General features: G+C 47.9%; 3 protein-coding genes across 12 annotated transcripts; 1 reads left to right on the forward strand and 2 right to left on the reverse strand.

Annotated features, from left to right (window-relative positions):
* Positions 1-965: 965 nt before the first annotated feature.
* SPEN (spen family transcriptional repressor) lies at positions 966-79,871 on the forward strand. Of its 5 annotated transcripts, none has more exons than XM_090024828.1 (15): positions 966-1,233; positions 24,587-24,907; positions 28,223-28,699; positions 52,761-52,921; positions 55,004-55,204; positions 56,136-56,287; positions 58,708-58,833; positions 59,490-59,603; positions 60,792-60,905; positions 62,206-62,306; positions 66,028-73,966; positions 75,097-75,282; positions 76,671-76,865; positions 77,382-77,540; positions 78,708-79,871. In XM_090024828.1, exons 1-15 carry the CDS (start codon positions 1,151-1,153, stop codon positions 78,837-78,839), a joined length of 10,461 nt encoding a protein of 3,486 aa, XP_089880954.1. In that variant the 5' UTR covers positions 966-1,150; the 3' UTR covers positions 78,840-79,871. The 5 variants fall into 5 exon arrangements, with proteins under 5 accessions (XP_089880954.1, XP_089880952.1, XP_089880953.1 ...); XM_090024826.1 differs by having other exon boundaries at positions 967-1,233; positions 74,869-75,282; XM_090024827.1 differs by lacking the exon at positions 60,792-60,905 and having other exon boundaries at positions 967-1,233; positions 74,869-75,282.
* A 13,300-nt stretch (positions 79,872-93,171) lies between these two features.
* ZBTB17 (zinc finger and BTB domain containing 17) lies at positions 93,172-117,505 on the reverse strand. 6 transcript variants are annotated; one of them, XM_090023870.1, is made up of 17 exons: positions 117,397-117,505; positions 112,028-112,236; positions 108,796-109,006; positions 105,118-105,324; positions 103,487-103,663; positions 102,580-102,750; positions 102,284-102,397; positions 100,432-100,676; positions 100,199-100,341; positions 98,698-98,998; positions 97,651-97,738; positions 96,460-96,576; positions 95,807-95,927; positions 94,936-95,066; positions 94,601-94,816; positions 94,324-94,413; positions 93,172-93,604 (listed from the first exon to the last, which is right to left on the reverse strand). In XM_090023870.1, exons 4-17 carry the CDS (start codon positions 105,320-105,322, stop codon positions 93,321-93,323), a joined length of 2,403 nt encoding a protein of 800 aa, XP_089879996.1. In that variant the 5' UTR covers positions 105,323-105,324; positions 108,796-109,006; positions 112,028-112,236; positions 117,397-117,505; the 3' UTR covers positions 93,172-93,320. The 6 variants fall into 6 exon arrangements, with proteins under 6 accessions (XP_089879996.1, XP_089879997.1, XP_089879993.1 ...); XM_090023871.1 differs by lacking the exon at positions 108,796-109,006 and having other exon boundaries at positions 112,091-112,236; XM_090023867.1 differs by lacking the exon at positions 108,796-109,006.
* A 12,645-nt stretch (positions 117,506-130,150) lies between these two features.
* On the reverse strand, positions 130,151-136,426 carry HSPB7 (heat shock protein family B (small) member 7). The gene is made up of 3 exons (XM_090024462.1): positions 136,049-136,426; positions 133,519-133,652; positions 130,151-132,065 (listed from the first exon to the last, which is right to left on the reverse strand). The coding sequence occupies exons 1-3, from the start codon at positions 136,218-136,220 to the stop codon at positions 131,880-131,882; spliced, it is 492 nt and encodes a 163-aa protein (XP_089880588.1). The 5' UTR covers positions 136,221-136,426; the 3' UTR covers positions 130,151-131,879.
* Positions 136,427-138,935: the final 2,509 nt, after the last annotated feature.

Below are 138,935 nucleotides of genomic sequence, written 5' to 3' on the forward strand. Positions count from 1 at the left end.
AAAAACCATCCTGCATTTGGCCTCCGCAGATGGCGTGCCATGGTGACGTTTCTTCAGCCTGGCAAACGGTTTTTAAACCCGAAAGCTTGCTAAGGAGAATTTTTCCAACTGTTTGAGTTGGTCTAATGAATAGATATCCCATTTATCCAAAGCACCATGTCTGCTTACGTCTGTGACCTAATAATTTGAGCTGGTCTAATCAAAGAGATCCCATTTATCCAAAGCACCTTGTCTGCCTATGTCTAAGGTAGAGCGGGCGTCATAGAGGACAGTCTAGTTGGCCTCTATTGACACGAAAGCGGGTGCCTTTTATGTCCTCTCTTTTTCTCTCAAAGAGAAAAACGTGCTCTTTCTTCAAGAGAAAACCAGAAGACACAAAGGTGCTGGGGTTCGTACAGACAGAGGACAATGGGAAGACCCTCTATGATGGCCGCCCTATCTTAGACGTAGGCAGACAAGGTGCTTTGGATAAATGGGATCTTTGATTAGATCTGCTCAGATTATTAGCTGTAGACATGGGCACGTATTTGTTTTCCTTTTATTTAAAGGCGTCTGGCCTCGTATGGACAGAGGACAACGACGAGCCCTCCACGGCAGGCACCCCAGGTGTGCCAGGGGCTCTCTCCCCTGCACCCCCAACGTGCTCCCCAATGGCAGAAAGCAACATGGGAGGGGGCGGGGGAGACGGATGGGCGTGCGCATGCGCAGCGGCCGGAGGAAGCGAGCCGTGTGGAAAAACAAGCCGCGCTCGCCGCACGCATGTAGTCCCCTCTGCCCCCGTGTGCGCATGTGCGGGGAGCCCAGGCAGCGTTGGGAGAGGGCCTCGTTCCCCCCGTGTGCGCATGAGCCGGGAGCAGGCCTCGCTCTCGTCTCCTCCCCCGGGTGTGCGTGTGCGCGTGCGCATGCGCGGGCCGGTCCGCGAGCGCGGCGAGGGCAGCAGCAGCCTCAGAGCGGGCGGGCGGGCGAAGGAGGCGGACGAGGGGCGCCGCGTTGCCGCTGCCGGGGAGCCGCCGGCCGGAGCAGAGCAGAGGAGAGGCGAGGGGGGAGGGGAGGGGAGCCGCAGCCCGGAGCAGGGCCCAAGGCATGGTGCCCGTCGCCACCGCGGGGGGAGGCAGCTCCTGGCGCTAGGGCACTGTCCGGGGCACGCAGCATGGTCCGGGAAACCAGGCACCTCTGGGTGGGCAACTTACCGGAGAATGTGCGCGAGGAGAAGATCATCGAGCACTTCAAGCGGTGAGTGAGGGCGGGGGGGCCCCGTCGCCGTCCCGCAGACCGGAGCGCACCTCTGCCCGCGGGCCCGGCCGTCCTCGCTGCGGATCATCCCGTCTCTCTCTCGTGTCTCTCGTCCTTGTGCCGAGCTATGTGTTTATCTCGGCGCGTCTCGCAAGGAAGGAGGTTGTGGTGGGGCTGGCTGTGGAGCAGAGAGAGGGGCAGAAAAAACCAGGCTGGAAGGAAACCGCTTGGTTTGGCATCCCCCGCCTTAAGAAACGCGCCATTTGGGACCTATCCTGCTGGACTCCGCGCTGGGGGAGAGAGATCCTTGTTTTTTTAATTTTTTGTCTGTAAAAAAAAAAACAAAACAAAACACCTGCCCTCCTCCGCACCTGTCTTCTGCATGGTTTTAGTTCCCCTGCTGTCTTCCTGATTTTTTAAAAAAAAAATTTTTTTTCCTTTTTAAATTATCTGAGGAGATGAAACTGGGTGAGAAATTCAATGCTGCTCTTTTTTTTTTTTTTTTTTTGAACATTTTTTTATTTTTTGGGAACTGAGACTGACAAACATTGGGAACGTGTCAGGAAGCACGAAATAAAAGTTTGAAGGGAGCATTTTTAAACTGCCGGGATTGCCTCTTGTGCTCGGCTTCCTTTTGAATCTTTCTGCCGTGCACGAAAATGACGGAGCGTCCTTAATAATGAGTCATTATGGGAAAAAAAAATTAGACTCAGTTACTAAGACATGAGGACCTTGGACTAGGAAATGGAAGAAGGAGCAGTAGAGCTGCCTTGTGGCTTTATAAATGGAGGATCATTGATTATTTTGGTGGTTGCTTGCTCTAAAGAGATTCAATCTTCATCTTGGAAAAGAGCCTGCCTGCTTATGATCAGGGGGTTGCGCATAGGAAGCTCATTTGCACCCGTTTAAGCTAGGCAGAGTGGGGTGAAGCCCCACTGTAAAGGGCCTCATTATTTCGCATCAGTCGTGAGTAAGGCAAGGGAATCAGGAGAAGCTAGGTGGAGTGAGGTGAAGCCCCGCTGGTAAAGGGCCTCTCGTTATTTCACATCCGTGGTGGGTAAGGCAAGGGTACGTGACTTGAACCCAGGCTCACACATGGGGTTGTTGAGGTTGAGCCGGGGGGACTAAAGAAACGGTCTGGTCCTACCCTTTGCTCATTTGCAAGAGAAGGAGTACATTTGAATGCCTTCGCCTGGAGTAGATGCAGGCAAAATGCAAAAGTGCAGGCAAGCATAGCGTCCTCAGTCGCCTACTGGGTGTCTGCGCCTTGTCATTGCAATGGGCTTCAGGGGCTGGGAAATTCACATGCACAAATGTGCAGACGCGTGCATTGCAGCATATGCGGGTGGGTGACATGCAGCCAGGCTTGTCCCTGGGCAGCTCTGGATCCAAGAGACATTTGCCTGCTTTTTTGTGGGGCCCTCTTATACTCCCGAGGCTGGGGGAGGGAAGGAGGAGGAAGCATTCAAGGAGAGATTTCTGTTTCAAGTGGTGGATGGGTGCAGCGGTCTGGCTTGTGTGAATGACTTTCTAAAATGGCGGCTAGGACCCAGTTTGTGGGAAAGCAGAGCAGATCTGCCTGCACAGAGGGAGGTGGGGAAAGGAGAAGGCTTGGCAAAGGCAGGCAGCAGCAGCAGGAGCTGCGTAGCAAGAGTTCTCCAGGCTCCCAAATCCCAACTATGGGGAGTTAAAGGCGTGCTCCGAAATGTGGAAAGAAAGCACGTCAAGAAACCGGGAGTAGTGAGCGTACGCAGAAAGGCACAGCCACTTTAGATCCAATTTTTTTTTTTTTTTTCCCGAAACCCATTGGTCGAGACATATCTGGGAATTGTGGACTTGCAGTCAAATTCAAATTGTCTGTGTTATGTAAATGCATCTTAAAAAGGTTAAACTAGTTACAAGCAGGGTAATTACTCAGAGTAGCAGTGAAATTTAGCCATGCAGGTCTGTTACCATTATGTAAACTAGGGGAATACATCCTTCTGGCTGAGAGAACTTGATCGTTAATTACATAGATTAATATTAATCACACGTTTATTTTATTTTATTTATTTATTTATTTTTGGAGCGAACTGTAGATACAGAAGGTTACTCTTCCTCAAAGTAACAAGGTTCTGTGTGAACTGTAATCTTAGATATGCGATCAAAGATTATTATAAAAGACACATGCACACACCTTTCTTTTTTGAATGTATGCCCTAGAGTAACCTGTTAGTTTGAAACATGATTGAACTTAACTAGGAAGTATGAAATGAAAGTGAATTTATTTATTTATTTACTTACCTACCTATTTATTTATTTATTTTAATGGCCACCCGTTTTTCCCCCAAGACATTTTTAAAGCAGGAAAAAAGTTGCCATGGTAGTGTTGCTTAGAGATGATGTAGGAAAATGGTAGAATCTGAACAGTTCATTGCCTTTTTTTGTTTTGTTTTACCACTCTGGATCTTGATTGCTGGCTTTGAGGGGAATGTGAAAGGGGTTGCATCACTTGCTGCTTAAAAAATGTCAGGTTTTTTCTTTTGCTGGTTCCTTAAAAAAAAAAAAGCTTTTTTTTTTCCCCCCCCCCCTAAATGTACATATGCAAGAAACTAGTAGTAGTGATCAGGGGTATAGAAATCTGAATGTTTGGCTGTGACTCCAGGTACTAATACATTGCACACAAAGGTAAAAACAGCATTTTTCCTGCTTTTCCAGCTGTCTAAATTGCTAGATATTTGTTGTTTAAAATGGCTAAGTAAGTATCTGTTGAATCAAGTTTCACTTAGGGAAGGATCATTGCAGGTACTGTATGTGGACAATAGAGCAAAGCTTTCTTTGTATGTTGGGTAGTTGAGTGGGGGAAGGGACAAGTTACACAATAATTGTATTGCAGTCCTGTTTGATTGTGGCAGGAGCTTAGCTGTGTTGGGCATATACATATGAAAGGCAACTGCCTGAGCTTGGATATGTAATGTATAAGGTTGGTTTCTTGGAAAGAACAATTCTTTAGTTTGGAGCAAAACTCTTTTCAGATTTAGCTGATCTTGGCTACATCAAGTTCCCACCCATCCCCCAATCTGAGAATTGGGTAAAGGATATGCAAAGAGGGTGACCCAGCAGCATTATACAAGTAGAAAAGCAGATTTTTCAAAATCTAGCATTAAAGCATGAATGCCTGCTACCTTTTGGTTGTATCAGTTGGTAACCTGAATCTACATGGTATTTTTTTGGTTGAGACCTGAAATATATTGCAGCTTCCATGTTAGTGTACGTGCAGTTAAAATCTTTGCTATGATGCCATCTCATGTGCTAAATTAAAACTTTAAACTTTGAGTTGTGGGGAAAAAAGGCAATCTGTTAGGCCTTAAAGGCGCAATAAGTGTACTCCGAGTGGGAGATGTTTTCATTTTTATTAACTTGTTACTGTGGGAAATTTCTCACTTTGGTGCAGTCTCTTCCTTCACGTTGTAGGAAGGGATGTTTACCCAGATGAAAGACAAAAGTGCTTTGTAGTAATTGTTTCTTATGGCATGTCTGTGTGACTCAATTAAGATGCAGTTTTGTTTTCTGTAAATTGAAGTGAGATTACTTGGTAAAAATACTGTTGGCTTTTTTTTTTTTAATTGGAGGAGAATATCGGAGTTGGTATCAAGTGTGCCTGACTTGCGTGTGCAGGATGTATTGTGTCCGCAGACTTCCCAGGTTTGAAAGCCTTTTTTTCTGTACATGTTTTTGTGCCTCTCTCAAGAGGTGGGTGAATGATTAATTGCACCCAGATTTAAAAGTGGGTGTCCTTGTGTGTGTTGAGACGGTATAGTATCTGCTTGTCATGTAGATTAAGGATTTAAAAACATACAAACTATTGATGTAAAAAACTTTTTTTGTTTAAAAAAAAAAAAAAAAAGGCTTTCTGTTGCATCTCAGACTTATTTTAAAAACTGCATTAGATCCTGAAACATTTTAATCCGACTAGGACAATGAATTGGAAACTCATTCTTAAAATAGTATTACTTCATCTATCATGTTACGATCTTTGATGTTAGAACTTAATGTTCATTAAAACAGTATTTAGTTGCAATTGAAGGTGTTTCCTGATTGCAATAATTTGGGTTCATTTTAATTATTGTAATCTTCAATGATTGGGGGGGAACATTCACCATTATTGAAACAGACGCTCAGCAGCTTGGAGAAAGAACAAGGAGACTAAATATAGCAACATTTATCCCAAGAACAAGTGCTAGCTTTCCATCCCTTCCCAACCCCCATTCATTTATCCAGATCCTCCTTGGGCTTTTAACAATTGTCACTTTAGATTTAAAAAAAAAAAAAAAATCCAGACTTTTTTTTGTTTATAAGAAATCATGTGATTTCTTATGAAGAAAAAAAAGGCTGGATTTATCTTCTTATGGTATCTTTGGGGGGAAGGGGTATTACTCTTCTGTAGTGGTAAGAGGTTCTTACAGAAAAGACTGAGTTTTAAGAATAAAGATGGTCTAATTTTAAAAAATTAAAATTGAAAATGCCAAACAAGATAACTCCTCTACATGTTTGGCTTTGTGTTCCTCCAATTTATTTTTAGAACAAAGCACAGTAGAAGCCATTATGGTAACATCTCATACCTTTTAAAATATGGCTGCCTTCTTAGGCGTCAGCTTGTAAAAGTGGCACTGTGGAGGTGCCATACTTTTTTCAGTTACTTCCACATTGTGTTTGCTCATTTTACAACAGAATGTTTTGTCTGATGGCCAGCAGTGGAAATTCACTCTGGGAGCCTAAAATTAAGCTGTGTGCTTTCTGGTTCCTGCACTGTAGCCAATAACAAAGCTGGTTATGCAGTCAGAGGCTGGTGGGTATTTGAGTGGATGGTGCGTGGGGCAGAGGAGAATCCAGCTCTCCAGTCACAGTATGGGGTCTAGTCTGCTAGGAGAAGTGTGAATTTTGCTTTGGTAGAAAGCAAGCAGATCTGGTCCCCATGCACACTGGCTCAGAGTGGTTAAATAAGAAAATAACATTTTCTGCAGTTGCATTTAGAGAGCCCTTAATGATACTTTGATTTAATACATTTTTCTAGTAGAAGTCTTGGGAAAAGCATGTTCCCAGGTCTGCAAAAGTAACTTTGTTGCTTATAATTAGGAGTCGTTTGGGGTTTATAAATTCGAATGCAACTTGGGAATCCTCCCACTGAATGAACTCTGCATTCAGAATAAAATGAAACATTTTTATCCAGAATTAATACCCAAGGAGTGCACAAAAATGAGGCTATATAGTGAATTCTAATGATGTTCATATTTGGATAATATATTTTTTAAACTGATGAAGCATGGTCATACATTTGTTTATACTTTCTAAGCAGGGACTTTCTTGGTATGGAGGGAATAAGACCAAGGGTGCAACAACCATGCCTCACTTCATTAATGCCTGAAATCCTGGGGCAATATCAAGGCATAGTTATGATGAGCCCTGTATGTTTACGTAGCAAGACAATCTTGGCTCCAGAGAACCCACATTGTGAATATAGAAAACAGGCCCAGATTGGAGAAAGGAAGCATGATCCCTATTTTTCAGGTGGTGAGCTGGTGCAGCCAGATGATGACATGAATATCCTAGTGAGTCACAGGAGTCTGGTAGGCAGGAGCTGAATCCAACTTTTTCCCGGAGTTTCAGTCCAGGGCCTTAAGAAGTAGTAGCCCTTGTGTGAGTAGGTGTCTCATTCCCCCTCCCTCATCAACAGGAACTTCGTATGAATGTAATACTGTGAAACATACTGGCTCCAGTGCCGTTTCACACATGACCTTTCACTTTCTAAACTGTTCTTCATTGTGCATCTATTCACAGATTTCTAAACTTCTCTTCCGACTGTTGCGAATGCTATAGAGCAGTTTTGTCTGGAACCACCCGCTTCTTCCCCAAGACGGGCTCATTTTGAGGAATGCTTCCCAACTACTTGGGGTCCGTGAATCCTCAGGCTGCTCTAGAGCTTAGTATCCAGTTGAGGTTTCAACATGTGGACTCCAAACTCTTTGGCCACAGAAGTGTCTATGAATTATTATTTCAAAGTAATGAAAAGCTGCAAAGAACACCAAATCTGGACTAAACTCCCATAAAGCATTTTTATATCCTTGGCTGTTGTAAGAGAATTTTTGTAGAGCAACCACGGTTACTATTATAATCCAGTGAGCTGCCTAAGTCATGCTTTTCACAGGCCCTCTTTACACACATTTATGACTTCATGATTTGTTATCACTTCAATGATGGTTTCTAACTCTCATTTTAGTATTTTTGCTGTGCTTTAAGTTTCTTGGAAACAGGGTTACAAGACACTTTGTGTTATTACTGATGTGTGTTTCTTGGTCATTTAAAAAGAAAGGCGCATGTTTTAGTGATATGTTTTTGACAAAACAGGACAAAACTCCTAAATGCTGATATACTTGGTTGGGTTGTAGGAATCTTACAGCGTTTGGGTTCTTTTGTGGTTTTTGTCATGACTTGTTTATGGAGATGCTTTAACGCAAGTTAAAATTTCTTGGGCAATGTATAGATATTAAGACAATTTTTCAAGTTAAGATGGTGAAATATTGTTGTGTTTTTCCCACTGGGTGTAAATTGGTGTAAAGTTATTTCGCATATAGCCTTGCTGTCTGAAGATGTGGCCAGGCTAGGCTCTTAGGTTTTTTGTTTTTGTTTTTTTTTAAGAAAAATGTAGGTTCTTGTGTTAGTTCACACAAGGTAAACCGCTGGTTAGGACAAGGCAATTTGCATTAAAATTGCAAGTTTGCAGGTCAAGGTAAATCGTAGGCTCCCCCTAGTGTTTAGTTCTGCCTGATTTTCATGTGTGGAAACCATGAACCGCATAGTCTTCACTAGGATTTGATGTTGCGTTAGCTAGATTTGTGGTAATAAATAGGAAGGAACACGTGTTGAAACAATGCAGTTTGACATGAGCACCTAGGGGGAGCAGTAACATTCACATGGACTTAAAAACTGAAGGCAAGGGTTGTGGTGGGGAGGGGAGGTAGATCAGACTAGTTAAAATAATTATGTGCAAGTAAAAGACACTTATTTCTCTCGGTGATAAAAGGTGGAGTAATCTCTAGTTATACATACATTGGGAGAGTTGGTATGTGTTCAGTGGCTTTCTGCAGTACTGGAAATCGTAACAGCAAAAGCAGAAACATAACCCCAAGAAATATTGAATTATTAGCACTACATTACAAGTAATCCTTCTGGTTAAGCTGTATCAGCATAACAGGGGGAAAAGGCCAGATATGTAATCACGCACCTGTACGCTTTTTAATTTGAAATTCCAGCTTGTAACGTTGTGTTGTGATGCGTGTAACTTTGTGCTCGAGGACCAGAGCATGTAGCAGTTACTCTAGTGACTTTGGGCTGTATGAGAGCGTTTTTCATCCACTTTGAAGAGGGCTATCTGTATCTGAGTCATCTCAAGTGTTGCAGTACGCTCCCAAAGACTGATGTGTCAGAGAAGCTGCATCCATCAGGGACTTGGATAATTATGCAACCACGTAACTCTTGGCACCATCACTTTTTCCAAAACAATTTAGGACTCATTTTTAATTAATCCACTTCTAAAGTCAAAATAATCCATTTTTTTCCAAACAGTCTGGTGAATCCTCAGTGTGCTCATTACTGGGGAGAGATTACTTGTGAGATTTTTTTTTTCAGTGTTCTCAGACCAGAACTGAAGAAACAGTATAGGAAAATATTTTTTTAAATGAAAAAGAGTAAACTAGAAAATGGGATTAATCGCTGTAATATGATTTGAGTTTAGCTGCCTTTTCAGAAGGCCAATAAATAATTCTAGGGAAACGTGCCATCTTGAAGATGGGAAAGCAGACATTGTGCAACCACTCGGTGGCTTACTTGCACAGAATAGTTATAGATTGTGGGTTCTTGGGATTTAGGCAAAAGTTCTTGTTTGTAAACTGGGTTAACAAAAAGCTTGCTAACTTTTACTGTTAACACCGCTGCGGTTTTACATCATGCTACAAAATGGCGGAGCTGTATACATTCCACCTTCCTGTTCTCTTGAAACGTTCTCAGTCTTCTCTCTGTGGATGATCCTCGTTAATGTTGATTTTGGTGAGCCTCAGTCAAACTTCACTGATGCAGCTTTGCACTGATATTTTAAGGTGTAATTACTACTTTTTATATAAACAGTGTAATAATCGTTTTGAAACTTGTGACACTTATTGTGCAACTGCAACCTGTGGTATGGAAAATCTTGTCACATGGAATTCTCATCTCAATAAAGGAATAAAGTATTAAAGAGACATTCATGGGACTAAGCAAGACCTAGTGGCGGTTCAAAACGGATGGCACAACATTAAAGAATAAACTTACAGCATACCCAAAGTGCAAGACAAGTGAAAATTAATCTGTTAACAGAATGAAATTACAAGGATGAAAGCAGTATCTGAAATGAAGTGAAGTATACATTCCCAAAACTCCTGGGACTATGCCTTTCTACTTGGTTATAGGCACCCAATTTTTTCCTTTCTCATACTCCTGCACTGTCTTGGGGCTAGGTTTTCCAGATTGGTGCAGAACTGGGGGAATCCTGCAACCTACAGTCCATTTGAATTGGATTTTTTTTTTTTTGCATTTGCAAAGAGTTGCATGTACCTCGCTCTTCCATAAACTAGGAGAAAGCCACCTATTTTAGTAGCTTCTGTGGAAAGATCTAGACTTCTTTCAAGAGCAGAAGAGACATGTTTTCATTCACTTGATTTGCCTTCATTTTGCCACTGCTTAAAATAATTATATTTTTGTACACGTTATAACCTACGTTTTTTCCTTTCTTTTTTGTGAGATGGGCTAAATATATCTTACTCAAAAACACCAGTCTGATCAAAGAGTTGGAACTGCCCAACCCATTTCAAAACAGGTTGATTAATTGCTTATGGAGCTATTTGGCAGTAATAATAGTTGATCCCCAGTATCATCCTATAAAATCATCCATAAAACCATCCCCATGAACTTGTCCCTGTAGACTGAGACTACTAAACTCTGTTTTAGAGGCTTCTTTACCTCAATTTTGCAGAGGATGGTGGTATGCCACACGATTAAGAACCTGACTTGGATTCCTACCAGGTTTTCATTACTTGGATGATAGATGTCAAATCAGATGCACTTTCAAAAGTGGAATCTCTTTCAACTACTTTAAACTGTATCAATGATTTTAAAATTAGTGTTCTGTATATCAGATATTGGCTCTGGAGAAGTCCTTTTCATCAGATAGTTTCTTATCGCACGCAAGCTGATGGTAATAATGTCTTAGTTAAATCAGATTTTAATTCAGTTTTTTATTTATCTGTTCTTTTGCAAATGTAAATATCTGCTGTACACAGTTTCTAATAATGTTGGCAGAAAATTGTGTGTGTAATAAAGCCTGGAATTGCACTAAATTTTAGATGCTCGCACTGCACTGAGCAGGGGGATGGACTGGATACCATTTTGATCTTTCAGCCCCATTTTTTTCCCCAAATCAGTCTGTCTGAAAAGATGACTCTATGCCCACGTGAACATTTTTTTAATGAGAAGAATACAGACAAACACATTTTCATAAGAACCTAGTTTTTATTTAAGTGACTTTCCACAACTCGCTAAAGCTGCAGTGTTGATCAGACTGTATTGCCCCAGCAATGTGCATGGCTGTAAATCACTGGAACTTGCCCACCAAAGGGCTTTTAAAAATCCTATCTGAATAGACATAGAAGGAGCTTAATTGGTCCTTTGGAGTGACAGATGGGTTATTTTCAATAATATCCTGCTAGTTGGTTAGCTGCAGCTCAACATCCTCTGCTGGGCCTGTCTGTATTTGGATGACGGGCTGGTAGGAGCAGCATCAGAGCTGGCTAGCGACCCTAGCTTGGAAGTAGTACTTTGAAGGAGTACATGTTGGTTATGAACTGTTCCTGAGGACTGGGGAAACGGTCTGAGTTCAGATTAGTGAAATGTCCGCAGATGAACTTTCAGAACCGGTGACTGGAATAAGTCTGCAAATCCTGGTGTTCATGGCTGCTAGTACCACTGAAAATGCTCTGAAATGGTACAGGACATACTGCCACACTGTCCTGGTGCCCGTGCAGTCGTTGACAGCCATTCCTATACTGACCTGTTCAAAGAAGCTGCTAATTTCAGCAAGGAAACAGTCATATAGGGCAGTGAATAAAACTCGATTTGTCACATAAAGGTACTTCCCCTACTGTTATGAATGATGGAAAGTAGCCTTTAATTAAAAAACAAAAAACAAAAAAAACCCTCATACAAAGAAAAAATAAAAACAATTCTACCTAGCTTCTTTCATTTAGATGGTTTTTCATGTACTAAATCAATTTATGCTTCCCCAAACTAATATGGCTCCATTTGAAAAACTGCAATGAAGCCACTGCACAGCACTGTGGTGACTCTTTCGAGTCACCATGGCAATGAAATGAGCTACACAAATGTTTAGGCTAGAAAGTAAAGAATAGCTATTTAATTAAAATTTCAGGCTAATTCAGGTTGATGCAGTGTAATTGTGATGGTTACAGCAGAGCCAGCATACCTAATCATTTAAAAAAAAATGGAGAGAAATCTACAGCTTTATGTTTATTGTGCTTTATCCATCTGTGCTTGTCTGTACAATGCAGTCAAAACTTTTGCAGTGCAGTTTGACTTTTGTGGAATCACAGTGTTTTGTTACAAATGTGAATTATTCTGAAAAGACTGAAACAGTGAAATTGTAGTTATATACTTAATGACCCAAAACACTCTGAAATTAGATATTTTTGTGAAGTGTTGAGGGCAAGTGAAAATCTGCCAAGACTCCTATTTGTTCAGATAAAATCTTTTAAAATGCATGCATTAATCAACTTGCTTCAAGGCACCTTCACAGACTTCCATATTGCAGTGTTTTCAAGTATGTTTTGTGTTAACACTTTATGAACCTTGTCCTGCATGTGAAGTCCTGCTGTCATGGAGATTTGTATACACACAAAGATGGGCACGCTATTTTCTGTGTGTGCAGAAAATGATGTGTTGGGGCATTTATCATTTGCTGAGCTCCTGTGATGTTACAGGTAGCGATGATGTGTACCTGTGTATTCTATGCAGTCAAAACTTTACTGCATAAGTTTACAGTACATAACACATGGATTCTTATGAGAAGTTATTACTGTACATCTGCACTAGCATCTCCACTTAAATTCATTGCATCAGAATTCATCTTCTGTTTCCTGTTTTGATGTAGTCCCAGCATGTGAACTAACTTATAATCTTTATGTAATTAAAAAAGGTTAGTGCATCTAATTGCAAAACACTGACCAGAAAGACCAAACCAGCTTTTCAGGGTAGCACTCCTTCCATTCAGGGAATTGGAGATGCTTATCTTGCCATTCAGTTTTAGCCTTTCTTGACCTGGGTGTTTTGATCCTAGAGGTCATGTGGGTTGTCACAAGACAGTCCCTATGGCTGAGACTGTGTGTGTGTGTGTGGGGGGGGGGGAAAGCTGTTGATATAGGAAAAGCATATTTATAAAACAGTAAAATAAATTTTAATACTCAAACTGTGTGCGCACAGGTTTCTTTTTGTGGGTAAGGGACTTGGGTTCATGAACTGCAGCTGTTGCATTTGCCCAAAAGGCTACTCTTTTAATGCCTTTTAACTGAAAACCTGAGCATATTACAAAACTACAGAAGCAGCATTATTCCCTTTACAGCATGGAGACCTTAAGTGACTTAAATGGAGGGTTGGCTTATGCTGCTGTAGCAGCATGTCGTGGTACCGGTGGACCCAAGCATTCCATCAGGGCTGCAGACGTTCTGGAAACCTGGAGGTTGAACAGCGTCTGCTCTTGGTTTATGCCCAGCAGTTGCTTTCAGGACTGCCAGAGAACAAGGGCTAGAGTAGTACAGAGGGGTGAGCCCTCGGGCAGCCTCCTTCATGTGTTTCTGGTTTGGAGCATGCCTGGGGACTCCCATCCCAGTCCCTTGACTAAGTGCTAGGATCTGCTGCTGCAGTAATATAGACAAGCCCATAATGGAGTAGAGCTGAGAGTTGGTTGCTTTGCTCTGATAACTTATTTACAGTGCCTCCTCTGAAAAGAAACTGCAGATTTCTTAATGCAGGCATTCAACATAGTCTTTGTTTGAGAAGAGGAATCCAAAAATTAAATACCTGAAACCTACTCCTAGATGCCTGTTAACTTTTCTCATTGTCTTGCTTCACATGAGGTTTATTTTAGTGCAGTTAGCAGAGAGGCATGACAGAGTTTAGTGTGTCCTCCACACCTTCTGTTGTCCACCAAAGCAAGTTTTTTTTTTGTGACGCAAAGCAGCATTTCTTGGCTTGGAAAAAAAATCTTTTGGCACCCTCCCCACCCTGTTATGATCAAACAGCATCAAAGCTTTTACTATTCTAACCATGGATGTAATCAGTTGTCTCCTTTTATGTATAATCACATCTCTAAAAGCTTTCCATTCCACCAAGAAGGTGACTTTGCAACACAAGTACAACCAAAACCCATCAAATGCCGACTTAGCACTACTCCTAGTACAAGTCCTGGATTGATGCCTTAAAAGTGATTTGAAAAGCTAAAAGTGAAAACAGAGTTCAGCACAGATGTTCTAACTGCCAAAAAGGTATTTAGCACGTCCCACGTGGATGCCGAGGATATCAATGACTTTATCTATGCTGGCTCTTTTTAAATGCTCCGCTAACACACCTCTGATGGGACATGTTATGGTGTAGGCAGGACACCGCTGTTTACAGTGATGTGATAAAAATGGGTGTCCTCTGTCACTAGCACAGTTTCTTTTAGTTGGGCTATTGCCTGCAAGAGGCTAGCATAGGGAAATGGCCAGGTAAAGGGCTGGAAGGTGGATTACCAGAATGACACGTTCCATAGTAGTGTAAACTGAGAAACTGCCCAAGACACTTCTATTATGCCCACCTGAAGTGACTTCTACTAAATCCTTCCTCTGGGTCTGCTCAACCATTTGCACCCATGCTGCACTTTGGGAAGTGTGCAAAGGCTACTTACGGAAGTTGAAAGAAGTGGGAAAGCTGCATGAAGGATTCAGCTTGTCCCACAAATCATCTTAATTTATTTTCATAATAATAATTGTTGCTGAAGTTTGAAGACTCCCTGAAGCATCATTGTTGCTGGGAGGAAAACAGAGGAAAAACTTGTTTTTGCTAGAGGTTGAGGAGTCAATAAAGATCACTTCAAGAACATTTTGGAGTAGGGGTTGGAAGAAGATTGCTAGGTGGGAGTCTTGATAGTTGGAAACTAATAGGAACATGGCAATGAAGGCCCTTTTCAGAATCATTGCCGTCATGCAGTCTGATCACACACCGTAACCTGACCAATAAAGTTCTCATAATATGAGTAACTTTACTTCTTGTGTGGTGTGCTGACAAAATGAGAGCAGGGTTTTATCAAAGCCTTACATTGCATGAGCCAAAGTGAGAGGGACCTTTCCTTTGGTGACCATGTAGTTCCTCACCACTCCCACATGTGGTTACTTTGGTTACCTACTGTTGCTGTGGCAGCAAGGATTGCTCACAGGGATGGATAATATTAGAAAAGAATTGAGTGTATTTTTAGCTGTCTTCAGTGTATTTTGTAGCCGCGGGAAATGAGGCAAGCCAACACAATGAATCAAGTGGGGTTTCCCCAGGGGTCTCCTGGGTCCAGTATTAGGACTGAGTGCACACTTAGCATATTTATACATGACACAGAGTTGAGGGGAGGTGCAGATGCGCTGGAGGGCAGGACTAGGTTCTAGCATGACCTGGATAGACTGGAACAGTGGTCCACAATCAACCAGATCAAACCTGGGAAGGTCAAGTGCAGTGTGACACTTGGGATGGAATATATGAAGGCTGGGGAATAACTGGCTAGGCCACAGTAGGGAAGGCACCAGGGGTTGCTGTGGACCATAAGCTAAATGAGCCAATGATGTGCTCTTGTTGCAGGAAAAAACCCAACAGCATCCTGGGTCGTATTAACAGAAGCATCACTTGCAAATTAAAGGAAGTTTATTCTTCCACTCAGTTCAGCAGTGGTGAGGCCTTACCTGGAGTTACTGTGTCCAGTTTTGAGCCCCATACTTCGATTAAAAAGAGTCCATCGGAGGGTGACAGACATTAATTAGAGGCCTGGGAAGATGTCTTTTGACAACAGTGACAGAACTAGGGTTATTCAGTCTGGAGAAGAGAAGACCCGGGGGAGGGGTTTGATAACAGTCTTCAAATACCTGCAGGATGATTATGGAGAGGATGGAGATTCACTTTTGTCTGTGGCCATAGGGGATGGGACTAGGAGCAATGGCCTCTATCTGCAGCAGAGGAAATCTGGGTTGGAGATTAGGAGGAACTCTTTGAGAGTGGTCAAGCATCAGAAAAAGCTAGCTAGAGATGTTATCAGTCTCCATCTCTAGAAATTTTCAAGAGCAGGTTGAACAAATGCTTGCTTTCATCAGGGATGATCCTGCCTTGAACAGGGGCTAGACTAGATGGCCTCATGAGGTCCCTTCCAGCCCAACTTTCCTATGACTATACAGTGGTGCTGTCTGCATCTGTACCCACAAACTAGTTTTACATGTTCAAGTTTTCCTTGACAAGATGCGTCAGAAATTTGCTTCAGATTGCATTTGCTTTTGGCAAACGTCCAGTGTTTAGAACAGAAGGATAAATTCGCCTTGCTTGTTGCTGGCTCTTTAACATCACTGCTTATTTTACAGCACTGTCTTAAGCTGATCAGTTCAGTTCTGCATAGTTATTTGAAACACATTTTCAAGTTTACATTTAATTTTACATTTTATATTGTAAATTTTAATTTAACAAATTATAACCCACTCCAAAATTAGTCTGAGAAGCAGTGTTATATAGCTTAGCCATGGGATTCAGAAGATGACATTTACTTGAATATTTATTTGACATTTGTATGAAATATACTTTTCCAAAGATGCAGGGAATTCAGATTTGGGTCTCTGATGATAAAGGCAGTGTTGAAACGCTAACATTTCTTTTTGTACGTATTTGGAAATATAGTTTTATAATTAACTTGTTGGGATTTTTCCTTGTAGAAATTCCATGGAAATGTTTTTGGCTGAAGAGTTTAATATGAGGGGGGGAAAAATCAGGCTTTGTTTTGAGGGTCTCTGAAAATAGTGGGGCAGCATGTGTGTGGTACAAAGACATTTTTAAAACATCCTGTTTTGCTAATAAAAGTGCCAACTAAAGTTTTATGCAGGCATTAACTGTAAAAATTACTCCACACTCTTTGTATTTCATATCCTGCATTTTTGTTTTTATAACATCTGACAGTGCTCAGATTGCTCATGGTAAGAATAGCAATTTAGAGATTAATTTAGAAATTGAAGAAAAGCTGAGTCTTGCAGCAGTAAAAGAAACCATAACCTTTTCCTTCTCCTTCATGAAATACCAGAGGTCTCAGTACAAAAACGCAGAGGTTTCTGTTGGAATATATTTTCCAGGCCAGTAGGAACTGCATAATAGTACTTAAACATTGTTACACAGAGGCTTGAAAAATAACTGTGCAATACTTTGTATAGAAAAACTCATAATATGGAAAGAATTTTCTGCAATGTTAAAGGGACGTTCAGCTCATTTTTAACTAGAGAAGAATCAGCGAGTGAGACCCATGGGCCTGAAGTAAACTTCATTGGTCCAAAAAGTTAGAAAAGATAATGGGAATGGCTTCTTCTGCTTGACACCTGTCCTGTATTTGTTTCACCATTTGCAATTCAGGCAACTTAAAGGGAAACCTTTTAGTTCAGCCAAGGGTAACAGTATATTAATGGACAACTGAATTTGTGTTTTTTCATGCCATTTTTTATCTCAAAGTCCCTTGGTGCTTTATAGCTTATCTATTTTTTATTATTACTGTTGCAGTTGCTTCCATAGCACTGAATGTAGCCACCTCTGGGATGGAAAAGACTGCTTGGTTGTTGTTAACATATTACCTTGCTGCTCCTTTCTCTGAAAGCCATTTATAGCCATTGTTTTTTTAAATCTTTTTAGTCTGCTGTTTTTTTCTTTCACATTTCCAGTCTTTTTATAATTTACTCCTTATCCTCGATTTACTTTATAGATAGCCATATTTGTTAGAATTTCTACCTTCGAGACTCACACGTGTTTGTTTTAGATTTTCTTTCCCTTCTTTTTATGAATCTGTGAGCAAGTAGCTTTTTTTTTTCTGGATCGTCAGGACTACAGTAACAAATAGCTCTTCATAAGTGCCCATGTCCTTTCCTACTTGTTGCAAAATTTTGTGTCTCACCGAACATTTTGTTGGGTTTTTGAACTGTGATCCCATTGGGAGTGTTTGTCTGAGGAAGCTGTAATGCACAACACAGTGCATTTTGTGCCACTCTGGACTCAAGGTGACAATGAAAGTATAAAAACCCTTTTATGTTTTGTGGGTTGTTGGTTGTAGCCGTGTTGATCTAAGGACATAGGCAGGGAAGGTTCTTTGGGTAGATGATTGATCCCTTTTATTAGACCAGCTTTAGTCTAATAAAATCTAATAAACTAAAGTTGGTCAAATAAAAGAGATCACATCTACCCTAAGCACTGTGTCTGCCTTTTGTGTTTTGTTCCACTTTTGGTGTAGTAATCCCTTTTTAAACTTCAGATGCAGAAAATGAAATCAGGTAAAATGACATGGTTTGAAATATATAGGGCAAGTACATGTGCAGCTTTTGAAATATTTAATATGGCGTATTTTGTATTTATTATTGGATAGTTGTGCTCATAATCAAGAGGAGTGTAGTGTGCTAGGTGCTGTGCAACACAGAGGAAGATGCAGTCCCTCCAGGTTTTGTGAGGCTCAAGCAGTGGGTGATGGAAGCTATTTAGAGGTGTATGAGGATAAAACTTTTGTGTGCTTCAGACGGTGGGAATGTCCTACCTACATTGCTAGTTAAAAATTTTTAAGCGCTACTTTGGTTGCTAACATGTTGTCAGCAGCGATCCTGTTTTTAGCTGTAGTTGAGGTTATGAGGCAGTGCTTCTATTTGAGGTTTGGTTATTCTCCTGGTATGTGATTAAGAACTTTATATTGATCAACAATAGTTACATGTTTTGCTGGTCAAAATATGAGCATACTTTAGTTTATAGCACTAATGCATGCTGAACAAAGCACCCCCCAGAACTCAAATGAATAGAAACTGTAGCTTAAAGGAGCTGTACTAAAAAACCCCATTGGAGTAGTTTTATATAAGCTTGTTTTATAGTCTAGTGTGTCTTACATTACTCTGACTGTAACTGTTAACTTTTTGGTTAATATGAAAGAGAACACAGGATCTAACATAAAATATTTGGACTACTTTAAAGTTATAAATTATGTAAGGCAGACCTAGCCATCTGGGCATAGGCAGTTATTTCAGGTCCCATTATTTTGTTGCTTAAAGATAAACATAAAAAAAAAAAATTGTAATTCAGACTCCTGAACAAAACTTCCAATTCTCTGGGTGCTTTATTGCACGGCACAGGTCCTGGCTTGTTAGTTATATAATAAATTTAAAAGGCCAATCAGCCCAGGCATTGCGCAGGCTGCATTTCTTAGGTTGCCAAAGGTATCGGCTTTTGGCTTTGGGCCTCGCAAAGACATCTCAGGTGTTGAAGTGTCCTGCTGTAATTGTATCTCTTGTCAAGTTAACACCGTTGATACCCAGTGCTGCAGCAACAAAAGAAGAAAAAATTGTCAGCTCTAAATGGGATTTTAGCATTACGAAAAACGGCAAGAGGTGTTAGTCCTAACAGCCTGAAGTTAGGAAGAAGCCAGGGCGGTGTGGCATCAATATATAGATCTGACTCATTCAGAGACCTATGAGCTGTCCTAGTAAAAAGTAGGCTGTAGCTTAGGAAAGCGCATCTCTCTCTGAACGAGTTGGTCTGTAGGGTGTCACGATGCCCTAATGGCATTAAAGGGAACGAGTAAAGAGGGTTTGAGGCATCGGGGTGGAATTGCAGCCCACGATTTTGCAGTTACATAGTCACGGCCTTAAGAGGCGCAGTGCTTTCCTCAGAGTTGTTGGGAGCTCTCACGGAGCACGAGGGCAGATAATTTAAGAAGTATATGGAAATGAGGGACATGTCACTGCCCGGTAAAAGCTGATGGTCCCTTTCCGCTTCTGAAAAAGAGCAGATGAGAAAAAGGTCTTTAGAGAGCTACCGATTTATAAAACAATAAGACCTAATTTAAATATTTGTCTAGGGGTCTCTTACCACTCAGCCCCTTCAAAGGCTGCCCTTTGTTTAAAGATTATTTACTGGGGAATAGCTGAAGCGGTGTGAAAGAGCCAACGGTTGCGTGAAAGGTCTAATTTGCGGGGAAAGCAAATGGCCAATTGCAATGCAAAACGCCGGTGTGGCAGGGTCCCCCTGTAACCGAACCGGGGCTGCAGCCTGTGGCTGTCTTGCATTTCCCTGTTCCTGGGCTGTCGAAAGGAAGTTGTTTAGGGAGGGATGACTTCAGCAGACTGCTGCCTCCGCGCTTCTCCGCCACCTCCGTCCCTAGTCAGCAGGGCTTTGTCTCCGTGACACGCTGCCCCGAGGGAAGAGCGGAGAAGCCGCTCTGGATTGGCGGAGGGCAGCGTTTCCCAACCTGTGTTCATTGTTCGCCGCCACGGGAGGAAGAGTCGAGCGGGGAGAGAAAGGCGCGCACGCGGCAGCCATGCCAAGAGCCCAGAGACATTTCAGCTGCTTGATTATAGGGCTGTGTGATCTGCAGTGTACAAACCGATAATGTTCAAATGAGGATTTGCTCTTCCTCGTCTGAACAGCAGGATTAGCATAGCTTTGTCCGCCTGAATCTCGTGGATCTAGCCGCTTAAAAAAAGAGGCTGAGATTTCTGTTTCCAGCTCTCAGTTGCAGCCCTGCGCTGGCAGAGAGACGGACTGGGTGCCCTATGGCGTCTTCCCCTGTCTTCGTGCAGCGATACTTGTGGAGTTGTGCTCTCCAAAGAAAAATGGCCTCGGCATTCTCCGTGACGGCACTGCCGAGTCTCGGGAAGCGAGCAATCCCGGTGCCTAGAGCTGCAGCTTCCTGCACCTATCCCGAGACTGCCACCACCCTGTCTGTGCATTGCGAGTTCCCGATTAAGCGGCGGGCGTCAGACCTGGGTAAAGGCTGTTCAAAAATAATAAAAAAAAGCCTTGTTTTCCTGTGGGTACGTGGAGCTCGAGCTCAGCTAACGCTCCTCTTTGTTGTCTCGTCTGCCTGCCAGCGGTTGTGAAATGCAGCCTTCTTGGAAAGGGCTGACGCATCGCTATAAAGATATGAGATGAAGGTTTCAGAGGAGCCGCTCTCTCCACGCTCGTGAAGGTCTCGCCGTCCTTTTGTCCCCTCTTCCCACCCCTGGGGATTGCGGACAAAGGTGACACCGCACGAAGCGCCTGTTTGTTCTGCTCTTGCTCCGTTTCGCTGGCACTTGCGATCCCCATAGTGCAACACTGCGTTGGTGCTGCTCCTCCTCTGCCCAGCCCTCGAGAAAGTATCCGTGTCTTGTAATGTATTATTCTGCTGCAGTAACCTGTCTTGTGATGCAGCACTGCAGATCTCCCCTTAGGATCAGATAGCATGGAGCAATGCAGTTCCCCTCCCAGCAGCAACTGCCAAGACGGGAGCAACTCCGAGAGCAGCCAACGGGTGGGGCTGGGTCGGATCAGTAGACAGATTAATCTTCACGGTGGGGGACTAAAGGATGTGTGTAATCAAAGGACAGAGACCATGTTGGGGCAAGGAAAATGCAAATCTTCCTGTTAAAGCAGCTGTCTTCGCAGAGATTTTCCTTTCTCCCCCCTACCCCCGCTTTCCCTCTCCATTCCAGTAAAGTCGATTGTCACACATGGTCCTCACCGTTTGTCAAGGATACAGGGCAGCAAACCAAAGCAGAGTCTAGATTTCAATATCTAAATAGTAGATAGATTAAAACGAGCCCTCTCCAAGCTGAATGATTTAGGACCATGGCTGCAGTAGAAGCAGGACACGGAAATAATTTAGATGTTCGTCCATTTGCACGCCTCAAACAGCCTGCAGAGGGAAAAAACACAGTTCAGTTGTTTGTTTGTTTTTTGGTAGGATGAGGATATGTGGTCCCCTGCCCATTAAGGAAAATATTTCTGGCATTCAGCGGAGAATGGCTGTATATCAGACCATTTTGAAGCGCTGCGCTAAACCCCTTGAAGATCTGTAGTCAGAGATACAGAGGGGTATTCTCCGCTTGAAATTAATACAAATGAAATTATTCTGCATCCAACAGCATCCCACTGAGTTCTTTTTTAAACAAGAATGGAAACCATTTATTAAGCAGAGGAAATGTGTGAGCACACCATTTTTAATACAGGATGGTTGAAGTTGTGCTTTTGACAGTTACCTTCATGTATGAATATCAACTTCTGTTGATCTTCTGCATTTCCTCTTCTCCCATATAGAGGCATAGGTGAAACAATTTACTGGATTCTTGGATCTCAATTTCAGCAATAATGATAAGAAAGATAAAAATCGGGGAGCCACTTTTATTCATTTGTTGAAGACCTGCAGGTGCTATAGCTAGTGAAAATAGGAAAAGAAAAGACGATGTGGATAAAAAAAGTGGAAGCAGCATTTTGGGGGGGGGGCTGTGTCACATGGAACTGGCAGATGGCACTGCTTCATTGTTAACTTGGCTGTATATTATTGCAGACATAAAGGTCACTAGGATTATATTTTTCCTGAGGAGTGCATGACATTTAGACTAATTTCTTGCTGAAGACTTCAGATAAAGCATGGAAAAATACAGTCAAACTGGGTTTGCAAACAATGAGGAAGTAAAAACAAGTTGATAAGCTAAGCACAACACTTACTGCACTGATAAAGACAAAATCAAAGGAAAACAAAACTGTAACATTCATTACCATCTCATCTTTCTCCTTTTTTTTGTGTCTCCTAGGCATGAGTCTTTAAAATATGTAAGAGGTTGGGAGGAATTGGACCTTACTGCCTTGTCCCCCCCCCCCCGTCCCCCCCCCCATATGTTTGCTTAAAACAGTCTCATTTTTACCCAAATAAAAAAATAAAAAGCCTTTGGTCACTTTTTTTCTTTCATCCTCCTCCCTCCTTTTCTTCTTCTGACCTACACATCATGCATTTGTATCTTTGTTCTGTATCCTGCACTATTCCTCTATCATGTCCTTTTCTCTTTCTTTTTCTCCATTTTCTTTAAATTGCAAGGCTTGATATACTGCTGTCCCCCCGTGTACCTCCTCCTCTGAGCTGACAGGACATTTTGGGGAGTATCCCCTTCTAAAAGGAGGAGGTTCCAGAAGTACAGCCGTAGCTCTGCTAAGCACAGTCATCTGAATAATCTGCAAATGAAGGACAGTATGTAGCAGAGTGGAAAATGTGGAAATGGAGAATTTCTTTTGTAACGTCTTTTTAGTGATTTTGATGTTGCTTCACAAGAGGTTCAATAATGCGCTGTACAGTTGTCACATTGATTTTAAGAACACTGAGGGAACTTTTAAGGCAAGTGGTGGTATCTCTGTTTCAAAGTGTCAGCTAATATCGCACTCATTATTTTCATCCTCTTGCTTTTTCCTCCATGCTGCTCTGCATCATCATCAGCAATAACAATTATTAATACATTGTTTTAATTTAGTGTTGAATGTTAGGAAACCAAGGAGAATCAGTTTTTTTGTTGTGCTTTGTATGCATTGTACAGATAAGTAACATAGGATCTATCTATCTAGTTTTATATATATGTGTATACACCCCCACACCTCCCCACACACACACACGCATGCATGCGAGCGCACACACACACACACAACAATATATATGGATGAGAATCTCATATATGTCCTAGCCCTTTTCATCTATTTTAAATATGCTTTCTATCTTCGTGTATTATTTAGTGAATAGCGTGTTTTCCGTATGAAGCCCAGGAAGACATAATTTAAATCAAGAAGGACTTCTGTGTATATAATACACTAGGTAGCTTGGGAATGGAAAGTCGGCTGTTAGTTGGGCAACTTTTGCAATTTTTATTTAAAATATCTTTATTGGCACAACTAATTTTTAATTTATTGAAAGTTTTGTATAGAATGCAGTCAGACATCGGTACTGAAATAATTTTACCCTCTGCAGTACAATTAATTTCATGTGACCCTTTTTTCTGTGCCATCGCTGGGAGCAATTTTGAGGCATTGCAGTGAGGAATTTGCCTGATTTTTACCTTGTTCTTGCCTTTAGATGCCATTTTTTTCTAGCCTCATGAATCAACGAACTACATTTTTCTCCTCCTCACAGACATTTATAACCAGGTCTTGCACTTTCTATTGTATATTTGTATTCTGTCTGAAATCTGCTTGTTTACATTTTGCTTTTTAGAAATAACTGAGTGAACTGGCAGTTCACAGTTTGAATACAGAGCTTGGCATATGTAGTCCCCTAAACTGTTTAGAAAAAATCTGTTTAACTCCATATAATTTAGACCTTCCTTTTCTGTATCGGGTTATGAAAGTTGTCTACAGAACGTGCTCATACAGGTCTTTTCTTACACGAGCATATGTGTTGTATTTTTTGCAAGGACTTTTACTGATTTATAATTGCATCCATGCTTAGTTTATGCCATTGCAGTTACTTAACTTCAGAGCATATATTGAACAGGGAGGTGTCACCTTCCTTGAAGCTTTCATGAATGTGACCAGTGTATTCCTGTTCCATAATGGGGAGTGAACCGTTGAACTCCAGAACATAGTCCAAAGGTGCATTTGTAGGTCGCACTTCAAAAGTGTACCGAGAGACTATTGTAAATAAATAAGATTGAGATTCGAAATCAGAATGAACACCGTTGTTGTAACACTGAATGAATTAAATTTAGATCATAGCGATGAAAAAGCTGTCTCAATGTCGTGGTGTCTTTTCTTAAGCAAAGTGTCAACATTTTTATTTTTACTTGTTTTGACACAGCTCTATTAATTTAATTAGGCCTAACTTGTCAAAAGTCTTTTTTTAAAAAGAAGCAATTCCATTGTAACTAAAGACACCCTTTTATTTCTTAAGATGCAGTTGTTGGGGAGTATGTTCTGTTGTTACAAAAGATGGGTTTCATAGTCGCTTAACCAGGAATGCTTCTCTGACGAAAGAAAAGAAACACAAAAATATGGCTTGAAAGTCCAAATGGCATTTTTTTGATTCAGGGTAGAAGGTTAAAAACAGCTGTCCCCAGGGTCCTGCAATAAATTTGCTCACTGTTCAGATGTCTACAGTATTTGAGACTGTCATTGTGTTTTTCACATCTTTTAAATACGTTTGTGTTAGCATTAATATATCTGCTTTGCTTTGTTTTTTTTCCAGATATGGACGTGTTGAAAGTGTCAAAATACTCCCTAAAAGGGGGTCAGAAGGTGGAGTGGCAGCGTTTGTGGATTTTGTGGACATCAAAAGTGCGCAGAAGGCACACAACTCCGTCAACAAAATGGGAGATAGAGACCTACGGACGGATTATAATGAACCAGGAACCATTCCGAGTGCAGCTCGGGGATTGGATGATACAGTTTCCATAGCATCTCGTAGTAGAGAGGTTTCTGGGTTCAGAGGAGGTGGTGGGGGACCGACTTATGGCCCCCCACCATCACTTCATGCACGGGAAGGACGTTATGAGCGGAGACTTGATGGGTAAGTTCCAAGGTTTCTCTAGGCAGGTATTTTGTATTTGATATGGTGAGAAACACAAACTCAAATATAGGGCCCCCAGATGGATTTAAAATTTTGGGAATTATCTATGTTTCCTATTTTGGGTTGGAAACGGAAGTGATTTCTATCCCAATGGCTGGTATCTTGTGGATCCGTAGAGGATGTTTTCTGCAGCTGGTTGGATATCTACACTTGAAATAAGATGGTCGTAAGATGGAAGATTTCCTGTGGCCAGCTTCGATATTGGAGTTATTCTTTTAGAAGTAATGATTCCATTTCTTGGATAATACTAAGGCCTTATTTGGATGTATCCATACTACCAGATGGAGCTATATTGCCGCAGCATGTTTGAAGTTTGGTATGGAGTACCTCGGAATACTAGAACCTAGGATTCTTTGAAAGCTTGATGCCTAGTTCTCAGTTTTCACTATATACGGTTTATGTATATTAATTGGATTGTCACCAAAAATTGTCTAGTAGACTGTAGTGATGCACTGTCTTGGATTCTACAAACAACAGTTAGCCATGGAAATAAGCACTGGATGGAGAAGAGAGAAGGCAGCTTTTGATGTTTCCATTTTGGATCTACATCATTTCCAAGTGATTTGGATTATTCTTCCTGATGGTATTGGCAAAAAAGAGATGGTGGACTTTACTAAATTTTGGAAATTATAGTAATTTTAAATGTGCTGGAATAAGAACTACTGCTTTGAATTTATTGGATGGTATACAGTCAAGACATCAATAGCCAAAGGGAGTGGATTACTATCTAGCTTTTTAAAAGCCCTTTGCTACTCCAGAGTTAAAGGTACTTTAGTTTTAAGGACATGGCACCAATTACCAGTTTGTGGATACGTCAATCAAAATTGACTGGGCTGGATGGTTACAAAAGTGGATAGAGGATGCCGGCTGTCCAGCAGCGATGCATTCCGTCATGCATCGGGGTTTACTTCTACCAGCTGCTTGATTCAGACATAGGGCTGGAAATTAAAATAATGGATGTATTTAAGTGCCTACTCACTCAAGAACGAAGTCTGGGGGTTTCAGAGTTATGGTTTCAGTCTGGGACTACTTCCTTCCAGTGGAATTTTTTTTTTATCTTGTCACTAAGATTTTTTTCTTGTGGTTCATCTAAAATATCATTTGACACCCTTGCCCATTAAGAAGGTGGATTACCCCTATAAGAGGGGCCAAAATTGGGGAAGTTATGTTCACAATTCTCTCCCTAGATTTAATTGGGAATATAGGTCGTGTTTCCACACTTGGAAAAGGTTGGTATGTCCTGCCCTGTGTATATTAGACCCTCTCCTAACCCAAGTCAAACCCTCTCTTTCCACTAACTCCAGTAGTACTTAGTACTAATAGATAAATCAAAAAAGCACTGTAGCCATTAGATTTTCAGCTCTGCTAGCTCCTGTGTCTGTCTTCTGTGTCCTTTTCATGGATAAGGACTTTTGTTCTTTTATGTCAGCTATAGCAGTAACCTTCTAGAAATAATGCTTCTTCTGTTACTTCATTAAATCAGCTTTCACTGATTAACATTTGATAGGGTGCTAAATGCAATCATTTATAAAATTGTTGATCTTGTTCCTTCAAAAGGGGGGAAAAAAGAAACACTCTTATTTGCTAGACCTTGAAATATCTTTCTAAATGCCATTGTTACAAATAACAGATAACAGAGTAGACGGCTATGCAGTGAATTTTAAGTAGGAAAGAAGTTATTGGAATTTTATTTTACATTTTGCTACACTGGCTGGCTTCCTTAAAGAGAATTGAGAGGAAAAATACAGACTAGGCAGATTACTGGTATGAAACCTTAAATTGAGCCACAGTGTAAAAGTTAGAGGGTGGATATCGCTGAGGATTAGGGGCCCAGGATGTCTCTGGGCTCATTTGTAGTTACTGAGGCAGTTTTTTGGGGTATTCATCAAAGATGATTCCAGTCCAATCCTCTTCAATTTGGAAAAAAAACATTTAAAATATTTCCACCACTTTTAATAGAATAAAACAGCAGATGGGGAAGAACTGTGGAGTGAATTGAGTTATTAGGGGCTAGGGAAGTGAAGTGGTTGATAATTAATTGGCTCTCCAGGAAAAACAAAATCTGTAAGAATGCAGAGGTACATGTTAAAACATTCTTCAGAAAATCAATAATTAAAATTTGAAATGAACATGTTATCGACACTGGCATTTTTCTAATTATGCAAGTATTTTTTTCAAACACTCAACATTTTTTTTCTTGATCTTTCATTTTTTAGACGTATCTTCAAGAGATGCCATCCTGGTATCTGTCTAAATTAGAATACTAAACTATTTACAGCGTTCTCTTGACTTCATCTTTCAATTTTGCTATACCCTTATTTGAAAGAGCACACTAACATTCTTAAAACACCAAACTTTTCTTTAGTTACATGCAAACGTTTTTCAATATTGAGAAACAGAATAAGCCTTAGCTGCTCTAAATCAGCATGTTTCAGTGGCATAGGGAGGATAAAATCCTCTGATTGCAATAACAAATTAAACAGTCTCAGCAATTAAACATGGACAGAAAAGTTAATTTATACCTCTTCATGTAGGTTTTGGGGAACTGTGTTCTCTTTGATAGTTACTGATATTTGCAAATTAAAGATTCTGATATTAGCGTTTAAAATATTTTCTTAGGAGGAGCCATATACCCAGGAATTCGGGTATGGAAACTCATTGTAAAGAGGGTGGGAACAGTTTAAAGAAAAGTTAATTTTCTAGGCTTCTCTATGGGTGATGATAACCCCTTTTGAAAGCAGCTTCTTTCTTCTGGGTCATGCTTTGCATTGAGGCTTTCATGGCTATAGCCAAATTTGTGATGTATTATTTCTGGAGAAGGAGAATTCTAAAATGGAAAATAAACGTACATATTCACAAACAAATTTCTTAAAAACTTAGATCAAGGCTGCATTAAAAAATTAATGCTGTTACTTAAAAGCCTGAGGATTTTCTTGTTCATTGAACTTAAACAAGTTGAACAAAGTTTCTGCACTAGAATGGGACAAATCAGTGTATTTTGCTATGCATTGCACTGGTCATGAAAGCCCAATAATTAAAACAAAATGATTGCTCAGCTTTATCGTATATAAATATAATTTTGGATTAAAGTAAACGTTTAAGCTGGTCAATGTTTGCTTAATAAGTTATTTCTGTTTAGTGGAAAACAGTTTAAAAAATAAAGTCAGTGCTGAAGTGAATGTTTGCATGATTTGCTTTTAGTTGTGCTTGCCATTTTCTGATTGATTAAATGTTTTTCCCCCCTCCTAAATGCAGGGCTTCAGATAACAGGGAGCGTGCTTATGAACATAGTGCCTATGGACACCATGAACGGGGGACGGGAGGATTTGATCGGACAAGACATTACGATCAGGATTACTATAGAGATCCTCGAGAGCGGACTTTACAACACGGGCTCTATTATACTTCTCGGAGTCGAAGTCCAAACCGTTTTGACGCTCATGACCCCCGTTACGAACCTAGGGCCCGGGAGCAGTTTACATTGCCCAGTGTGGTACACAGGGATATCTACAGGGATGATATTACACGGGAGGTACGAGGCAGAAGGCCAGAACGGAATTACCAGCACAGCAGGAGTCGGTCACCACATTCGTCCCAATCTAGGACCCAGTCTCCTCAGAGATTGGCTAGCCAAGCATCTAGACCCACAAGGTCCCCTAGCGGCAGCGGTTCTAGGAGTAGATCTTCAAGTAGCGATTCAATCAGCAGCAGCAGTAGTACCAGCAGTGACAGGTAGGTCACTTTTGGTTATGACAAATGTGTTGGTAAATGAAACCAAGCAGTGGTCGTGAAGATAATCGCCACAGTACAGTCCTTTTTTCTGGATGGCATCTGTAGTAAGTAAAAATGAAGAAATGGAACCTCAGAATGTGGTTGCAGAATAACTAATGTGTAGTGATGGATGGGACGCTGCTGCAAATCGCTCTGAATTTTGTTGCATAACTGCAAAAGTAAGCAAGCGTGAAATATTCTAAGGATGCTGTGGCACAAAAGAGAACTGTTCGTTTAATTAGACAAGTGGTGGTGTCGTCGCAATAACGAATGATTCTGTAGTGTGCAAGTCAATCTTCTGTAACATGTTGCATAACAGTAATTAAAAATCTTACAAACAAGGCTTCACTAAAACCCTCTGCTACTGCTACGTTGAGAAATGGGGATAGACCATTAGTTTTAGTTATTCAGATTATGCATAAGCAAATTATTGAGGTTCCACTGTATTTTTAAAGAACACTTGATTTTAAGTGTCTATATGAGAGAGCAAATATCCTGTCCAGCTTTCTTGAAAAATAAGGTAACAGCTCTGATATTTGGAAGATGTATATTGTCAGCTCTTTCACATTTCTTTACAGTATAATCCTAGAATTCTAAGAATAAGAAAAAAATCTGATTATTCAACACCTAGTGACATGGTAGTATTATTAACTACATGATTGTTTCAGGATTTCTGCTATTTTAGTATTGAACTGTAAACTGCAAGTGGTCCAAAATAGAAAAATAAAATCAAACGTACCAAAGAGCTGCATTTCTCCCAATGGACTGAAATATCCTATTAAGCTTTTTTCCAGATTTTCACCTTCTTCAGTTGTGATAAACATTGTAAGTAGGTTTGCAGACTGAGAGCCAACAGAAAAGTAATGGTGGTAACTCAGACTGCATCTGATCTGTTTGGTGAGGAGCTCAGTTGCTGAACAAGTTGGGCAGGTTTTAGAAGTTGAAAACATTGCTGTGGCTAACTAATTGCTTTCTAAAATAAAAATATTGAAATACTTCATTTTTAAGGAAACCAGTGCCAAACTGCAGTATTAGTTTAATGGCTTAATTAGCTCTTTGAACGAAATTTTACAGCTGATAACTGAGTTGTAGCTAAATAATTATTCTCGTCAAATTAACATCTTAAAATCAGGCCAAATAGGTAAGTGGGTTGATTTTGGAGGACCCTGAACCCTGAAAATGTGGAGTTAAAAATGGGTTTTCCCTTTGGGTATTTGTATGATGGCGTTTCAGTTACTTATGTTCAGTGCATACTCTGCTAGTTCGACCTTTAGAAATTCAGGTCCTGATTAGGTGGGAAGACTGTAATGTCTGGAGAAGTAGCAATGGGCACATTGCAGGAACAGTTGAGAAAGGATGTTATCTGGGCTGTTTCTAAGAATCTTTGAATCTGTTTGTTTTAATACCTGTCTTTCAAGGGCAAGGCAACATTTTGGGTGAAGGAAGCTTTTTGTTAAAGATTTAACATTTTCACCAGTTGGAATGGAAACATTCTTAAGATGCCCCTGATGTCCTCAGCTGAACTGATTCTCTCTCAGGTTAAAAACAAGCAGGAAAAGGGTGCGTTCACAGGCTTTCTTTGTCCATCATGAAGAAACAATGGCAGAAGCCAGGTGACCTTAGTATTTGGTGAATGCCAGAGTTGGGATGCTAACATTTCCGAGATGGTGAATTCAAGAGAGCCACAGGTTTTCTCAAGTCTAGGTGGCACATGGAGGTAGTGTGATAATGGCAGATCGTTTTCTGTAGTTAAGAGCAAGCGACATCCTGTTTCTGTGCATCTCTGTCGCCCCTGCCTCTGTGACCAGGTACCAAATAACAATAAGGTCATCTGGGGATAGGCCTTTAGTTCAAGTCTCTGTGAGATTTGAATTCATGCCTCTGAACCAACAGCAAGATGCCTTTACCACACTGTGACAGTGCCTTTGGGGTGACCATTGAGAAAATTCACAACACTAAATACTACCCCAGGGAAACAAAGTGATGTTTTTAATAAGTTATCAGTATCAAATACGCAATTCCTTTTCCTAGGAACTTTACTTTCTAGACTTGTGATTAAGTTTAGATGAAGGTTTAGACTAGCAAAGTAAAGATGTTGGTGCTTGCTGCCATTAATTACAGTAGCAAGTTCAAACTCAGTAAAGTCAGTCACAGAAAAGAAATGCACGGATAGCCCCTGATAATCACAGTGGGTTTTCACATGTTATAAATTGATGGAATGTATGATGACCATTAAAGCCTGTGCATCATTAAGCCTTAAAATCTTTGTCAAGACACAGTTGGAAATCAGTGTGTAAATAAATGCACACTGTAGCTGGGAATCTGTTACCACAATTCAAACGAAAGTGAAAGCTTTACAGACAATACGGAGATGAACTTCTTGTTTAGTTGTTATGGTTCTGGTTGCCGAGATGGCCTTTCTAGATCTTGAAACCTTTCTACATCGTTGGAAACATCAATTGGGCATTAAAGTTAGAGCTAGACTGTATTTGTAGTAATGGTAAAAATGTGCATTGATGTCATTGAGATAAACCTATTAAGGTTTTTGTTCCAGCTATTTGGATTGCGTTGCTGGTCTGAAGAATGAGTAAGTTTAAAAAGGAATCAAAACTGGTGGCAGAGGTGGTATCTTTTATTACTCACTAGATATTTGCAAAACACTGTCTTTATTTGCAAGCTTTTGGGCACAGGCACCCTTCATCGGGCAAAGGATTTAAGATTTTAGGGGTGCAACTGAGGACAACATTTGTCTAGCAGAGGTGTGGTGCTAAAGTGCAAGTCAGAAAACATCCCTTTGACTTTCAGTTGTCTGGGTGAGTTTTCAGTGCTGGCAGTTAGAACGTGTTGTTACTTGTAAACAGATCAAATTAGATATGGGATGATTGAGCTGCAGTAAACTGGGGTGCCATTGGAGGACTTAGAAATTTACTTATTGTGAAACCAATAATTTCCTTTAGTGCTTTTGGCAAATGCTGCAGATCCTTTTATGGTTTGGTTATTAGCGAAAGTTAAATTAAGGGCTTTACAAATAATTTAAGAGTTTACAAAAAGCATAATGCAGTTTCTGTGGTTGAGTAAATATTGACTAGTAAAAATGACAAATGGCGTGCCTGAGATTTCCTCTGCCTCAGGCCTTCTCTTCATGTCTCTCACTTTTTTTCACTGTCAGTTGTGAAATAAATAAGTATTTAGAGAGAGATTTTGGGTGCTTGTGAAAGCTGAGTACTTCTGAGAACCTGGCCTTTAGTAACGTCTTCAGGTACCATGAAAGGAAGTTAAATGGAAATAATTATTGTGCATGTGAATACACTTGTTTCTATGTTTTTGTGATTCTCAGAGACTTTCCAAAATAAATATGAAGTATAAAAGATTTTTCTTGGAAAAAAGTACTGAGGTTACAGAAAAGTGAACAAAGCTTTTATTTTACGTAGGTTCGAACTTTGTTGAATTTCATCTTGCTTGAGCCTCATTTTATATACGCGTTATGGAAGCTTGAATTGAGTTTTGTGTTGAGAAGATACAACACGTACAACGACAGTCTAGAAAAGGATTCTTTTTACAATGCGCAGATTGGAAAACTCACTTATATGAAGCCAGCTGTGTGGTTCACATTGTTTGAATGTCACAGCAAGAATAGCTTGAATGCTTTGAACAATAGACTTGTATTTTGAAGTTTTCCTTAGGACTTTGGCACTTTTTTCTTAAACGCAGCTAATTATACCGTGGAGAAGTTTTCTGATAGAGTTGAAGGGAAAAATGGAAAATTGCATTTGCTTTTCCAATGACCAGTGTGGCCTTATTTTCCACATTCTCTTGATTTTGCATATGCACCACAAATTACATATTAGCAAACATATTTTTTGTACTGTGTCATGGAAAAAACTTAATGTGAACAAAAACTAGGCCATAGTCCCAATAGGCATTGCAACAAGCTGTATATTAGTTTGTAGCGTGCCCAGCCTGTTGAAAAAATATCAGGTTTGTTCTGGCAAATTTTCTTCTTCCTTCTTGAGGGAGTCTCAGTAAGCTAAATATCTTCTGTTTTAACTTTGCTCTCTCTATATATAGTTAGTCTTATGAATTTAAATGGTTTAGCACATTTGTTTTGGATGTGTTTTGTGATTATTCTTAAGACCTTGATTCAGCATCATTGAAGCACATGATGCTGAAGTCAGTGGAACTATTTATACTTAAATTTATGCACACGTTGAAGGTCCTTGTTGAACTGGGTCTCAAGATTTCTTTCCAACATGTGGTAGAGGTATAACAGATTTTCTATGATACTGTAGGTGAAGGAACATTCATGGCAGAGCCGCAAATAGTGGTAGAAACAGTCCTGAATCGACACAGAGAGTACGTGTCTGTGCGTAAATTAATATAACTTGTGAGCCTGGAGTTCCACTTTTCTAACAAAAAATTTTTTCCGGTGTGCAAGTTCAGGGTTGGAGGTTTTTCATGTACTAGCTAGTTGCACAGTTAACTGCAATTTGCAGCATCAGCAGTAAGCTCCTGTTCAAATATGACAGTAGCAGATTCAGCAGGTATGCAAAGCAGTTCTGTTCATTTTCATCAACTCTTGGCAGAGGTTAGTCATTTCTGTAGCCTCGAAGCAATTGTATGGTAAGAAACTAGTCACAGATATCTAAAAATGGAATTTGTTGTACAGTTATTGCCACTTACATAGTGTTCCCAAAAGTATGGTGACAAATGGGCAGGAGATTTGGAGAGTAATTAGAGACTATAAAAAAAAAAAAAAGATTTCCTTGTTTAAATGTGTAATGAAGTTCCTCTTTTAAAGCAACAAAGGAACTGTAGGAGATAAAACCATTAAAGTAACTTCTTTCTTTTTAAAATAAAAGATTTAGAAGAAAGAACTCAAATGCATTTTTGTCACCGGAAAAGTGTGCAACACAAAGTTAAATCTTTCTTGGGTGGGAGGAGGAGATGATATATCTGTTTTGTTTGGTGATGTTTTAGTATCTGCATATTGGTGAAGTGAAAGTAGAAAACAGTGAATTTGGTTTCCCCATTACATAATACCGACCTCTCTACCATTTTCCCCTCCTCCTTTTTTTCTGTTTAGTTTGTCTGCCAGTGAGTGATGAATCACTGACTAAAAATGGGCTTTAGGGTTTTGAGTGGGTTAGGAGATGCCTGGGCTGGGGACAGTTGGAAAATAATTTAAGTTTAGGCTAAATACAAATGCAGATACTTAGATATTTAGGTGGGATTTTTTGTGAAAGTCGAATAAAAGCGTTCCATACAGAATGCAAAGAGCATCACCCAAATACAATTTGGTATCCTTGTACGGGGGTGGTTATGGGATTTTAAATTAATGCACTTGCATATGTGCATGTGGAGGAGAATTCCTGTGTGTACTAGAGGGAGGAAACAAGTTAAAACACTTTTTAATTCATAATAAATAATAAATGTTGTCAGTAAAGTGAAACTTCTAGTCTTTACTTTTTTTCTCAAAGTCTGAACAAAGCTGGTATCTCAGACTGGGGAAACATGCATTATGTAAGGAAATACGAAGAACAGCGCTACATCCAACTCTCAACGTGTTCAGGTTTATAATAACCATTTAGCATTCTCGTTTTGTTTTTTCCTAGTGTTTTTGTTCATGTCTCTGTCTGTGCTACGTCTAATCTAAATATATCCTAGACCATCCTCTTAAAAAATGTTACCCTTGGGAGTATATCAAGTTTCTTCAAATTGACTGCAGGCAGAAAAAATTCAGATGGCTTTAAACAAGGAAAAGCTGTTTTCTTCTTAAGATGCTGAAGTGCACAGAACAAATGTTTCCTCCTTGAACGCCATCTGAAGAATTCTTGTCTCTGTGTTTGATTTATATATTATATAAAACATTGATATAAAAATTGTATATTTTATATCAGAACTCATGCTAGAGGTGATACCTTTTATTAGGCCAACTATATTATTGCCAAACATTATTTAATTTATATTTTATATAACATTCATATAAATTAATGTGATTGATTTCCACAAAATGGTCAGTAGTGTTCACGTAGAAATATGCAAAATACATGGCCATGGATTTGGGATGCTTTGCCAGCTGGTAAACTACTTTTCTTTGTTGACATCTGGGATGGAAACTTGTAAAAGCATATTAGTCATTTCATTTTATGAAAATGATGCAAGTATTTCTTTCTTTCTCCTTCTGAAATGCATACGTATACATTTAAAATTGCTGGCGGTCTAATATGGGGGCTGGGGAGATGGACCTGAACTTAGTGATTAGTTCATCTGGATCCCTCATAGGGTAATTCATTAAAAATGCATATTGAAAAATAAACGCATTTTGGTCTGAAAGGCAGCTGCTCCTAGTTAGCTAATATTTTGCAGAGATACTGCAGTGTTTTAGGGACTGCTCAACAACATACTGTATTTTTGCCAGGTTCTGGTGAAAAATACAGCTGTGTTAATCACTCTCATTGCAGTGATTAGCTTGTGGCCAGCTAGGTGTTGGGGAACCAGCGATCTGGCTTTGTTACAGTCAGGGTAGATACCTGGCATTAACCATGTTTGTATTTGTCCATGAATATTTGCAAAGGCTGCATCCTTTGAAATGGTTTCCCTTGGTTTTAAACGCCTGGTGCTATTTGCGATTCCTTTCCCCTGCTAGTTCAATGGGTAGCTTTGCTAGAAGGATTGCTTTTACAGCCTGTGTTTGGAGGAAGCATGTGGAGAGGTAAAAGGCGTGCTAGGTCTGATCCATTCTCACTGAGTGCTGGAAGGAACTGCTTTCCTCGACTAGATCAAATCAAGGATTGAAATACTGTGCTATTTCTGGGGCTAACATGAGAACAAGCTAGACTGCAGCGCTCCGCGCAGAGCAGGAGAGAGCATTGGATGCTAGGAGGGCTCGTGGCATCTGAATAGTGCGGGGAAAGCAAGGAACTACTTGTTTGTGTCTCCCGAACCAGTCTGAACTGGAATCATCCAGTTTGGTTTGGCTGCGTGCCACCTCCCAGAGGCTGAATGCGAGCTGTGCTTCCTCCTCCCGTCTTGTTGTGCGAGGGGGAGGGGAGGGGAGGGGAGGGAGCCAGCAGGGTTCCAGCCATGTGATGGGCAGGCCTGCGCTGAGCTTGGTGGGGGAAGGGCCCAGCTTCCCAGCGCTCCAGTGTGAAGTGGGAGCCAATTAACCTGGAGACATTACCAGGAAGGTGGCACTTCAGATGCAGCGGTGATAAACGCCAGATTCAGCAGGAGTAACTTCAAAACTTCCCTCCCCAGCTCATCCGCTTCCACCTCTCTTTCAAGTGAAGTCATTACATTAGGGGCTCTTCCTCACTGTGGAGTTTTCCGTCTATCGTATTGTATGATGCCACGTATCATACTTTCTCGCCTACAGCACTCACCTTTCCCCCCAAATCAGTCCCCCCCCCCCCCCCCCCCATTGGGGTCTTTGTATTAAGCAGGGAGGCTGACTCTGGGCCTGGGATAGAAGCACCCTGCTTTGATCCCTGCTTCACTCTGCAGCGGCTGTGGCATTGCTATCCAGGCAGCTGAGGGAGCGGGTCACCTAAGGCCCAGGTTCTTCACTCCACAGGTGTTAACAAGCAAACCAAGTTGTAACAAGACCTTTTGAACAGTCTTGAAGTTCCACTAACCAAATCGTTTTTCTTTCCTTTAACTAGCTGAGTTCCAGTTTCATTAAAGGGGTTGCAGAACAAGTACCAGACCTTGTCTATAGTTATTAGAAGCAGGGTTACTATAAACACTTTCACTTTGCAGAAAATCTGGCTTCTTACTGACAAATCAGGAGACCGATAAAAATCCTTTCTAGATTGTGTAAATGTAGAGATCCATCTTATTTTTGCCTCTTAGTTTTCACACTGATTTGTGCCCTAATTCCTTTGTTGGTAGCAGAGAGCTCTTTTGGGGCTCAGTCTCCCACTGTCCATTCCCGAGATTCTTTGCCTCCAAAGATTTGTGAGCAGACAGATTTTTTTTCCGTTTGAATTTCAGGCTGGGATTTTAAAAAAATGCATTGCCTAGGTGCCAGTTTATTTGTGCAGCTCATTAAAACTATTAAGTATTTGAATGGGCTAAGTCACCATTATAGCTATTGGGGGCTGTTGTGGATTGTTCTTTACCCACCGTGGGAGAAACATTGCAAGGACTATTTTATGACCAGGTTGTCTAGAACATGGTCCTGGTTTACATATCTAGGGCTTCTGCCAGTGAAGTAGGGCCCCTGCCGTGTCCTCTGTACTCGGGACGTTAATTTCCTGTAACTTTTCTAGTCGTCTCCTTTCTCTGTTGGGAGGAATCTCAATGTCTAAGGGATTGGGAATTAGTATCTAGCAAAGGAGTTCTGTATGTTGTGATTCCAGGTTCTTACAAGCAGTAATTTCCCCTTCCTACAGTCTTACCTGCTAGCTACCACCTTTCTGGTGGCTGTAACTGCTATCATGGTAAAAAGCATCTGAGCCCTTAGCAGTGTCATCAGTAGAACTGCACTGGTGGTGAGTTAATTAACAGCTCCCAATTTCCCCTTTGTCTATCAAAGCTATGAAAGTTTCCACCTTTACACAGATTTCCCAGAATTGAATTTTTGAGCCTGTCTGTTTGTATTGCTCAGTTATTTTGGTCTGGGTTGGTTTTATTTGTGTGCGTGTTAACAAATAGCTGCTCTTGACTTCAGTTTCCAGGCTTCAAGTTTCTCTCCAATGCGCTTTGCACAAATGATCATCTTGCCTGGTCCAGGAGAGAGGACAGGACTAACTGAATTGGGACATCCATGTGGCTCTTCTGCTGCTTTTTAGAAGTGGAGATAACAGGACTAATAGTGAAAAAATCTATCAAGATTACTAGTGCCTCCAATTGTTTGTCCTCTTTTCCCCCTAAAGACCAAGATAAGAAATACAAATCCTGTTAGGGGAAAAGAAAACATTTACTGTTTAATCTTCCTAAGAGAAGAGACTGAATGTGAATCTAAGCTGGAGTAGAAAGTGCAGGGTAGGCTGTGAAGTTCCTTGAAAGAATGGGCAGCAAAGTAATTTTAAATGAATATTGATGTGAATGAATGAAAAGGGAGAGGAAAAGCATACCAAAAAACTCCCCAGAAAAGGTTAACTATTAAAATCAAAAGAAAAATTCTACCTCTCCCTTCACCATGTCTTACCTGATGCAGTTAAAACAAATGCTGAATATCTCTGTAAACTGCAGAGGCTAACAAATGTGAATTTAAGAGAGTCTTTGTTGCCCTCAGAGAAAAAGTTTTTGTCTCTCCCAAGTTTTTATATGTAGACACTAATTCCTTAAAAAGGAGAGTTACTCTCAAAGAACGAAGGGACAGGAAGGTGGGGTCATTTTTTGCAACCGGTTTGATGTAAAAGCAACATTGGCTACACAGGTTTGTGCTCAAGCCGGTCTGGGGGAGGAACGCATTGATGGCAGAAAGCCTTAGTGGCAAATGAAGCTGAAACCCATCTCACAAACTGAACGTTTTACTGGACGCACTCAGATTTGCTGTTAACTTCAAGGCATCGAGCATAGTCTGTAGAAGACTTATCTGGCTTAGTTCCTGGAATGCACATTTTCAAGTGATGAAACTACTAATGATTGGCATCAAGGTATTTAGTAGGAAAGCTTTTTACCGAGCTACCAAATATCTATCTTCCTGCAAAACATCATGCTCCTGTGTTGCAGCTGTTCTGAAGGGAGAATGGAACGTTTCGGGATCGTGCTGAGTGGAAAAAAAATGGTATGCTCCTGGGCATATTCCTAGCTTTTTTGGATGCCAAAAATACAATCCAATCAGGAATATTAGAAGGAAGTAAAAACTCATTTTTTCCAAAAAGGAGCAAGAGAAGTAGAAAGGCATCAACTCTACTTGAATGCAAATAAATCATACACTGTAGTTTTCTTAGTGCCCCCCCCCAAAAAAGAGTCTGCATTACCATTGTTAAACTACTGAAATTTAGGAGTATGGCTGTCCAGGAAAAAATTCTCTAGTCCTGTAAGGAAGTCTGCAGCAAAGCAAGGAGAGTAAATTTGCTTCTTGGTATACACTGAGAAAGACTGAGTTTCCCACCAAACTTCTTCCCCAAGTTTAGTGAGGAAGAAGTGAAGAGGAGCTCCAGGTTTGCTCTTTTTAAAAAGCAAATACAGGCACAGATGTTTCCCTCGCAAAGTATCTTTATGCTCAATGTGCCACTGTTTAATTTCTCTCCAAGTGCTGGTTTTGGCAAGCGGAGTCTGCTTCAGGGTGATAAAAAATAAGTGATTTTAACAAAATAATTCCTGGGTTCCCCATTACTTGACCCACCATCACTCTCAAAGATCATTTGTGTTTCTGTGGATCCTCAGAAATCTTTGTTGAAGTCTTTGGATCTTACTGAAATGTTAAAGGGAGATCAAATTAGTGGATATAAGGAGAGCCTGGATGATGCATATCAAGCAGAAATGAGCAAAAAGAAACCCACGGTATCGTTCTATGGTTAAAAGAAACAAAGTGAAGTAGGTGGGAGGTTACTTTGCAATCAAGTAGAAAGCAGGATGGATTTTCCCTGAGAGAGAGTGTGAAGCTGTCCTGACCTGAAGCTCACTTAGGATGCTGTGACCTCATCTAATGAAGTGGACTTCAGCTCACGAAAGCTTATGCTCTAGATCAGGGGTTCCCAACGTTTATGTGCCCAAGGGCACGTTTGAATTTAAAAGGAAAAGCGGGTGCTAATATGAATATTAAAGTTTATATTACTTAAAATTGCATTAGATCCGCAGCTTCAAAATGCAGCCTCCCTTTACTTTGCATTCTTTTGAAGTTTTATCCATGGCTCCCACGGGCACCATGTCGGGAACCGCTGCTCTAGATATATCGATATCTATATCGATATAGGTATCAATATAGATAGCTATAGCTATATCTATATGTGCAACATATATTGATGTAGATCTCTCTCTCTCTGCTCTGGTGAGTCTATAAGGTGCAAATCTATCTTGCCTTCTAAAAAGAAACAAGACCCCCAACACTTTCATAGCTCGCTGAATCGTAAAATATAAAATATGAGTCCTGTTCTCTTTTTAAAGCTTATTTCCTAGTCATTACTATTTATATAACCGTCATGAGCAAGCAGTGCCTACTTTGCATCTGAAGAGAGATGTGAAGTGACCCACGCATTCTAGGCCCTGCAGGTTTGATCTCCTTTATATCATTGGTAGGAGGAGGTTGCTGCAATATTTCAAGCCTTGAAATTATGTAAGATTTGTATGCAGCGTCTTTGAAGTTAGTCCCTCCCTTAAAATGTTTACTACTCGGTATGCCCTGCTGTGAGAATTGTCAAGGATGAATTGCCAAAGAAAGGAAGCTACCAGGTTAGTACAAATATTCCATTCCTCTGCCCTTTCTGAATGTCCATGAAGTTCTGTCTGTCTCCATTTCAGAGTCAGGGAATACATCACGCATTTCCCCAGCTGCTCGTGGAGTCTTAATGTGACACTTCATGTGACTTTTTGGCATGGGGTATGATAGCACTGAAGGAATCGCCTGTGTTAGGACAGTAAAAGCTAACTAGAATTTAAGGATAGCTTAGACTTCAATGTTGATTTTTTTTTTAGATGTTCTTCCCGTAAGTACTGAAAAACCAGGAAGATAATGTGTAAAGGAGGCTGAAGTAAAATTCGTTATTATTACTAGTACTGCTGCTACTTGTAAATTGTGTCCTACTTTGATATGGTTTAAAGGTTTTAAAGTCTATTCTGCATAAGCTGTAAATCCCATAGCCAGCATACAGCCTGAGCAGCAGGTCTTTGTACATGGGAATGTCTTGGGAATTGGAGAAGTCTTCCTCCATCCTTTTAGCCTATAGTGATAGCTGTTTCATGGCTACTGTTCCATTTTTCTGAGCTACAATTTCCTCTGGTACTCATTGAGGGGGTTGAATTATAATGGTAAAAAGCCAGCGGACCTGTATACTTGTGGGTGCGTAAGCCCCACTTGTGATTTCTCCTATCCATGCTGGGTCTGAGGTATCGCTTAAATTTAAAGGATTTCTACCCTAGTATAGCACTAACTTCCCTTTCCCCTGTTGTAAGAGAGGTGTGGTGATGTGTCAGGGAACCACAGCAGAAATATTGCTGAAGTAGGTTATAAAACAAGTTGTGAAGAAGTTTGTAACTGCAGTGAAATTAGATCATTTTTCCATTCATTTGTCAAAGAACTTCCTGTTTTTGAACATTTGGGTTTATCAACCCTGTGTTTAATCAAATGAAAAGGGAGTCCTTACAAGACTTTTTTTTATCTTCTATAGCAGAGGTGGGCAAAATGTGGCCTGCGGGCCAGATTTGGCCCGCCAGGCCATTCCATCCAGCTTGTGGAGCCCCCCCCCAAAATTTAGAAAATTAATAGTTATCTGCCCCTGGCTGCCTGTCATGCGGTCCTTGGTGGCTTGCCAAAACTCAGTAAGCGGCCCTGTGCCCAAAGTAGTTGCCCACCCCTGCTCTATAGACTTTCAACTTTGACAGTGTAACACTTCACCTGTATTACTTGAATCTCCAAGTACTTTAAAAATACCGTTTTGTGTGTGTGACATATACGAAAACAGTTTTTCATTAGATATTTTACCTAAAGTTCCCCTTGATAGCCTTTGAAAAATGCCTGTGAACATCCTGGAAATAAAAAATGAAAAGAAAAAAAAGTCGATTTACAGAGTACCAAATAGGACCATCAGTTCTTTGTATTCCTAAAATGGAAATGTAATATCTAGCATATTGTCCATTGAATTGCCTGTCTTTTTTATTGATGCAGATTTAAATCACGGAGCTGGCATTTTACTCAGTTACTCCCCATCTTAGCTAGTTCATCGCATTAATGTAGAACAGAGGTAACAAGACTCTCAGATTAGCTGGGTTAGTGCTCTATATTTACTTAAAGGGACTGCCCAATGTGCAGGGCAGTGGGGAATCAGGCCCCATGCTTCTGTGTTTGAAATATCCTTTACGTGCATGTTCGTTCTTACCGTGATTCAAAAAATGGAATTGCTTTGTCCATTTTCCCTTTCCATTTTGATGTTTGGACAATGGTGCCCATTTTTAGAAGTACTAAACTTTCGCAGAGTATTATCAGCTATAAATGGGATTTCTATATTAAGCCTGTGCATGTTCCAAATTTTGCTTAGGAGGCATTGTTTATCAGCTGTGTGTCTTGGCATGGGTTTGAATGCAACTCCCATATGCAGAACAATTACGTCTGTTTATGCTGGAGAAGATGCATGATTTCAAAATCATTTTCAACCTAGCAAAGTGGAATTTCAGCAAGTGACATTTTGTATGATTGTTTGAATAACACCTTGACGATAAGAATTAGGTGGGACTTATTCTTCAGGGTTGGGGCCTGATTCAGCAGTGCTCTCCTCCAGTTTTATATTGCAATGAATTTGCACTGGGTACAAGTGAAGCAGATTATATAGCCTGTATTCTTAGGGTGTTTTTAAAATGACACTATATGTGAAAGCTATTTTTGATCACTTCATATTTTTAGTATACTATGAAAAAAGGCTTTCTCTCTATAACATAACCATCACACGTCTCTCGACTGGGATACTGTACTTGACATCATTGGTATAGTTCTGCAAAAATATGTTTAGAAGTAATGTTATAAAAAATGTTGGCTCCAAAAGAGCTGACTAACAGAGCTTATAGTTATGCAAAGAAAAGCTTCCGTCTATTACTCAGGTAGGTGTACTGTACAATAAAATACCCAGAAGCAGGGTTTATTTCAGTTCCTTTAAGAAGTGAAGCAACAAAACCCTAATCTAGAGATAATTCTTTGAATAGCACCAGTTTCTTTTCACAGTAACTTTATAAATCCTTTCATGGAGACTCTCCAGCAGAAATGTTTTGAAAATAGTGTCAGACATTTGTTTTCTTTCCATTTGAAAGGCCTGCAGCCTGATGATGAGACCGTGAGTAAGAGCCAGGAGATCAAGTTTTTCTTCCTGCTCTGCCACTGAGTCACCAAGTGACCCTGGGCAAGACACTCTGCCTCTCCCTACCTCTGTTTTTCCACCTGTGAAACAGAGATGAAATGAAATACCAACCTACCTCTCCTGAGCAGTGAACTTCAGAAGGACTCAAGCTTTATCCACCCTGATGGGGTTCGCAGGATGTAATTTAGAATGGATTCTAGATTGTTGAGGAAGTTGTTTATTTGTCCTTTTTGTGACAACTTTGGCCAGCAGGACTGGAAGCAATTAAGATTACATTGAACAAGTACTCCCTCTAGTGAATTAGGCTCTCTCTTGAATAGGCTTTTCATCCAAAGTTCCTTTCGTTGTGCTGTCATGGGTGTCAGCTGCCACGAGTGGGAGTGCCAGTGTGGGTCAGCCCCAGCAGCACGGTAAACATGCTGGCTGACATCCAAGCTCCGTTGAAGTCAGTGAGACTGGGCATTGTTTTCACCCTTCTGTGATGTAAACCTGCGGGGACCAGATTTAAAAACAGTGGTTAAGATGCCAGTTGTATTACTGAGCTCATGCGTCTGTGGATGACTGTAATCACCAGTGGTGATACACCTGTAAAGGGACATCAGTGGGAGGGCAATGCTTGGAAATACTTAGTCTAGGTAAGCACCCTGTGGATCTCTCACTCATGCTGCTTTTTGGATAGGTTCACTTGCTCTCTTATGGTTAGATTGGAAAGAAAGGGTCCTTTTCTTGAATGAAAAATCATTAAAAGCTACCCACACCTGATTAATATATATATATAAATCTATCCTTACCTTTTTATAGCTGTCTCATCTTTTGTATTATAATATCTAAGAACCATAGATACATAAAGGTAAGCTTATCTTTTTAAAGTGTTTTCAGAGGACCTCACCCTTGCTTAGCTCACCCCTCACTGAAGTTAATGGTAAAAATAGAGGACCTTTGGTTTTGGGTTTTTATCCCTCCCCACCTTCCTTCTCTTGCCCTCTCTCTTCTGCCTTTGTATTGGTGGGAATTTAATTGTGGGAAAGCTGCGCCAACAACTAAGGTTATGCTTCACTCTGAAGGCTGTGGTCACTTTAATCTTTCCCAGCAAAGAGTTCTGGGGCTGAGAAATCTTTGTCTTGCTTGCATGAATTTCATTCTTGAGCCTTATAATCCCATTGTTCCCAAGAACCATACATGCTTTACAGGTCCTGGTTGCAGAGGTGGTCTCTAAGGTACCTTGAGCCATTGGTGAAGGGCTTTGAAGATCAATACCAAAACCTTGACCTTGACTGCAGTTAACAGAGAGCCAGGATAGAGAGCAGAGTCCTGGAATAATGTCTTTTCAGCAATATGTCTGGCTGAATAGCTAAGTTTCTGCATTCAAACCAGTTGGAACAATTTTCTGGGTTAATGTTTTCATTCCTGGCTGTGGTGCATTGTGATAATCAAGCCTTGAGGTCAAGCATATGTGGATCATGTAGGCAGGAGGTAATTTTGCCTGGATTGGTTGCAGTTCTGTGGCCAGCCGTAGTCAGAACAGGATATTTTTTTTTGGATAGCTGATTGGATATTCAATAGCTGCAAGGAATAAAGCGGCACCCCCCAGCTGCCCTGGAACCCTAAGGGCACACGTTGTAAGTGGAAGAGATGTTTTGTTGGAGGCAGGTTCTTTGAAGTGATTCCCCGTGCCCACTGGCAGCATCTCGATCTTTTCTGTGATTAGCTTCAGCAAGTCATTTCTCATCAAGGGTTTTGTGTCTCTTAGGCAAGGCAATAAAATCAGTCAAGTGGACCTTCATGTGGTCTCAGACTGAAATTAAAAAGATAACATTGTAAAACCTGATAATCTCATTGTGGGTAAAATATTGTAGCTATCATCTTGGGAAGTGTACCTCAGTCCCCATCCCTCAAACAGGCTGTGGAGAACATGACAGGCTCTATGCCCACGAATACATCATGAAATTCAGATTTACCTAGAGATCAACATGTCCAGTTCCTGACATGAAAGGTGGTTTTCCCACTGGCTGGGGAAAACTGCGAGCATGGCAGGGGATAGTATGAGGCAAGGCACAGCATGACTTGATCTGGAATTGTAAAGCATTCCAGCATAGGACTCCTACCATAATATCTTCTGGTTAGTTAAGACAGGAAAATGAAGGGAAAGAGGATATCCTTGTTTCTGATGGTCGTCGTGTCTCATAGTTTTGGTTTAATGATCTTTCTCTGGAGCAGCATATGGTTTGTTTTTTTTTAACATGCCCAAGTGTCTTGTGGCTTGGTCTCAGCTTTGTGCACGATACGCTTTTGTCCATGGATGAAGATTTTTCACATCTGCGCTCTGTTATTACTTCTAAAGAACACAAATGGGACATTTACAAACCAAAGTTTCTAGGGTGGCAAGTTTTCAGTGGCTTGAGAAAATGCCAAGAATGCTCTTATATTTGCATCCCAACTTGCTTTTCAACACAAAGCACTGTGAAGCCAGTGTTGCAGACATGGTATAATATAGTGAAAGAATTAGAGGCACTCTTCACCCCCCTCCCACCTCCCTACACTTCAAATCCAAGGTCCAGTATATATTTGTACACCTGGGATCTGCTTCTATGCCTATGTTAATATTTTGTCATGGAGTGGGAGATCAGGGTTCATGCTCACCATGGTGTGCTTGTGCTTCATAGTGCTTGAACTTTAACTATTAACCTTTTGTCTGAAAATAAAGTAAAGAATTGTAATATTTCAGTCTATTAAGAGAAGCTTTAGTTTTTTTTGCCTGCTTTATTGGTGTCTTTCAGTTGTGGGTAGTCAGTTCCTTACATTAACCAGGAAAAAGACAGGGATGTGTTGTGTTGCCTTCCAAGGCACTTAAAAGATCTAGAGCTGCTGTCTGTTAATCTCTTCCCTATTTAGGTCAGTGCTCAAAGTGAATCAGCTCTGAGGAAGATGCATGTTAAACCTTCACACCCTGCCTCTTGAGTTTACAGGACCTGCTCTTTTGAACAGGTGAAACCTTGCTGTAACTATTCCTGTCTCTATGCATCAAAACAGATAATGGACTATTTGGGGCTCCTGGTGACAGAGTTTGTCTTGTAAGTTGTGCACTAAACAGCTTATAGTTTATTGGAAAGATGCTTAACTAGAACAGCAGGTTTGAGGTCAGTTGAGTTTCAAGGGGTCAGAAGCTTATAAATAGGCTTTGGCTCATAGTATACTTGTACAGGAGATGCGCAAAGATATTTATATCTGTAACACTATATCACATTTATAATCAACGCAGACATGTGAAGTAGACAAGGGCTCTCATCTTGGGAACGCAGTACCTATTTTGGTATGAAATAACCTGAATTTGTTGACCTTCAGGGAATCCAGCAAGGCTTATTACCTCTTTGTTCTGGCTTTTGGGGAGGGAGGAATGTGACAAGAGCTGGGGTTGGTGATTCATAGATACTAGGGTCGGAAGGGACCTCAATAGATCATCGAGTCCGATGAGGAGGGGCTTAAGATCTGATGCTGGTGGATTCCTTACTATGGTTAAATATTTCATAGTTTCACAAATGTTTGAGGCTGGAAGGGACCTTACAGATCATCTGGTCCAGCCCCCTTGCATTTTAATGTGTGCATCATTGTAAATTGCATTTCTAGGGAATTTGGCCCATTCTGGTATATTTAAAAGATACCAAAATCTAAATAGCATTTACCTATACTACTAGGTGTACGGTACTATAGAGATAGCATTTGGTAATGCAACTTTATATGCAATACTTTGATATATTGCTTTTCATCCAGAAAAGATCTTCAGATACTTCACAGGTTACATCACTTACACTACTTTTGGCATGGGATAGGGTATATGTTTTTGAGGCAGCAATACTAGACAGTTGGAAACATGCTCCCTCTCTGCTTCCCTCCCCTCCACTATAATTTTTTCTCTCTCCTTTAGCAGTAGGTGTATCTGTTTTATAATCAGTGTATTGGTATTTCCAGAGCTCTGTGATAAGTTTTATGACAGTGTTTTTACTGTCTGCCACACTAGGTCCTTGGAGCTTACAGAGAATTGTTTCAGAACTATCTTGTGTAAATCGAAGGCATTAAAGGGGTTAACTTTAGCATTGAAGTCAGCACTATATAGCTAGATCATTAACTGATACCCATAGCTGATATTTTGCATACAAATGATCTGCTATAATTTACCATTCGTGCAGTAAGGAAAGTGTGGTTTTTTTTCCTATTAGAGATACTACTGCACTGCATGTTAGCTTGTGATTTCCTGGCTGGATTGGTATCTTCTGCTGACGAGCTGAGTGAACAGCCTCCTCTGTCCACTGGGATTCCTGCTGAGAAGGTTGTCCCATGTTACAGCATCTATGTAGAAAATGATCTTTTCTTAGCAATTACCGCAACTGTGGATTGAATCAAAACTGATGGAGGCAGAGTTCCTGAGTTCAGTTATATGCGGAGAAAAATGAATGTCTGGGATGGAGTACTGCTACAAGAATTTAGGATCAGTTACCAATTCTGCTTAAGCTTTTTGAAGGGGGTTATAACTAAGCCACTTTAAAATAAATATATATTAATATTTATTATGTTGAAAATCTGGCAAAAATTTACCCCTTGACAAATCACAAGGGTTTCATATGGTTTTTTTGCCCAGTTTGACTACAAGGGGCTTGCTTTTTAAAACCTGAAGTTTGGCAGCACATTGCCCTCAGTGTGCATTAATGCTCCTTTGTAATTTATTTTACATGAATGGCTACAGTGTTTCCTCATTGCTGTTGCTATAATAACGGCAGCTGCCGCAATTACAGCTGACTCAGTTCTGAAATCAATTCTCAGAAACGACAATTGTCCCACTTTTTAAAATTGCAGAAGTCTAAGGTAGGCTGTGAGATCCCTTGATTCAGCACAGCCTGCCATTGACAAGGAGCAGCAGGTATCCCGGTACATTGACTGGTTTGGAGTCTCACTTTTATCTCATTTTGCTGGGGAACAAAGCAAGGAGCTCACTTTGTATTCTTTCTCTTTCATTTTCCATGTATAAAAATACCTTTATAGGTCAGTTGCTAGAACTGAAAAATGCAATTACTTGATGACAGGCTATTTCTGTGGAAGGAAAGGTGTAAACGCTTTATTCAGAGGCCATTAGTCAAATACAGAGAGAACTGAATATACCTGATACAAAACTCTTTGGTGTGACTTTTGCTCCTTTTCTGTGAAACACAACAGATTTTGGCTCCATTTCTGCAGTCTGATCCCCTTGGCCCGACCCTTACGTACAAGTGGAGTCACGCAGAAGTCTCTGGGGCTCTGTCCGGGAGTAGGGGCTCACCTTACTCAGATCGCCAGATCTAGTACTCGTTAATTATACCTTGATTAAAAAAAAAAAAAAAAAAGGAGAGAGAAAAACTTGTCTAGCTTACTAAAAATGCATACATCTTACACAGTATTACTTATAGCCAGGGATCCTGGTTTTCTTTGATTAAAAAAAAAAATCCTCAATTTTTGGGTTAAAAAAGTAACCCAAAATTCACATTGTTCCATCATCAGAATGAAACACCGCTATACACACATCTGTGTATTGGAGGCGTTTTATTTTAATCACAGAAAAAATGTAGATTTTGGGTAGGCGAGGTTCTTTAGATGTGATATCTTTTATTAGACCAACTGAGTAGTTGGAAAAAAGTTCTTAGCAAGCTTTTGGGGGTTACTTTTTTTAACCTGAAAATTGGGGATTTTTTTTTATCAGAGAAAACCAGTACTCCTGCGTATAGTACTAGTCTAACTAGCACTAGCATTATTGTATAGCACTAGCTATACAGTATTTTATTGGTATTTTATTTTTTAATAGAAGGCCTTTTGCATTGGAGGCAACTTGAAGATAACATGCACTTTTCTTCATTCTGTAGCTAATTTTATTAAAATAAAAATACTTTCCTCAGTAGCCCCCGTTGTCCTTCTTCTTGGACCTACAGTGAAGTCATTCGTGTTGGATATTAGTAGGATGCTATGATGAAAACTGGGATAACAGCAGTTCACTCTCAGAAGTTTATGTGCGACCCAGCTGGATAAAAGACAGGCAGTGACAGGCTAAAAATAGGTCCTTGTTTAAACATCAGCTTCCTGATATATTTGCATACAAAATAAGACATTTATGAGAAACACATAACATGTGAGTAAAGCTGTAGGTGTGATCTGATACTAGAAAATTTTGCCAGTACAGCCACACCTTCCCGTACGGTTCAGAGAGAGGGAGCGAGCTGTGTTAGTCTGGAGATGGGCAGAAGGCAGAGCCTGCTTTGTCGGGTGCTAATGAAGAAGTAGGCTGATGCCTACGAAAGGTTATGCTTCGCTGAACCAGTCGGTCTCTATAGGGCCACTCTGCTCCACCTTCTGTCTGTACAGTCCATATATGTTACGGCAGGTCAGGAGCTTGCCCGTTCCTGTTGCCTGACATTTTGATCCAGTAAGTATGCACGTGTGGTGGAGAGCAAGGTGGCCCTTTCTGGGGATAAGCTGTGTGCCTGGGCATGGTTTGGTTGTGAAAAAATTAAGCCAATGCCTCCTGATTTTTACGTTACAGCTTGACATGGAAAATAAATGTATAGATTCTGTAAGCAATTCCTTTATGTTGCTTTCTGGCTTGGCACAGCCCATACTGATTACCTATAAAAATTGTCAGGGAACGTGATGGTGAGTGGTACAGTTGAAGGCAGGGGCAGACAATTATTTTGGGCGGAGGGCTGCTTACTGAGTTTTGGCAAGCCATCAAGGGCTGTATGACAGGCAGCCAGGGACAGATAAATATTAATTTTCTGAATTTTTTATGGGCCCTGCCGGTCAGATACAATGGCCTGGTGAGCCACATCTGGCCCGTGGGCTGCATTTTGCCCACCCCTGGTTTAAGGTCATCTGTTGTCTTCCCGTATTAAACTTTTTACCTTCTTAAATGTTGGTCTTTCTAAACATTTTATGAATTACTGCAGTGTCATAGTTATTAGGGGCTGGAAGGGACCAATGATTGGGTTCAGCTCCCCTGCACTTGGGCAGGAAAGACTGCTTAGCTCTTGTTAGCAGAAAAAATTAGTAAAATGCCTTTATTTTCTACGCATTGACAGCAGGAAAGTATTTTCAGTATTGTTTACAAGTTCTCATTCTACTTACATGGGACATTTTTCTATAGCTTGTGAATTTTATTTTTTTGTGCTTTAAAAACTGCATATGACTTAAAGTGCCTCTTACTTTTTTGCAGCTATGTAGAAGGCAATGCTCTAGTTGTAGCATAGGGAAAATTAAACACACCATTTTTTACACCCATCCACAGAAGCTGAAAACTCAGGCTTGCAAAAGTTCTCCAAGTGTGTTTCTTCAGCTGAAAAAATGAACTTTCTCTTTTAAAAAGATAACAAAAAGTGAAAGGAAAGTAACTTGCCTGTGGAGCTGGTCTATCAGTCTTGTTTTTTCTGGAAAAGCCTAGAGAGGAAGTTTGGTAAAACTTCATTTCTCTGGAATGTCGTGGAATGGGTGGATCTTTTTCAACTAATTCTAAAAGACCTGAGACATGATTTGCAGTGGGAAAGGTGCACCCACAACTCCCAGGGAAATCTGTGGAGGTGTGGGCACAGTCCCCACTTTGGAAAAAGTCCTTTTTGCTCCATACCCCTGTACTAGATATTTACTTCTCTATTAACTAGTAGTGCCTTGAATTCTCCCAATACTCCTGTTCTCTCCTTTTGTTAATATTGCCTCATTTAATTCACTGCCAAGCCTCCTGAGGAGTGATGGAGCTTGCCTTTTTTCCTAATGGCAGACATATCTTTGGGGCGGTACAGGTTTAGAATCTATTCAGAATACAAACCACAGCTAATAAAACAGCTTGGTTGGTTGTTTTGTAAGGAAAAAATTGTATTCTGCTTTTGGCAAGTGTTTTTCTTATTTTTGTTTCTTTCTGTCTTGTCTTCTAAACATAATGAAAGTGCTTTCAGATAGCGACAGTGCTTACTAGGATGGTTTGCACGGTATCTAGGAGAGTGGTTCATAACCTTTTTTAGGCTCAAGGCACCCCTCAGTAGGCTTGGGGCACCCCTTGGAAAATGTCAGCGCTTCGTTTTCACTCAGTTTTTGGCTACGGTAAAATACTTCTGTTGCCAAGAACTCAGAGCCTTCAACAAGCCAGAATGTTTTTAATGCTGTCTATTCCCATTTAAAATCTCTGGGTTTATTTGGGATTCAAGTTTGCACACATAGCAGCACTAACCTTGTGTAGCACCCTGCAGCAGCACCCTTGAAAGGCTCTCAAGACACCCGAGGGTGCCATGTTGAGAGTCACAGGTCTAGGACAGTGCAGCCTGCACTTTGACCGGGGTCTTTCTGTTACTGCTGCTGCTCAAGCTATATAAAAAATGAATATAAAAATGCCGCTGCAGGAAGGCTGGGGGGAAGAAATATTGCCATCAGTATTAAAACACCTTGTATATACCCTCATCTGGAATATTGTGTCAAAAATGATATAGTCAAAGTGAAATATATCTAGAATGGGGGAGCAAAAATGATTAGCGGTCTAAATAGATTCCCTAGGGAGATATTGCTTAATGTAGGGAGGGGGCATAATAGATATGTAAAATAATGGCACAGCGAAGATAAATTAGCTGCCCCTTATTATTATTAAACCCATAGACTCAAAGGCCAGAAGGGACCTGCAAGATCATCAAGTCTGGCCCCGTTATTATTATTATTATTATTATTATTGTTGTTGTTGTTGTTATGGCACTTAAGTATGTATACATTTATTATTTTTGCTTTCATGGCATTGAAGGAACATTAGGAGAAATTGAAAAGCAAGACATTTAAGACTTTTTTTATACAAAACAGTTTTAAGTTCAAGCTACCAGTTTGCCTAGATGTTTAGCACAATTCAAGAGACTTATTTATTGGAGAATGAGGATATTCAGTTACATTAAAAAAAGTATTTTTACAAGTGGGGTAAACTCTCATACCACGTGAGGGAAAGGATGACTGGTAAGGACTGTATAGACAGTTTTCCAAAAGGGCAAGCCTGTGATAATTATTCATGGTAGGGAATTTTTTTCACCTTTTAGGAAGTAGCTGGCAGCAGCCCCACTGTCCAGCCAGACTGGACTAGACTGATTACTGGTTTGATCTGGCAGACGGTCCTTATTCTGGAGTAGCTGCATCATGCAAAAGTGTTCTTAGGACCATAACCCTTCAGTCTGAAGTTCCCTGTTGAGACTCAGTCTGTAAACAGTGTTTGATGACTCACAGACGTTTAGGTAATTATCGAGCAGTTGGCAAAAACTTGTCTTGGTTTTCTCACAAGGGACATTAGTTTCCAGTGTCATCTATTTAGAGGTGGGAATCTTCTTTTAAAGATATAGCTGCCACATTAGGGAGAAACTGTGGAGCCAATTTCCAGATTGACAGCAGCACCTGGGATTGCCATAACATTTCCTTTTATGTGTGAGAACGCTGAAAGGGATTTTAAGGCCTCAGTAGACCTGTGTACCCTGTATATTTTTTTCAGTCTTCCCACACAGCTCCGAAGTTGATGAAGCACTGTATTACACTTAATTAAATCTCCTCCATTGTCACAGAATGTAACAGGAGCTGTTTGACATTTTACCCATATTCTGTTTCCTTGACTGTCTCCTCCGAGGATTTTGTAAGAGAATATTTGTAGGATGATTATGAATTCCATTGTATAGGCTGGGGTGTGTTACGGAAACTGGATTCTCGGCATTTGAGAATGGAAAAAGGAAATGCTTTGAAAGAATCCTTTTCAAATAGTTTTCTTCATTAACACGGTTTTATTGGTATTTTGAGGACAGGTATTTTAACTTACAGACAGAACTTGCCGTCTCTTGTGGTTTTGCTGCTGCGGTGAGATAGACGTGGGGATGTGAGCCATATTTTAGTCCAGTTATTACCATTTATAGTCAACGTATCTGACTCTTGCTTGGTAGAATAAAATCCTCTTGCCTTTTTATGATTTTAATATTTAAAAACACTCACTAGTCTCCAGTCACACTTGTTTCTTTTCCTGCTGAGTGGCCTTTTGATTTTTTCTTTTACAGTAGTGACTCCAGCAGCAGTTCAAGTGATGAGTCCCCAGCACGGTCAGTTCAGTCTACAGCAGTTCCAGCACCCACATCCCAGCTGCTTCCATCTCTGGAGAAAGATGAGCCCCGTAAAAGTTTTGGGATCAAGGTTCAAAATCTTCCAGTACGCTCAACAGGTAAAATCCGTGTGGGAAAGAGGTGTTGTAATCGAAAAAGAGAGATTAATGGAAGGAATTGAATAGATCTGTAGTCTCCATCATGTTTACCTAATATTTAAATAGATCTGTCCCTTTAAAAGTATTTGCCAGTATCATTTTTTTTATTGCATAGGGAAGTGTAAGTGCAGGTTAATGAGCCATCATTTACGAAACTTAGTCACAAGGTTACTGCTGTCATAATGTTGTAATGAAAGGGTCCGATTACATGTGAAGAGCATTTAGGTTTGAAGAAGGATACAAGGAAACTGCAGCACTACTACAGGACAAAAATTTCAGAAGTTTAATAAACCTCTGAGTGCTTCTGGCCTTGCAGCTGAGCACCTTTCCTTTACAACAGTCACCGGGAGTCTCTCTTCTCCTTGCACCATTGAAAATGAAGCCAAGGGCTAGACACATGACACAGCTACATTGGTGTGGAATATGGTGTAGAGTTACCCTGGGGGAAAAAAACAGCAGTAAAAACACACTGGTGTAACTGTGTATTCACTAGTATCTCAGATTAGCCATTGGCTCAGTGCAGCCGGGCCCATTGCATGCTCCTCTGCCATCTAGGGGTGCAGTGCTATCATAGCGCCTACCCAGTATAACCAGTTGTCCGTTAGCTCCGTAGCTCTAATTTAGACCGATGTATAAAACTGATGTAAATTATGTTGCTGTTAACATGTCATGTCCAGGCCCTCACATAGTATTTATGTAGCTGGCAGCACAGCTTTTTGTTAAAGTTGCCCAATAACATCTTTATAAATCCTTGCTTTCAGTTGGTTTTAACTTTACCAACCGTAATGTTAGCTGCTGTGTTTAAGCCAGGTGTTTGCCTCTGCCTGAACTCTTGGAAAAGTTCAGCAAAAAATGGTTTAGCCATTTTCAAGAACATGATCAAGGAGAAATCAATTTTCTCCATGTATAAAAAGATGTTTTCAGTCACTGTGCCTGTGAGCCTGTAATGTTTCCATATTTTGGATGAGAGCCTTGAAGTTTGGCAGGAACGTTGCCTTGTATCAGGTCATATGCCTTTTGTCTTCTTTCCAGGGGAAAAAACTGCCAAGATTTGGCCAAATGATAAACCCTTGAAAAATCTTGGTTTGTGTGTGCTCAGTAGAGCCTTGCTTGAGTTTGGCTGCACAGTTCTGTAGAGATTTCATAGGTATTGAGTGTGTACCAGCCCAGGCCTATCTGGGCTGAACAGAACTGTCTGCAGTTGCTACTGAGTGGTGCTGTGGCCCCAGCCCTGAGGACAGGGGTCTTCAGTGCTCTCAGTTCTGCTGCTGGCAGCAAGGAGGACGAGGAGGAAGAAGCAAGCTGATTAGGAAGCAAAGGGAGACAAGATCTAGATTTCACAGGTGACCAGTGCTTCTGGCTTTCTTGATTCAGGATTGTTCAACAGGAGACCGTTGGGTTCAGCGCTCACACCTGCCATTGTAGTCACAGGGAATGGTGCTTTGGACATACAAAATAAAAAGTGCTCTAAAATGTCAAGCCATAGCCATTTCAGTTTGGGCACTCAAAATAACCTCTCTGCCTCAGTTTCTCATCTGTGAAATGAACATATATCCCTTAATTTTCCAAAGTGGGTATGGAAATATGTTTGCTAATGTTTGGATGTGATAGCTGCAGTGATGAGTGCCATAAAAAGACTCACAAAGAAATTAATAATAATTCAGTGCGAGGTTTGAGTATTGTTCAGAAATAAGTCAGTGAGTTACACCTCGAAAGTGAAGGCGAAATGAAGTAGTTGCACCTTAGGTGGTCACCATTCATCCTGTACTGAATGAAGCATAGAGTTCCTGTGGAAAAAGTAGTATGGGATCACATAGTAAAGTATTACTAGATAATGCATGTATTAGATTTTCATATAATGCATATGCAAAGGGGAGGTGTGGGCAACTTTTGAGTCTGGCTGCACAGGCTACTTTTAACTTTTGATTCATTGACGTTGCAACCTTACTGCTCTTTCAGTGTATTTACTTCTGTATCTTTCATTACTTTAATAGCATTAGAAAATAATTATTGCATTTTACTAATGCTTATGTTGTGGTTTAGACACAAGCCTTAAGGATGGACTTTTTCATGAGTTCAAGAAATACGGGAAGGTGACATCCGTACAGATTCACGGGGCCTCTGAGGAGCGGTATGGACTGGTGTTCTTCCGCCAACAGGAGGACCAGGAAAAAGCACTGAACGCATCAAAAGGAAAGCTGTTCTTTGGCATGCAGATCGAAGTGACAGCCTGGGTAGGACCAGGTGAGCACAAAAGATGACACTGATTTTCATACTTCCCTCTAAACGTGTTGCCATTTTAAGATTATAGGAACTCTCATAAGAGGCAGCAAATGAATAAAAGGAATGTTAAAATGACTCCACTTTGGTTTAAAAAAAAAAAAGAAATAAAAAAATCATAATTTAAAAGAGCTAGGAAATGTGCCAGAATAAATCCCAGAACAGGGACAGTGGATGCCACTGGTCTGCTGCTAGGCAGGCCAGACAGGAAAAGCATTCCAGGCACAAGCCGTCAGTGAAGGAAGCCTTCCATCATCTCCCATCCTGTTCCTTGTGGCCACCAGATTTCATTTTGTTGATGTGCTTCACTCCAGTGAAATAGAGGGAACAGGGTCTAGATGTGGCACTGAATCCTGTCAAAGTGTTGTCGGAAGGGGGGACAGCCTTCTTTAGGGCCTGGGCTATGTGAAGTAAATGTGTAGGGAAAGCCTTAACTTTGGGCACTCAAGTTAAGCTTTTCTCAATTTATCTTCGGTGAGCATAATGGAACCTATTGTACATAATTATCTGTTAAACAGACCAGTTAGAGAGTACATTTTCCATGCACCAAATCAGCACTCACGTGAATACAATGAAGCCTATTGAATTAATTCCTGGCAATAGAATACCTTATTCTTGTTTAAAGGTATGTTTTCCAGAACAGCTGATGTGGAACGTACCTCTTTTTTCAGTGAGTGGCACCCAAAGGTCCAGATTCCTTGGCATTCGTATAGTGGCCTGAGACAGATTTATAACTCGTGGTGGTGGTAGAGGTCTGCTAAATGTCCAGTGCCCTGCTGTGTCTTTGTTAAAGATAGTGATTAAACCATTTCTGCTATTCCAAAAACAGGGTTTAGAAGAAACTGAAAACACCTCAGTATATTTTAAAGGTTTTTCCCATCTCTCCTGTCTTTAGAAACAGAAAGTGAGAATGAATTTCGCCCTTTGGATGAAAGGATAGATGAATTCCACCCCAAAGCAACACGAACTCTCTTCATTGGGAACCTGGAAAAAACCACAACCTATCATGACCTTCGCAACATATTTCAGCGCTTTGGTGGGATAGTGGTACGTTAATTATTTTTTGGCACACATACTACTTCTGACTTTGATCTCAGTGTAAAATGTGCATGGCAAAAAACTAAATGAGAGGGAGAGTGAAATGTAATATTGATCACTCTGAGTCTGTGAATACAATTAATTTAGCCTTTTGCGTTCTTCCACGATCCAAGTAATTTGCCTTGCCCTGATACACCCAGAAACATTGCTTTGAGTTTCAAATGATGTTTTAGCATACCAGCATTGCAGGGAAGTAACTTTGGAATGGAAGTAGGCCTCACTTGTGTGCAGTTATGAGAAACTTAAGGATTTTTTGCAAGAGAGGAGAGTTGCAGAGAAGTCATTAGCATCCATCATGGATGTAAATGTGCTTAATTCTATTTTCATGTTTGTTCATTGTTACTGTTGCGAAATCCAAGCTTCCTGTTGATTTTTGAAACAAAGACTTTGCTTGCTTGCTTGTGCAAGTAGCAGTCAGCTCTGACAGCCTGTTCAGTAACAATGGGACAGAACAAGACAATAAGCAGAATGGTTAGTGATGACACAAAGAAGTCTGGCTTCTCAGTTGAACAAGCTTATTCAACTGAAATAGTTACAGAGGATTAATTCCCTTCTCTCCCCTTATTTCACACTCCCTTTTGAATAATACCACCTTTAGGATTTAAGAGAAGTTTTCCAGAAGAATAAAATAACTTTGTACAGTACTATACCTTCTACCATATCTGACTTTCTGCAGTGATAGCTTGCTTTGAGTACGCTGTTAGTCTAGTAATAATAGTAACCATGGCTACTCGGCACTATTTTCACTCTGTTTAGACCTTTCAGTTGTTGGCATCTGAGGTATTGCCTTTCAGTTGAGAAGGGGTGCCACCTCTAGCTAAAAATGGTCATGACATCCTTGCACATTGCAGTGCTGGCAAACATACGACTTCCATTTTATTGCGAAACTGTCTGTCAGCTCTGTATATCACAACACCTTTGTAACTGAAATCCGTGCTAATTGGTGAGTCTGCACTCTGCACGCTGAATATGGCTCAAACCCTTTTTTCATCTTATGCCAGCTGAGCTGCGCTGATACCAGTTTGTACCAGTACCAGATGATGAGGATAGTCCAGTGTGTTGCAAGCTGGTTTTATGTGAACTACTTCTGTGCTGTTAAAATAGCTAATAGGTCTGAATTGAAGCAGCAGCGCAGCGTTCCCATGAAAGCGTTAACAGGTCAGGCACAAGGTAGATTTTTATTTTGTTTCCTTTTTTGAGAGGGTAATGGACAAAGTAATGATACTCCATTTGCCTGTCAAAAGAAATTGCTTGCCCAGGGTGAGTTGGACAAATACAGTTTGCCAAGGTTGCAGAAATGCTGCTTCAGACTTTTGAAGACGTAGCCCTTTATTAGTATGATGCTGAAGTCATTAGGTTTGGGCTGTCAAAGTCCAATAGTTCTCTCCCTGCTTACCTGTAGTTTTTTTTTTTTTTTTTGATAAAGAGCTCCAGGCTGAGCCCTGTATTAAACTAGTGTCTTCTCCCTAAATTTATTAACCATGAAATTAGTCTACGTTGAATATTTAAACATTTAGGCTCAAATTAGTGTGCTAGCATTGGCACATAGTTCTCCGAGGAAGCTTGTGCTATTTAAAAAAACAACAACCCTCTACCTTCTATTTTCAGCTTGGAATGAATCATAATATTGTGGGTTTGTTCAGAGACTTCCAGCATGTATGCCAGTACTAGTAGTAAGCCTGAGTGTTGACCACATGTCAACTCTGGACTTGCTGTTTTTAAAAATAGATTAAAGCCAGGTTTTAGTATACATTAATTGTTCTCCTCTTACTGCATTTGTGAGTCTCTGAACAAGCCTCAGGCCTCTTGGGGTCACATGTCAGGAGTTCCTAATCTTTTTTGCTTTGCCTCATCAGCACCAATTTGGGTCAAGAGAAGAGCCCAGCATCTCCCTCTATTTCTAGAAACAGGATGAATTGAGTTTATTTGGAAAAGTAAGCTAATTTGGCTCTTGACTCCCAAACAAGCTTTGTTTTGGGGCCATTTATTTTCCCTTCCACCTTTATTGGTGAAAAAACTGTTTTATGGTGCTGAGCTGTCTTGGTTTATTTAACACAGTGTCAAACAAAGCTATTGTTTATTGTGAATGGGTCAGGTTAGTTTTTCTGGGTGTTCACCAACATCATTTTCCATTTTTAAATCTTCACTGTGAAGAGCTTTTGTTGAGTCCTTAGGGTCCAGTTTTACCATGGGAATGAAAAGCAGCAGACCAGTGCACCTTCTCGCTGTCTGCTAATGTTTAAATCCCCCCTGCAATACAAATATTAGTTAAGCAGTGCTGGTTAAAAAAAAATCCATTTAGATCTAGTTTATACAGCTGAATCTCTCTTGGTTGGCATATTGCTGAATGTGGCCTGCTTTTTTTCCAGGATATCGACATCAAGAAAGTAAACGGAGTTCCTCAATATGCATTCCTGCAGTACTGTGATATTGCAAGTGTGTGTAAAGCAATTAAGAAGATGGATGGAGAATACCTTGGAAATAACCGACTCAAGGTAAAGAAATTCTCCGGTCAGCTCATCCTATTCCGGGTCAGTTTTGTTTTGAGCGTTACGTATTTTTTGCAAATGTTTAGTCTGTGAAAGGGAAGATGATTGTTTGTACTTTTTTTGATATTTCTTTGTATTTTGTAGATCAGGTTAGGTAGTGATAACATTTTCAACAGCAAGCAGAAGTGGAATTAATTGGCAACTCTCTTTGCAGTCTCAGCAGAGAGGCCAAAGATTGAATGGACATGGAGACTGATTTATCCTCTTACCTTTTAAAGGTAGTTCCTCCAGGTCAGTGTTTGGTGGGACAGTGCTAAGAAGATTGAACTGCTCCAACCAGTGCTGAACTGATTCTGAGGATAAATAGAGGATTTCTGTCCCAAAAGCTATCAATCCAGCACCTTTCACAAGGCCTAAATTCACACAAAAGCAAATATTTTCAAACAGCTGTATTTGTTTAAGTCTGCAGGATTATTTTTATTAATTACTATTTGATTACGACTTGCGTGCACCTGCATGAGATGCTAATTTTAGAAAATCTGTACAAATGACTAGATTTCTTCAGATAACTCTAAATGAGGTGTGCTCAGTTAAAATTGGTTTTATACGCGTGAATAGCAAATACGTGTGAACTGATGGAAGTTTTGCCCTTTTGTGTCCAGCTGGGTTTTGGAAAGAGCATGCCTACAAACTGCGTGTGGTTAGATGGTCTTTCTACAAACGTTACGGATCAGTATTTAACCCGACATTTCTGCCGATACGGGCCTGTGGTAAAGGTAGGTGGGAGGCTTTGGTATGTGGTTTGAAGTTGTTACTGTCTTTCTTTCTTTACATCCTGTCCTTTCAACCCCAACTTTCTAGGGTTTCATAGCTCAGACAGAGAAATTCTCTCTGGGTTGAAATTTGGCCTATAGGGGTCTATAGTTTTGCAGCCTGTTGATCCAATACATAGTGCAGTTACTTTCTGTGTTTGAAAACAAGTATTTTGAATGAGCCGAGATAAAGAATAGATCCTGTCTGCTGCTCCTGTGCAGTACAGCCTCTTTCCCAACAAAATTTCTTTAGAATTCTCATGTTGTTTCACGTAGGAGAAACATACTCTAATTATGTGATTATATTTATGCATGCTAATTGCATAATTGGATATAATTATATTTTGGCAAATAGACCAAAAATGACTTTTAAAAATCCTGCAGGAAATTCACAATGGAAAAGGTACATCCAAAGAGTGTTACAGTTGTGCATCACACCCATGTCACACAACGGGACACTCAGCTTCCAAGATCCATTTTGTGTAGGTATTAGAGATGAATGTTGCAATCTTGCAAATAATTATGCACATCCTTAACTCATCCTGATGCTGAGTGGTCACGTTGGTTTCAGTCGGATTATATGCGTGCTTAAAGTTAAGCGTGTGTGTAAATCTTTGCAGGGTCAGGGACCTACTTCCTTAACCTGGTTATGGGTTTGTGTTGCAACTTTAACATTTTGAATGTATCCTTTGTTTGCGTGAGTAATACATATACATTGCTATGCCAAGGTGTCTTTTGTAAATCGCATATTTAGCAACCAAAGAATGACGCTGCAGTTTGTAACAAAAGTTTATTCTGTTTTGTGGTTAAATGTTCCTTTTACCTTTTTTCCCCCCTAAAATTTATTGGGAATTTTCAAAAACACAACTACAAACAATAACAAAAATGACAGTATTCAGTCACCAAGAAAATGCTAAAAGTAAAATACAGAAAAACAAAATAAAGGCAATAATATACCTCAAGCCACAATATCCAGTCCCTTGTCCTTTTATTGTTTCTTTATTCCAATAAGCCTCATCAGAAAAGCCTGAAAATTTACTTTGATAAAAATTTTCTTGTATCCTCATGATTTAGGAATTTGTTGGGACTGACATTAAGTCCTGTGGATGAGGCTCTTATTTGGTTTTTGTTTTGTTTTTTTGTTTTTTACAGGTGGTGTTTGACCGCTTAAAAGGCATGGCCCTGGTTCTCTACAATGAAATTGAATATGCACAAGCAGCTGTAAAAGAGACCAAGGGGAGGAAAATCGGTGGGAATAAAATTAAGGTGTGCAGAAATGACCTCCAAAAGAGAAAAAAAAAATGTTATTTAGGTCTTAGCCCTTAACTTGCTGGCATTTGCAGACTGCCAGTCAGAGGAATACTTAGTGGGACATATATGTCCCAGATCTCTGCAGGGTTCAACTAATTTTTTCAACTCGGCTTAGTAAGGTGTTAGGGCATTTTGCACTCTTGCTCAGAAAGCCTTCTTTAGTGTCCTCTCATTTGTTTCACCGCTCTTGCCACCCTAAGCTCCTGGACATTGGTGTCCCTGTTGTCAATACGTGTTTTTACCGTCCCGCAGTATTACAAAGGCACCACGCTAATCCAGGAATTTAGAGTGTCAGCCCAATTTCTGAGTTACCTTTCTCCTCCTCCTTCCTTCTCTCCTAAAGAGTGGGTCATCACTTCAGGCATGATGTTTCACCTGCCGAAGACATCTGAAACTTTGGTGTTGTCGCGGTTAGGAGCTGAATATTTTTCAAAGGAGTTGAATATAATAAGCAGCCTTTATGTAGAACACAAGGTTATGGTTATTTAAAGGTTTTGTGTTTTGTGTTTGTGGGTCTTACAACTAAGTGACTTTGGAACATTCAGCACGCTTTTATTATCTGTGTGTGTGAGTTCCATTACAGATTTCTTTTAGAGCAAGTATTTCATGTAAAAATGTAAAAACTGTTGCCTTATGTGGAATGCGTTTAGACGAACCCAATTGGAACCTTAATTTCCGGCTTCAGTTATGTCTTTATTTTCTTAAGTTTGTAGCAAGCCGTTGGGAGGGAAATAGAAAGTGCTTAGTGGTTAGAACTTGGAGCTGGCAGTCAGAGTTCTTGGGTTCTTTGCTCATCTGTGCCATTGCCTGGCTGTGTAACCTGGAGTTGCGGGGGGAGGGGGTAGATTTTTTGAACTCTCATCTGTAGAACAGATTAATAGCATTGACCCATTTTTGACATTCTGAGATGAAAGCTGCTTTATGACGGTAAAGGGTGCTCATACATTTTTCAGTTTCTTGGAACAAGAGCTTCTCAGTTGCCGTTTCTTCCCTAGCTGGAATAACACATCCCAATCAGAATTGGTAAAACTCCATCCAATTACGCTGTGCTTTGCAGCACATTTATAATGAGAGGAAGGCCTTTCATCTTGGCAGGATTAATTGCCAGTCCTGAAGATTGTTTTTTTTTTTTTTTTTAACTGGATCCCACCCACACTCCCTTCTGTTCATATATTCAGGTTCTGTAGCAGACTCTCAAATTGTGTCAGAATGGGATGTTTCCTTTATTGAACATGCTTTACCCTTTGTTTTTCAGGTGGATTTTGCAAACCGAGAGAGTCAGTTGGCATTTTATCATTCCATGGAGAAAACAGGTCAAGATATCAGAGACTTTTATGAAATGCTGGCAGAAAGAAGGCATGTATCTAATACACCTATTCCTTTCCCTTGCTTTTCTAATGCAATTTTAAATCTAGTTAAGACTGGAGGACAAAATTAAATTAAAGGAACTTTTAAAATGAAGGCCACACACGTAGCCAAACTCAGTCATTTTGTCTGCTGCCTCTGCACTTCTGAGATGCGAGTATACTTGAAGAAGTCGCCGTTCCACTTTGAACTCAGGGCAGAGAACTTTTAATGCTCATACACTGAACCAGTGGTGTACTGAAAAGACAAGTGTATTAATGGTTAGTTATAGATTGTAGTTTCCTTGTGTTAATTCTTAAACCTTTCTACAGATTGAAATGGTTCGATTGTCTGGAAAAAGCCAGTGTCTTACAGTTTCCATATCCATAGTACCAAAAAATCTGTGTGTGTCAAAGACTTAACTGAAGTCCTTTGCTCCACTATGCAGTCTAAATACTCAGCTGACTTAATGGTGTGAAGTGCTTTATTTTTAATTCCTTTCCCTTCCCTCATAGTAGTTTGCAGATTAACAGATCAGCTGATCCCATTACAACAGTCACATATTTTCCAACTCTTGAACTGATGATACAAAGTTTCCATGCAGACCCATCTTTCCTCCCTGGCTTGACTGAATAATAAGAACTCTGAGGAGGACTTACATTTTTTGCTTGTTATCTAACTTGAAAAAGTGCGTTCTCTCTAGATTCATTGCTTCACTTCTCATCATCCTGTAACTATTATATATGGGTTGCAAAAGACAGTTTGTTCGGTCCAGAAGGGTCACTTTTCCAGACTGGTTTAATGCAGCCTTACTTAGGAACACTTTCTGGATAAAATTCATTACTAATGATTGTTATGGAGAATGGGCAAGCTAGTTTTCTCTATAGATTGATACGTTACTATGACAGAAATTAAAGGCTGGCTTAATTTTTGAGGTTTTGAATGATCTGAGAATGAAACGAGTCTGACATTATTTGCAACTACGAGCTACCCACTTTTCCATTTTAGATCAAAGTATATTGACATAACATACGTAGCATTGCCAGATAAAAAAAAAGTGAAGATTGGTTTGGAAATTATAATTGGCATAATGGGAATGAATGTGTGTGTTCCCATATCCTTGCCAAGGATTGCGATCTGCCAACAGGCAGACTGTGACAGTTTCCTCTGACTGATTTAAAAAGGGAGAAATGAGTTTGTCTGATGTCTCCTAGCACACACAAGGCATCTGGGCCCGTCTTCCCTGCGAAATTCTTCTGACTAGAACACTGATTTCTAGAACAAGATGATACTTGGATGCATGTGAAGTCTTGTTTTTCTTTTTCTCTTTTTTTCCCCTTCTAATCCATCATTATGTTTGTATCTCTACTAACTAGTGAAGAATAATTAATCATGGAGCAATTTGCATAACTAAAGGTGAACTCTGTTCTGGATCTTATAGTCCAGCACCTGTTAGTCTTTTTGCTTCCCAGCCTGCCCTATTCATGTGAATATTTGGAATCCAGGGCTTCCAGACCCTATTAATAGCAACATGACTGCACCTTTGTGCTATGTTGTTTCTTTAATGGCTATTGTTGCTATAGGAAGTGTCAGCTGTGTCCATGGTATGGAAAATTTTCCAAGGTGAAATGTTGCTGGTAAGAGGTTGTTGCTCTTATAAGGTGTTGCTGCAAACAAGCGTCAGCTGTAAAATGTCCCTAGTAGTGATGCTAAGGAGGCTGCGCAAACCAGGATTCTCTCAGTGTATCCAAGAGATGAGGAAAATAATTCAGTAAAGTTAATTGGTTGTGGAATCAAAATGAACTCTCTGTATTGTATGTATATCTTTCAAAAAGAAAGGTAATTTGAACAGACTGCGTGGGGGGTAGGCTGGTATATAGATACGCTGGCAGGAGCCTGAGATACTTACTGTATTTATGAATTGTGAAACTGCAACTTAATTATTCAGGACACCGTAAATGGATGTCTGTTCCATTTTTAGGCCATACTTATACAAACCTGCATGTGACAGCATTTTGAGAAAAGTTATTTTTGAAATCTTACAGAGGATTTTTAAACATTTTATTTATTTCTATTCTTTCATCTGTAAAGTCATAGCTCTTTATGAATTCAGCTAAACAGGTCTTAGAAGGAGAGACTAAATATATTAGAAGTAATACATTTAGTAAGCCTATTAAAAAGCTGTCTGATAATTTTGCTTAAAAATGTCACACTGTTAAGGTCCTACAGGTTTCAGCACTTTGAGACTAGAAACAAGTGTGATGTGTACCATTGCAAACCTGAGCATCCTTTTTTACCAGGCGCACACACCACCATTTCCGGGCCCCTCAGGGATCGATACTTGACACTGGACTTGCATCTCAGATAGTGGTTTGCACATTCTGGGCCCTGAGCACGCGTAGAGCTATTCGGGACAAGGGCAGGATAGGACAGAAGGAAATATTTGTGTGTGGGGTTAATTTATGGAGCACAACAGCTGTTCAAACCTACCCAGGGCTTTGCAGTTATTCCAGCCTGTGGTAGGGCAGAGCATGTGAGCAGGAAAGGTGCATGGTAAATCATACTACTCACCAATTTATTATTTATAACCTATTTTTTCAGATAAGTCCATGTGGATGGAGAGAGTAGCCAGTTTTCTTCTTGTTAACTTTTTTTGCTTTTGAAATATGAGGCAGATTTTGGTCCTTTTGACTTGAGCGTAAATTTCTGTTGGTAGACTGAGAAATGTATTTGCATGATTCCTCTTGTTCTCATCAGATGTCTCCTGAGATTTGCTGATTTTTTGCAGCCCTGTTGTAGTAAACCCTTCATTTTAGATTTTAAAAAAATGTTATATGTTTCTTACAAGGTAGAAACATTTCACATTTTGTATGAAGTCTGAATGTGTGAAATAGTGTGGAAAGCATAGTTTAAACTATTTAGGGAACTGAAGCACCATATATACTTTCAGTATGAGAAATTAAAACCCCCCCACTTATCTGCCATTGCAACTGCTTTTTGATTCATTTGTAGTCTTGGAAGTGTTAAGGTAGTGGGGCAATCACTTGGTTTCTGCCGCTGAACGCTTCAGATGAAATCCACCTGCTCTGTTTCTGACTTTATAGTGTACTATTTTGTTGACTTGCAATGTGAATAGGTAATGGAAGTGCACTGTGTTCAATGGAGGAGCTATTAGTACTCTGTGAAAATTATTGCTCTGTTAGAATAAGGAAAAGCACACCATCTTGCTCACTGGTAAGATAAGCACAGTTTATATCAGGTGCCTAATCAAACCTTAAATAAAGTGTCTATTTCGGGAGCTAACTAAATGCTTCAGCATGCGTAGCAGTTGCCTCAAATTGGGTAGTCTTTATACATACATAACGCTTTTTTGCCCCACAGATTTTTTACTTACTCCCTGCTTGAAACTGGAAATACTTTCTAAGTCACAGCTGAACTCATGTTTGGCAAAAGATGGAATAACAGGACAGAATCAAAAGTATTCATTAAAGCAGCCTCATGAACAAAGTGATTAGCTAGATATTTGAAACGAACAAAGCAGCTCATCCACTATGCGCTACTTCATTGTTGTTAAATTCTATGTATGCCGCTACAAATAGCAGCTATCATACACTGAGTAATTCTAAATAAAGAAACTATCATAAAATGATTCTTTATGTAGAACAGTTTTTATAATTAAACCCCTTGGTTAACTGGAAAAGCTAATCCCAGTACTGTTCTTGTTTTTTGCTAGAGATGAAAGAAGAGGATCTTACGAATATGCCCCTGATCGTACTTACTATGAGACTGTTAGAACTCCAGGGACATATCCCGAAGATCCTCGGAGAGAATACCCAGCACGAGGCCGAGAATTTTATGCAGAATGGGATCCTTATCAAGGAGACTACTACGACCCACGATATTATGATGATCCACGAGAATACAGGGAATACAGAGGAGATCCTTATGAACAGGATATAAGGGAGTACAGTTATAGACAACGAGAACGGGAGAGGGAGCGGGAGCGATTTGAATCTGATCGGGACAGAGATCATGAAAGGAGGCCAATAGAGCGCAGCCAAAGTCCAACTCATTCCAGGCGTCCGCAGAGCCCTGGAGCGTCTCCCTCCCAGTCAGAAAGGCTTCAGAGTGATTCTGAAAGGAGGATCTACAGCAGATCTTCAGACCGCAGCGGGAGCTGTAGCTCGCTTTCTCCTCCAAGATACGATAAACTTGACAAAGCCCGTGTAGAACGTTATGCAAAAAATGAGAAACCTGATAAAGAGCGTGCTTTTGACCAAGAGAGAGCTGACAAAGACAAACGCTTGGTGAGGAAGGAGAAACCAGAAAAACTAGAAAAAGATAAAACAGAGAAGCAAAAACGAAAACCAAAAAACCATTCGCCAAGCTCTCAGTCTTCTGAAACAGATCCGGAAAATGAGAGAGAGCCAAGCCCTGAAAAACTGAAGGGCAATACTAAACAGAGTAAAGAGAGAGCTGACAAAGAAGGGACAGCTAAAAACCGTCTGGAACTAATGCCGTGCGTTGTGTTGACCCGAGTGAAAGAAAAGGAAGGGAAAGTTATTGATCAGCCTCTAGAGAAACCGAGAGCAAAGCTTGATAATGACACTATCAAGTCTCCACTTGAACAAAAAATCCAGACCTCTCAAGTTGAGCAAACAAAGTCTGACCAGTCTAAACTGGAGCCTGTCAGAACTAAAGTGCCAAAAGAAAAGGTGCTTGCCAGCCATGTAGAAGTGGTTGACAAGGAGGGAAAACTAAAGCCCAAGAAACACCTGAAGACAGAGCAGACGTCTGAAGGGGCAAATGCAGTAGATCTAGACAAATTAGAGGCTCGTAAGAGACGTTTTGCTGATGGAAACATGAAACCTGACAGGCAAAAACTGGAAGTTAAAAGAAGCAGCCAAGATGAGGAAGATGCCCGCATGGTCTTGAAAAAGCAAACTGATACGACAGCTTCATCTAGAGAAGTTACAGTGTTAAGGGAAGGAGAGCTGGAAAGAAAGCCCTTGAGGAAAGAGATACTGAAAAGGGAATCTAAAAAAATAAAACTGGAAAGACTTATTACTGTTACCAGTCCCAAAGATACTCAGGAGCCTGCTAACATTTCAGTGGGGATTGGCTCGCGTCCCAGTTCAGATCTACAGGCAAGGCTAGGAGAACCAGTTGATGAACTGATGGAAACGCAAGACATCTCTTTGAAAAAGTTTAATCTGATAAAACAACACAAGCAAATACACCTATTAGATGACCAAGGAACAGAGAGAGAGGACATGAGGAAAAACTATTGTCTTCCTGAAGAGATGCCGGACCATAAACTCGGCCAAGAAAAACTACAGTCGGCTGAGTCGGAGGAAAAAATCGGCATTGATATTGATCACACACAAAGTTACAGAAAACAGATGGAGCAAAGCCGCAGGTTAAAACAGCAGAAGGAAATGGAGATGGCAAATTCTGAGAAGTTTGGCAGTCCAAAGAAAGATATAGATGAATATGAAAGGCGTAGCCTGGTCCATGAGGTGGGCAAACCCCCACAAGATGTCACAGATGACTCTCCGCCAAGTAAAAGAAAAAAGACTGATCACTTTGACTTTGAAATTAGCACTAAAAGAGAGAGGAATTACAGAAGCTCTCGTCAGGTGAGCGAAGATTCGGAAAGGACTGCATGTTCTCCTAGCATCCGACACTTTCCTCTTCATGAGGATGATGACATATTAGATTCCCCAAGGCTAATGCCATTAAAAGAAACCAAAGAGTCACCTAAAATAGAAGAGAAGGGTCTTTCGTATGCTAATATGACAGTGAGGGAAGATTCCCTAAAATTTAATCCCCATGATTCCAGCAGAAGGGAGCAGATGACAGAAATGGCTAAAATAAAGCTATCTGTACTGAGTGCTGAAGATGAATCAAATCGATGGGAATCGCAAGTGAAACAAGAGCCAGGAACAAGAGTCGATATCAGTTTCCCAAGCAGCATAGTTAAAAGAGACAGCATACGAAAGCGATCCGTACGGGACCTGGAGCCAGGGGAGGTCCCTTCGGATTCAGATGAAGACAGCGAAAATAAGCCCCGGTCTCCTAAAGCCTCGTCATTATTGGAGAGCTCCAGGTTATCTTCTTTATTGAGAGACAGAGAAGAGAAAATACGTGAAAGAGAGGAAAGGTTGTCAACGTCTTTAGAAAGAAACAAATTTTATTCCTTTGCATTGGACAAGACAATCACGCCAGATACAAAAGCCTTACTCGAAAGAGCTAAATCTCTCTCTTCATCTAGAGAAGAAAACTGGTCTTTTCTAGACTGGGACTCAAGATTTGCTAGTTTTAGAAACAATAAAGACAAAGAGAAAGTTGACTCTGCTCCACGGCCTATTCCATCATGGTATATGAAAAAGAAAAAAATTAGGACTGATTCAGAAGGAAAACTGGATGATAAAAAAGAGGATCACAAAGAAGAGGAGCAGGAGAGGCAAGAATTGTTTGCTTCTAGGTTTTTACATAGCTCAATCTTTGAACAAGATTCGAAGCGCCTGCAGCATTTGGAAAGAAAAGACGATGATTTTGACTTTATTCGATTGTATGGGAGACAGACGTCTTTGGATGGGACTAATAGCGGCTCTGATATGGTCCAAGAGCCTGTGGTTCTTTTCCACAGTCGATTTATTGAGCTCACCCGAATGCAGCAGAAGGAAAAGGAGAAAGATCAAAAACCGAAAGAAGCAGAAAAGCAGGAGGATAAAGAAAACCGGCCCAAGACACCAGAAACTGTCCCTGATGATAAAGAATCAGAGCTGAAGCCTTCATCCGTAGTGGGACCTTCTTCAGTCACAACTGTACCCCAGGAACCAGCCCCAGCTGTACCCGAGAAGGCAGCAAATGAGAAAATAGTGGTGGATATTACCTCTGCGAGAGAAGAAAGGCCAGCTGAACCTACACCTGCAGCAGAAGAACCCAAACCTCTTCCTGAACTGACTGCACCCGTCAAAACTGAACCACCCGAGCAAACTGAGCCTCCGCCTGCCGTGGAGGTTAATAAAGATGTTGTTCCTACGGCTCTAGCTTCTGAGGAAGATGCTGTATCTACAGAGCATCCGTCATATTTGGATACGAAACCTCCGACACCAGGCGCTTCATTTTCACAAGCAGACATCAGTATAGACCCAGAACCTGAAACTCCACAGTCGGTTCCACCACCGCCTCCCAAAGTCCTTCAGAAGTCTGAAGAGTCTAGTGAACCTAAAGAGGAAAATGCTCTCCCTGCTGCTAACACCGACCCTCCCGCCAGCCAGAAAGTAGAGGTAGTTGTGGAGGCCGTGCCCTCGGTGGTCTCTGACAATGACATGGAAGTTGAACCCCCGGTTGTGGTAAAAGATAAAAAATCCTACAAAAGTAAACGCTCTAAGACTCCGGTGCAGTCAGCCGCAGCTAATGTCATGGAAAAGCCGGTCACAAGGAAAAGTGAAAGGATAGACCGCGAAAAACTCAAAAGATCAACCTCTCCTCGTGGGGAAGCGCAGAAACATTTAGAAATTAAAGTCGAGCCAGAAAAAGCTTCTAGGAATGCTGCTAAATCTCCCAGTGCTGCTGCCGAGCCAGAAAATGTAGAGCCAAGCTTGCCTGTAGGTCGGACTAGACGCAGAAATGTCAGATCAGTTTATGCTACCACGGGAGACAACGAAGGGCCATCCCCAGTGAAGGATTCGGTAGAAGTAACTAGGTCTACCAGAAAAAGAGTGGAAAAGGAACCACAGGAAACTGTCACGACTGTTCCTACGACGCCCAGAAGGGGAAGGCCTCCAAAATCACGCCGCAAGCCTGAAGAAGACATCTCTCCAATCAAGGTGGAACCGGTACAGCAAGAGGCAGATGAGAATGAAACTAAGGAGACTGTAGAAACCCCTAAGCCGGCAGAAGGATGGAGGTCCCCTCGGTCCCAGAAACTTGCACATGGTCACTCCACGGCGGCGAGCGGTCAGCAAGGGAAAAAAGGGAAGAATGAACCCAAGGCTGATATTGTGGTAGAACCGGAAGATGCTGCCGAAACAGCTGGTCAGGAATCCAACGTTAGTGAAAGCAGCAATAAATCCAAAACAGCGGACAAAGAAGTAGCAGCAAGTGACCAGAAGCGGGACAGAAAAGAACTTGAAGCAGATAAAAATCCAGTAGAAACCCCCACCGTTGAGATTGTAGAGAAAAAGCCTGTTGCCGAAAAGGCTCCTAAATCCAAAAGGGGAAGATCTAGAAATGCCAAGACCGTAGATAAAGCGCCTTTGTGTCTGAAGAATGTAGAAATCCGCCTCAACATCGATGAAGTCAAAGGTGCCTTGCGGCCAAGCGAAGAGGAGGCAGAGCCTCCAGTGGTGTCGCCCACAAAAATCAAGAGCCCGCCAAAGGAGGAAAATGTGTCACCCCATTTTGTAAAGAGTGAGCTAGAAAATCCATTCCCAGAAGCGGAAAAAGAAGCTGTGCGAGAGCCAAAGCATTCGCCAGAGGCTGCTCAGTTGGCAAAGCAGATTGAACTCGAGCAAGCAGTGGAGCACATTGCAAAGCTCACCGAAACACCAACCATTGCTGCCTACAAAGAACAGGCAGCTGACGTGTCTGAAGTCCGTCAGGAGGAGGAAGGTGATAAGCCTGCACATCAGGCGAGTGAAACAGAACTAGCAGCTGCTATTGGATCCATCATCAATGATTTTTCTGGAGAGACAGAAAACTTTCCTGCCCCCCCAACTTACCCTGCTGAATCAGAGTCTGAGATAGCTGCAGAGCCCTTGGTGCTACCGCTGTCTCGGGGAGAAATGGAGCCAGAAACGGACCTGGCAGTGAACAATATCTTGGAAACCGAAGCTGCTGTTGAGCCCCCTGCGCAGCCGGTCCCTGGCTCCACGCCGTCCGCAGCGGACACAGACAGCAAGGAGCCGGAAGTGAGCTTCAGTGAATCTTCCAATTCTGCCCAGGAAGCTGAAACGCTGCAGGAAGCTGAGGTTTCTCGGAAGGACAGAGGTCGTCAAAAGGCCACTCGGCAGAGACGTAAAAGGAGCACGAGCAAAAAGGGGGATACGGCTGAAGTCAGCGTTTTTGAGCCTGAGCGGGTAGCAAGTAAATCTCCCATTGCCAATGAAGTTAAGGCAATACCTGAGGAAATCTTGAAAGATGAAAAGCAAACAAAGACCTCCGTTCAGATTCCTGCAGACCCAAGTGCTTCCGATGCTGCCAAACCTGCGGCCGGGGATGTAATCGCACACGAAACCGTAACGGAGAGCAGTGCCCCACCTAAAGCTCCTGCTCCTGCTGCTGCTGCTGCTCCTCTAGACCTGCCCTCTCCGCCTGTCCCTGTGGATGATGTGAGTCAAACTGGCTTCAAGCTACGGTCAGCTGCTGAAAACCCACCCCCGCCTTCCCGCAGTGCTCCAAACCCAGCCGTTCCTCCAGTGCCGCCTGTCCCTGCAGCAAAAATACCGACCCCTGTACCGGCTGGGGTAGTTCCTCTCCATTCCACTCCCAGCAAGGTGTCAGAATGGATCGTCAGGCATGACGATACCCGTGCTCGTTCCACCCCACCGCCAGCTCTCCCCCCTGATACTAAAGCATCTGATATCGACACCAGTTCAAGCACTTTGAGGAAGATACTCATGGAGCCAAAGTACTCCTCGGCAGCAAGCATCACTTCTACCCACGTCACAACCTCTATTGTGGAGCCAGTGAGCACATCGCGTTTGGAGGAGGCACCTCCTCATCCCGCAGTAGAGGCCATAAAACCAGTGTCAGAAGAAAAACCGGCGGTTCCTGTCACCAACGCGTTGGATCCCCCGGTAGCAGAGGCACCAGTTTTTAGTGAGAAAGAAAAGATAAGTACTGTAATTGCTCCCAAAGCTACTTCCGTTATAAGCAGAATGCCGCATAGTGTTGATCTAGAGGAGACTCCGAGGATCACGTTGATGAAACAAGCCCCCCAAACCCAGACGTGTCTAGTCAATGCCCCTTCTCCAAAGTACAAGCAGAAGATAAGCACAAATGACAACAGGTTTCATCCGGGTTCTATGTCTGTTATTGAGGACAGGCCAGTAGAGACTGGATCCAGCCCCGGTCTGCGAGTGAACACGTCAGAGGGTGTTGTACTTCTCAGTTATTCAGGACAGAAGACCGAAGGCCCCCAGCGGATTAGCGCAAAGATCAGTCAGATCCCCCCAGCCAGCGCGGTGGATATAGAATTTCAGCAGTCTGTATCCAAGTCGCAGATTAAACAAGAGCCTATTACTCCATCTCAGCCCACACCGAAAGGTTCCCAAACTCCTACAGGGTATGGAAATGTCTCCACCCACTCTTCTTTGGTACTAGGAACGCAGGCATATAATACATCCCCTGTGATCTCCTCTGTTAAGCAAGAACGCGGTACCTTGGAGAAATCTGAATCGGGCCACCTTTCTGTGCAGGCTCCAGCTTCTCAGTCGGGGCCAGTGAAAGTCCTCTCCCAGACCGTAAACACTCCGCCTGTACTGGTTCACAATCAGATGGGACTCTCACAAAACGTAGCTTCCACCAACAAAAAGCTTTCTGATCCAACTGCTCTGAAAGTGGAGACTAAATCTCTTCAGTCATCCAACTTGAGCCCTGGGGTTAGTCCTCATCATCCTTCCCTGTCTGGTAAAATGCATTCAGAGGCCAACCATGTCAGCTCAGGACCCAGCACCCCAACGGATAGGGCCATTTCTCATTTGGGGGTTGCGAAACAAGAGCCCCATTCCCCGCGTACCAGCGGACATTCTCCTTCTCCATTTCCGCGGGCCTGTCATCCTGGCAGTACATCCTCTCCTGCTTTATCTAGCAGTACCTCCGTCATGCTGGCTCCAGGAATTCCTGTGCCTCAATACATATCCAGTATGCACCCTGAGCAATCTGTTATAATGCCCCCTCACAGTGTAACGCAGACTGTATCCCTTGGCCATCTGTCCCAAGGTGAAGTGAGAATGAACACCCCTCCTCTGCCTGGTATATCTTACGGCATCCGCCCAGAAACACTCCACTCTCCCAGAGCAGCTCTGCAGTCTCAGATGGAAATCAGACCTCAGCGATCCAGCACACCTCAGCCAGCTCCGATAAGAGACATAGTCATGCCTCCACTGTCTTCTCAACATTCCCCGGAAGATGAGATGCACTTCCATCACAGCGTGTGCCGAGGGTCTGCCCCCGTGCAGTCCGATGTGCTCGTCATGCAGCCGGACTACCGCATGCATCCGACAAGTATTCGACTTGACCAGTACAACGTGGCTCGCGACGTGAGAATGATGATGCACTCGCACATGGCGGCAGTGGGCGACCACCACCCCGAAACGAGACAGTCGAGAACGCCGGACGGCTCTGTGAAAACTCCGCCGGTAAGCAAGACTCCACAGCCTGGAAAAGACGCGCCCAAGACGTCTGATGTGAAAATGGCTCACTCTCCACACAACGAGCCTCGCCTTCTCAGCGTCCCTCCCAGCAGCCAGCTGTTGACGCAGCCGGTGGTGGTACCTCATGGTGTACAGATCATGCACCCAACGGGAAGTTCCTTTCATGATTACCGACCGGTATATGGTGACATGAGGAACTACCATACAGCAGCCCAGCTCGGTCATCCTCAGTTCCCCGGTGCCTCGCCAATTGGGCTGCCTTCTCGGAGCATGACCCCATCTCAGGTGAGAAACGTGATCATCCTCAGGTCCTTCCACAGGTGTTCCATTAGGTCCTTTCTTTAAGGTTGTGTTTTACGGTGCTAGAACTCGGTTATTTTCGCTTGGGAAACGTGGAATGAATACGAACCTTTCTAATCTGGCTGGAAAAGAACTGATCACAGACTCATAGAAAACAAGGGTTGGAAGGGGGCTTGAGAGGTCACATCTGGTCCAGCCCCCTGCTCAAAGCAGGACCAGCCCCAACTATATCATCCCAGCCAGAGCTCTACTTCAAAACCTCCAAGGATGGAGATGCCACCACCTCCCTGGGGAGGCCTGTTCCAGTGTTTCACCACCCTTCTAGTGAGAGAGTTTTTCCTAATATCTAACCTCAGCTTCCCTTGCTGATGGGGAGGGCCTCCTCTTTTTCATTACAGTCCAGTCCAGTGAGGGTATGAAACCTGCTTTCAGGTTCCTAGGTTTAAGGATGTGAGAGAAGGAAAGTTTCCATTGTAGCCCAGATGGTGTCTTGGTGTAATCCTGCTCACTTACAGCTGTTTTCCCTGTTACTGTAAGCAGGTACTGTTTTGTACAGGTGAATGGGTGTTATATGTCGGATAGATGGCACAGTTAAGTAGGGCCTTGTGGATTAGGCAGTTTACAAGGTGTTGGGGGATCATGGTTCAGTTTCCAACTCTGCTGCCGGCTCCCTGCATGAGGTTGAACAGGTTTTTTCCTGGGGGAGTGATGATGACTCACAGTGATGCTGTGAAGTTCTTAGATGCTGCTGTCATAGGAGCCACATGAACGCCTAGGTGGATTCCAGTCTGTTTTCTAGAAGTCTTGGTAAATGAGAACGCTCTGTGCCTTAAGTGCATTCTTCAACCCTTGCCTTCTTTCTCCCCCTGCCCCCCTCCGCTTTATAGGGTCTGTCGGAAGGTGAGCACTCGCACCCCGGTCAGCCAGTGCGCAGCAAAACTCCTCAGATTTCCCAGGACTCCAAGGGGCCACAGGCAGCCGGACCTGAGCAGACCCACCACACCACTGTAAATAGGCATGCAGCACAGATAGATCCTCACATACATCTTCAGAGGGCACAGGCAGATACAGGCCAGACCTCCTACCCTTCACCTGTTGCCATTTCATTGAAACAGGAGCTTCCATCACCGCACCAGCCTCAGGCAGTTCCGAAGCAGTCTTTGTTCATCCCTACAACTTCAGGCCCTGGAGCCCCACCAGGCCTGCCGCTGACCCGCCCTGAACCCCAGTCAGCTCTGAAACAGGATCCTTCTCTTCACCCAGTTTCTCAGAGACCTGTGGATATGGTTCAGCTCTTAACGGTAAGCTTTATCTTCCCTGTCCTTCCTGAGCTGCTGTCATCTTCATGCTTTGTTATGCCTGTCAAGCAGGGACTAAGGGAGAGGAGATAGATGGTGGCACTTGACTGTGATCTTCCCACTTGTGACGCCAAAACGTACTGCCACTCACATTAAATTCCACACATCTTCAGAACATAGCCGTCCCTCTGCTTTCTTGGATGCTTTTGTCACCAGAGAATAGTTGGTGATAGTCACATTTATATGGCAAGAGTGAGAACACTCTAGATGTGCTAATGTTTCAGGCTCTCTTCAGACTTAGCCAGAAATCACTGCATTCATAGATGTTAGGGTTGGAAGGGACCTCAACAGATCATCGAGTCCAACCCCCTGCATAGGCAGGAAAGAGTGCTGGGTTCAGATGACCCCAGCCAGATGCCCATCCAACCTCCTCTTGAAGACCCCCAGGGTAGGGGGGAGCACCACCTCCCATGGGACCCCATTCCAAATTTTGGCCACTCTTACTGTGAAGAAGTTCCTTCTAATGTCCAGTCTAAATCTGCTCTCTGCTAGCTTATGGCCATTCTTTCTTGTGACCCCCAGGGGCGCCTTGGTGATTAGAGCCTCACCAATTCCCTTCTGCGCCCCCATGATGAATTTATAGGCAGCCACAAGGTGGTTGCCTCTCAACCTTCTCTTGCGAAGGCTGAAGAGGTCCAGGTGCCCTAGTCTCTCCTCGTAGGGCTTGGCCTGCAAGCCCTTAACTATATGAGTGGCCCTCCTCTGGACCTTCTCCAGGTTATCCACATCCCTCATTATTAGACACTGAGCCAGAAATCACTGCATTATTAGACATTCTTTCCCTGGGGAAGGTTATCTTTGCAAGGCTGGTTTTTCCTTTTTTAAAAAAACTTAGATACTGGAGCATAAGGAGTTGAGAGAAATGATAGAGGAAGGATGGTCCAGTGGTGAGAGCACTAGTCTGGCATCTGTGACACGTTCAGTTCCCTCCTCTGCCCGATGTTCCTTGTGTGACCCTGGGCAAGTCTCTTTGTTTCTCTCCTCCTCAGCTTCCCATCTGTAAAATTTGACTAATAGCATTGCCTGGCCTTTCGGAGGATATGTGCATTAGAGATTATGATGTGCTCAGACATGAGGAAAGGACCAGGGAAGTACCCAAGACAGGTGACTACCATGAAGAAAAAGGGTTGCACTATTAATTGTGGCATGGCGTAGCCTGCGTGTCTGTCATGTGTCCTGCATGGGTGAAGAACCAGTGCAGTGATGCCAGTATGACCTGTGAATCTCAGAAGCGTACACATGGGAGCTCTTCACTGCAAGCATTTCCCTAGGTCTTTTATTTCCCTTCTTTCTTGATATGTATTAAGGTCTCTTCTCCTGTTTATTTTCAGAAATACCCAATTGTGTGGCAGGGCCTCCTGGCGCTGAAGAACGACACCGCTGCGGTTCAGCTCCACTTTGTCTCCGGTAACAACGTCTTGGCACACCGGTCCCTGCCAGCACCCGAAGGAGGCCCTCCGCTGAGAATTGCTCAGCGCATGCGTCTAGAGGCTTCACAGTTGGAGGGTGTAGCACGCAGAATGATGGTACGGCTGACGTCTTTGCTGCTTGGGGCCATAGAGCCTCGGAAATATTGTCACAGGCATCAGATATGTCTCATTTCACAGATTTCATAGACATTAGGGCTTGAAGGGACCTGGCAAGATCATCGGGTCCAGCCCCCAGATTTTACCTAAGGCTTAAGTGCAGAAGTTAATGCCTAGTTTCACTCTGCATGCTACCCTTAGAATCGAGAACAGCAGAGGGGTTAGTTAGTGCCTTAAAAAGCACTTTTGTCCGTGGAACAGACTTCTGTTATCTCCGAAGTGTCTGAGCAACACGGGAAACAGAAGTCCGTAGAAAACTGGAGGTTAAAAAATCTTGATAGGTTTCTTCACCTTCTTTGGAAATGGCTGAGATTTCGGCAGCTGTTTTCCAACAGCACTCGTGCACAGTTTGCAGGAAGCTGGATTTTCCAGCAAAGGGTTTAGGATGATTAGATATCAGGAGCCAGCCTATTCTTGACAAGTGCTTGACTGATAATTGTTATAATTTCTTTCCAGGTGGAGAGTGATTACTGCCTGTTACTGGCCTTGCCTTGTGGACGAGACCAGGAAGATGTAGTGAGTCAGACGGAGTCACTTAAGGCTGCATTCATTAGCTACCTGCAGGCTAAACAAGCTGCAGGAATCATCAATGTTCCCAACCCCGGCTCTAATCAGGTATTGGGAAGGAAACAGCAAAACTTTGTAGATAAAGCTAAAGTTAAGTAGACAACTGCTGTAGAGGTGGGGCGTGGAACCCCATCCAGCATCCCTCGTGCGTGGCTAGGATCGAGGTCCATGCTTGTCTCTTTGAGACATTTAGCATGTGTAGGGGTAGCTGGTTGTTTCCATGGTGAAAATAAACCAAATAGGAATCTCAAAGGTGAACTGAAAAGTCAAAGGGAGCATCTTTGTTTTCTCCTTTCCATATTTGTGCTGTATACATTTTTGCCTTTAAAGATAAAAAGCAAGTAGCATTCCACACCTGCCCTTCTTTTATATCCTTGGGGTTTTTTTTATATGCTGTCCAAGAGCTTTTTCCCAGGGCACCTGAAATATCTCAGAACATTACATCTCCCCAAATGTGTGGGGTTTTTTCTATAACACTGGAATATTTGTCCTGGATGCACTGCTGCACCAAGTCCAATCTGCTCTGTTTTTACCAGGAACAAATAATTCGCTGGAATGACTTTCCACCCTGCTCAGCTCTCCAGTGCTATGAAAGCTGTTCCTTCGCTCAAAAAGATTATTAACAGCTATTGTTCTCTGTTTCGTGATAAACCCGTTCACGTGCTCAGATACCAAGGGGCAGAAATCCTTTGCTCTGAGAAGCAGACGTGTGTTGCTGGTGAATCAGTGAAGCAACCTCAATACATGTTTGAAAAAGTGCCCTTGTGTACCAGTGCTAAATAGCGTTGCCCCCAGTGCACATCCCGCTTTTTCGATTTTTGAACCTTATCTTCCTGCTACTTGAGGCTGTAACCGGCACTAGCATCTCCCGTCTCCCAGCCAAAGCTGGTGAGAAAGATTGATTTTGAGGTTGCCTGCTGCTCGTGACATCTCGCGTAGGTTCCCTAGTAAAAGAGGAGGGAGTGAGGGCTGCATCGTATGTGGCTTTTATTCCTTTTTTTTTTAAAGAAGCTTTTGTCAGTGGTCTTTCTCCATCAGCATTTGCTTCACAGTTCAATTTAGCAGTGTCAAGGTGAACTTCTTTATTGTGGCACCATGTGCGTTATCCAGGTCTGGGCTCCCGTTCTTGTCAGATTTGTACATGCAAAACCAGTAATATATAGAGGTTCCCAGCCCCTCTTTTCATGCTTTGTTTTTTTTCCCCTCCCTTCACAGCCTGCCTACGTTCTGCAGATATTCCCACCCTGTGAATTCTCTGAAAACCACCTGTCCCGTCTAGCTCCAGACCTCCTAGCCAGCATCTCCAACATCTCTCCTCACCTTATGATTGTCATCGCATCGGTATGAGCTGTTTACTGGTTACTGACTTTTCCAAGGCCCTGCAGCAAAAAAACCCAACAAAAAACAAAAAAAGAGGAAAAAAATAAAGGAAAAAGAGAGAGAGAGAGAGACGAATGAACCAAGAAAATGCTGCCAGACTACCAGCCTCCTGCCCTAACAGGCCCTGATCAAACTGTTGCTGGGTAGTGGTTCTGCTACCTTGTATGTTTACATATTGCTTTAGCTTACGGACAACTGATGCACTCAGCAGGCGGACTGGTATTGGGTTTCTGTGCCTCCTTTTGGGGAAAATAAGGATGGCTATTTTTTTTAACAAAAAATTTAAAAAAGAACCTGAACTGCCTTTGCACTAAATTAGTGACTTGGACCTTTGCACAGTTGAAGACATGCTGTGACGTTCTGGATGTCTTGACACACATTAACATGCGTTGTGGATCAAACGCAGGACCTGGGAACTTCTGCTGAAATTTGTGGGTCAAGGATCATTTCACACAGTATCTTTTTTTTTTCTTCTTCTTCTTCTGGATGTGACCCTTCCTCTCCTCCACTCCCCTTGCTGCAGTTGTCTTCTCTTCATCTGGGATGTACAGTTTACACTGAAAAAACAAAACAAAAGGGAGCGCTATTTTCCTTCCTGGTGGGATATGCAGAACTCAGTGGGTGTGTGTATATATAAATATATATATAATATATATAAATATATATAATACTGACTTTAAAAAAATCAGATCCCCACAACATACATTTTTTTTTAATCTGTGCCAAAAATGTGTTTTCAGAGAAAATCTTATTTTCATACTCAGACTTTGTATTGTCACTCATTTGTAAGTGCGCTTCATTTAAACATTACCTGCCCCGTCCCTCGTCTCACAATATGTGGAAGTGTTATACACTTGTACAAAGACTTTTTACCCGCCTTCCTCCCTCTTCCTCACCTGCCCTAACACTTATTAATTTATGGAACTGTTTTCTCAGCGCAGTTTTGTTTTGTGTGTCCATTGGATTACAAACTTTATTAAAAAATACAAAACATGTTGAGTCTGGATGTGATCCATCAGCTGCTCCATGGGGGGGAGACTAAAAGCAGATTGAGATCTCATGCAAGTTTGGGCCAGTCGGCATTACTAAGAAGCCACGTCCGCTGCGCTGGATGCTTGCTGTTTCCCAGGTGATTGTGCGTAGGAGCTTTTGCCGGGTTTTTTTCTTGGTGAGTTTGACTTGTTTCATCCAAGTTTTCATCCAGGATCAGATCAAGGCTTCACCTTTGTCTTTTTGTGGTGTAAATATTTGTAAAACTCCAAAATACTGGTTCTTTCCTGGGTAACTTTGAATTTTGATACACGGAATAAACAATAGCAACTTAAACAAGAAAGAGCACGTTTGAAGAAACAAATTGTTTATTATTTTAAGAAACTCCATCTTATATCAGTAAAGACCCCAAATCGCTGAAATCAGTAAAAAAGCTTTTGTAGCAAGAGTTGTAGGAAGTCCTTATGACTGACACTTGCGTGTGATCAGGATTTGCTCTGCAGGATTCATCAGTGTATCAGCTGCAGGAGTAGGGCTGAAGTGGAAGGTGGCTGCAGGGATAATGGATATCCGCTATGAAAACGTTATGGGGCTTCCTCCTTGGGAAGGAGTCTGGCACCCAGCTGCAAGAAACTCTCCATTCGGGTTCTTTCCAGTGTGGCGATGCACAGCTGAACTGGTGTGGTTGGTTAAGGGAAACGCCAGTGCAATGCAATTGTGTATGCGTGTGTGTGTGTATACACCCACCCACATACATATACATACATGCATACACCCCCCCCCACGAACGTATATATACACACGCATTTTATATACACACACGCAAATACGCATATATATACACATGCATTATATAAATGCGCAATTATATATGTACTCGATACATGTGTACACATATATACACACACTGTATACACACAAACACATGCATTATATAAATGCAAATTGAATACATACTATACACACATACCCATATATGCATGCCTGTGTGCGCACACATATACACATATCTATACACACATATATAAACATTTTATCCCTGTATGTAATTAAGAAGAAAGTGCCAAAAGAAAAACTGCCAAAATGCAATTACCCATCAGACAGGGAAGTCGCCATCTTGCCAATTTGATGCTACTGTTTTTTTTAAATGTGTGTAGCTAGCTATAATGATTTGCAAAGTGTGACATTCTGTATTCAGCAGTTTTTAAAACCAGCTGTTAATTTAAACTAGATCATTTTAAACCAGCTGGTTTAACAGCGATTAAGTTTCTCTAAAAGCTTTGGAGAGTAGGGAACCTGAATCACAACTGTGTTGAACCTCTTTAATTATCAGTGCTTTTCTAATTGGGCCAGTTGCTTCCCTGGCTCCTGCTTTGCCTTTTCCATCTGGGAAGTGTTATTATGTCCCCATGTGAGAGAGACGCCAGCTCCACTAAAAAGAGATACAGAAGCAGGAACAGAGGAACGGGAAAGCAGTTTTGCAAACGTCTGTGAATGTTTCTGGAGCTCTCTAAGGTATTAAAATTGAGTTTTCATTTTGATGGGATGGGGGGCTAATGGTATAAATAAAAGCATCAATTATGCTGTAAGCTTAAAAAACAAAATCGGTAGGTGTTGTGCGCAGTGCTGTCATGAGGATGAGAAGCCAGGCCACAAATGCAAACTGAACTGTCTTTGCCTTTGCATTCAGCATAGATCTCTGTGGTGAATGTTGAGTGTTCAGGGCACAAAAGTTTTAACCAAGCTCTTTCCTTTTCTTTTTTTAAACGGACTTTTTTCTGACTCCAAAAAGCCTCTTGTGTTTGCTACCACTTGGGCCACTGGAGTGGGGAGGAGGGTACTTGGAGCATTCGTGGAAGACTGGAGATGTCGGCTCTATCTCCGGCTCTGCCAAAACTGCCAGGCTACTTCATCTGTCTGGGCCTCAGTTCCCTGCCTCTGCGGTGGACATAGGAGCTTTGGTTTCAGATGTGAAACCCACAGGTCTGTTGCTTTGGACCTGCACCCACCTCCCTCAGTAGAAAGAGAACTGAGGGAAGGTACAGCCTTCTCGATGAAAGAGCCTGTTGGCTTTTGCTTTGCCTCCATAGCTACGGGGTGCGATACCGAACCACACCAGCAAAACCACAGTGAAGAGGAAGGAAAAAAAATACATGTGGCCACAAGTTTGCTTTTCCTCCTTGCGTTCCTGGTTCTTCCACCTCGAGGGCCTAAGGGTCTACTTTCTCTCTCAAACCGAAGCCATCGGTTGTGTCTCTGCTCGCTCTCGGAGCAGCACGGCAGAGGAGGAGGCCGGACAGTTCTCTCGTCCACATCTCGCCTGTGGAGCGCCTGCATGTGGGTTGCTGCCCCGTCTGCCATCAGCATCTGCACAGAGCTGATCCATCAGGATCCAGCGAAGGACCCGGCACATCCCACCGACGGAGGCTTCAGGACCCCCCAGGCCTGAGGAAGGATGCAGTGCTTAGGGGGGTCTTGGTGGCTTCCTCCCCACCTTGGCTGCACCCACTTGCTTGGCCTGGCTGGGCTGAACAGGGAATCTGTCCCTCTGGAGCGCAAGAGGCTCTTGGGTTTGGATGATGCCTAGAAGCAGAAATGGAGGCTGGCACTGGAGTGATGGTTCCGACTGGGCGCCTGCGGGGACTTGGTGAGAGCCGCTGGCTTGAATTTCACGTGATCCAAGGACTCAGGAACGCAATGGGCAAAGTGACGGCTGGCTCCTGAGAGCGCAGAGACAGTCCTGCTAATGCACTGCAGGAGGGAGCCTAGAAACCCTATTGCAAACCCAGCACGGCCCTCCCGGAGAGCCGACATAGCTGAGGAGTCAGGCCTGGCTTCTCCTAGGAGACCGTCTGTTCCTCCCCAGCCTCAAGCAGACCAGGACGGACCAGCATGGAAGTGGTCAGCCCTCAGGGACTCCGGGAAAGCGGGGCATTGCAGCTGCCAACCTTCACGGCCTGCAGCCTGGAGAGGGAACACGGCTTGTTCCCCATTTGGACCTCCAGGAGCCACGGGGCCACGGTGATCTGAAAGCCCCTCGGTACAGGGAAGAGTTGGCACCGCAGGGCAGGCGCCACATCGTGCCTGTGCAATGGGGAGGGGGATTCAGTGCTCTGGAGCACATGTTCGCTGCTCTGCTCTAGCTGTTGCATTTGCTCACGTGTGAACGGCTCCAACATGAATGCTGCGTGAAACGGGGCTCAAACGACTCTGCTTGTCCCACTTCAGGCGCTCACAGGCTGCCAAATGGGCCTGCGCCTGCAGAGCTGTTGCACCGTTTCTTGTGTCAGAAATATGGAGCTTATTTGCAGGTGCCCCCCAGTGGTGCATTCTGGGATATTCCTGGGAGTGCACCCCGGGCAAGACTGATGTACACCCAGAACAGCTGCTCCGAGCACCCGAAGCTGGCTCAGCGCAACAAAGATGCGGGCAGGCTTCTTCAAGGGCCTGATCTAACCCGAATCCCCGCTCCCAACCCGGCTGGCGTAACTGCTTTAGGACCTGCTGCACTTCCCCGTAATCCCCATTTTGGGTTTTGCTCTGTGGCTCTCTAAAAAATATGCAAAACTGCCACGTTTCCAGAGTGGAGGCGTTCCCGGGGAGATCTTGAGCAGCCGGGGATGATTGAAAGAGCAGTCGCATACCTGGAAATCCAGAGAACCTCTGAAAAACGGCACAACCGACAAAGTTGGGTGGTTTGTATTTTAAAAATGAGAGATCATGCTGGCGTCCCCCATTCCCCCTGGATGATTTGGGGGCCTTTTCAGTGACTCAATTCTTTTTTGGGGGCTTTATTGGTTTTATCTCCCTGCCCCCCATGTATGAGATCCACACCGACTTGCGCCTGGCAACACAGCAGGAGCCGTGGGACTGAGCATCTGCCAGGTGGTGGGACCTGGAGAAAGCAAACAGGGCGGGCGGCTGGGGGACCAACGACAAGGACGGAGCTCTGCAAGGCTACCTGTCATCATCCTGTTGCACCGGGGGCTGTTCATAGCCACAGCCGCTCAAACCTTTAAATAAGCCTTAAAGGAAGGCTCCTACTTGCTGCCGTGCTGTGGCCCATCTCAAGCACGCTCCACGCGCACACGCTTACTGTATAGAGAAGGATGGCTGGAAAAGACCGCAGTAGCAAGCCCCTGGTGAGTGGGACAGCGGAGGGGAGTGGATGCATCTTGCAGGGAAGGATTTTTATTTTAAAAAGGGGTGATGTGTTTGGCCTCCCTACAACTGACATGAGCACAGCCTGACGCTGCTGTTACCCCCAAACCCAGGTTTCCTGAGAGCCAGGGGCTTGGGGCAGCTCCCGGTGGCTGTCAGTCCTCGTTGCAGGGGTCTTGCACTCTGCTGGGACCGGGGGCCCCAGTATGGCAGCAGCTGCCGGTCCCTGGCGTCCACTCACTTGTCGGCAGGGTCAGACCCACGGTCCACTGAGCCAGGTCCTGTCTCAGGGGCTGCTATAGCAGGACAGCACAGACCTGGGTAGCTACAGAGGGAGCCATCCCCTTCCTGGCTCCACTGCTACTGAGTTAGAAGCACCAGGAGAAACATGGGCTGGAAACCGGGTTCCCATGGGCTGGTGGGCCCGAGAGACAGCTGTGCAGCTTGGCAAAGGGATATGACTAGGGACGGCAGCGTGGCTGTGGCAGAGCTGGAGAGAAAACCAGCTGGTCCTGGCTGCACTGGGAGGCTGAGTGCTGGGGGCCTGGCTCCAGCCCCACACCAAAAGGGGCTGGATCAGGACCATTCCCCCCACCCCTAACACCCCTCCCAAGACCCCTTAATGAAGCTGGGTTAGGGGGTGCCCCCCACAGAATCTGGCTGGATTATGGGTTAATCCCTGCCAGCAGTGGGGCTGGTTATGGGGATGACCTCCCCCCAACACACAGTTTAATGTGGGTGGATTAACTCCCATCCCCCTTCCAAAAAACCCTTAACATTACAGGGTACCTCACAAAAAGTGTCTGGATTCTAGGTCCCCTCCCCCAGATGTGGCTATTTTGGGGGAGGGGGCATTCCCCCCACATGGCTGGATTTATGGGGTGCTTACCCCTGCAACACTGGCCCTGGCCCCCCCAACCCTCATTAATGCAGGTAGATATGGGGTTCCCCCATGTGGCTGGTTGAGAGTCACCCCCAAGCTTGCTGGAGTGGGGGCGACCCATCCCCCCGGCTCTTAAGGTGGCTGCATTATGGCGTGCCCACCTCGTGTCTGCGTTATAGCACCACCGTTCCCCCACAGCGGCTGCTTTAAGGGAGGGTAACCCCTGCACCAGCATGGCTGAATTATAGGGGTGTTGATCGGGGGAGAGGCGTGGCTCTCCTTTTAATGTGGCTGGATAAGCCCCCTCCCCCCCCCTTTAATATGGCTGGATTTTGGGGATCCCCCCATGTGGCTAGATTGTGGGACAGAGGTGTCCACGTGTAGTTGGATCAGCCTCACGCCCCCTGCTCCCCGGTGTTCAGGGGCTGGGAAGGGGCTGGAAGGCAGCACCAGCACATGCTGGGGATGGGGCAGGAGTGAGCTGTGCCTGCAGAGAGTGTGAGTGTGTGTGTGTGTGAGAGTATGTGTATGTGTGTATATGTGCGCATGCTTGAGCACATGCATGCATGGGTATGAGTGTGCGTATATGTGTGTGCATGAGCATATGTGCATGTGTGCGTCTGCGTGCGCATGCTTGAAAGTGTGTGTGCGTGTGTGTGTGTGCGTGTGCGAGCGCGCGTGCATGAGTGGCCTGGAACTGTTTGCTTTGCACAGTGATTCTCCACCCAGGGCCGCAGCATCCATGCCACATCCATGCGGATCCGGGATGCACAAGACAAAGTCAGGCTTTAACCTGCCAGCTCTGGGGTGCTCCCCGGAGCTGCCCCAGTCAAGCGAGAGCTCGGCATGGCTTTTCCAAGGGGGCTGCCCACCGTGCCAGCCTCCCCCGGGGCTCCCTGTAGTCTCAACAGGTCCAAGACGGCTGAGCTAGACATGTGCAAAGACGCATGCAAGGTTCCTAGTTCTCCGCGGAAAGAAGGTAAATCTTTTACAACGGTAAAACCCCACATGGGCAAAGCTGCCCAGGGACAGGGTCGGGGCTGGCGGAGGTGATGCTGCATGTGGGCCTGCATCCAGCCCGCAGCCATGGGTGGTCACGACCCAGCACAGGGCAGGGGCCCTGCCACGAGGGCAGAGGAGCTGCTGTGCAGCCTTGGACAGGAAGCGCCGGACCCCGGAACCTCAGCAGGCCCCCCACAGCCAGAGCAGGGCTCTGCCTCCCAGCGCAGGGTGAAGCAGAGTCGCCCCGCAGCGGGGGCCGCTGGCCTGCCCCTTGCGCAGCTCCTGTGCCTTTGCATGGCAGAAATTCCTGGGTGCAGCGTTGGGCCCCTCCAGGAGGACAGCAGGCCCTGGGGTGCAGATCCAGGTTTGGCTGCCCAGCTCACGGTCCTTTGCCTTTTGGGGCCCCAGAGGCAGCTCCACAGCTCAGCCTTGGTCTGAGCCAGGCCCTAGGGAGGGTGTTTGGGTAGGTGGTCTTCCTTGGGTCCCCACGTATCTGAGCTGTGCAGGACACAGCTGTTCAGCTCCCTGAGCGCAGCCTGAGGCTGCTGCTCCCCCCCAAGCCCAGGTCTCCCCCAGAGCCGGGGTTGGGGCCCGGTGCTGGGAAGCACAGACTGGGGGTCCCGATTCCCTTGTGGCTGGAGGCCTCCGCGCCCCCTTCTCTGCACCCCGGGCTGGGGTCGTGCGGGAGCTGGGGCCCCGCAGCGGGCCCTGCCGAGCAGCCGGACACGACCGGTGCCCGCAGCCCACGGGGGACAAGCCACGCGGCATCGCTCCTTCCAGGCAGCTCCGTGGCCGCAAACAAACGTCCCGGCCTCCAGCCCGACGGCTCTGGACTGGCGCACGGGCGGCTGGAACAAGTCCTCTCGGGCACGGCAAATACGATGGCCCTCGGCCCGCAGCGGCTGGGCAAAGCAAGAGGAAAAGCCGGGCCCGGGGCCCCTTGGCCCCCAGGCTGTGAGGCCGCGGCCGTGCAGGACTGCCCTTGCCGTGGGGCCAGCGCGTGCGCGCAGGGAGCGAGTCAAGGGGCCCAGAAGTGAGGCACTGAGCCAGCCCGGCCCTGCGGTGCACGGTGCTGGGCCTCTCCCTGCGGGTGCTGAGGGCCTGGGTTCAGGCCCCGGCCTCCCCTGTTTTGCAGGGAGACGCCATCCTCTTTCCATGGCGGGGCTGGGTGCTGCGCCTCAAGGGGCCCACGGCAGCAGGAGCTCCCACCTTCCCTGGTACTCTGGTGGTAAGGGTGCTACCCTAGGTGGCAAAGGTTGTGGGTTCAAGTCCTGGCCTGGTAGGAGCCCTCTGGCTCCTCAGTGGGTCCCTTGTGTGTGCAAGGGGGCTGAGGGGGGAAAGGCTAGGCTGGTGACTGTCTGGGGGAGCAGCAGGGGTTGGTGTTTTTTGAATGACAGGGGCCTTCCTGTTTTGAAGGCCAAAAAAAACCCAGCCAGCTGCCAGGTGGTTCAGGACATTTCCAACTGAGCTACAACTTCAAGTCCCCTCCGACTCGCAACCGCAATCACCCCTGAGTTCCAGCTAGAAGGCAAGCGCCGGAGGGGGAAACGGTTGCGTAGTAGATGGCAGCCAGGGGACTCAAGCCGATCAGGGACTTGAACCTGCAGCCCCTGCCACCGCTGGCAGTGTCCCGAACCACCCTGCTAAAGGGCCAACCTGACAGCAGGGCCGCCCCACCTCTCCCTTCACCCGCCTGCCCGCTGCCCTGCAGGCAAACAAGCGCCCAGGGGAAAAGGGATAGACTGGAAGCACCAGCACTGACTCCACAGCCCCAGGGCCGTGCTCCCCACCCTGCGCCGCCAGCCCCCTCCTCCTGCCCCGCCAGCTGGCCCACAACAAGGGAGCCCCTGGCCGGTCAGCCACCCCCCGCCTTGCCCCAGGGCCCAGGGCCAGGACCCCCCTGGGGCACGGTGTCTCCACCTCCCCTGTCAGCTGCTGCCCTGGGCTTCCCTGCAGGGGTGGGCTGCTCTCCTCTGGCCCCCCCCCCCCCGCTCCCCCCACCCGGGCAGGGCCCTTTGGGTCCCTGCTGTGGGGACGGCAGCTCCCGCAGCCACAACCAGCGCCCCCCCCGCGCCCCGCCCCTGCGCCCGGCGGGGGGACCAGAGGGGCTAGCCCGGCCACGGCCGCCCTGCACGCCCCCCCGCGCCGCGGCCGGGCAGACAGTGCCGCGGGGGGAAGCGGCGCGGGGCGGCCCGGAGCCGCCGCCAGCCCCGCGCAGGGTTTGCCTCCGCCCCGCTCCGGCGGCCCCCGGCGTCCCCCGGGGGGGGGGGGCGAGGCGCGGCTCGGGGCGGCCCCGGGCACAGGCCCCGCGTGCCCCCCCCCCCGCACGAGCCCGCGCGGCTCCGGGGCGGCTGCAGCCCCGCGCACAGGCCGGGCCCCCGCCCCCGGGGCCGCAGGACCTCGCTCCGGGCCCTGCCGGGCGGCAGCGGGGCGGGGCCTCAGCGCCGGGACCGGCCCCGCCCGGAGCGGTTCGTGCCGCCGAGGGCAGCGAGCCCCGCCCCGCGCGCCGGCCGGCCGGGGAGGGGGCGGGGCCGCCCGGGGGCGGGGCCGCCCGCGCCGGAAACGCCCCGCCCTGCCTGCCGGCAGCTGCGGCCCCGGGGGCGGGGGCCCGGCCTGTGCGCGGGGCTGCAGCCGCCCCGGAGCCGCGCGGGCTCGTGCGGGGGGGGGGGCACGCGGGGCCTGTGCCCGGGGCCGCCCCGAGCCGCGCCTCGCCCCCCCCCCCCCGGGGGACGCCGGGGGCCGCCGGAGCGGGGCGGAGGCAAACCCCGCGCGGGGCTGGTGGCGGCTCCGGGCCGCCCCGCGCCGCTTCCCCCCGGGATGCTGCCGTGACCGTGCGGGGCGCTCTTCCCCCCGCGGCACTGTCTGCCCGGCCGCGGCGCGGGGTGGGGGGGCGTGCAGGGCGGCCGTGGCCGGGCTGGCCCCTCTGGTCCCCCCGCCGGGCGCAGGGGCGGGGCGCGGGGGGGGCGCTGGTTGTGGCTGCGGGAGCTGCCGTCCCCACAGCAGGGACCCAAAGGGCCCTGCCCGGGTGGGGGGAGCGGGGGGGGGGCCAGAGGAGAGCAGCCCACCCCTGCAGGGAAGCCCAGGGCAGCAGCTGACAGGGGAGGTGGAGACACCGTGCCCCAGGGGGGTCCTGGCCCTGGGCCCTGGGGCAAGGCGGGGGGTGGCTGACCGGCCAGGGGCTCCCTTGTTGTGGGCCAGCTGGTGGGGCAGGAGGAGGGGGCTGGCGGCACAGGGTGGGGAGCACGGCCCTGGGGCTGTGGAGTCAGTGCTGGTGCTTCCAGTCTATCCCTTTTCCCCTGGGCGCTTGTTTGCCTGCAGGGCAGCGGGCAGGCGGGTGAAGGGAGAGGTGGGGCGGCCCTGCTGTCAGGTTGGCCCTTTAGCAGGGTGGTTTGGGACACTGCCAGCGGTGGCAGGGGCTGCAGGTTCAAGTCCCTGATCGGCTTGAGTCCCCTGGCTGCCATCTACTACGCAACCGTTTCCCCCTCCGGCGCTTGCCTTCTAGCTGGAACTCAGGGGTGATTGCGGTTGCGAGTCGGAGGGGACTTGAAGTTGTAGCTCAGGTGGAAATGTCCTGAACCACCTGGCAGCTGGCTGGGTTTTTTTTGGCCTTCAAAACAGGAAGGCCCCTGTCATTCAAAAAACACCAACCCCTGCTGCTCCCCCAGACAGTCACCAGCCTAGCCTTTCCCCCCTCAGCCCCCTTGCACACACAAGGGACCCACTGAGGAGCCAGAGGGCTCCTACCAGGCCAGGGCTTGAACCCACAACCTTTGCCACCTAGGGTAGCACCCTTACCACCAGAGTACCAGGGAAGGTGGGAGCTCCTGCTGCCGTGGGCCCCTTGAGGCGCAGCGCCCAGCCCCGCCATGGAAAGAGGATGGCGTCTCCCTGCAAAACAGGGGAGGCCGGGACCTGAACCCAGGCCCTCAGCACCCGCAGGGAGAGGCCCAGCACCGTGCACCGCAGGGCCGGGCTGGCTCAGTGCCTCACTTCTGGGCCCCTTGACTCGCTCCCTGCGCGCACGCGCTGGCCCCACGGCAAGGGCAGTCCTGCACGGCCGCGGCCTCACGGCCTGGGGGCCAAGGCCCCGCGCTGCCAGGCAGGGCCTGGGGGTTTGACCCTGCGCAGGGGCGGCATGCCCCGGGCCCGGCTTTTCCTCTTGCTTTGCCCAGCCGCTGCGGGCCGAGGGCCATCGTATTTGCCGTGCCCGAGAGGACTTGTTCCAGCCGCCCGTGCGCCAGTCCGGAGTCGTCGGGCTGGAGGCCGGGACATTTGTTTGCGGCCACGGAGCTGCCTGGAAGGAGCGATGCCGCGTGGCTTGTCCCCCGTGGGCTGCGGGCACCGGTCGTGTCCGGCTGCTCGGCAGGGCCCGCTGCGGGGCCCCAGCTCCCGCACGACCCCAGCCCGGGGTGCAGAGAAGGGGGCGCGGAGGCCTCCAGCCACAAGGGAATCGGGACCCCCAGCCTGTGCTTCCCAGCACCGGGCCCCAACCCCGGCTCTGGGGGAGACCTGGGCTTGGGGGGGAGCAGCAGCCTCAGGCTGCGCTCAGGGAGCTGAACAGCTGTGTCCTGCACAGCTCAGATGCGTGGGGACCCAAGGAAGACCACCTACCCAAACACCCTCCCTAGGGCCTGGCTCAGACCAAGGCTGAGCTGTGGAGCTGCCTCTGGGGCCCCAAAAGGCAAAGGACCGTGAGCTGGGCAGCCAAACCTGGATCTGCACCCCAGGGCCTGCTGTCCTCCTGGAGGGGCCCAACGCTGCACCCAGGAATTTCTGCCATGCAAAGGCACAGGAGCTGCGCAAGGGGCAGGCCAGCGGCCCCCGCTGGGGGGCGACTCTGCTTCACCCTGCGCTGGGAGGCAGAGCCCTGCTCTGGCTGTGGGGGGCCTGCTGAGGTTCCGGGGTCCGGCGCTTCCTGTCCAAGGCTGCACAGCAGCTCCTCTGCCCTCGTGGCAGGGCCCCTGCCCTGTGCTGGGTCGTGACCACCCATGGCTGCGGGCTGGATGCAGGCCCACATGCAGCATCACCTCCGCCAGCCCCGACCCTGTCCCTGGGCAGCTTTGCCCATGTGGGGTTTTACCGTTGTAAAAGATTTACCTTCTTTCCGCGGAGAACTAGGAACCTTGCATGCGTCTTTGCACATGTCTAGCTCAGCCGTCTTGGACCTGTTGAGACTACAGGGAGCCCCGGGGGAGGCTGGCACGGTGGGCAGCCCCCTTGGAAAAGCCATGCCGAGCTCTCGCTTGACTGGGGCAGCTCCGGGGAGCACCCCAGAGCTGGCAGGTTAAAGCCTGACTTTGTCTTGTGCATCCCGGATCCGCATGGATGTGGCATGGATGCTGCGGCCCTGGGTGGAGAATCACTGTGCAAAGCAAACAGTTCCAGGCCACTCATGCACGCGCGCTCGCACACGCACACACACACACGCACACACACTTTCAAGCATGCGCACGCAGACGCACACATGCACATATGCTCATGCACACACATATACGCACACTCATACCCATGCATGCATGTGCTCAAGCATGCGCACATATACACACATACACATACTCTCACACACACACACACTCACACTCTCTGCAGGCACAGCTCACTCCTGCCCCATCCCCAGCATGTGCTGGTGCTGCCTTCCAGCCCCTTCCCAGCCCCTGAACACCGGGGAGCAGGGGGCGTGAGGCTGATCCAACTACACGTGGACACCTCTGTCCCACAATCTAGCCACATGGGGGGATCCCCAAAATCCAGCCATATTAAAGGGGGGGGGAGGGGGCTTATCCAGCCACATTAAAAGGAGAGCCACGCCTCTCCCCCGATCAACACCCCTATAATTCAGCCATGCTGGTGCAGGGGTTACCCTCCCTTAAAGCAGCCGCTGTGGGGGAACGGTGGTGCTATAACGCAGACACGAGGTGGGCACGCCATAATGCAGCCACCTTAAGAGCCGGGGGGATGGGTCGCCCCCACTCCAGCAAGCTTGGGGGTGACTCTCAACCAGCCACATGGGGGAACCCCATATCTACCTGCATTAATGAGGGTTGGGGGGGCCAGGGCCAGTGTTGCAGGGGTAAGCACCCCATAAATCCAGCCATGTGGGGGGAATGCCCCCTCCCCCAAAATAGCCACATCTGGGGGAGGGGACCTAGAATCCAGACACTTTTTGTGAGGTACCCTGTAATGTTAAGGGTTTTTTGGAAGGGGGATGGGAGTTAATCCACCCACATTAAACTGTGTGTTGGGGGGAGGTCATCCCCATAACCAGCCCCACTGCTGGCAGGGATTAACCCATAATCCAGCCAGATTCTGTGGGGGGCACCCCCTAACCCAGCTTCATTAAGGGGTCTTGGGAGGGGTGTTAGGGGTGGGGGGAATGGTCCTGATCCAGCCCCTTTTGGTGTGGGGCTGGAGCCAGGCCCCCAGCACTCAGCCTCCCAGTGCAGCCAGGACCAGCTGGTTTTCTCTCCAGCTCTGCCACAGCCACGCTGCCGTCCCTAGTCATATCCCTTTGCCAAGCTGCACAGCTGTCTCTCGGGCCCACCAGCCCATGGGAACCCGGTTTCCAGCCCATGTTTCTCCTGGTGCTTCTAACTCAGTAGCAGTGGAGCCAGGAAGGGGATGGCTCCCTCTGTAGCTACCCAGGTCTGTGCTGTCCTGCTATAGCAGCCCCTGAGACAGGACCTGGCTCAGTGGACCGTGGGTCTGACCCTGCCGACAAGTGAGTGGACGCCAGGGACCGGCAGCTGCTGCCATACTGGGGCCCCCGGTCCCAGCAGAGTGCAAGACCCCTGCAACGAGGACTGACAGCCACCGGGAGCTGCAGTACATCCGAAGGATGCTGACAGGCTCAGCCAACAGCCACGTCTGTGGTCCACGGGCCATGAGCTCTGTGCCTGCAGCCCGTTCCACACACTACTGGAGGTCTGTTCCCCCTGACTGGTCAGGGCCCTTCCTCAGCGGGGATGGAGGCACGATGCCGAAAGAGCTTGGGGGGCTGCAGACAGGGACACGGCAGGCGCCGGCAGAAGCTGCCCACAGGCCCTCACTGCGACAGGCCGGCGGGAGCTCTTCTACCACCGAGATGCAACTGCCAAACCTCGCTGCTCTTGCTTTAACAGGCACTGCCCTGGCAATCACCCACTTGGCTGGGCCACAAAGCAGCTGAATCGGAGCGTCGAGGGCTTCACAGATTGCCCAGTAGGTAGGACATACCTGATGGATGGGAAGCAGGATGGTGGGGCAAGGTTCGGGGGTTCAATAGGGTTTAGAAAATAAGGGGATTTATTTAATCTAGGTCTGAGCCTGGTGGGGCAGGGGGGGCTCCTTACAGAAATACATTTGTACATCGTTTCATTTAAATAACCGGCTGGCGAAGCCGAAGCGAGCCAGGGGCTCCCCCGTGCGGCACCCAGTCACTCGGGCGGGTCCTGGCCCTCGGTGGCGGGTGGTGGCGCCTCGGCCAAGGGCGCCTGCACCTCGGCCCCGTCCCGGGCGCGGAAGAGCAGCTCCCCGGACTGGATCACCTGCTCGGCTTGCCAGGTGGCGGCAGCGCCGTACTGCTGGTAGAAGTCCGTGTCGGCCTGGAACATGACCAGGGCCTGCGCCGTGTGCATGCGCACGTGCTGTGCCAGGCTGTTGGCGTCCAGGAACTTCTCCCCGCACGAGTCGCAGGCGTAGAGGATCTGGGTGTTGGGGTCTGCAACGACATAGGGGCAGAGTGGCTCAGCCGTGGCCCCATCTGTGCCCACACTGGTGCTCGGGGTGGGGGGGGGGGGGGGCCCAGATGACAGAGGCATCGTGCTGGGCGGCTGCAAGCTCTGCGGTGCCACCAGGTAAACCCAGAGGCCTCCCACAAAATGCACAGGGGCTTTCTGAGCGCTCTGTCACGGGTCTAACATCTTCCCAGTCAGTAACACAAGTGAAAGCCAAGAGGCGACGTTTTCCGAGGGGGCCGCAAGCCTAACGAGGCTGAGAACCACTGCTCCCGGGAACAGCCCTGTGGGGCAGACTGGATGCCTGGAGAGCCCCAGCACCCAGCGAGCTCACCCCAGCCACAAGGCCCCTTGGCAAAGTCCCAGGCAGGGACAGCCCTGCGGGCAGTGCAAGCACCTGATTTCACCTGTGTCACAAGCACGCGGGGCCTGCAGCCTCACTAGGATCTGGCTGATGGACAGCGCAGCTGGAGACGTCCTGCATCTACCCTGCGTGCTCAACCGCTTCCCGAAGGCCCTCGCCGCACAGCGAGCCCCAAACCTGATGGGGCGAAACCCCTTCAGAGGCACTGGCTCCCATGTCCCAGCAGCTGGGCAGGAGGTGGAAGGAGCTCGAGGGGTTTGTTCCCTTAGCACAGGGTCTCCCGGTTGTGTGAAGGTCCCCACGGAGCCCACGCCCCTTGGCCTCCACACGAAGCCTCACCTGCCTCCTGCACCTGCTTCACCGCCTTCGTTATCTCTGCTTTAAGTGCTTCAGTCTCATCTGCCGTCACAGCGGCTGCCACAGGGACCACTGCGGTTTGGGGGGGAAAGTAAACAAGACTGAGCTCGCTCTCCCAGCTCCAGTCCCCAGTGCTTCACCCCAGCCCAACACAGCCCGGGCCATGCCACAGCAGGCCCCATCCCCCAACACCCCAGGACAAGCTAAGCACAGCCACCCCAACACCACAGCGCCCCGATGAGACACCTCCCCGACTCACCCGTCAGCTGCGTGACCGCTGTGGCGGCCAGTGCCTCTGTGGCTAAAGTGACCATATCATCCGAGGCCACCGTGACAATGTTGACCTCGTCGCCCTCCTCCGTCTCCAGCAGCTTCATGCCGGCCTTGCCCTGGTGCACGGTTTTGACGTGGGAGCGCAGGTTGTCCACGCGGTTGAAGCCTCGGCCGCACTTGTCACAGAGGAACGGCTTCTCCCCTGCTTGGAACAAAGCCCCCGTCAGAGTTAGCTTGGAGACGACGTGCCCCTGGGGGCGCGGGGCGGGGGGCAGCCCCGGGCGAGGGCCACGGAGCTGGTGGAGGGCCGGCAGGACGCACCGGTGTGGATGATGATGTGCTTGGAGAGGTCCCCCACGTTGACAAAGGCCTTGTTGCACACGGTGCACTTGTGCGGCCGGATGTTGTCGTGGTGCCGGATGTGGTTGGCCAGCTGGCTGGACTGCACGAACCTGGGGGAGACGAGCCGGGGGGGGCCTCACAGGGGGCGGCAGGAGCTGGGCTGTCGCTGGGCCCGGAGGGCAGAACGCGGCATCCCCTGGGCCCTCCCCATGGCCGGGGAGAGCTCGGGGCTTGAGCCCTCCGGCCTGTTCATGGACAAACATCTTGTCCTGCAGCCCTGGGCTTGCTACAGAGCCCCAGGAACAGAAGGAAACTCACCACCTCCCTCTGCCCAGGTTTCTGAGCAGGGTCCTGGGCTGAGCCTAGGACGATCTACGAGGGGATGATGGAGCTAACGGCCCCCACACAGCCGCTTCGCTGGGCCTGAGGGCTGACAGCCTGCACACCTCACTGATTTGAGACCTGGAGCCACGCCACGAGGGCTGGGCAGAAGACCAGCTGCCAGCCAGCAAGGGTCAGAGCCCCTTTGTTTGCACACTTCCTGAGACAGGCAGCAGTGAACCCCTTCAGCATGGGATGGGCAGAGACGTTTTGTCACCCCACGAGGCAGGAGGCTTTTCAGTGACAAGCTCCTACGGATGTCCTGGGCCAGGCCGGTGTCGTCCAGCCCCCACCTCCTCCTTAACTCAACCATCCCTTCAAACCCTTTGGTGCCAGGACCAGGTGCCCATGTGGAGCTGCAAGACAGGACTGAAGTGGGAACGGGGGGTGGAGGGTGGTGTGGGGCCAGAGCCGAGCCACGCTCCTATCAGCTGGGCCGAGGCCGGAGGCCTCTCCGAGGGGTCCTCACCTCTTGCCGCAGCGCTCACACACGTACGGCTTCTCCCCCGTGTGCTGACGCACGTGAGCGATGAGCGAGCTCGCTTGAGTGAAGGCCTTCCCGCAGATCAGGCACTGGCAGGGCTTCTCGCCTGGGGGTGAAAGGGGCAGGACAGTCAGGGCAGGGCAGCCGCAAGCATCACCCTCCGGGATGGAAGAAGGGGGGCAACCAGCACAGATGCCTCAGAGACCAACTCGTGGTCCCGCCTGTCAGACAGGAGTGGTGGTAAAAGGGACGGGCACGAGTGAGTGGGGCAGTGGGGGAGTAGACACTGGGATAGGCAGAAGTGTTATAGACAGGACCATGTGGCCGCTCAGGCGCTCGATGGGGAGGACTCAACAGCACTGCTCCTTGATCTACCATCAACATGCTGTAACACGCTTGTACCACTGGCCTGACAGCGAAGCCAAGATGTGCAAATGGGTGTTACCGGGCTGCTCACCAAGGTACTGCTGTGCCCCAAAGGCAGAACCTCCTGCTCCTACATGGAGGGTGACCACAGGCTCTGGTGATGGGCAGCAGGAGGACACCCCGGGGGAACATGGTGGGATACAGCGAGTCCATCTCCATGAAGGGTGTGCATCAGCTCGTGCCCCATGTCAGGCACGGCCAGCCCAGCCTACCTGTGTGAATGCGGACGTGTCGCTGCAGGGCCCCAGGGTCGGCAAACTGCCTCTGGCAATGCACGCACACGTAGGGCTTCTCACCACTGTGGATGCGCAGGTGCCTCTTCAGGTTCCCTTGGAGAAGCCAGACAAGAGGGATTCATAGATTGGAAGGGGCTGGAAGGGAGCTTGCAAGATCATCAGGTCCAGCCCCCCTGCACTAGGCAGGAAAGACAACTGGGGTCATGTGCGTCTGTCTCTGCACCTGTGTGCGTCTTGGCCTAGCACTGTGGACTGCGCTGGGGCCCTACCCTGGTAGAGCACGAGCAGCGCTCGCTAGTGCAACGGGAGCCGCGTGCCGTCCAGCAGGAAGCAGAGCCAGGAGAGACGGCTGCACGCCAGCCAACAGCGATGCGGGGGAAAGCCGCTCTGCTTGGACTGCAACGTGCCACAGGCTGCAAGCCCTCGGCATTTGGCTTTGGACACGCCAAGACAGCCAGAGTGTTTTGCATTTAATGTCCCTGCAGTGCTCTGATCGAACGGGCTGGGCTGCCAGCTCCCATGCTGCTAGCTTGAGCCTGGCCATATTTGGTATCCTCCTTCGAGCTCAGCTCTCAGAGTCAGGTCATGCAATGGGAATCTCCTCTGCTGCTTAAAGCAAAGGCCTGAAGCCTCCAGGATCCCGCGGAAAACCTCGCAGCTGGAGAGCTCGGATGCCAGAGGGCGTATATGAAAACCCTCAGATTTGGCTTAAAAACTCAGAAGAGTCTCAGGACAATGCATCTTGTGGCTTGTCGGGGCTGGGCTCGTGGCTCTTGAAGAGCCGGGCCCGCGATATGGAAGAGGGCACCAGCTACGCCTCTGCCACCTGAGGACAAGGGGGTACCTGCCAATAACACCAGTATGACTTGCAGCAGTGCCCCCACAACTCCTCCTGCAGAACTGTTCACCGCACATGGCACTGCCTGTCCCAACAGGGAACGCTCACAAGCCCTGGGGCCCAGGGATGCCGTGTCCACACTGAGCACTTGGCATGCACCAAAGCAGTTCTGGTCTGGTCTTGACCTACACACTGAGGCCTCATCCAAGGTTGGGCCTGCTGATCTGTTGCCTCTGCTCGGGGTGATGCTGTCTGCAAAACCCAGGAGACGCTGGAGCTGCTCTCCCCCACAGCTGCATCCATCCCTACCGCCTCCCGCCCGGGGATACCTGACGTGGTGAACTGCTTGCCGCACTCGCGGCACTTCAAGGGGCCATCGGCAATGTGAATCTTCAAGTGCGCCTTCAAGTTTCCCACCTGCCGGCAGACAAGACAGGTCCCTTCAGCCTGGCTGGGCCTCTGGAGTGGAGGCACGCTGTGTCGGACCCTGCCCACTGTGCCCCATGCACATGGGGGGCACAGCGCCAGTAACAAATGTGTCAGGGCAGCAGAGATGGGGCATCTGCTCGCATGCGCTCGCCAGCAGGGGTTACAGTGGCAGGACCAAAGCTTCCCAAATGCTGGAGCAGCGGCTGACGGGGGTACGGGGATGGGGCGGGTTGAATTCTGTCCCCCTGCTCATCACCTGCTTCCGCACTGCTGAGGCAGCAGGATCAAAGAGCTCAGAGGCCAGTCAGGAAACCCTCAAATTATCCTTGGCTCCGTCACCATCTTGGTTGGACACCGTAGGCAAATGAGCTTCCCCTCCCTGGCCCTCAGCTTTCCCATCTCTACAACGGGGATAGAGAAGCCTCTAACAGCATTAAGCATTTAAGTGTTCAGATACCAAGGGGATGGGAGAGCGGGAGGAGCCTGAGGAAGCCTTCAGTCAAGGCCTATTTGGAGGGTAACAGTGTGATCTTGTCTAGCTGTGCTGATCTGTTTCTCCTGAAAAGGACTGTGACACCCTGGTGATAAACTTCCCTCCAGCCCCTGCCAGCCGGGGCGGGGGGAGGACAGACACACGCGGCTTAGAGCCCAGCACAGCCTAGGTCATGCCAGCCAGCACCCATGGCACCGGGCGGTCTGACATGTAGCCTCCTGAAGCCCTCTCTCCACGGGCCGGGAAGCAACCCTGAAAGGGAGTGCAGTCCAGGCAGAGTCAATGCCCAGAGCTCAAGCCTGCTTCTGCCGCAAGCAGCCAAGCACATTTTGGGACAGCAAGGACTGGAGAGGGGCGTCTATCCTCCCTGGGGGCTGGGTGCAGCCCTCCAGGTCACAGCAGAGTGCCCGAGGAGCCCCGAGGGCTGAGCACAGACCCCACCCCACACACACACCTGATTAAACTTTTTGTCACAGTGTGGGCACTTGTGCTCCTTGTCGGTGTCGTGGGTCTCCAGGTGGCGCATCTTGGAGGTGGGGTCGGAGAAGGAGCGCCCGCAGTAGTCGCACTGGTAGGGCTTCTCGCCGCTGTGCACCAGCTGGTGCCGTTTGAGGTTGCCCGAAGTAGTGAAGAGCTTCCCACAGTCATCGCACCGGTACTTGGCCTCCCCCGTGTGCCGCTTCTTGTGCAGGTTCAGCAGGCTGATGAGGCGGTAACTTTTCCCACACTCTTCACAGCCGTAGGGCTTCAGAGGGCTACAAGAGGGATGGGGCGGGGGTGAGGGACCCTGGGGGCAGCCAGGCTGACACGCTCAGGGCTGGAGGAGAGCTAGCCCACCCTTCTCCCCGAGGAGGTCTTGGGATTGCCCACAGTCTGAGCATGCAGAGCTGCAACGCTGCCTTCCTCTTGGGAGCCATCACAGGTACGTGGTGCAGAGGGGAGCCGGGCTGAACAGCGAGACGTTGAGCAAAGGACACGGCAGAACCGTGAGAAGGAGAACGGGGCAGAGTTCTCCAGTCAGGGCCCCACGTCCCTTGCAGTGAACCAGGGCTACGGCCCACGAAATGGCACCTGGATCCTCTGCCATAGCTTCACGTCTACTGAGGACAGGAAGGCTTTAAAGGTGACAGTGCCCTGTAGGGCAGCCCCTGTACTTGGTACCTGGATATCAGAGCTAACCAAGCACTAAAGTTTCCTATGTGGCAGGTTCCAGGATCGACAGAGCAAATGAGACCATGGGCACTGCCAGGGTGTGGGGAAGATAGAGAGGTTTGCAGCTGGGCAGGGAATGGTTAGGATCTTTTGGTATGAGAGAGTCTGGGATCACAGGAAAAAGCCTACCGGCTGCATGCTTCTGCTTCAGTAATAAGCAGGAAAAGAATCACTCAGCAGGGCTGACATTTCAGGCTGTATCATTACACTGCAAAATCAAAGTCCCACTGGGACCAAAGGGGCCATTCACACCTCTCATTTATTCTTCCAAGCTGCCTGCAGACTCAGGAAGATGACACTGCCTATTCCCTGTCAGCTCCTGGTGCAAATCTACCGTTTACTCTAAACGGTGAAAGCTGTAGTTTTGGATCATCTGCAGACGGGCTGTGCCAGCCACGCAACTGCGAGAGCACAGGGCCACGGCCACAGGACTGCCAGCCCAGAAGAGAGGGCACAGTGCTGTGGTGGACAGCAGCTGAACTTCATACCGAGAGAAACCCCATTTGTTTTCCCTGGTCAGCTTCTTGCTCTGGCTGCTTTATGGGCTTCTGCTGCATCAGGGGACTCGTGCAGGAGGATGGGGGAAGGCAGCATGGAGACAAGGAAGGGCATGACAAGAGAATAAGAGATGTGCATGGTGCATCACTGTGAATATTACACCTGGGGTGAAGTGCCCTTCATTCTGCCTGCTAGGCTCCCTGTATCCCTCCCCAGCACCCGGTTCACAAGAGGGCCTCCCGTACCTGTGTGTCTTCTCGTGGGCTTTGCAGGCGGCCGGGTCCGAGAACGCTTTGTTACACTCCCTGCAGGAGAAGGGCTTTTCCCCCGTGTGGATGCGGATGTGCCGTTTGAAGTTGCCAGTGTGTGTGAACTCCTTGCCGCAGTCCTGCGAACAGACGCGCAGAACAGAGCAGTGTGTACGGTGCCCCGCGCGACCAAGGAATGGAGCGGGGAGCTGCTCCCCGAGTTGCCTTACCTCACACTTGTGTGTGACCGAACCGTATGCTTTCGACTCTGTTCTGTCGCTGTAGGTGCCTGATCGCAGCAGCCTGGCTTCCCCCGAATTCTCCAGTCCAGAGTCTGTGCCCCCGGATTCGTTATCCTCCGGGTTGTCTCCATTTGCTAACCTCGATAGCTCATCCTCTGGGATTCTGGCTTCCTCCTCTTCCTCTCCTGTCGTCTCGTCCTCTTCCTCCTTCCCCTCCAGCTCCACTTCCATTTCTGCAGAGATTTAAGACACAGAGGGCTGCTGAAATCTAGAAGGCGAGGTGGGAGACAAAAATCCTACTGCAGCATTTCAAACTGTGCATAAAACAAGCTTATACGCTGAGGAGACAAGAGTGAGGAGCAAAAGGTCAAGGGAATGAAAGGACCCCCCTCCTCGTGGAAAAGAAGGGGAACACAAGGGCCCTGAACTACGGTGCATCCACGGTGCTGCGGCGTTCTTCTGGAATCAAAACATTTGGGGCTTTGGCTGTTGTGCTGGATGAAAACGCACAAACTTTGACAACCTCTGTTTAGTCGACGCCTATTTCCTGCCAAAGGTTCTGGTGGAAATTTTTCAGCTGACACCACATGATGTTATTCCACGTGTAGTTTACCCTAAGGGATCGATGATGGGATAGAGGTCACTTCTGCACATCTACATTTGGAAGGGACCGAAAGGCTCTGCAGGCTGACAGCTGTGTGATGGCCCTATGCGGTAGAGTCTGAGGACAGGTGAAGTCTTGCTCTCAGTCTACGAGAGCTTTTAGGTCACCACCAGCTAATGCACTTGTGGCAGCCTGGAGCAGAGCTCCCACGCACCCATGGACCAAGCAAACATGATACTGTTAGGTCAGGGTTGGGACACTGGACAGGATAACATGTGGAAGCCTGAGATGCTGCCGCCCGTGGGATGTCCTTCTACAGACACAAGTGCCATTATTCTTTGGGCAACACTTGTGAGACTTGCAAAAATGCAACTTATACGGCCATGCACGACTCCTAACTGCCCCCTTGTGCCGAAATCACTGCACTTGAGGAAGATGGGAGCACTGGTGTTGCTCTAAAACCAGCGTACAGGAATTTGGGGCTTCTGACTCAGCCAGCTTCTACCAAAGTAAAAACAAGCAGGAACTCACGTGAGCCCTCTGTGCCCTTCTGGTGTGTGTTTATGCCCAGGAGGGAAAGGGAAGGAAAAGGGACTAAGGGAACAGAGCCACTTAAATCCAGACCTAATGTGCTGCAAAGAACAAGAGAGACCTGCAAGAGCTTGAACAGACTGATAACTTATCTAGAACCAACACAGCTTCTCTGAGCACCTCCGGCTCCGACTGGAACGCAGCTCTGCAACGTCTAACGATGCCTGGGGTTTCACGAAAGCTGTCCAGCAGCAGTAAGGTGAAGGACCATGTTTCCTCCTCATTAGTACCCTGGGGACCTAGGTTCCCTGAGTACACACACACTGAGGATATTCCCCCCTTTCAAACATGGTGCCCCTCTGCTACCATCCAGGTCCTGGGCTTGCAAATGCAAGGTCCTGCACTATGAAAATGAAGCCCTCCCAACTGCAAACCCAAGCTGCGGCTCAGCCCAAGATGGCCCAGGCTGCAGGGATCCGCTGTGCGGGGCACCAGCCTGGCTGGCTGCATAGAGGAATCCCTCTCCCTGCTGGATTTCACCTCCTGTGGCACAGCGCTCCAGCCTATTCCCTGTGAAGGCGACCAGGAAACTTCCAGCCTGATCCATCTCCCTGGGCTGAGGAAGGTAGTGGGCAAGAAACAGGGCCTAAGAGGTGAAGCTCCAAAACCATGACCCACCACCCTGTGCCCGATGCAGATCTGCACCTTGCTCCGATCCTTGGGAAGAGCAGCCCCTGGCAGCTGGGCTGATGTTGCTCGGCTTCGTGTCCTCCAGTGGCAGGTGACTGGGGATCTCATCTCTCATGGGATCCTCTACACCTGGAAACAACGAAGAGAAAGTCTGAATCATTCACCTTCATGTTTGGGGCAGGCTGTGGGAACACGGCCATCAGACTTGAGTTTCTCAGGATGGTTTTGAGGGAAAGGGAGTGCGCAGGTGAATACACAGCAGGAGGGAATGCAAGTGGACGCCTGGAGCCGCGAAGCTTCCCAGTGCTGACCTGTTCTGCTGGTCGCTTTGCTGCTGCTGTTCTCAGTCTCCTCCTTCGCCTCCGTTGCAGCCTCTGCTGTTTTCACTTTCCCTTGTCTGTCAGATGCAACTTGCGTGGCACGGTCAAGGTTGCCCAGCAGCTCTGCTGCTGCTTTCCCTTCCCCAGCTGTTTTTTCATCCCCTACCAAAAGAAGCACAGCCAGGCAAACCACTCTTTATACGTATAGTTACATGGCGGCTTGTTCTCTAACACAGTCCACCCAGGACACAGAGCAACTGGGTAGCACAGCCTATAGTAACCTGCAGCACAAACTGCCTTCAAGTCCTATAAGCAAATAATCACAGTGAGAAAAGAAAGGGCACAAGAGTTATTCAGTAGTAAAGTGACCCGCTGGTGCCATACACAAGGATTGGACAGACGTATAAACCCAAGCTCCACCTGGGCAGGGATAGCTAGAGGGAGTACATCTAGCCCAGACCAAGCCAGGGTACCTGGACCTCTCTCAGACTGACCTGGCCTCAGCAGGGCTTGGCCTGCACCAAATCCTCACACCACTGACCTGGGCAGGCTGGCAGGGCAGCCCCCTTCAGCCACAGCTGACGTTCCACGTGCTACAGACCTGTGGTGCTAGTGTCCACGTGCACAGCCTGGGAACAACCTAGTCACTGTAACAGGGCAGAGTTCAGTGCCCTCTTCCTTTCTCTCACCCTTCCCTTGGGAGGGAGGGAGGGGTCTTTACTGACTGCCTGAGCACTGGTCATCTACGGGACTTTGTATTAGAACAGCAAGGAAAACATCAGGATGAAGACGGATGAGTATTTAGTCTCTCCTCCTCCTGCTGAAGGGCCCTTTTGGCAACAAGCTGAAGTCAGGAGAGACCCAGCGGGAAGCGGGGAGGTGCGTGGAGTCTTCACACCTGTCACGGCAGGAGGCTCTTGGCTTTCTGCTGGCACGGTGAGAGACTTCAAGGCGTTGCAAGCATTGACGATTTCCTGCATCTGGAGGAAGCCTGCAACTGCGAGCACATCTTCTACGTTCTCAGGGCTGAGGCTCAGCTTCGCCGTGTACATGAACTCCAGGACCTGGCCGAGGCCTGAGGAAAGAGAGAGCCGGGGGCAAAACCGCCCCCAGGGCCAAGATGAGTGGCCACTGACAGAGCAGGTTAAGAGGCCAGCATCTTAGTGGCTGCATCCTTTAACCCCACGTACACAGAAATCACTCAAAGACTTCTCCCACACTTCATTTCTAGGTGAGAGCAACAAACAACAACCCGCCGCTTGAACTACTTCTTCTTCCTACTAATCTAGCAATGAGGAGATGCATAATTTTTGCAGGCTGACATGAGCGTGCTGTGGGATTTAGCCAGGACGAATGAATAATCATGTATTACTTCTTTCTTTATTCATGTGATGTATGCCAGCAAAGGTCACAGCTGCTTACAGCCAGAGAAACGGAGCAACTTAAAAGGGCAACTAGCAAAAAATAAAATCCTCAAGCCAAGGAGAGGCCCATGACACAACATCTTGGCCTTGCTTTGGTTGTTCAGCGCCTGCCCAAACAGAAGGGTCCTACAGTCCTTCTGAATGGTGTCCAGGCCCAGGCTCTGGTGGCCTCACGAGAGAAGGATTTCCAGAGCTGAGGAGCAGCTGCTGAGAATGACTTCCCACGCACCATCACCAAGGTGCTTGCAGGAGTGGTGCTTGGCTGCCCTTAGGAATCGCGATGGGGGGTGAGGGAGAAGGCAGTCAGGCCACTTAGGGTCTTCTGGTTAAAACCAATGCCTTGATTTGAACCTGACAAAAACCACTAGACTGGGTGTGGGGAGAAGGGGTTCAGTATGTAACACCAGTACAGACCCCATGTGCAACCCTAAGCCATTATTTCATCTCCCTGTGCCATCAGTTCCCATCTGTAAGACAGGCATGAGGGCTCCTCCTTCCTCCCAACTTGTGTGTCTTGTCTGGATGCTCTTTGGGGCAGGGGCTGCTGCCCATACTAGTAAATTCTTTCCACCACTTCCAGGTAAACACCAGAAGAAGAGTGCAGTGATTAATGCCCTGTTCTGCTAATGCTGTTAACTTTCAGATGCAATGAGCGGCATTCTCATCACCCACTCCATGTTCCCAGAGGGAGGAGATGTTTATATGGATAACTGGGCTATCTGGGGTCAGGGCTGTGGACACAAACAGCTGTGGGAGAGAGAAAAGCCCCATACTTCAGAGTATAAGACCATCTCTATCTATTTGTAGAAGAATGTAACAAGGCTTGATTGTCCTGCTGCAGGATGCTCATGCCATCATTGGAGCTGGTGCTCTCCGATACTGGAAGGTCTTCAGGCTCAAGCCAGCCTGTCCATAGGTTCAGGAGAGCTGTCACAATCTCCATTTTGGCCTCACTGTTCTCTAGGCTCTAAGGAACATTTTAAACCAGACTCTAAGCTGCTATAAAATGGCCCAGCTCCACTGACATCCATGGGGCTATATAGATTTACACTGGTTGAGAATGCAGCCTGTTGCTCAGCTGCAGCCCTGGCTTTTCCCCACCTACCTGCTGCGTTGCTGATGTCCAGGTGCACCACGTCCTTCTGATCCACAAAGAGCATCCTGAAGTACTCGCTGCAGGCTGCCAGCACCGCCTTGTGAGCCTTGAAGTCAATGCCGTCCACCACGAAGGTGCAGTCGCACAGCAGGCCCAGCTGCCTCTGCTGATTTAGTTGCTCCAGGACCTGCTTGCTGTGATGGGGGAAATCCATAGCTGAGGAGAGAAAGCAAAGCCATGTGGGCACGGCCAGACCTAGGACTCTGCAAAGAGGGGGGAGCAGATAGCAAAGTGCATTCACAAACACCCTAACGTGGCACAAGTAAAGCAGGGGTATGAGGGCACTGCCAATGCCCAACCACCGCAAGGGGAGGAGGTGGTTGTTAGGAAACACTCAGAAGATCCAAGGGACTGTAATACTGATCTATACCTTAAGGAAAAAAATCCTTGTAAATAATTCACACCCATCATGCTGTGCAGCCAGGTAGCCTACATAACTGCATGCACTTCGTCTCCTCCCTCCAAGTCTCTATGGCTGCATCTAAAAACTGCGTTAGAAGAACCCTGCCTTTTCCAAATCATGCACTCAGGAGTTAGGAAGGACCTGATTTAAGGTTGCCCATGAGAAATTATTTCAGGCCCCATGCTTGCAGTCATTAATCACAGGACCCTGTGGGCCTGAGCACAAGGGTGGCAATTATATTTGCTCCTGATTCAACGTGTGGTGCTCGGCTTTCTGTAGTCCACCCCCGTATACTGAATATGAAATCCTGGGCACTCCTATGACATTTTCGTTGAAAAAAGGCAGTGCCGCTCTGTTGCTGTATGCCTGCGGTTCTGGGGCGCACAGAGATCGTTTTCCAATGACTGGACAAAACTCTCAAGTGCGCTCTAATGGTTCAATTTGTAAAGTCCAGGGACTGATTTCCACCCCCCCCCCAAAAATGTTCCATGTTTTTACAGTACTTTATAGAGGTCTTGCAGCACAGCTCCAATTGACTCTGGTTGCAGTGGGAGGCTCTCCGCACTTCTGTGAATCTAGCCCCCGAAATCTCATGGCCTCTGGTGCTAAAACCCTTTCTTTGGGTCCAGAACGGAGCAGGAGAAACAGCATCAAGGCCCACAGCTACTGAGCAGGTGGCACAGGGAATCCTCCGTCTCCTTGCATGCAGTCCCAAACTCAAGAGGGTTTCAGCTAGCCCAACCAAGCTGCCTCACGCAGCAGATAAGCTTTAAGGAGCAGTCACCCGAGCTGATCATTATGCTACAGAGCAGATGAACACCTAGCAATATCCCAAGCAGCCCAAGGGTGGGGGCAGGGAGGTTGGTGTTGGAGTACGTGGCTTGTCTTTAAATAACTTGCAGAAGCAATTCTTGCAGCGAGAGGTGTTTTTAGCAGAGGCAAATGCAAAGGGGAAAACTCTGCCTTGGCTAAGTACAGCTGAGTGCTGTAATCGATGTGCATCACCAGGTTTCAGCTTCCATCTTGCAGCCGCATGGCAGAGCCAACATAAAAGCCACTTGAGTGCATGGGGCTGACCGTGATGGATGGACTGGCCTTAAAACTTACACAGGTTGGACAAAAAGAAAGCCTCCAAAGGACCTGGCCTGTGCTTCTGGAGTTGGAGAATTACACTGTAGGATATGCTTCTGCGTGCAATGCTCTATCCCTTTCCTGTTACTCCTACCCCTTAGCAAACTGAAGAAGCATATGCTGACCCTTTCAGGAAAGCTGTGAAAAAAAACACCCTAGGAGTCACTCTATGCTTTTTCCGAAAGGAAGGATATTTGTAGGGGAGGGAGAGACACTTGCTCTCCTGAGCTCCGCTGCTCACATCGTCTGTTCACCCCCTGAAGTCATAATCCTGTTTGCGAATCACTCCCACAGCAGCAAACTGCATTCCTACACAGGCTCAGTTCATGGGTTCAAATGAGCGAGGAAAAGCATCAGGCACATATGCATGCTTAACAGTGAATAAATCAAAGACTTTGCATTCGTACTCAAGCCTTTGTTCATAAAAGCCGGGAAGAGAGGTAGGAAATTCAAGGTTTTCCAACCAAAACTCACAGAAGCAAATTAGACAAATCTTGTGGAATGATAAAAATTCAGAAGGAAAGACACCGGTAACATTCAACACGCAGTTAAGGTACGTGGGGATCGGTCTGTAGGGTGCGTTGGTGGCTTTAATAAAGAGGATCAGGTCGGAACAACGTCCCTAGAAGAACCAACGCTGTCCTTCTTAGCTCCTACCCAGAGGGACCCGAATGAAGAACATGTGAGCAGACCGCTTGGGGAAAGTGTCTTATTTCCAAATTCAAAAAAACAGCTCGAACAAATTGAATTGTTTTGCAAAAAAATCTTCCCCTCTGGGCCCAGCCCCCAAATCAGATCATTTTAGGCCCAGTTCAGAAAACTGCTCTGCGGTGAGCGAAGCGCATGGGAAGACTCAGGGAGAGAGGCCCCGAGATGAGTTAAGAAGAGTCGCACCCGCTTAGCCCTAACGATACTGCAAGTGGCCGCTGTCCTCAGCCAGAGATCTCAGCTGACAAAGCTGCGGGCAACACGGGGTAGGACAAAGATGCTAAGAGAAGTCAGTTCATTTTTCGAGTGCAAGACGGGGGCTGTCTACACCACCCTGAGCAGTGCCCCAGAGCATCTCTGTGAAAACCCCCTCCTGCTCCGTTGTGCCAAGTCCTGGTACCTCACCCTGGCACACAACCAGTGCCACTCAAAAGGCAGCGACCTGGCATTTTTTGGGCATGCATTTGCTGGGAACTGGCAGGAGCGGGTAGACTTTCACTGCAACACCCCTCAGCACTGTCAGCTGTGATAAAGACATACCCTTGGACTCGTAAAACCCGCTTATTCCAAAAAGAGACAAAAGAAACAGGGACAGCGAGGCTGAGAAGTGGTCGGCGGCTTTTAGCCAGGACACGCTTTTGAGACTGGGGCGCGGCAGAGTGAGACTGCTATATAAAGCAGCCATGAAGCAACACCACAAGGAACCAGAACCCCGAGGAGCGCAGATCGCTTCCCGCTTCCCTGCAACTTCCTTTCTCTCTTGCTCCCCAACGGGTCTTGGAGTCACAGAAAGACATCAGAGCGGCCGGGGGGATCTGGCAGCGACGCATGCACCAAGCAGCACAGAAAGCTGTCGTCTGCGCAGCGCTTTCCCCGAGCGAGACGGTCACTTCCCAGGCTCTCAGCATCCCAGGCTGCTCTCGAGTCCCCGGCTGAGCGGTGTGCCCGGCACCTACCCTCCGACAGCTAGAGAGGCTGATACACAGGGAGCTGTTGGACTCTCTGTGGGCTTGAAGAGATGTGGTGGGCAGCTACAGACATGTTGGTGGATGCAGACAGGTAATACATGACCCGGGCAGCGTGCTACACACGGGGACAGCCCGCAGCAATAGCCTCTCATCCTGAAATGACTCAGACGTAGGACGAGCAGCCCCGAATGTAGGTAGGAGGCGATCTGCTCTCTCGCACATGATCACATATTCACTGGTTTCCATGGCACCAGGTTGGCGGGGTGCCCGGGGCAGACAGGAAAGCAAGAGGTGGAAGCTTTCCCTTTTGGTGAGTTCAGCAGCTCTGGGCTCAGCTTCTAACCCAAAATGCAAGCCTAAGCTTTAATGCAAAAATCTCTCCGAGCTGTCCGGGCAGGCTCCATTTAATTTACTCACGGCACTCAGGCGCGGAGAGACGCGTCTTTCTGCTGCACAAATGCCCCTCGTGTCCTTTGGCTTTTCCGTGCCCGTGATCCTAGCGTGCAACCTGCCGCTCGGGCAGGCTAGAGGCGGCAGGCACCGAGTACAGCTGACAGAGCCTGCCCGAATAAGCTGAGACTGGCCATCTAGGGCTCAAAAAATGCACCGAGGCCAGAGCCAGCAGCACCTGGAAACATATAGAGAAAGAAAAGGAGATGGCCTCATTAGTGAGGGACCGGTTCCTCCCTACACTGGTGTTCAGGGGCCGGGCTGCAGTACTGAAGGGGAAGATGACTACATTTTGGGAACCTGCAATGGAGCGGATTGGGGCTCCGCCGAGCGCTAGGTTATCAAGCAATAATTGGACCCAGAGAGATCAGGGTATGTGTATGCTGTGACAGCACCTGGCTGGCTTTAAAGAGCTTCGGTTAAACACTGCTGTATTTAACATGCATCTGCTGTGCCTCACCGCCGAGCTGATGTGATTCTTGTGATCTCCTTGGAGCCTTCCTTTCCAGCGCTGCGATGTAACCTTTTCAAAAATTCACACACCCCACAGTAGCAATTTGCTGCAGGACTTTCAAGTATTTATTAAGGTTACAGTATCAATGAAGCTCAAGAGCGATAATGAGCAGGGGAAGTCAGATGGGTTATAATTAGAGAGAAGACAACAAGTTCCTCCGGCAGGCTGTGATCCACGAGGCTCGGCCAGTGGAAGAGCCCTCCCCTTAGCATTAAGCTGTGACACACTGATGCGAACCTCGGTTTTCTCCTGCCAGGAGAAATCAAGAGAGTTTCTGTGGCTTGTGTGCAGCCATCAGAGGATCAAGTAGCATGGGCTGAAGGCACTAATCCAGACCGATAAACTTGAGCAGCAAAAAGGGAAGGCTTTTGGCTTTCCACCCATGCACTCTTTCAAGCCGCCTTCTGTATTCGGAGATGCTTTTCCCTTCAAACACTTGGTTAAGCCCTTCTGAACAGAGCTGACACAAGAGGTTTTGCTCCTGGTAATAATATCACCAGCACACTGCTGCTAAACACGAGAACCGTTTATCTCTGCCTCTCAAAAACTTTCTGCCCGTGGTAAATGGCCCTGAAGAGGTCTCAGCTTTACACGTGGCGACGCGCCGGGATCTCAAGTGACTTGTGACCCTGGGCAGGATCCACGCTGGAAGATCTGGCTCTGGGGTTTAACCACTACACCATCCCTCCTCCGATGGCACATATTCCTGTAATGACACTTGGCAATGAATGGTTTAGAAATAACTTCCACCTTTTTCGCTCAGGCTGCTTGTATCCAGCATTCCCCGGCCCTGTGACAAAGGGTACAAAGTTAGCTTAAATCTGAAATGGGAGTCGCTGTGACTAATTCAGTGGTTCAACGCAGCCTATTCAGCTTCATGGGGCTGCCTGCACTGCAGGAGAGATCAGGAGGGATCCCCCTGCCACTCTGCCTTTGCCAGGGCGGTGTTGAGGTTACAGCCTTAACAGAACAAAGTCTCCAAAAAGCCCGAGGACCTGGTGATCCTGTATGAAGAAAGGGCTGCTGCCTTCCCTTTTCTAGCTTGCCACATATCCCAAGAGCAAGTCTGATCTGAGCTCCCACCCCTGACATATTGCACCAAGACCTTTCTAGCACACGCTGCTTGGACTCATAAAAAAACCCATGTTCTCCAATATCCTTCCAGGCTGTTATATTCCCCCAGGTAATACAGCCACATACTTACACTTGCACAACAGGCAACGTGTGGGTTCATTTCAGTCACAGCTCCTTTTGTTACTTCTTTAGAGAAAACTCTCTCTTTGCTGGACGCTATCTCCTTTTTGTCATGAGCTAGCTTTCTGCACTTCAACCTGCCGTGACTATAGAGGTAAATATTCCTCCACTCCCATCAATCTGGCATTCTCATTACAAAGGATGGAAATTTCCACCAGAAACTGTGAAGTCACAGAGCTGAAGTTAAAGCACGTGCTATTTTATTCTGAAGCAATGAATCCCACAAAGCCCCATTACAGCATTCGTTTCCTTTTGGCTCTCAAGACCCCTGAATCCGACCATCTCAGACCTGGATTTGGCAGAGTGCAATGCACTTAAATGACAGCCCTTGTCTGCACCTCATTTGCACTTCTTCAGCTGCAATTTGATTTCTTCATGTCCTGGATCTTCTCTCTCTGCTCCTAAACACCAGCAATGCATTGGCTTTGCCCAATTTAGCTGATCCTCCAAAAGTTTCCAAGATGACATGAAGCATGAAGGCAGCCCTGTAATAAGCTGGATAAAATACCTGTAAATACCTGTAACAAGCCATGCTTATGGCTCCTCCTGGCCTCCCTGCGCTATGACCACCACCACCCCTTCCTTGGAAGCACTGGAGTATTTCAGTCCCTCCAGTGGACACCACATCTCTTTAAAATTAGCTTTCCACCAAGATGTTTCCATCTTCTCTCTGAAATGTGGGCAAGTTTCCTTTACTGACACCCTGCTCCCTTTCAAAATTATGCTGACCCACGGCCAGCACAAGCAATGCTGAGTGCAAGACCAGCAATAGGCTGAATGCCCAACATGTTCTGAGCCTATTTGAAGATTTGAAATGGGAGATTTTACCACTGGAAAAAAAGAGAGAATCCCTTTCCACGCACAGAAATAAGCAACAGCTTCCAGCTCTCGTGCTCAGAGATGGGACTTCAAAATTACGGTAGTTTTAGATGGTGGAAGCTCATGGTAAATAAATGTTAGAAGCTATTTTGCATGTGAACCATAAGCCCTGTGCAATTGGACTCTGGGTTATGAAGGTATCTCAGCGTTATAAAATAAAGTAATACAAGAAGCAGTTCTGCTCATCAAGAAAAATAAAAGTTGTAAAGATTTTCCACAGTGTTTGTTTTTCCAAGCATCAGGTGGCTTAGACCGCACTATTATGCAGTCTGCGTATGTAGGATTTTATTAGTTCCAGGTTAGGGTGACATGCATGCCGCACTTAAATTAGAATTTCGTGTTTGGCCAAGCAAAAGGCACCTCTTAGTCTCCATCTCTGTCAAAGGGGGAGAGATCTTCTTAGAAGCCATGATCAGACAACAAAACAGAAACCTGCTTGCTAAAATTACTCACAGTCCAGTGGGAACTGACTATTACTAAACTGAAATCAGGTTACTGGTCCACACTTCAAGAATTACATCAATGTACTTGCAAGTTTGTAAATATTTTTACCTTTTTTTCCATGAACAAACATCCCCCAAATCCCAGAGTCAGTGGCAGAGATAAGAGCAGTACCCCAGTCTCTCAGTTCGCAGTCCTGGATCTTCTGCTTTGGACCATGCTGCCCTCTTGAATGTCAAGGAGACCTTCTCATCAGGGTTTACTTCCTACGGAACAATTGCTCTATTCATCAGCCAGGCTTATCAGAGGGTCCAGAGTTACTAGAAAAAACCAATTTTAGCATGGCTTTATATTCAAAGGTGATGACTTGCAGATATGCAGTGCCGTTGTGGATTATTGACAAGGCTAAAAGATGGGTTTAGTTTAAAATTACACAAAAAGGGGAAAAATAACAGCTCTGGGAAAGGCTGGATACATCATTACTGTTAGGTACAAGAAGGTGACTAATGCCCATGCCTTTCTCCTGGTGGGGTTCGTCACACCTGACTTGAAAGGCGGATGTCCAGAATAGCTAGTGACAAGACTAGAGTAATACAACTGCTTTGGTTTGGTCAACTGATCTTTTACAATTTTTTACTTTATTTTGTCATTCAGACACTATAACGAATGTGAGGCTGTTGGAACAGCAGCCAGATACAGTTGATGCCGCACTGGTGAACAGCAATATTTTTACCAGGCTACTCAAGCTCAGAGCAGTGGCTTACTTAAGCAGATCACTTCCAGTCTAATAACATGCTGTTTGGTCTCAGTGAACTGGATGCTCTATTTCTATGATGCAGCTTTAAAGAATAAATAGGAATAAACAGTAAAAACATGCTAATGGCCCGGTGGTGAATGGCTTGGGCTCAACAGCATGTTTTGCCACAGACTCACTGGGTGACCTTGTGCAAGTCACTTAGCTTCTCCAGTTCGGTTTTCCCGTCTGTACGAGGGAGGTGAAAGCATTACTCAGCTTCTGAGCAGTGTCGTGAGGATAGTACATTAAGCATTGGAAAGCGCTCAAACAGCATGGTAATAAGGGCCATAGATGAGAGAGAGGCCACAGAACTACGCACTTCCAAGTCGCTCTGGACATCTCCTCTCCCACTGAGGTCAGAATCAGAAGGCTTGGCCATCTGCAATAAACTCAATAAAACGCTGCCCTTCAGAAGTCCATTCTTAGCATCTGACGAAACAGGCTCATCTATGAAAGCTCATGCCTCGCTGAACCAGTTAGTCTCCAAGGTGACACCGTGCCTGGCTTCAGAGAGACATGAAGTCGAGTCTGCTAATAGGTTAGACAATGCGTTTGTACAGGGCAGTTTGTACAGGCAGGGGTTAGACTAGGTGCGACCTTTGGAGGTCCCTTCCAGCTCTACTTTTCTATGATTATTGTAACAGCAAAATATAAAACCATTATTCCCAAATCAACCCATTACCTACCAAGGACAAGTGAGCTCATCTGGATGTACAGATCTCACTGTCTCTTCTACTCTGGTTCTTAGCTGTGCCCATCAAAGTGGTATCCAGGCGAAAATAAAGAGCGAGGTAACTCACACTTAAGAATGAAGCCAAGCTACTAGAGTGACAGTGCTTTGAGCTGTACCCTCTCTACAACATACCCGTGTTGTTCTCCCTCTCAATCTCTTCCTGACATTGCTGTCAGGATTTTTTTATTGCCGTATCAATCACAGTGATGGAAAGCTTAGCATGAGACACCTTCTGTAGTGATGGCACAGCAACAGTGGGACTGCAGGATCACATGCACATCCGAGTGGCGATCCTTGTTAGCGAGGTTACGTGGCAGACAAATGACACACTTTTTGGAGTGCTTCAGCCCTGAATTTATGCTTCATAGTTAAATGTTAACAATTTTCAAGGGACCACAACCTTCATTTTTTCAAATTTAGTAATCGAAATTAGGAATTAGATTAGGATGGTCATGCCAATCTGATCTCGCAGTCTGGCTAGTACGGCATACTTCAGAGGAAAGCACAGTCTCCATAATGGACAACTACAGAACAGCTTGCTAACAGACATTTCTTTCTAATCCTCAGTAACGTAAGACTGGCTTCGCTATCTTGAAGCACAAGGTTTTATATCCACCCTCTCTTATTTTATCAGCTCACACATAACCAAAGAGGATAATGTTATCCATGCACATGTTTAACCTGTTTAAAATGTGTTAAGATTTTGGCTTTGATGTAGTCCAGTGACAATGAGTTCCACAAGCTGACACACAGCATGTAAAAAGTTTCCTTATATCACTTTTAAATGTGTTGTTTTTCAATGTCACTGAACTCCTGCTGGCTCGGGTCCTGAAAGGATACAAAGCCACAGACAATTTACTTTCTGTTTATGGTCATCTTCCCTTTTAGTGCACCAACTCCATGCCCCAGAAGGATCCTAATCTTTCCAGACAGATCCTAATCTTGGCAGTCTCTGCAGACAGAAATCTTTCCCTGCTTCCAACTAATTCTGCCACTGGTCCCTACATGCCTATCAAAAAAACTGGCAAAAATTGAAGGCAATGTGTACTGAACTCAGCTTTCAAGGTTAGAACATGCCATTAATTTGCATCACTGCATCATCATCGTTTTAGTACAGGCAGTCCCTGACTTACAACATTTTGAGTTACGTTTCGCACTTACAACATGTATAAATGGACACCCTGTTTCAACTTTACAACACTTGATCCGACGTGACGCCACGCCAGCGAACAAGTCGCTGTCACCCATCTCCCTGGAGAACGTCTGTCCAAACTTCCTTGGACGCTTACTTTAAGAAAGCCAACAAGACTCCAGAAAACCCTGCAGCCAGGACTCCAAGAAAAATCTAGCCAAGAACCCTTCAAAAAGTCCAGCAAAGTCACCTCAAAGAAGTCCTTCCAAATCAATATGATTGCTATTTACAATATAAATACATTAATGTAACTATATTACTCATCTATAATTCTCTGAGTACAAAATTCTGGGTTATTTTTGGTAAAAACGGGGTATCGGGCCTTGGTTCAGGAACCAATCCCCCATTTATAGCATTGTTTCCTAGGCGAAAATCAGTTCTGAGTTGCAATGTTTTGACTTAAGACACTGTTTTAGGGAACCGATCGTGTTGCAAGTTCGAGAGCTGCCCGTACTCTCTACCGTACCCCTTATGCATCCCGACAGGCTTGGCTCTTTTGGCTCATCACCGTGCACTGACACAGCAGATGTTTTTCCTGAGTGGTCTACAGTGATCCCCAGCCCCAAGCAGCTACTATTTTGAGGGGCATGTTGCAGAGATGTGACAAGAAAACAGTATTCTTTGGTCAGCAGTGAAAATGAAGCCATGTTTTTCATGTTCTACCTCAACGCACGTAACATGTCACGTTAAGTGATGAACCGTGACAGGCAATGAACCTATTGGTGGGAAAGGATCTAACGAACAAAGACCTGCAAAGGTGCACCGTCTTCTCCCTGCACAAATCCCAGCCACTGAGAAGACACTTCTGCTGTGTGTTTGCACCCTAAAGCAGGGTCTGGGCAAAAGCTCTGGCTTGAGTGGGCTTTTGCAGCCTGGGGAATCAGGAAGACGAGGGCTCAGACACCCCCAAGGTTATCTCACATGCTGAGATGTCTCACTCCCGTTTCTCATATCAGGCTCTAGCTGCTAAGGTTTCATACTCGGGGTAGTAGATATCTGACAGTTTTCAAGCCCTGCCACGGGGATCCACTCCCACGTGATTAACATGCGACACGCTGGCAGTGAAAGTGCCCAGCATACAACCTACAAGTGGTTACACACTGATAATTCCCGGCCATAAAACGTCGTAGGAATCAAAGGGCTTGCCTGACTGTGGGACACCAAAGTGCCGCTCCTGGCTAGCAAAGGCAGCACTAGAAAAGCCCTGGAAGCTGCTTTATTCTCACCCTGCTCTCACAAGCATCACCTCTCTGACAAGACCCGTAAGCAGCTCAGACGCATCCCAACTTCAGAGGTACTGAGGAGCTGCTATTTCTGTGTCACAGTAAGAAATGCTCCTTACCGTGGGAGCTTCCAGAACGCTACGTTCAGCGAACCGGCTGCAATTAGCCTTCGATTCCTCCTACAGACACAGCTGAGGAGCTGACGTGTCAGGCACTGGAAAGACCCCCAGCAACATTAGGGAAAGTCACAATTCGGGCCCACGGAGATTTGCAAAGAAACACGCTTTACGGATTCCACTCTGCTGTCAACTGCGCGGCACCATCCATCAAACTAAGCTGACACAAACTTCTGTAACACCGAGCTTTACTCATAAAACACACGCAGATAGGCTCAGATGCGTCACCAACACAACAGTACGATCTATTTATTTCTACAAAACGCCCCTCCAGCACCCAGGTGCTGCACTAACACAAACGTACTTAAAATGACACACGATACAAAAAAATATACATATATAAATAGATATATACACATATATATAACCTGGGGTACCTCTGCTTTGCTTAGGGAGTTGCTTTTAGATCAGTGGTTCTCAACCTTTTTTTGTACCAGGGTTCGGGTTCTGTACCAGGACCCATTTGTAAACATCGATGGGCAGTCCCAACCCAGCGCCCCTCCGCTTGAGGGGCATGGGGGGGGGGTCCCAAGCAGCCCTTTGCAGGCTGGAGCACGTGGGAAAACCCACGTTTTTCTCCTTTAAAGGAGAATCATTTTGGAAGTTTGCTCACGACCCGCCAGGTATTCTCGCCATGAGCCACAGGGTGAGAAATGCCACTTTACAGGATGTCCCGACACGTTCCTGGTGCGTCGAGACAAGCCAGAAACTCGGCAGAAGGGACGCGCTGATTCCCGCCGGCCACCGAGGCCCTCAGGGCCGGCAGCAAACCTCAGCAGAGCTGGGAACGAAACCGGGCCGCGGAGGAGCGAGGGCAGAGGGGTCGGGCGCAGATCCACCAGCGCGTCACCGTGATTGTCCACCGGTCACAGCCCAGCAGATGCCCCAGGGCCCCGGGGGGGCCGCGGGAACGCGGCTCCGTGCCATCGTGGGAGCCCAAAAGGCCGGTTCGGGGGCTGGAGGGGGCCCGGGGAAGGCCCCATGCCCAGAGGCGGAGAGGGGCGGGGAAGGGAGCACGCGGGTGCACCGGGGCTGGGGTCAGACGGTGCCCCACCCCCGAGGGGCATCAGAGGGGGGAGGGGCAGGGCTGGGCAGAGCGGGTTCGAGCCCGGGGCCAAGGCCAGCATTAGCTGCAGCCCCTCCTCCCCGGGGTAGTTACCGCCCCCCCCACGGGGAATCACCCCCTCCACGGGCAGCTACCCCTCCTAGACCCCTTCCACGGGTGGTTACCGCCCCCCCCCCCGCAAATCCCCCCCATGGGCAATCACCCCCCATGGGCAATCACCCCCCCGGACATTTACCACCCTCCCCCACACGGTGAATCACCCCCCACAACGAGGCGACCCCTGCCCCCGGCTACCTGCCATCCCGGCCCCGCGGGGGTCACATCGCAGCCCGCAGGGCTCAGAGGGACACGGACCAGACAAAGGGCGCCGCCATCTTGGGCACGGGCGGAAGCGGCGTCTCAGCGGGCTTCCGGCGCATGCGCGGCCGCCGCCGAGGGAGGCCGGGGCTGCGGTCGGGCCGGGAGTGCGCATGCGCGGGGGGTGCCTGCTGCATGGGCCTGCGGTCATGCCACTAGGGGCAGGGCGGGCACGTGTGTCTACTGCTCTGCCTTCTGCTCCCTGTCACGTGGCCCTTGCGGTAGCTGCTGCTCTGCTTTCTGCTCCCTGCTCTGCACTCCCGGGCCACTGCCTTCTACTCCCTGCCCCAGCTGTTGCTCTGCTTTCTGCTCCCTGCCCTGTTCTCCTTGCCCTATACACTGGCCTGCCGTCTGCTCCGTCACCTGTTCCTTGCCCTATCTGCTCTTTGCTTTCTTGTCCCTCTCATGTGTTCCTTGCCCTATTTGCTGCTCTGCTTTCTGCTCCCTGCCCTGTTTGGCGGTGTGCTGCAGACAGAGGCTGCCCGTGCCACAAGTTGCCCCCCTCCGCCCCTCCCCACCACACACTGTCACCTGGGAGGCTCAGTTTGCCATTTCAGGACATGAAGCAGGGCTGGGTTGTACCCTCTAGACCGATTCCTTCAGAGATGTTCCAGGACGCACGTGTGTCGCTGGGGGTCGTACCTATACCTCCCACCTCGGCGTCACTGTGGAGCGTAGCGGACGTCAGGGTCCCCAGCCTCAAGCCCTCAGAAATCACAAGACAGATCTCAAAATGAGCTGGCCTTAAAAAACCACGTGATCTGAAAAAAATAAAGATAACCCTGGTTTCCTTTGCTTTCCCTTTTGAATTCCAGGCCTTTTCGGTGCTTTTAGATCACCTCCTTGCACTTTCCCATGCATCAAAAAGAGCTAGAAACCCAGTGGAAGGACGTCTCTGATCCTCACGTGCTTCCAGCAGCTGGGGCTTTGTGGGCAAACAGCAAATATCTATGAGACTTGGAATAAAACCTGAGATGTGATGGCAGAGGGATCTGTCCCGGGTCCCATGCAGCGTTTTTGCTATCAGGAGAGAGATTTGGAAACAAGTGTCCAAACGTGCCACGTGGCACGTGCCGTCCTGAGACACACGTGTTCTTTGAACACATGCATACACCTCCCCTGTGCCACGGAAAGAGGAACAGCAGGGAAACGTAGTTGGCACAACTGTGTAGCACGCCAGCTTATCCTATGTGTTTGGGTAAGAAACATGCTTCCTTCTGCCAACACTAAACACAGGGTTTATTTGGATGTTGTTTGGGGTTGAAAGAAAAAAAGATACATCCAGGAGCAGAACTGCTCCTCTCTTCCTGCTGGGTCTGTGCCCTGTAAACCTCAAATCCACATCAAGGGCAAAAGAGACATTTTAAATGACCCCTGTTGTCTGTAATTAGCCGCTGGCACCCCAGGCCCTGCCAGAAGTCTTTGTTGTGCGGCTTCTTGGTTTTGTGTTGAACCCCAGTGTTTCACATGGGAGCAATCACCTGGGTCGGTGTTTGCAGGATGGAAACCTTGCTGGTACTTGGTGTCTTAGGTCTGCCTGCAGAACCAGAGGTTTCAAGATGGAACAAGTTCAAAGCAAATCCCTTCTGATGGCACGTGTTTGCTTAGAGGTTGGTAGGTGCTGTTCAGTCCCACCGAGAGACACCCAAAGACCTCTTATCCTGCAAGGGATAGCAGCCGTCATGTTGGACATGGTCCCAGTAACCCGCCTTAGCGGGAATTTAGCCTGTTCGCCTATAGGAGGGAAAGGGGAAGAGATGTAAAGAATGGATTGACTGGATCGATTGAGATAAACCAGGCAGTCAATGCAGACTCACCTTGGCCAGATGGGACCGCTCCTGCGTAAAACGATGAACAAACACCGATTCATTTATTCCAGAAACATATAAAAGTCCATGGTTGTGCCCCCCAGGACCTTCCATCCCTGACTTCAGAGTAGCCGTCAACAAAAGGCCTTGAGAAGCCAACTGATCTCATTACCTGGACTGTTAACGCCACTGGCCCTCAAGGTGTTGACCACCTCCCACCTCAATTGCTCCAGTCAATCCACTTCTTACCTGTCCCCTTCCCCCATCCCTTTCCCTTCTATACTGAGCCCTTTCTTTCTTCCCATCTTTTCACAGCATCTGATGAAGTAGGTTGTTGCCCAGAAAGCTCACGTCTCTTGAGTCCAGTTAGGCCCTGAGGTGCCCCCATTCTGCCTTCTTCAAGGAGAACCAAGCAAGAGATGCAGCGTTCCTGGCAGGTGTCACACCATTATTTGCAGGGAGTAATTAGGCAATCGGGTCTGGGGTGAGAGCAGTACAGGGTGGCAAATTCAGCCAAACAGAACAGAGACCAGACCATGGCCAACCCATGCAACACAGGGTCTGAACTTGGTTGGAAACACCTAGATGCTCATGGTTTAAATATCTCACCTCAAGAGGCACGGCCGGCACGCTGTGTGGACTTGTGTGCTCGCTTGTTTGCTTTCAAGTGATCAGCTCAGTCTGCAGATGTTACCAGTGAAAGATATTGCTCCACTTTCATCGTATTTTACCCAGAGGTGGTGGAGTCTCCATCCTTGGAGGTTTAAGGGCGGGCTGTGATGATCTAGGTGGGGCTGGTCCTGCTGGGTTGGACTCCTGAGGTCCCTTCCAACCCTCATTTTCTATGATTTTGTGATTCAAAATCCTGGCAAGCCTTGATCATGGAGAATAGAGTGGGAAGGGGCCGCAAAAGGTCATTTCATCCAACCCTCTGCTAAGGATAGAAAGAGCTACTGTCTCAGATCCCAACCAGAGATGCTGCAGCCACAGCTACCAGAGTACTAACAATGTGCAGTTACTAACCTCTCCGGCATCGCTTCTGGTTACCTGCAAAGCCCGTGATTTAATTCATCCCCAGTGAGGCCTTGCAGAGACTGTGTCTATGCTGCAGAGTGCAAGGGAGAGGATGCAATGTTCCCCCAAATACATCAAATTCTCCAAAAGCTTTCCCTTCCCCTCGCAGCTTGTCTGATCATAGGGAGGGCTGGGCTGCTGGTGGGACAGTGGCCAGGTGACAGCCAGGCTGCCGTGCCAGTGGCTGGGCTTTGTTTTGAGGGTTAGGACATGCTAATCATGTTGATAACCTTAAGCTGCCTTGGGCTGGTTCTCAGCTTTCATTAAAGTGTCGTTGGACTGATGCCGATGGGGCTGGGAACACGCTCTGTTGTGCGTGAGCCACATCTTGCAGGCAGATGCCCCCGGTTGGCTGCTATGTAAGTGCAGGGAGAGGGGCATCTTCTGAGACCTCCGGAAGGAAGAAGTAGCATATGTGAAACCACATGCTTGAAATCCTCCTCCTGAGGCAGGCCAGGTAGGAGATGGGGCAACGTGCTCTTCTTGCTGTCGGCTCTGCCGGCTGCGTAGAACTGGGTGACTCCCGTGGTGGGGCAAAGAGCCCGAGCCTTGAATTTCTTGTACTGCTATCAGTGGGGGAGTTTAGAGGTATGAAATGGCAGGATCAGGCCTGCTCAGAGCCATCTCGTTCCAGAAGGTGAAAGTCTTCAGGTCCTTGCAGTTGCAGCCAAAGATGGAAAGGGAGAACAGTGCACCCAAAGGGAAGACTTAATTAATTTGGTTGTGAGGCAGTGGCTGCGGCTGCGTTTGCTCTGAGCTTCTGACCCATTTAAAGTCAGAGCAACACATTTCCCCACCTCTCAGTGCAGAAGGGCAGCCTGGCTCAGCGGTCGGAGCCCAGGGTAGGTTGCCAGCAACTCCTGGATACTAACCCCGGCTTTGCCGCTGGCTCCTGATGGGATGTTGAAGGAGTCTTTTCCTCGCTGTGCCTCAGTTTCCCTGTCTGTAAAAAGCAGGTAACGGTGCTAACCCACTGGGGCTGTGAGGGTTAGTTCGGTGCTGTTGATTTCATAGATTCGTAGACATCAGGGCTGGAAGGGACCTCGGGAGATCATCGAGTCCAGCCCCCCACCCGAAGGGCAGGAAGTCAGCTGGGGTCATAGGAGCCCAGCAAGATAAGCATCCAATTTGCTCTTGAAGGTGTTCAATGTAGGTGCTTGAACCACCTCTGCTGGCAGGCTGTTCCAGACCTCGGGGGCTCGGACAGTAAAGAAGTTCTTCCTTATGTCCAGCCTGAAACGGTCTCGCAGTAGTTTATGGCCATTTGACCACAGCATCCCTTGGGGCGCTCTGGTGAACAAACGTTCCCCCAGATACTGGTGGTCGCCCCTGATAAACTTATAAGTGGCCACCAGATCATCTCTGAGCCTGCGCTTTTCCAGGCTAAAGAGTCCCATAGCTCTCAGCCTGTCTAAGGTCTGTTTTCCTGACCTCTGATCATGCGCGTGGCTCTTTTCTGGCCTCTCCCAAGCTTCTCCACATCCTTTTTGAATTGTGGAGCTCAAAACCGGATGCAGGACTCCAGCTGCGGCCTCACCGAGGCCGAGTACAACAGGAGAATGATGTCCTGGGATTTGCTTAAGAGGCGTCTATGGATGCAAGCCGGCATTTTGGTCGTTTTACTGGCTGCAGCATCGCATTGCAGGCTCATGTTCATCTTGTGGTCGATGATGACCCCCAAGTCCCTTTCATCCGTAGTGCTAGCCAGTGTAGCACTGCCGAGCCTATAAGGGTGCTGCAGGTTTTTCCTCCCAAGGTGGAGAGCCTTGCATTTTTCGGTGTTAAACACCATCAGGTTCTCGTCCGCCCATTTGCTGAGCTTGTCCAGGTCAGCCTGGATCACCCGCCTATCTTCTGGCGTGGATGCTTTGCCCCAAAGTTTGGTGTCATCGGCAAACTTGGCCAGTCCGCTCCTGACTTCAATGTCCACATCATTAATGAAGATGTTGAACAGTATGGGTCCAAGGACAGAGCCTTGGGGGACCCCACTGGTCACAGGGCACCACGATGAGTGACTGCCATCAATCACAACCCTCTGGGTCCGACCACGGAGCCAGTTTCCCAGCCAGCGGTCGTGGTGGAGCCAAGGCCACAACTGAGCAGTTTCACCAAGAGGTGATCGCGGGATACCAGATCGAAGGCTTTTTTGAAGTCAAGATATACAACATTAATCTCTTCTCCCTTGTGCAGGTGATAGGTCACCTGGTCATAGAAGGAAATGAGATTGGTCAAACAAGACCTACCTGCAGCAAACCCGTGCTGGCTGTCCCTTAGGATGTTGGCGTTGGTCAGTCCATTAAGGATGGCTTCTTTAATAAACTTTTCTAAGATCTTCCCCAGGATAGAAATCAGGCTGATGTAGTGCTCTGACAAGGACAAAGTGCTGGGCGCTGTTAAACCTGCTGGAGAGGAACTTTGTGCACTGAGCGGTCCCCCTGCCCTCGAGGGATGGCACTTTTGCCCCATTTCTAACACACACCCTCTGCAGGGAACATGGGCCTGTTGGCCATGCCAACACATGTCCTGCACACGCAGACTCTCCTTTGCACTCAGGAGATGCAGGACGCAGCCGGGGGACTCCAGGCTAGCACGTATCATCCTGCTTGCAAAGTACGTGCGCAGCACCTGGCTTGCCTGCAGAGGAGAGTGTAAAACTTAACCTGCTTTTATATCTCATAGGATTTTAATTGACATTGCAAGGCTTTCTGGGCTCTTGTGTTAGTAGGAATCAGTTGTATTTCAGTGTTGCTCTAACTCAGTCATGGTCCTAACGGCTCACTCGTTAGGCTTGGCATAGAAGGGTAGTGGTTTCTCTCCCTTATTCTAGCACCCAAAGGAGCCAGGGGACTGGTAGCCCATGCTCTCGACTTCATTAGTTCCCCAAGAGACCACTGGTAGGTCCTTTCTTTGCTCTGTGCCTCAGTTTCCTCCCTGTGAAATGGGGACACCGTGCAGTTGACCTGGGTCCTCTACTGTTCAGCAATGGAAATGCATAAAGTGCTTTGAGCTGTGAGGGAAGGTGCTAGCTCTCTGAGAGCTGTGACTTGGTCTGCTTTTTGGCCTTGTCAAGCCCAGGATGAAGGCATCTCTGGTCTGTTTTGTCCTCCCCTTTCACAGATCATCTGCTCCAGCTTCCTCAGTGGGAGCTGCAAGTCAGAAGCCCCGTTGCTTTCCGTGCTCATTTCCACCCCTTTTCTATTTAGGTTGGTTTTTCCCTCTGGAAAAGTGCTGGAGTCAGAGTGAAAAACGAGAGCACCAGACCCATCATGCACCCGACCTTCCTCGTGAGCTGCGCCAAGGGCAGAAGGCAACTTTTGGACACGCATCCTCAGGATGGTGAAACGTGCAGGTGCCCTCCAAGCCCCACACTTGCCCCACCACAGATGGTGACCTACCTGGTCTTCTGCCAGGACACGTCCGTGTCTGCCCTCCCAGGCATTCGGAGCAGAGGAAGCGAGGAGGAGGCTGGGGCCTGTGCCCAAGAGCAAGTCTTGTCTTCCTCCTGGCAGTGTAGCCAGGCCTCTCTGGAGGCATCTGAATCCTTCAAGGGTCCAGTCCCGACACGCCGGCCCTGCCTAAAGAGTTCTTCTGTGGTTAGCAATACACCGCGGATGCCCAAGTCCAGGTCGCTGCAGGGCTCTGCTCGGTGCATGGGGAAAAGGTTTCTGAAGGCCCTGTTTGCATGCATCTTTGGGCCAGCCGCTTGTTTTTGTCCAGGCAATGGGGAAAAGGGCACGCCTTTCTAATAGGTGACATACAGTTCACCTTGGCCTTCGCCTCTAAGGTCTACTTAGACTTTAGCTTCCCTTCTGCTTCCAGTTCTGGTTCTACCCAAAACCTGCTCTAACCACTGCCCCAGGTTGTCTGTGCCCTCATCTCTGAGCTGTCACAGCACGGCTCATGGTCAAAGCTAAGAAAGGATCAGGCCCTTCCTTCACCAAGAGTAGCAGCTACTGGTTACGTGCTGTAGGATGAAGTGGCAAGGGCCACGGGTCTCTGGGCTTCATGTCACCCAGCTGGTGACAGGAGCGTCCCCTCACTGCACGGGTTAGACAGACCATTGCTGCATTGCAGGATGGCAGCTCTTACGCTACCAGCAAATGCAGGAAGATCGTTTCCCAGACCGGCCCGCAAAACAGTTTGTATCTCGATGTCTTGCACCCTGAGAGATCCCCCAGCCTCTTATAAAATGGACAGCAATCAACCCCCCCGCAACCAACCCACTGGATCCTACACACGCCCTTCCCTGCCTGAGATGTGTCTGGTCCAGTGCACCAAATGCCCTCGCGGGAACTGCGGGGGTGCAGCCAGACAGAACCGATGCACAGGAATGAAGTCCTACTCCCTCCAGTTTCTCAGCCCTACACACTGTTTTTAACCATCACTGTTCCTGCTTCTTCGCTCTGACCTGATGAAATATGCCTTGCCTGCAAAAGCTGCTCTAACTTTATCCCACCTGCGCAGTTGGCCCAATAAAAGAGACCACCCACAAAAAACCCTTGCCTTTGCATATGTTCCTAAAGTGCCCTGCCACGAAAACGTGGCCAGCGCTGGGGTGAAGCATACTTAACTGCATGCTGCAGCACTGTAGCAGCTATTTTCTTGCCAAAGGGCTGGTGGCTATAATGAGAGGCTAGATTATGCTTGCCCTAAGGTTGGTTTCTCTCTTGGAAGACTTGGCCCCGTCAGGTGAAGATGCGCTGGAGGTGTCACTGCTCCCATCACAGCTGAGATCAGGGGCACCTGCTGGTGTGGGAACTGCTTGTAGTTTGCTTTGATTTCAGGATGGGATGGGTGGCCGAGAGCTGGCCTGACAGGGCCTTGGAGCCGGCTCTCCCACAAAGTCAGCCGCCCGAGCGTGGCACAGGAAGCAGGGGCAGGTGGCACCTGGTGCAATGCTGGCGAGCGGGGAATGGGGAAGGACTGGAGGCGACTCACAGAAATAGGGTTTAAATGAAGAGCATGGTCAAGTTCATGTCCGTGTTGGGGAAAAATCCCCAGTAGGCCTACTGAGAGGTTAACCTCTGCCTCAGTTTACCAGATAGCAGCACTGATCTCCTCCTTCTCTGGAGCTATGAAACCTGGCGATGCCGAGGGCTCTGTAGATCCTCTCAGTAAAAAACCTGCTAGATGCTCTGCCTCTCTCCCTGAGGGGTCTCCATGTGCTGCGGGCCCGCTGCCACTAGATGGTACTGCTTCACCAAGCATTGGAGGGCCACTCCGCTGCTTGGGTGATGTATTTGCTTTCCCAGCTGGTGCCGGGTTGGCAAAGGGGCAGCTTTTTTTAAGGAAAATTTTAAATGTCCCAGGTCAAATTAGCCAGATCAGGTCCAAATCCATTTGAATCATTCAGGAACCGCTGTGTGGCCCTGCTACCAGCAAGTGTCCTTCACCCCAGCCTGGGGCGTCAGATACTTCCAAATCCTTTGGCAGGCATCAAAAGGCAGCTGTGAAGGGGTTCAGGGTTGGCTGCAGCCAGTGCCGTGCCCCGAAAACCCAGCTGGAGGCTGCAGCCACGGGTGCTCAGGGCACCCGTGGGAGTCAGGTGCTAAGCGCACACCGGGAAGGTGACCAGGGTGTGCCCAGCATGCGGGTACCATGATGCAGAGGGGACTGCAGCCTCCCTCCCCTATAGCGTGATGGGAACCAGCCCCAGAAGGCAGGGAGTAGGGCCGTGAGTTGTGTCGTAGAGCATCACCACTACCGGACAGAGACCACCTGCGTATGCAGCCCCGGCAGAGCTGGGCAGGACTTTCTAGCAGACATGGGGCAGAGCACCGTCCCTTGGCATTGTGTGCCCTGGTGTGAGCCAACCAGTGAACTATGCATTTAATTCAACAAAGATCCCAAACCAGCAAGTGTCCCTTCCAGCTCCTGTGTGCGTCACTGCCCAGCTTCCTCCTTCCCTGTCCCCTCCTGAGACCTGCCTCCTTTTCCCATCACAGGAGAGGACACAACGACCTCTGAGCTCATCAGAGAGCTTTGCAAACAACCCTTCAGGCCTCCCAAGCTTGTGGTAACTATAAACAGCTTCCAGCCAGGACAAAATACAGGCCCCACGCACTGTTTATACGCACAGGTCCTTATTAATCCCAGCCATTCCTCACCCCCTGGAGTCAATCCAGGGCCTGATGCAAGAGCCTCCACCTTTCCCCTTGTCAGACAGGGTCACTCGGGACCACGTCGTGTTGCAGGGGAGGTCATGGGGGCTCTGTGCATGGCTGGAGAGGAGCAGGAGATGCAGGGTTTACATTGCACAGTCTCATGCGAGGGATGACCCTGGTACCAAGCTAATAACCCTGTGCCCTTGGCCGTGCCTGGCTCTGGCACATCAGCTCTTCCTAGTCAACACCCCAATGCCGTGTCCATGGCCGTCTGGCTGTCACCGTCATCCCAAGAGGACATGATGTGGTCAGGAAGGCCGTGATGAGGGGTCAGAGGGGTTTCCCCTCATCTTGAGGGTTTGAGACTAGGGAATTTGTGCAGCTCCGGGGCCTGATGTGCTCTCCTTAGCCCCAGGCCAAACTTCACCAGGTGCTATATTACTTGAGCACCCGGTGGCATCTAGATATGAACTCATGAGGTCCCTTCCAGCCCTAAGATCTATGAAATCTATGGAGGGCCAAGGCAGGATGCATGGCCAACGTGAAGGCCAGACAGGCCTGCTCATTGCTGGGGATGGATCTTGGGCTCATAGGGCTTATAGTGGGGGGGACAGAGCCTGGCTGGCTGCAGAGCATCTCCTGGGACATGTCCGGCAGCCGACGTGAAGAGCACAGTCACTCACGCCGTGCCAGGTGAGCTCGTAATAAAGGCCCCGTCTCTTGGTGTGTGCCTCCCCTGTGCCCTTGAGTGACCTTCCCGGGGTCACACTCGCCCTGGCCTTGCTCACCTGCCGGCCAGGTGGTGACATAAGTCAGGGGGCGGTTGGTTGCTGGGATAACTCCTTGTCCCTCCCGTCAGGCCGGCGAGCGGGTTTGCAGGGCATGCAGCCCCAAGCGGCGAGCAGGCGGCTCCCCGCGGCGTTGTGCTAGCATCCAGGAGGGTGCAGCCAGAGAACAAAATGCTCTCGTCTCTCTGCAGTCGAGCCGACAAGGCCGGGCTGATTTATGGAGGAGGGAGGGGAATGGATGCTGCTGGCTCGGCTCCCCGTGACGGGCTTTCGAGGGGACGTGCGCAGAGAGGAAGGCCCCGGACTTCACCTTGGCCAGACGCACAGGGCCTTACTTGCAACCGCCCTCCTGTTTTACGCCGGCATGACTTGACAGACCTCAGTAGCACCGCTCCTGATTTCCCGCCGTGGAAGCCGAGCCGGAAGCTGGCCCCGTGTCTGGGTCTCACCCCAGGACAGCGCTGTGCCTCGGGGATTAGAGCGGCGGGGGCCAACCATTTCAGGCAGGTGGGCCACAAATTAGCCCCGCACCCTCCCTGAGTGCCAATCCCATCCCCTTCCCCTGCCTGAGCTGCTGCTCTGCTTTCTGCTCCCTGTCCAATGCTGTGTGAGTTAATCACAAACCTTGCCCAGCTCCTGTCTCCCTTGGAGGAGAATTTGCAGCACGAAATCAGCTCCCTAGGTGGGCAGGGATGGGTCATTTGTCTTCTTAAAGAGGCCACAGGCTGCCTGGGCTACAGAGACAGACCTTGCCTCTTTGCTAGTGATGCTCAACCAGGGGCCACGATGCACTGGGGGCCACGAGATCCTTTTCCGTGGGGCTGCACGGGACTGGCACCGTGCAAACACCTACATGTGATCTGCAGGACGGACCTGGAGATTTCAGCTAGGAATCGGCAGCATCGCCCTGCTAGGGTCTCTCTCTCTGAGCTCTTTGCACTGGAAGAATCACTCCAGTATTTTTCCGTAGTCAAGAAACGAGGGGCAGCCAAGAGCCAGCATTTTCCGAGCGGGGTCCCACGTCTCACAAGGTTGAGCAGCCCTGCTGTTAGCCGTCAGGGGTTTCTCTCCAGGGCAGAGCTGGGCAGGATACGGGATGCAGCCAGAGACAGGGACCGAGGAGCACAGCCAGACTCGTTGCACTTGTGACCGAAACCTGGTTCCCATCTGAGAGAGGCCTCTGTTCCTCCAGCCCGGGCTGGGTTCGTTCCCTGTCCCTCGCTGCCTCCCAGCAAAGTCCTGCTCACTGTGAAGCCTCCGTGGCAGCGAGCCGGGCCCTGTGGTCCCCTGGGGCCAGTCTCGTGGCTGCCCACGTGGCCAGCTGTGCCCTTGGGGCGTCTCTGTCGCCTAGTCCCTGCGGCTGGGCTGGGTGTCGCGCCGCCCTTTCCCCTCCCGTCCGTCCCATCTGGGAGCCCAGGGCCCCGTCTCTCCCGGCAGAGCCCTCCTGGGAGCCGGCCCAGCCCCAGGCATGATAAATAAGGCTGACAGCTTTCTCGTGGCCTCCTTTCCCCTACATGGCCTGACCCACAAAGCACTCCTGGGAGGCTTGGCGCCTGCAGAGGCCGGCAAATTGTTTATCTCCCTTCTCACCCGCGGCAGGAGCTGGGATGAAGCTCGCGGGGCCAGGAGCACTGGAGACAGAGCACTGGGAGCTCAGCTCTCGCTGGGGGGGCAGCTCCATGGCCGGAGGTGCTTCGTGCTCTCTGCATCCTCAGCGTGCCTCAGTTTTGCTGCTGCTTCCAGCACCCCCAGCTCTGCCCTGGAGTTGGGGGTGCGCTGGGTCCTGCAGGCAGCGGGCACCGATCCTGAAATCAGAGGGCAGATCCAGAGGAGCCCACTGAGAGCTGTCAGGGGGAAGGATTAGCAGCAGGTGGAAAAGGGTGGGTCTGGCAGTGTTTCTGCGTCAGGCCTGGCAGCCAGGCCTCTTTGACCGAGAGGAAAGGCAGTGCCCGGCTAAGCTTCCCCGTTTCATCCTGGAGCATCGTGCAGGGAAATGTCCGGCACCCACAATGGGGTGGAGGAGAGCAGGTCAGCACGTATCACGTGCCAAGCGGGGCAGGGGAAGGATCTGCACGTGGAGCCAGCCTCCACGCGTGGCATCTCTGCCCAGACAGCAAGCGGCGGGCAGCTCGCGGCCGTAGCAGGGGTTGGTTTTCCTCCCTCCCTGCCCACCCCACAGCAGAGCTGGGGTCTCTCTGGGGTGGTCGCTGGCCCTAGCAGCACGGCCCGGGGGTGAGTCAGGGTGGGTGGGCTTTGACCTTCCTGTTTCCCAGGGGCCCGTGTCCCAGCGCCTGGAACAGCTGAGGTGCAAAGCTCACAAATAGACTGACGGGGAAGAAGTGAGTCACCCGGGCTGGAAATAAACCTATGGACAGAAGGCCACAAGGGCAGCGAGGTGGCTATTCTCTGCCTGGTTGGTGCGGCCTGCAGCTGGGAGGACAGCCTTGTGGAGACCTCCGCCTTGGAGCATCCCAGCAGGCACCCGTTAGCACCACTTCTGCAAGGCACGGTGCCGGCTACCGGAGGCTCCTCAAACTCATTGCATGTCGGCGAGCGAGTAGCAGAGCCTGGGCTGTGGGCGACGCAGCCTCCCACCACGCTGAGCTGCCAGCCTCGCAAGTGCTTCCCTGACTGCTCAGGAGAGCCTGCAAACACCAACAGACTCCCCCCCGGCCTGAAGAAGGGTGTTTGTGCCCTAAAGCTTGCAAAGAGCAATTTTGCTAACTATTTAGTTGGTCTAGTAAAGATATCACATCTATGCAAACGATGCTGTCTGTCTCTGACAGCTGGGCGCAGCACCCACCGGGCTGCGGCGGGGAGGAGAAGCCCTCCTGGGCTCGCTGCACGCCGACAACTCAGGCCCGCGGAGAAGCAGCGGTAGCAGCAGCACAGGCACAAAGCGAGAGGAGGCAGCCGCCGGGGTGATCAATAATTTATAACAAACCAGATACGAGCTATGTACAAAGAGAACCGCAGCAGGAGATGCAGCCCCTGCCTTCTCCTGTCCCGGCAGCTGCTGGAGCCTTATGTGCTCAGCCCGGGGCCCTCCTTCAACCTGTGCATGGGCGAAAGAGTCACTTGCTTGCCCTCCTGCCCGCTGCCGCCTCTGGGTCTGCCCCTCCAGACAGGGTTTGCCTTGGCTGCACTACGACTCGGGATGGCTTGGCTGCTAGGGCAGGATCTGCCCCTGCTTTTACCCCATCAGGTTGCAGAAGCATGGGCCTCTCCACGTAGGGCTGCACGGAGGGGAACGGTCCTTTCCCAGCACTCGCTCTCTGGGTTATGCACAGACTCGGAAGGATGCAAGAAAAGAGCATCAGGACGGCTGCGGACTGGGTCAGACTGCGGGTCCACCTTGCCTGGTCTCAGCATCAGAGAGCGGAGGTTGAGAGGGAGAGTGAGCTGGGTCAGAGCAGGGCTTTTCCCCCGTCCTCTCTCCCTTGCAGCCTCCAGCATTTCTCATTTCTGATGCAGAGGCCATGCCCCTGTCCCCCCTGCTCAACAGAGACCGCTGCCCCTTTCTTCCAAGACCGTGCCCATTCCCTTTGTGGATCTGGCTAAGCCGCCAGCTTCCGCAGCTGCTTGTGTTTTTATGGAGCTCAGTTCCCAAGGGTGTTGGAGGCAGGGCCGGGTCTACACCATGTTCATACTGTGCTAGATTCACCCCGAGGCTCAGCCACATGAGTGTGGCGCTCAATGCTTTTCGGACAGAGGGCATTGCTGCACCCCTGCCCCTGTTGTGATCTCACCTGGACTGGGCTCCCTCTGGCTAAAGACCTGGGCTGGGCAGCAATGAAGGAGGGTGATGTCCTGTCCATCCTCCCGGTCCCATGGGATTGCCCCTTAAAGAGCAGCCGATACCTCCTGGGACGTGCCAAGAGCTTTTATGCATGGAAGTGATTTTGCTCCTGTCTCCCTCCGAGGGAGCTCTGGCGTTGGCTGAAACCGATGAGTCCGTCCTAGGGGACCAAGTCCTCCATGGAAGTCAACGCTCCTGGTTCTCCCTCCTGCGTGGGGGTAAATCAGGAATAATTCCATGGGAGTCAATGGGGCTTCCAGCGGGGCCAGAGATGGATCAGGCTCAGCGAGTTTCTGCTTTTAAAGGAATCAAAGACTAACACAACTATGCAGACGCGACACATGCGTCTGCCTGGATCTCCCCGTACGGGGTCACTATGAAAACCTCACAGCAGCAAAGGCCTGTTTGGAGAGCTCACAGCATCCCTACGGAAAACGGCCTTTCCTACGTGGTGCAGCCTGCACCACCTACTAGCCAAGGAGGGCTTTGCATCTTATGAGCATCCAAATACCTAGCGCGGGCTAAAATCTCCTCTCAGCTGCCTCTGTAGGACCCGCTGGGCCCAGCTCCGATCTCAGTGATGCTGGCGTGATAGCAAAGAGGTCCATGATGGCCCCGGGCCAGATCCTCACCTGGAGCAAAGCTGCACCACCGCTTGCAGTCAAATGCAATGGGGAAATCACGGATTCACCCCAGCTCAGGATCTGGCCCCCAGGATTTTGTAACTGAGATCAGAGTCTGGCCCACTGGCTTTGTCGGGGCTTGGTGTGAAGACCCGGCTGCTCTTTAAAGGGACGCCCCGGGCTGGCTGCTCCCCCCGCCCCCGCCCCTGCCCTCCCGCCGCCTCTCAGATTTTGATCTCAGTCCGGAAGGTCTGTTGCACGTGCTCCGTGTGCTTGGCCGGGTGCCGCCGGGCTTTGATGGTGAGGGTGCCGTCGGGGCCCAGGGCAGAGGTGACAGAAGTGGGGTCCACATCTTCGGGCAGCTGGCACTTGTGGGTGAAGGTGTTCATGACGGTCCCGTCTGCCGCCAGCTGCAAGGGAGCAAGAAACCGGCAGGCTGAGCAGGCGGCTCCGCTACCTGCGGGCACCTGGCTGCCCGAACGCGGCACCCTGCATTCCTGGTGCCGCCACTGCCTGCCTGCGTGACCTTGGGCAGGTCATTCGCCTCCCCTTGTGTACCATAATAATATTTACCAGCTGCCCAGGTGTGCTGGGACACAGAGCCAGTGTTTACCCGCGGCTTGGAGGTGCTCAGGTTACAGACAGATGGAGAAACACAAGGATTATTTCCGAGAGCCTGGAGGGAGTGGGTAAAGGTGGGGACTGGGGGTCAGGATGCCTGGGATCTAGTTCTGATTTACCCCTGTGCAGCCTTGGAAGAGCTGCTGCGGCCTCCCCCGAGTCAAGTCCTTGAAACACTGACGTGGGAATCCCAGGGTTTAACTCCCTCGTGCTTGGAAAGCGCCGTGTGAATTTTATGTGATAGGTGCTCGAGGTGGCCTAAGGGCTGTCACTGTGGCCTAGACTTCCCTGGGCTTCTTCGAGGGCCAGTCTGGGCAAGCAGGAGCTGGGGCCCTTGCACGCAGGCAGCACGTGCAGGAATGGTGCAAGCGGGCCAGGGGCGGAGGAGGCACCATCTGCTCAAATGCCAGCTGCTCTCCATCTGGCGGCACCCCGGGGTTTGGTGGGCTTTGCCGAAAGCAGCGCCTTATATCAGCTCCCACCAGCGTGACTAGAGGCAGAGCGACACAGCCATGGGCCCTGGATCTCCTTGGCTACTGGCCAGCACATAGCGTCCTCAGCCCCTCGCATCCGAGCAAGCAGATGCGAGTGGTACGACGTCCTTGGCCGGTAGAGGAGATCGGCATGTACCAGCCATTCTCCTCCGCAGCTTGGCACCGTGGGTGGTGCTGCACTGACAGCCCCGCTGTCCTCCTACGTCACGTGTCCCCACGTGGGGTGCAGCCCAGGCTTCGCAGGGCCAGCATCCCGCGTAGCGAGCCCCCGCCACAGGCCTCGATCCCACCCGGAGGGACCTCATTTGGGGGTGAGAAGGCACCTCACGGACTGGGGTCCATCTGATGCCACCGGGGTCCTCAGGGGATCAAACTGAGACCCGACCTCTGGTGTAAATCAGGAACTGCTCTGCTGGAAAAAGCAGGACCTTAACTGGCACGAGTGGGACCACAAACAGGTCCCTCAGCACGACTCCCCCCCCCCCCCCAGGATTGGACCCCAGTCCATGAACTGGACCCAGGGCTCTTCAGCATCAGCGCGCCAGCTGTGGGCAGACGAAGACCGCGTCCCACGCGACACGGGAACCTGGGGCACCCTCCTGCTTTGTGCAGATCGCAAACCCCACGGGAAGCTACAAAAACATCCAAAAAAAAAAAAGGGGGGGCTTCTGGTTTTGGGGGGCCCTGCGATCCTTCCTGATGTAGCTGCTCTGTGTAAGCAGCAGGTGTCTGGGCTCGGGCTAGTCACCTTCTCTGCGTGGACCTCGATCTGGTTGTTGGACGTGGTGACGATGATGTCCTCGGGGGAGAAGTCGCTGACGTCCACGGCAAACTGGTAGGTGTCTCCCAGCGTCTTAATGTTCCCCGTGTTGCCTGGACGGGCTGCAGAGAGGGGAAGAACAGTGTGAATCCCTCCGACTCCTTTACAGGGGCTTCCCCCACTACCCCGCGCGGATTTTGGAGCAACGCGGACACTCAGCTCTTTACCTAGAACTGCCCCACGTGCAGCCCTCGGGCTCAGGAGAGGGGCACAGAAAATGGGGCTGGGTTCATGTGCTTGATGGAAGCAAATGAGCAGGGTTATATATCCTCTCCCCATTAGATGTGAGGAATGATCCAGCACCCTTTAAAGACAGTGGGGGTCTTTCTACTGATTTCAGGGGACTTTCCAGCAATGTCTTTGCTACAGGACCTCTCTTGCCTGGATAGGAGCAAAGAAATCCCAGAGAGGAGATAGGTTGCCCCCTGGAACAGGGTCTGGCTGGAGTGTTTCAGGGTTTGCAACCTTGCTGGTGGAACTGGAGATGTGGCTGGGTCGGTCCGTCCCTGGCAGCGGAAGACAACCCGCTGGGGAGATGCGTTTGCAAATGGGCACGTGCCAACAGAGCCCCATCCACAGCGCTCTGTGCCGCTGCGCCCACGCTTTGTGCGCCAGGTCAGCGGGGCTGGAGGTGCGACGCATGTGTCCACCCCAGGCCTCTCACGGCCCACCTGCACTTGCAGGGAACAGGTCAGTGCTGGGACTGAACTGCTACAGTCAACCAGCCTGATGGACGGTCGGTCCACTGAGGCCAGTATCCCATGGCTGATTGAACCCGGGACAAAACCCTTCCTCAAGTTTCTTCCTAAATTGCTTATGGCCCTGATGCCTGAGGCTTTTTCCCCTGTAGTCAGAGATGCTTTTATTACCATCGATCACCCTCCATTGAATCCTACGGTGCTGTTGATCTTAATGGCAACCCGGCTTCCTGGGGTGGGGTTCACTGTGCTTTGCGGACAGAAGTATTTCCTTTGCTCAGCTGCCGCTCGCTTGCCTTTTCTTATCATCACCAGTATCATCTGAGGGCAGATGCTGCTGGATTTTCCCCTTGATTTACAGGGGAGGTTGTAACGTCACATAAGGCAACAGGCTTTTTCTTTCTTTCCTTCCTGTTTTTCACCAGCCTCAGCACTGCCCTGGCCTAGCCTGGTCTTGCCCTTTGCAAGGAGCCTCCAGTGTCCTGCAGCCAGGCCTCCAGCCCCGCTGCGATGTGTGGGAACACGGATCCTGACCCTGCCCTCGCTTTCTGCTGGTCCAGGACAACTCTCCAGGAACGCAGGGCTTTGCACAGCTACAAGTGACGCAGGATCAGTTCTTATCTGCTCTGCTTTGTGTGTTGAATTCCCGGTTCAGCCCTGTGACAAAGCTGCGGCTCTCAGCTCTGTTTTTCCTCCTTTTCCAGGCAACAGCATCATTTCTCTGTGCCTGGAACGGACAGCTACAAAGCGGAGGCAGCCCCAAGCTGTGATGCATGCACAGATCCCACTGGGTTGCTACCATTAGCTGGCGTCCCGGCGCGCTTGTGGCTTCAGCCAAGGAAGAGCCACATCGCTGACGTGGAGACTTTCCTCGTTCAAGGTGACAACGTGCTGCAAGCTGCCCCCCGGGGAACTGAACCCCTCCCTGCTTGCAAATCACCTCTAAAGACACTCTCATCTTCACTGGGTGGCCCCCAAATCACCTGCCCAGGGGGTGACAGAGAAAACCTGCAGCGTGCACCTTGTGAATCCTTCTCCCCCACGCAATCACCCAGTGTCTCACAGGTATCTCCCATAGTACGGCTGCAGGGCTGAGGCCCTCGCCCCCCAAAAATCCCCCCGCACCGACTACAGTGCAGGGTGGCATTTCCAGGGTGTCAAGTAGATACGAGCCACTTCCCTGAGAGACCCGTCGGTGCTCAGTGGCTCACTCCCACCTTCCTGCCTGCCAGCTGCTCTGAAGGATTTTGGGAGCCAAGAACGAAGAAGGAACCTCCCTCGTCCTGCGATGTTTTGAGCCCCCAAAGCTGTAATGGGGGCTCCCAAGCTGACCCTTGCTGGGAGAAGCTGGGACGGTGGCAGATGTGACTTCCTGCAGCTCTGGGAGCCAGCTGGGAGGAGGAGGAACCGGAGCAGAAGGGAACAGCCCCATAGCTGGCACCTTCCTGCTCCTCCTTGGGGTGCCAGGGCTGTCCCACTGGGCCTGGGGGCTGCATGCAGCCTGCAAGGGGTTATATTGCAGCCCCCGGCCCCTTAGAGGCTGGACAGCCCTGAGCTGCGCCCAGCATCTGATGCCACGTCCCCACGACCTGCACCCGGGAGCAGTTTGGGGGCTAAGCAATGTTGCCCCTGTTACTGCCCCCAGCTCTGCCCTACACCCCATCCCTCATCCCCATGTCTCTCCATCTCTTGCCCCGGGAACAGCGAGCGGCGATGGGTCTCGCCACACCCCCGGCCGGAGCCCGGAGACACCGACTTGCCTGCGAAGCCCAGAGGCTCCGTGCGCGGCCTCATGAACTTCCCGAAGTCGTCGGCGAATATCCCGCGGGCTTTCTCCATGCGGTGCTGCTGGGAGGGGACCGTGGAGGCCGAGGACGAGCTGTGGTGGAAGTGCTGCTGGGAGTGGAAGGCAGAGGAGGACTTCACGCTCATCCACCTCGGGGCACGTTGCCGGGAGAGAGGGGGAACAAAGAAATACAAATAAACCCAACCAGGCAACCAACTGGGGTGGGAGGAGTGGAAACAGAGCCTCTCCCCTCCTCCTGCAGGAGAATGGGAATCAGAGACGGGTCCAGGGGGGCACTGGCACGGCCCTCTTTATAGCCGGCTGGGTGGATGAGGACAGCACGGCTCAGAGGCAGCTGTTGGGTTTATAAAGCCCCCTTTAGTCTCTGGGCTGCCTTCCAGCCCTCTTGTAAAACAGCCTAAATTTAGCTGCTTGTGCATCCTTCAGACGGGTGGAAATTTTCCCCGTCCCCCTGCCAGGGCGCCAACAACCGGTGGTAGGAGGAATCTGATCTCATCGCCGGCATTCCTGCCTGCCTGGATAATGTAGCTCCCACTCGGTCCTGGCTGCGCCTGGCAGAGGACGGGCGACTTCCCAAAAAAAGGAAGGCGTCAGGAGACGGTGCCGGGGTGATGACGAGGGCTTGGACTTGCTGGGAATAGGCGATGGCCTGTTGGTTTGTGAGAGGGAGCACTGGAAAATGCCATTGCAGGGGGTGTGTAATGCTGGCCCCGGCTCTCCAGGCCTTAAAACCCTTTATCCCCCAGAGGAAGCAGTTCTGAGTGTTGTCTGAAGTGGGGAAACTGAGGCACGGCCAGAGGCTGGGGCTGACCCAAGGTCACGCTGTGGACGGCAGCGGGAGAGGTGGGAATGGAGGCCAGTGCCTGCCTGGCTACCTGGGACCCGGCTTTTCTTTGCCACCCTGACGGCAGCACCCATGCCACCTGGAAGGAATAAGTCACACCTGTCTCCGAGGGGTTGCTTCAGGCTCTCTGCTAACTCAGGCAGGCAGCGCTGCCTCCGTCAGCTGCGCGTGCTCGAGGTTTCCTTTGCACCCGTGGAGACCTGTCCGTGCCCCCTTGGCTAGATCCTCCACCCACCCACCCACCCACCAGCCGGTCCTAGGTTATATCCAGATCCTAGCAGCTAGTTCTTCCCTCGAGAAATGAAGACGGAGGTGGTTGTCCTGACGCTGGCTCTGTTACTGAGGGCACTTCCCGTGCAGCGGGTGACAGGCGCGCGGACTTTGTCATGATCCGTGCACCTGCCCCCTCCCACAGCGTGCTCTGCTCCTGGCTCTCCATGCTGCCAGGCCCGTGGCAGGGTCCCCAGGCTGATGTTTGCTGCCCCCGGAAAGGCCGGCGGGCTCCCCCGAGAGCCGCGTGGGGACAGAACGTGCCGCTGTCTCGCACCCGGCATGTCTCAGCCTCCGCGACCATCCGGACATGCAGGGTCCCTTCCCGGTCCTCACCCCCACGCATGTTTTCCACGTTGCTGCACGTCACTGGCCTCTGGTAGCATCACGAGGCAGGATGAAAGCAGCTTAGCATGGGCAAGGCCAGGCCAGGACGGACGCAGACCCGTGGAGCCGTGCAGCGAGGGAAGCGAGCCAGCACCTGCCCCGAGCCTTAGACCATCTATGGTTTTATCCCCCAGCCTGAGATAAGGGCTCGATGACCCACCACGCGTCCGTCCCAGGCATGCAGCTGATGTCCGTGAGGCTGAAACGCCCGGGCCTGTCGGCCGTCTGGAATGCACGTCCGCCGCGTGCTGGGAGCGACGAGCCAGGACTGCAGGCATTTCGCGGCCAAGGCCGAGCGCGGAAGTGTGGGAACTGAGGCCGGGCTCTGGGCTCAGCTCCGAATAGCTGTAGGGGGGAGGGAGGGAGGCCGGGACATCTAAATGTGGATGCTGAGTAACTGCAGCGAGGGCCTGAGTCACGGCTTCTCGCTGGCCTCTCGCCTCAACCAGGTGCAGCCAGAGCCCCGGCGCTGCCTCCTGCCTCCCTGCCTCTCCTGGGCACGCAGGCCTCGAGCAAACAGCTGCTTTGTCCCGGGCCAGCCCCATATCTGCCCTCAGGTCAGAGCAGAGAAGAAAGCCGGGGCATTGAGCATGCAGCTCAGCACTTGGGGATCAATGCAAGTCCCCTTAAATGCTGCGGTCACCTCTAGGGCAGTAGTTTCTAAAAAGCCTCAGCAATTTTGGAGCCAAAATCCATTTAGGCACAAGGACTTGGGCTCCAAAGGCCAGATCTGCAAGGGTCCTTAGGAGAGTGAGGAACCTGCTTGGCTGTAGCTGTGCTGGTCTAAGGACATAAGCAGATGCACTCTTTGGGTAGATGTGATATCTTTTATTAGACTAACTAAAAAGTTGGAAAAATTGCTCTTTGCAAGCTTTTGGGCCCAAACACAAACCTGCTGATGTGCTTTTGGAGATCCCGCTAGCCACTAGTTTGCACAGTTAGATACACCCAGGCCCTGTGTCATCCTTGCAAGGGATGCAGGCTCCTAAGTCCTCTACCCCTGCAAGATCCAGGGTGAAGGAGAGCTCTTAGGTCAACCCATTATGGATCCCAGCTGCAAGCAGGTTTGGGTCCAAGCTTCTGGTTCAGACAGAGCTACCCCTGGCAGCTGAAACTAGGACAGCCATCAGACACTTAAAATTCAAGCCAAACTGGCTGAAAGGTCCCCGGCGAGGGGAAAATGGGGCATTAGGGCTAGCCCTGGTGTGGGGCTGACGGGGCTGGAATCTGGGCTTCGTTTCACTCCCAAGCCTAAAACAAAACCCGCAGCCTGCAAACCCTCCTGGGTCCCAGTGGAGAAGCAGGGGTGCCAGCCCCTTGTGTGGTGAACCCGATCCCC

Source organism: Crocodylus siamensis, chromosome 12, assembly GCF_052110815.1.
Source record: "Crocodylus siamensis isolate JL-2025a chromosome 12, ASM5211081v1, whole genome shotgun sequence".
Taxonomy (NCBI): Eukaryota; Metazoa; Chordata; order Crocodylia; family Crocodylidae; genus Crocodylus; species Crocodylus siamensis.

Excerpts from the sequence above, each read along its gene's own strand:
- SPEN (XM_090024826.1), top strand. The coding sequence starts at position 1,151 with ATGGTCCGGGAAACCAGGCACCTCTGGGTGGGCAACTTACCGGAGAAT. Across the intron at positions 56,288-58,707 it reads AGCGCTTTGGTGGGATAGTG|GATATCGACATCAAGAAAGT; the intron begins GTACGTTAATTA and ends CTTTTTTTCCAG. Across the intron at positions 75,283-76,670 it reads ATATGGTTCAGCTCTTAACG|AAATACCCAATTGTGTGGCA; the intron begins GTAAGCTTTATC and ends GTTTATTTTCAG.
- ZBTB17 (XM_090023867.1), bottom strand. The coding sequence starts at position 112,049 with ATGTTTGTTCATGGAAAAAAAG. Across the intron at positions 95,928-96,459 it reads ACACGTCCGCATTCACACAG|GCGAGAAGCCCTGCCAGTGC; the intron begins GTAGGCTGGGCT and ends TTTCACCCCCAG. Across the intron at positions 93,605-94,323 it reads GAAGCAGGTGCAGGAGGCAG|ACCCCAACACCCAGATCCTC; the intron begins GTGAGGCTTCGT and ends ATGTCGTTGCAG.
- HSPB7 (XM_090024462.1), bottom strand. The coding sequence starts at position 136,220 with ATGAGCGTGAAGTCCTCCTCTGCCTTCCACTCCCAGCAGCACTTCCAC. Across the intron at positions 133,653-136,048 it reads GGAGCCTCTGGGCTTCGCAG|CCCGTCCAGGCAACACGGGG; the intron begins GCAAGTCGGTGT and ends CCCTCTCTGCAG. Across the intron at positions 132,066-133,518 it reads TCGAGGTCCACGCAGAGAAG|CTGGCGGCAGACGGGACCGT; the intron begins GTGACTAGCCCG and ends GCTCCCTTGCAG.